This window comes from Tamandua tetradactyla, chromosome 23 (genome assembly GCF_023851605.1).
Source record: "Tamandua tetradactyla isolate mTamTet1 chromosome 23, mTamTet1.pri, whole genome shotgun sequence".
Classification (NCBI taxonomy): Eukaryota; Metazoa; Chordata; class Mammalia; order Pilosa; family Myrmecophagidae; genus Tamandua; species Tamandua tetradactyla.
In genome coordinates, this window is record NC_135349.1 from 6612411 (window position 1) to 6755976 (window position 143566).

Consider the following 143566-nt stretch of genomic DNA (forward strand, 5'->3'; position numbering starts at 1 on the left):
TCTGCTTCCCCATTGCTGTGTGACCTTGGGAAAGTTACTTAACCTCTCTGGGTTAGTTTCCTAAAACTAATAAATGAATATTTTCGGGCCCTGTGCTGAATTATCATACATTCTCTGGTCTATATAATATAATTCCTCTTGTGTAAGATGGGGTTGGTGATGGTAGCCCCCTATCAGAGTTTGGGTGAATCCAGCATGAGATAATGCTCAAAAGCTGCTCGTGACCCTTGCAAGGGGAGAGGCAACAGGTGGAGCTGCTGTGGGAGCTCAGCTCTGACGACACCTCTTGCACCTGGGTGCCAGGCCGTGGCACCGTGAACTTCGCGCCAGGAGGTGGTTTCAGCTTGTCATCTTTGTTTTCCTAGCACAGGGCTAAGCATTTGCGGAATGACTGCCATATTTTCCCATCTTTCTTCATAAATACTTGAGTAGTCAATTGCTCCCCAAAGCTTCCTTCTAGTATATCCTCATGAGGTTGACCTCCCAACTCGAAGCCAGACCCAAGTGACCCAACGGCCCCAGATACAAGCAACAAACCTTCCTTAGGAAGGAACCTCAGAGTCCTGCATCCTGGAAGGTCCACCCTGAAACCTGGAATGAAAGGGAGTCCCCCTCAAAGCATTAGCCAGGCCGGCCTGCAGGTGACCCCAAATTCAGCTCAGGGCCAGGCGGCAGTCTGGTCTGGACTTGTTTCCATGCCTGGCTCATCGTTTCACTTATTTTTTTTTTTCAATATATTTTTTTGGGGGTGGGGGGGTGCATGGTCCAGGAATCGAACCCGGGTCTCTCCTCTGGAAGGCGAGCATTCTACCACTGAACCGTTTCACTTTCATAAGAGTCACTGGCCCAGCAGGACTGGAGACCCCGTTAGTGCCTGGTACAGACCAGGTCCTCCAGAGTCACGATCAGTTAATAGACTTCATTTTTTAGAGAAGTTTTAGGTTTACAGAACACTTGAGCAGAAAGCACTCCTTTCTTGCACACACAGCGTCTCTTAAAATTAACATCTGCACGCGTGGGCTGCGCCCGTGACAATCGAGAGCCGCTATGGGCCCTGGAAATGCCCCGGAATCCCCACCCCCCCCACCCCCTGCAAGCTCTGACCCTCCCTCTGTCCCTCTAGTTTGCCCTTTTTCACGGTGTCCTCTGGTTGCGATCACACTGCCTGCAGCCTTTGCAGATTGGCTTCTTTCTTTCAGCAATCCACGTTTAAAATTCCTCCATGCCTTTTCACAGCTTGATGGCTTATTTCTTTCTGTCATTGAGTTAACATTCCATTAGGATTTTCCTTTTTTGGGGGGTGGGGGTAAAATAAACTCAATACCACAATCACATGCCTTCAGGGGACCAGGCCTCGAATTCCAGCTTGTAGCAACCTCAGGCCGAGCACTTATCTCTCTGAGCTGCTGCTTCCTGATTTGTGAATTTGGGAGGATGGGAATAGTTGTTCTGTGGCTAGGGGTTTGCTGCCAGGTGACAGGTGTGCCCTGCACAGCTGCTGCTGATGGCTGGGCTTCCCGGGGCCTCCTTCACTGAAAGCATCCATTAACCCTTGGTTCCAGCCACCTGGACCTTTTTTTTTTAAAAACATGACTTTTTCTTAAATTAGTAAGAATGGTAGTGAAAATCACTGGTTGCTAATATCAGCCCGAGGCATTGGAAGGAGCAATACTGTGGGTATTTCCCCTCAGAATAGATACAGTGACGTTCTAACCCCCATACCCCAAAATGGGATTTTGTTTGGGAACGGAGTCATTGAAGAGGGAATTAGTTAAGTTAAAATGAGCCACACTGGAGTAGGGTGGGCTCTTACCCCATATGACTGGCGTCCTTATGGGATGGGGAGAAGATACCCATAACTAGAGACTCAGGGAGGAGATGCCACGTGACAACGGAGGCAGAGACAGGAGCGATGGTGCCACAAGCCAAGGAGTGCTGAGAGCTGCGGCAGACACCGGAAGCCGGAAGAGGCAAGGACAGCTGCTCTCCCACGGGTCTCAGAGGGACCTGGCCCTGCCGACACCTGGATTTCAGACTTCTGGTCCCCAGAACTCTCAGACAATAAACTTCTGTGCTTTCAAGCCCCTCAAGCATGTGGTAATTGAGTTGGCAGCTCTAGGAGACAAAGCCAGTCTGGAAGAATTTAAGAAAGGAGAAAAATTTAGGTGGGATTGGGTGCTCGAGTCAAATTGCTGCTACTTACTGCTTAATCTGTTTTATTTTTTTTCAGGTGGGGTAGGGGGTGGTGTATGGCCCGGGACTCGAACCCAGGCCTCCTGCATGGCGGGTGAACATTCTACCATTGGGCCATTCGTGCACCTGGTTACCACCAGTCATACTTGGCTTCTTCTATCCAAGTCTCAGTGGAGAATGTGAAGATTTTCTTGTTATCGAAAGTCGATGCAGATAGAATTACCGTGACCCAGAAATTCTACTTATAGACCCAAAATAAATGAAAACCTACGTTCTCAGAGAGACTCGTACACGCAGTTTCGTGGTGCATTACACAGAGCAGCCGAAAGTGGAAACAATGCAAATGTACAAGGAAACTGTGACCCACACATACAGTGGGATTATTATTTGGCCATAAAAGGAACCATGTCCCGATCCACACCACGTGAATGGCGGATCTCAGAAACATTACACCAAGTGAAAAATGCCAGATGCAAAGGACCTTGAAACTTATAACTCCACTCGGATGAAGGGTCCAGAATAGGCGGATCTGCAGAGACAGAGGCTGGGTGGCGGTGCCCAGGGGCTGGGACAATAGGAGTAACCATCCTGGGGTGATGGAAATGTTTTGGAACCAGAGAGAAGTGGTGGTTACATGACATCATGAAGACTCGAAGTGCCACTGAGTTGTGCGCTTTGAAATGGTTAACTGGGTGTTGTGCGAGTTTCACTTTAATTTAAAAAAAAAAAAAAGAAGAAAGAAAGCAAGAAAGACATAAAGGAACTGGAGAAATTCCAGAAAAGTCCACCAAAAAATAATAAAGGAACACATGGCTTTGTGTGCATGTTGTTTATTTATTTATTTTTTGCATGGGTAGGATCTGGGAATCGAACCCAGGTGTCCGGCATGGCAGGCAAGAATTCTGCCACCGCCCCATGTGTGTTTTTTTAAAGCAGGTTATTAGAGCAGAGTACCTGGGTCTGCCAAGGCTGGTGATGGTTCGTTTCACATGTCCGCCTGGCTAGGCTGCCGTGTCCAGGTGTTTGGTCAGCCACTGGGCTGGGTGTGGCTGTGAAGGTGTTTTGTGGATGAGACTGGCATCTACAGCCAGTAGCTTTACCTAAAGGACAGCGTCCTCCACCATGGGGTTATTTCCAGCCCCTTCTTTGCCTATTCTGAGTAATGTACTACAAATCTGCACGTTCAGGTTTCATTGATCATCCAGTCGGTGGAAGATCATAAGAGCAAAAACCTGAGGTTTCCTAAAACAACTTCAGCTCTTGCCTGAACTTCCAACCTGCCAGCCCCCCCTATGGATTTTGAACAATCGCATGAGCCAGTTCCTTAAAATAAATCTCTTTGTATATATATATATGGCATATATATATATATATATGTATGACACGAGGCCTTCTCTCTCCCCATCTGTCACCTACTAACTGTGACCAGACTTCCTCTGCTTATGAGATCCCCAGTTGGGCTGGATGAAGACCCATCCTAATTCAATGTGACCTCATTTTAACTAGTCACCTCTTCAAAGATCCCCCCTTATGAATGGGTTCACACACACAGATCTGGGGCTAGAATGGGAATGGTCCTTCGGGTGGGGAGGGGATGTGATTCCACCCACCCCCAGCAGCAATGCTGAGTCCTGCGGGCACAGGGGCAGAGGGCACTGAGACACAGCACGGCTACCCAATGTCACCCAGCTCCAGTGTGGACGCCTGGACCAGGCACAGGACTTTGAACTTCTCAAAGTCTTCTTACATCTCTTTTATTTGACCCTAAAGGCAACCGGTTCAGGAAAGGAGGGCAAATGCTACTATGGCCATTTTTATAATGAAATTGAAGCCTGGGATGGCTTTAGACAAGAGGAGAAAATATCATTTATTGGGCATCTAGCACATGCGAGGAATTTTACAGCCCGCTGCGAGGTGGAGGGTAGCACCCCGTTATTGGCGGGGAGACTGAGGCTCAGGGGCTGAGTGACAAGCTCAGCGCGATGGATGGAATCACGCCCTCCACAAGACACCGTCAAGTCCTAAGCCCTGGTCTCATGGATGTGAACTCTTCGAACATTCTGTGAGTTAAGGCGAGGCCAAAGTGGATCAGAGTGGGCCTTACTCCAAGATGACTGGGTCCTCAAAGGCAGGGGAGATTAGGACACACGGTAGGAGTGAGAAGGAGACGGACGGCCATGTGACGGAGGCGGAGTTGCATTGTGGAGTGCTGACAAGCCACAACCCCCATGCTACAGACTTCAGGGAAAGCACGCAGGCCAACACCAAAATCCTGCCCTTTAAGCCAACTAGTCTGTGGTGCTTTGTAACAGTAGCCCTGGCAGGCTAAGATGTTCAGGGTGATGCAAGGTGACACAGATTTTGGCTGCCTGGTGCAGAGCTCTCACCACTGCAGGCAGCCACTTTCCAGGCTGGATTGGATCTGTTAGGATGGCAAAAAACAAAAAGCCATCTTTCACTAGCTCCACCACCAAAGGGGATTGACTAGGTCATGCATTGGGAAGGTTCAGAGGTAATATGGATGTCAGGATGGGTTTGATCCAGCAGCTCGACAAGGGTATCAAAAACTTTTTCTTGTGGCCTCTGTCTTCCAGGATGGCATTTCTGTCCTTAAGCTGTTGTCCTCGTGGTGGCAAAAAGGCTTCCAGAGTTCCAGACCTCACATCTGCTACCATACCTCTCCTAGAGGCCCTTAGCAGGGAAATGTTTGTCATTGTTTTCCAGGAAGCTCCCAACAAGTTTTTCTTGAATGTCATTGGCCCAAATAGGAAAAAGCATCTATTCCTGAGGCAATCTCAGGAATGCTTCAGGCTGTTTGGCTGAGGTCTGGCCCACCTGAACCAGTCACTGGGGGACGGGGTTAGTGGAAGGAGGGCAAGGGGATTGGGGTCACCCTGGTCGTCTAGATGGCCAGAGCTCATCATGTGAACAGGCGGGCAGCCTGCCAGGCCAGGAGCTTCATGCTGGGTACATGTACCATACAGGGCCCAGGGCAATGCTGTGTAGCTGGGCATGGGGGGCTTGGTGGATGCTGGTGGGTGGTCACAGATAGTCCCCCAGGAATTCAGGGGGTTAATTTTCCACGTTCATCAGAGCTCAACAAACCGACTTGCATATCCATCAAAGCAGCAGAGCTTCTGAATGTATGCAGGGACCACTTTCTGGATTCTGTGGGATGGAAAGAATTAGATGAAAAGGCTCCCAAAGACATGGCATCCTCCCCGGTTTCTGGAGGAGACTTCCAGCCCCAGAGGCCAGGACCCCACGAACCTGCAGAGGTGGGCAGCGGAGGGCCTGCCACTACCTAATTAATTCAGGCACAGGTAGCCCTTAGCCAGGGGGGAGGATGTGGGGTTGGGTGCATGCCCCTGGGTGTCCCTGGAGTGTGATGGACAGAGCAGGCAGCACTGGGCCTGGCAGCCTGGGCGGTGGGTCCACGCAACCAGGTAGGGTGAGCCCGGCACCTGGAGGCCGAAAGCTCAGCCAGGTTGTTTGACAGGGAGCTCAGCTTGGCACCCGCCTGCCCCAACCTGCAGGGCACATCGATTTCACTTTCATCAGTTGCAGATAGAGAGAACGTAGGTAGTTAATTCTGGGCCCCAGGCTGTTCTGTGCATCTTTTTTTTTTTTTCCTGGTTATTGCCTGGAACTCATTCAAGTTCACCCAGCTCCTGGCTCTGGGCGCCCACAGGCTCCTCTGGGTTCCAGCGTTCATTTATTTATCCAGCGATCTTTTCTGAGCTGTGCCCGGGTGCCGGCCCCATGCAGGGTGCTGGGGAAGCAGAGATCAGGGAGAGAGGCCCCTGGAGCACGCCATCGAGTGGGGAAGACAGATGCTCACAAGTGGGGCGCGCTGTGGGGCGGGTCCTGTGTTGACGGGGAGGAGCAGGGGCTGCAGGAGCTCCCCTGATGCTGGGAGGGGTCTGGGCACTGAACCAGGAGAGGGCTTGGCATGCTTGGGGCACACAAGTACTGTGGGAGTGTTGGGGGATGGGTGTGCATGTGTAGGGAGGGGTGGCGGTAGAAAAATGAGGCCCTGTGGGTAACTGAGGCTGGATGGGAAAGAATAAGAAAGGAATGGAGAACCAAAAGCAGCGGATAGACAGATGGGTTTATGTGACCACGAGCACCTGCCAGGCCGTGAGTGTGGAGTGTGGAGCAGGGGGAGGCGCAGGCGGGCGGGTCAGGGAGGAGGGCGGTGCAGGGAGGAGGGCGGGTCAGGGAGGAGGGCGGGTCAGGGAGGAGGGCGGATGCAGGGAGGAGGGCGGGTCAGGGAGGAGGGCGGGTGCAGGGAGGAGGGCGGGTCAGGGAGGAGGGCGGGTCAGGGAGGAGGGCGGGTGCAGGGAGGAGGGCGGGTCAGGGAGGAGGGCGGTGCAGGGGCCGGGGCGGGGATGGGCCGTCAAGGCCGGGCAGTGAGGGCGGAGCCCGGGGCAGACCTGATTCCTCATTGGGTGTCTTGGGTGGCAAGACTCAAAGTTACCAGGTGGCCGACACTCCCTTTTTCCAGTGTATGGACAGATGAATAAGAAAAAAAAGACAAATAAATAAATAGATAATACGGGGCGTGGGGGTATGGGATGTTTGGGGGGTTCTTGGTTACTTTCACTTTTATTTTTATCCTTATCGTTAGTGAGTAATGAAAATGTTCAAAAGTCGATTGTGATAATGAAAGTGTAACTATACGATGAGGCTGTGAGCCAGCGATTGTACACTTTGGATGATTACATGGTATGTGGCTACATCTCAGTAAAACTGCATGAAAAAAATATTATTAAAAAAAAAAGAAGAGTCGAGGTGACCTTCCAGGTATCTGCAAATATCTGTCTGTGGAGAAGCTCCAGTTACAGGACTCAGGGATGGGGGGTGGGCTTGGGTGGGTGTTGGGGATTGAATCACGTGCCCCGCTAAAGACACGTCCAAGTCCTCAGCCCAGTTGGTGTGAATCCATCTGCAAATAAGATCTTCCAAGATTCTGCTGGGGTCGAACGGAACCAGGGTGGGCTTTAGTCCAATGGGACTGGAGTCCTTATAAGCAAAGGAAATTTGGCTTTAGCAGTCAAGAAGCCACAGGAGGACACCAAAGGGGGCTTCGCCACATGGTGGAAGCCAAGATGGGCGGCCGCCAAGTCGCCACCAGGACCCTAACGATTTTGGAGCAAGCATGGCTCTGCTGACAACTTGATGTTGGATTACTAGCCTCCAAAACTAGGAGACAAAAATTCCCGTTGTCTGACCCACCCACTGTGCGGTGTTTGTCGCAGCAGCCTTGGCAAACTGAGACAGTAGGGGAGATGACTTTCGGTGCCAAAGCGCCCATGGGACATCTGGAGAGTATCCAAAGGGCCAAGGGTCTGGAATACAGCACAGACCCAGGGTGCACAGGGAGGGGTGGAGGGCCAGCACAGTCGTTGCTCTCATTTTGCACATTCCCTTCCAGTCTCTGCTCCCGTGAGAGACAGCGCCGCGTGCCAGGTGCAGACAACCTGGGCTTGGAGTCCGGCTGCAGCATCCCTCAGCTGTGTAGTCACTGAACAGAACGCCTGTATCCTGGTCTGAATATGGGAATCACAGCACCCTCTGCAAAAGGTTGTCACCAACGTTCGCTGAGACGATGAGCTGAGCCTCCTGCCGGGCATGTGCTGAGCAAGACACAGCACGTGGACATTGCCTTCTAACCCACGCCACTTCCCAATCCTCAAGACACGAACCGTCCTTGCAGGCTGTCTTCATGCCATCGGGGGGTGGAGCTCGGCTCTGGGGGAATGGGTGTTTTCCAGGTCATTCTACTGAAACAGCCAGGAGGCTTCCAAACAAAGCCCTGGCGTTCATGGACAGCACAGCATGGTCATGTAAACTATCTGTGTCCTCTGTCACTCTAGCTTTGGGGGCAGGGCTACCGGAGACAAGTTCAGGTGGTTTTGCATCACGTAATTAATTCACGTAATAAAACTGCTTTGCAGGGGATTATTCCTTAAAGACGGTTTGGAGGCACCAACCAATCTAGCAGCATCCAGGTGGGAAACACATCGAATACATTAGTGCTTTAAATTAAGGGCACCTGCTGTCTGATCCTTGGGGATGATGAGCCCCACTCAAGCATTCAGACAGCTTTCTGTTTTTCATATGTCGTGTTCTGGCATTAGACAATGAGATGCATATGCTGGACCCAGGAGAACAGCTCATCCAAATCTTCTTCTCAGAGGGCTTGTGATTTTAGTGGAAATAATGAACATAGACAAATACTGACTGCCTCGCCCTTACTATGAGGTTGAGGAAATTCAAGTTGAGAGAGCACCTGAGCTGGGTGTGTGGGGGCTCACCTCATGGCCTCCATGTGTCTGTCCAAACAGTCAAGATCTATTTTGCTCCAGCCTAAGGCAGACCTCAAAAGCTGTTCAAAAAAGAAAGACCCCAAAGACATTCAAAATTCAAAAGTTGGATTGGGGATCTGTATGCCAGAACAAATGGAATTTTTCCAATGAAAAATTCAGTTACATCTGGTTTGCTCATATCAGTTATAGTTCATACAGTTTCTCTGATATATCGTTAGAAGAATCCCAGATAGAAGGCTTGATTATACATCTTTAATGGTGCCAGCTTTGACAAAAAATAAGAGAAGAATGCACTTAAGGATCTAGGAGACTCCAGTAAGCACTAAATGCACAATATACTTGGCAGTTTCTTCCTTCAGTCAGCAGTGTAATTAAATCCCCATAGTGTCAATTAGTGTAACACTATGCTAATTGCTATGGGGACTAAACATAATAGGAGATCAATAAATGCTCCTTGGAAGGATGGAAGGATGGATGGATGGATGGATGGATGGATGGATGGACAGTTAGATGGATTGTTGGCTGGATGGTTGAATGGATAGATGGATGGTTGGATAGATGGGTGGTTAGATGGATGGATCTTTGTGTAGATGGATGAATGGAGGGATGGATTATTGGATGTATCATTGGATGGATGGTTGGGCAGATGGACAGATAAATGAGTAAAGATAGAGAAGGACATGTGTCCTCAAGTCATCACAACAATTCCTCACATTTCCATAGCATGTTATATTGACAAAGGAATTTTCACCTACCCATCTTGTCCGGTCCTTGCTGTAAGACCTTTGCTAATTACAGCATATGAACATCTTTGTTTGTCCTTTGACTAACACCAGGGTGGGGGACGAGGACTTCCTGGTTTCCATATGGACAGCTTTGCTGCTCTGTGTTTTAGGCCAGCCCCATTTGTCAAAAACAACAGTACAACGTCTGGGGAAAGTTTAGCCCCACATAGACTCCTTCTACCTCAGATAAGAGAAGAAGCTTTCATTTCACTGAGTTTTATTAGATTTAAGCCTCAGGTGGAAATGTGGAGGATATGGAGAAAAGCCTAAGATGACACACAGGGAAGGAATTACCAGACAGAGCAGGACAGACTTTGGGCATTTTTCATTTGTTGAAATCATGTAACGGGGAGAGCTATTTCCAAGGATCCTTGTTATGAGACACGGCCACCACCAGCAGATAGAAATCCAGGTCATCCAATTAACCTTGGTTCCCATGACAACCAACAGGGCGAGACACCTCCCTCCCCCAGGCAAGGAAGCATCTCTACAGTGGCCTTGGGGAGAGAAGAGAGGGGTCTGGGAGGGAAAAGATGGCCAGTTAAGAGGATAGGGTCTGTGCCAGTTTGAATCTGTTGTGTACCCCAGAAAAGTTGAGTTTTTAAATCCTCATTCAATATTGCTGGGTGGGAGCTTTTTGATTGTTTCCGTGGAGATGTGTCTCCATCCATTCAAGGTGGGGTTGCTTACTGGAGCCCTTTAAGAGGGAACCATTTTGGAGAAAGCTTTAGAGCTACTAGAACCAACAGAGCCAACAGAATGGACAGAGCCCTGGGGAAACCATCGAATTAAAAGCTAGCAGACATCACCACGTACCTTCCCAGCTGAGAGAGAAATTCTGAATATGATCAGCCTTCTTGAACCAGGTATCTTTCCCTGGATGCCTTTGGGGAAACCATCGAATTAAAAGCTAGCAGACGTCACCACGTACCTTCCCAGCTGAGAGAGAAATTCTGAACATGATCAGCCTTCTTGAACCAGGTATCTTTCCCTGGATGCCTTTGATTGGACATTTTTATAGGTTTGCTTTAATTTGGACATTTCCATGGCCTTAGAACTGTAAACTAGCAACTTAGTAAATTCCCCCTTTTTAAAGCTGCTTCTATTTCTGGTATATCGCATTCGGCAGCTAGCAAACAGGGCAGTAACTACATTCCTTCCAGAAAGATCTCAAATAATCGGAAACTGAGGCCAAGACTCCATTCTGGTATGCCTGTTCTCATGTGCTCCTGTGCTCTGGGGCAGTACAGGGTAAAGAGATGGAAGAGTTTAGCCTGGGGACAAGGGACAGATGCAGTGGCCAGAATTAAGTATCTTTAAGTTAGTGATGTGTGGAGGTCACGCTGGCTTCGAGAATGCCACGGCTCTTAAGTCCTGTGTCCAGAGGAATCACTAATTGATAGGGGCATGGGGTCTTAGCTCCTGTTCGAATTTATGTGTGTATATTTTTAGGTTAGCTAATTTGAGTAAAAGCAAAACAAAAGAAAAATGAGTGTGTGTGTCGGGGGGAGGGCAGGGATCCTTTGAGCCGCAGTTATAGTTTTGGCCTCGAGATGTTTCTGGCTCGTATTCAATCTGTGCTAATTGATGTTTGTCTTTTTCTCCGTGAAGGCTGCCAACCCTGTGTCATTAGGACATTGAAACCACAACTATTTCCGATGCTGAGCTGTAGTTCTTTCCCATCAGGGTCGGATGCCGCAGCAATTATCATTAATAAAAAAACAGTTGGATAAGAAATTTGCTTTGTAGGCTTACCTAAATTCATAGACTAGTCTTGTGACCCGATAAACTTTCCTTTTATCGGCTCCGGAAACTTCACAGGCATCTGCCTGCACACGACAAATAGGAACCTAGATCTCTTGATTTCTGTCCAACGCCTTCTCCTACCCCCAAATATTGTGGATGACACCCTCAGCAGAAACCAAAGGACTCCCCTGATACAGAAGCCCCCGAGATCCCAGAGGGAGTCATAAGAGCGGCTCCATTTTTCTGATTCCATCATGGCCACCCTTGGTGGGGGGGAAGCTATTTTTTTTAGAAGTTCCATCTTTCTACCGTGGAAGGTTTTGAAGTATTTGTTCCCCATGTCTGCAGTGGTGGGCTAGACCGGGAGAATGTGGGCAGGGTTAGAAATAAGAAAAACCGTACGTGAGGTGGAGGGACCAGCCCTGGCAGGAGGTGAGGCTGGCGGTACGAGGTAGCAAGGCTAATGGGGAGTCTGCCAGAGCGAGACACTCAGCCGTGCCCTTGGCAGCCAGCCTTGAACATGAGCGGCCCTCCCTTTCCAGCCAAGAAGCAGATTCTTTGGTTCCCTAAATGCCCTTTTTTTTTCTTTCAATCTTTTTATTTTTATTTTTATTTATTTATTTTTTCCATATTTCAGGTGCAGCTTCATTCAGTGTTCCAACCTAGTTACATTACACTTAGGTATTATTGTGCTGTCCATTTTTGAGTTTTTGTATCTAGTCCTGTTGCACAGTCTGTATCCCTTCAGCTCCAATTACCCATTATCTTACCCTGTTTCTAACTCCTGCTGGTCTCTGTTACCAATGATATATTCCAAGCTGATTCTCGAATGTCGGTTCACATCAGTGGGACCTTACAGTATTTGTCCTTTAGTTTTTGGCTAGACTCACTCAGCATAATGTTCTCTAGGTCCATCTATGTTATTACATGCTTCATAAGTTTAGTCTGTCTTAAAGCTGCATAATATTCCATCGTAGGTATACACCACAGTTTGTTTAGCCACTCGTCTGTTGATGGGCATTTTGGCTGTTTCCTTCTCTTTGAAATTGTAGATAATGCTGCTATAAACACTGATGTGCAAATGTCCGTCTGTGTCTTTGCCCTTAAGTCCTTTGAGTAGATACCTAGCAGTGGTATTGCTGGGTCGTAATCCATTCTGCCATTCTATGTCTTTTGATTGGGAAATTCAGTCCATTAACTTTTAGTGTTATTACTGTTTGGATAATATTTTCCTCTACCATTTTGGCTTTTGTATTATATATATCATATCTGATTTTCCTTCTTTCTACACTTTACTCCATACCTCTCTCTTCTGTCTTTTCGTATCTGACTCTAGTGCTCCCTTTAGTATTTCTTGCAGAGCTGGTCTCTTGGTCACAAATTCTCTCAGTGACTTTTTGTCTATAAATGTTTTAATTTCTCCTTCATTTTTGAAGGACAATTTTGCTGGATATAGGAGTCTTGGTTGGCAGTTTTTCTCTTTTAGTGATTTAAATATATCATCCCACTGTCTTCTAGCTTCCATGGTTTCTGCTGAGAAATCTACACATAGTCTTATTGGGTTTCCCTTGTATGTGACAGATTGTTTTTCTCTTGCTGCCTTCAAGATCCTCTCTTTCTCTTTGACCTCTGACATTGTAACTAGTAAATGTCTTGGAGAACGCCTATTTGGGTCTATTCTCTTTGGGGTGCGCTGCACTTCTTGGATCTGTATATTTAGGTCTTTCATAAGAGTTGGGAAATTTTCAGTGATAATTTCTTCCATTAGTTTTTCTCCTCCTTTTCCCTTCTCTTCTCCTTCTGGGACACCCACAACACGTATATTTGTGCGCTTCATATTGTCATTCAGTTCCCTGATTCCCTGCTCAAGTTTTTCCATTCTTTTCCCTATAGTTTCTGTTTCTTTTTGGAATTCAGTTGTTCCATCCTCCAGTTCACTAATTGTAGCTTCTGTCTCTTTAGATCTACCATTGTAGTTATCCATTTTTTTTTCCATTTTTTCTTCTTTGTCCTTCACTCCCACAAGTTCTGTGATTTGTTTTTTCAGATTTTCTATTTCTTCTTTTTGTTCAGCCCATATCTTCTTCATGTCCTCCCTCAATTTATTGATTTGGTTTTTGAAGAGTTTTTCCATTTCTGTTCGTATATTCAGCATTAGTTGTCTCAGCTCCTGTATCTCATTTGAACTATTGGTTTGTTCCTTTGATTGGGCCATATCTTCAATTTTCCGAGCGTCATCCATTATTTTCTGCTGGTGTCTGGGCATTTGATCAGATCTCCCTGGGTGTGGGACCCAGCTGGTTGAAAGGTTTTTCTGTGGAATCTCTGGGCTCTGTTTTTCTTTTCCTGCCCAGTAGGTGGCACTCGTGGCGGTCGTCTGTCTGCGGGGCAGTCGGCCCGGGAAACCGCGCGTGGAGGCGGGGGTCGCTGGCTGCCGCGGCTTGGGAAAGTGCCGGTCCTAATTGCCCAGCTGGCCCGAGACGCCAAACGTGACGGGAGGGCCCCGCTATCCAATGTTCCCAGTCAGACCGGGGAGCCACGTGCGTGGAGGGGACCCCAGACGCCAGCCACCCCAGCCGGGAAAACGTGCACCCCTCGGGTATCTCACAGCAGCAGATTCTCCCTACCCGTTCAGCCGTTCCAGAATGGGGTACGCTGTCTTTTTTGGTCTCTGTCGTGACTCCGGGAGCTGTTTCGTATTGTTTCTGTTTCTTTAGTTGCTTTTCTGGAGGAGGAACTAAGACCCACGCGTCTTACTAAGCCGCCATCTTCTCCGGAAGTCCCTCAATCTTTTTATTTTTTAATGTAATTTTATTGGGATGTATTCACACACCAGGCACTTCCTCCAAAGGATACAAGGTATCATCCCATGTCCAATGTGCTTTGTCATGGCTTGCTCCCTCCAGGTGCTGGCCATGTCGTAGGCGTATGCCCCTCAGCTCATGGATAGGACATGGCCTCGTGGTCACAACCCCACCTTCCCTCCTTCAGTGTAGGAAGCGGTAGAAATGATCCACCTAAGGTGAAGTGACCTGAGACAGAGCTGGGCTCACTTTCACCTCCCACTGGCTGGTCAGCTTTGGGCAGGTCCTTTAACCTCAATGAACCTCAGTTTTCTCATCCGTATAATGGGTACGACCTGATGGCTACCTAAAGGAACAGTGTAAGGCCCGAATAAAATGATGGATGCACAGATGAAAGCTGTGACATGTGCTCTTCATACTTGACACGGTGTTTCCCTTGGCCCCTGCCCCCTGTGCTCTGTCAGGGGCACACCTGCAAAAGCGAAAGATTTAGGGAGAGCCTAGGAGGGACAGAGACTCCCAGCCCCCTGCTTTCCTCCTGGCCCCAAGGGTTCTGTGCCAGCCATCCTGTACCTGAATCAGGATCCTTCCAGAAGGAATCTACCTGAAGTGCAAAAGAGCCCCTTGTTCCTTCTGGGACTTCAACCACAGCCCTCATCACTCAGGGGCACGGGGAGCCAATGGTTTAAATGTCTCTCTCCCTGTCCCTCTCGAGGTCGGACATGAGCCACCTGATGGGGGTGGGGGGTGGGGACCAGGGTTTCACAGCTCAGCCCCTCCAGTGGCAAATGGGCCACATGGGCTCCATGGGGCCTTCTTGGGGGAGCAGCGGGGAGGCTGAGTCACGGTGGGCCACCAAGGGCCCCGAAGGAGGTTGACAAGTTGATTTTATCTGACTTCCTGTGCATGTCAGTGAATGCCCCCCTCCAGCCCTGCGCTAAAACGCGGTGTGACATGTGCCAGCAGCCCGGGCAGACGCCAATGACCCTCAGAAACAAGGGAAAGGAAGGAAACCCACGGGAGCTGCGTGGCTGTCCTTGTCCGCCCCCTCCCCGTTAGGGGTTTGGAGGGTGGGTGGGGGCGGGAGCCTTTTTTTTTCTTCGCTTTTTGAACATGCGACAAAAAAATGAGTAAGAGCCGAAGGAACAGTCAAGTGTCGGCTTTGGAGTGGTCTGCGGGCGGCAGACGGGGCCGCCTTCCCTCTCTGCGGTGACACAACGCAGAACACAATGGCCTCTTTGTGTCGCCTGCCTGCTCAGAGCCGCGCCTAGGCTGGGCCCAGGAGGTGCGCTGGGGGAAAGGAATGGAGGGAGGGAAGGGGTTCGGCCGGGAATCGAGGGGCTGGGGGCTGGAATTCTGGCCCCCCATGTCCCCCCCAGCCCTCCCAGAGGGCCCGAAGCCCTCGTCTCTGTCGGTCTCTTCCTGAATCTCTTTATAAAGAGAGAGGACACGATCGCGTGACTCACAGCCTCGAGTGAGCAGTGCTGGGTCTGCAGGAGGCAACCAGGAAACCCGGAGGGGAAAACGTGCTGGGAAGGGCACGTTCCATCCCGGGCACCGCTGAGATTTTTTGGCAGATTCTCAGCAGAGGTTATTAAGGGCCACCCCCCGCGAGAAGTCTCAGGCTGGCTGCTGAGGGCAGGGACACGGCAAGTCACTGGCAGCCCAGAGCCTGGGGGGCAGCAGTGCCAGGAGCTGTTACCCGCTCCTTCCATGGTGACTTGTTAAGCCTCTCTGGGGGCAAGAACCCTTCTAGACCCTGCAGCTACCCTGGTGACTGGGTCCTCTCTTGTGGAGCTCACATGGCAGGGACGTTTGTGCTGGAAACTGGCAGTCTGTTTGGGTTTGCTAAAGCTGCTGGAATACAATATACCAGGAATGGGTTGGCTTTGCCAATGGGAATTGATTAGTTTACAAATTTACAGCGCTGAAGCTGTGAAAATGTCCCAATTAAGGCATCAACAGGATGATACCTTCTGCGAGGAAAGGCTGCTGGCATCCGGGGCTCCTCTGTCACTCGGGAAGGCACCTGACGATGTCTGCTGGTCCTTCCATCCTGGGTTTCGTTGCTTTCAGGTTTGGGCTCTGTCTGTTTCTGTGGGTGCTAGCTTGCTTCTCCAGGGGCTTTCCTCCCCAAACTCTCTGGGTACTTTTCTTTCTTATAAAGGACTCCAGTAAAGGATTATGGTCCACCTTGAGTGGGTGGGGTCACATCTCCATGGAAACCACCTAATCAAAAGGTCTGCCCTCAGTGGTTCTGCACCCACAGAGATGGAGTAAAAGAACACGGCCTTCTCTGGGATCCAGAACAGCTTCAAAGCAGCACACACTCTTACACCAGTTTGGCTGGAGCACCTGGAAGCCTGTCCTCAGTGTGACATAGGAGCGTTCAGATAAGTGGGCTGTTAGGGGTTGAATCATGTCCCCCCCCAAAAAAGAGATATGCTCAAGTCCTAACCTCGGGTCCAGGCAATATGAACCCATCTGCAAATAGGATCCTTGAAGATGTCATTGGTTAAGATGAGTTATTAGTTAAACTGGATTCAGGTGAGCCTTTCATCCCGCAGGACTGATGTCCTTATAAGCAGAGGGAGTTTGGACAGTAAGAGAGAGACAGAGACAGCGGGAGAGAGAGAGAGAGAAGGCCGTGTGACGAAGGCAGGGACCAGGCTGTGCTGCCCCAAGCCGAGAAACGCCACTGGCAGCCCCCTGTGGACCTCAGGGGGAGTCTGGCCCTCCCGACACTTGCCTTCAGATTTCTGGCCTCCAGTACTGGAAGACAATCCATTCCGGTTGTTTTAAGCCACTGGTTTGTGGCGCTTTGTTGCAGCCTCTCCAGTAAACTAAGATGGCTGGGGTGATAGGAGAAGTTCTCCAATGGTGTGTGTCTTCGAGGAGCTGATCTCCTCAAGGAGGAGACGCATGCAGGCAATGGCGAGGCGTCCTGAAGCATCCTGAACGATCAGGGAAGTGAGGGCAAGAAGACTCACCTGGGAGGGTTGAATCATGGGCTCAAGGCTTCCTCTGCAGAGCAGGCTGTCACCCTCAAGAGACAGTGAGTTCTCAGTCTGTAGGACTGTAATTGGAGTTAATACCCAATTTATATAAAGAAAGGTTGCGTCAAGCAGAGAGAGAAGGGCAGGGAAAAGGACCCCTTCCACCACCTGTCCTGGAACTGCCTGGGAGATGCGGCACCCTGGTCTAAGGTCCAGGGACACTGGGCTGGCACAGAGGCTCATGCCAGCTTACCAGCGGGTGGCAGATTGCATCACCTGCACCCAGTTCTTGCCACGTCTTCCCTGAGGGTGACAGGTGTCCCCAGCTCCCAGATTTGGGCCAATGAAATGGTAGCGGTTGCAATGTGAATCTGGCTTTAAAGGAGTTTGCCCGGGTGTCCTTTTAGTCTGGGCCCCACAATGAGGCATGTGGAGCCGAATCCCACGTGCGGTCTGAAACCCCACTCTGAACCTGCCCTGCAAGCTCCTGATCGGGAAATGAATGCCATTTTGAGCCACTGAGCCTTTAGGTTTGTTACACAGCAGCAGCACAGCAGAAACCTGACGGCTGCACAGAGCCCGATGCCCACAAACCTTCTGATCAAGGTGGCCTTTTGATTCCTTTTGCCTCGGTGTCCAGCTCTCCAAGCAGCCTTCTGCTTATAATTCGGCTTCCCGCGGAGTGTGCCTGTGGAAGAGAAGGAGCTGGCCAGGCATACATGCATATTATTTACTAGTTTTATTTCTCCCCTATAGATCATCATGTTGGTTTTGTATGTGGCTCTTCCTGTGAGCTGTTGAGAGGGGTCTTCCCCGAGGTTAATGTTCTCCGGCACCCCGGCAAAGTTTGGTGCAGGAGGCTCCAAATGTAGGGTGGGCACCGGACCTCAGTGAAGTCCCTGAGGCCATGGCCACAGAGCCCCACTTGTGGCCTGACCAGCAGCCAGCCTTCCCCAAGCCCCACTGCTCAGAGCTGGAGGAAACCCTGCAGAGCCATGCTCATGGGCTGCTGCAATACTAGCCAGGGTGGCCAAGATGGAACATTCTGGCAGCAACAGTGGTTCTCCATTCGAGAAAGAGGGTCCATTGATACGTCCAAGGGTTAGGAAGGGAGGAGTGGAAGGAGGCTGGCATACAGCACTTGCTCTAGTTTGCTAGCTGCTGGATTGCAATATACCAGAAAAAGAATGGCTTTTAAAAAGGGGAAATTTAATAAGTTGCAAGTTGTTCTAAGCTCACAAAAATGTCCCAATTAAACCACCGCTATAAACATGTCCAATCTAAGGCATCAGGGAAAGAAACCTTGGTTCACGAAGACTGCCGAAGTTCAGAGTTTCTCTCTTAAATGCAAAGGCACGTGGTGAACATGGCATCAGCTGGCTTCCTCTCCAGGCCTCTTGCTTCATGAGGCGCCCCCAGGGGAATTCTCCTTCTCCATCTCCAAAGGCCTCTGGCTAGTGGGCTCTCTGCTTCTTGTGGCTATGTCGTTTTTCCTGTGTCTTTCAGATCTCAAGACTTTTCCAAAATGTTTCCCTCTTTTAAAGGATTCCAGTAAAGTAATCAAGACCCACCTGGAATGGGTGGAGTCACATCTCCATCTAATCAATTTAATCCCCACAACTGGGTGTGTCACATCTCCATGGAGATAATCTAATTAACGTTTCCGACCTACATTGCTGAATAGTGTTGAAAAGAAAAGGTTGCTCCCACAAAATGGGATCAGGATTAAAGCATGACTTCTCTAGGGGACATAAATCCTTTCAAACCAGCATAGCACTGCATTCCCACGTGCCCAGTGAATGAACCCCAAAATGTCTTCTCCCCAGCAACTCCAGCTGCTTCCCACATGGGGAAATTTCCCATCTCCTGATTCCAGTCGCTCTTGGAATCCCGCCTATTCTTTCCCCCTGATATTTTTTCTTTCCACCCTCACTCTAGTGGGTCTAGCCTGTACTCTTATGTGTCTCCCTGATTGCATTTCCCTTTGTCCCCTTCAATCCATCCCATGTAGCCACATCATAAAACATCATGCGCCAATGATTGACTCCATTCCCCATAAAATGTCAACAGCTCTTTTTTGCCTAGGCTGGGGTCACAAACTCAGAGGTCCAAGGGGGGCCAGGCGGGAGGCACGAGAGTGCAGGAGTTACCAGGGGCACCTCTGCCTGACCACAGCGATGGCAGCCTCTCCACTCGGGGTCCCCCTTGCCGAGTGAGAATATGGAGACCGTGGCAGGCTTTCTGATTTTTTTTCCAGACAAACTGGGAGAACCGGGATTTTTGCACGAATTTCCCAATTTGTAATGTTGGCGATGCTTTTTAAATTCGTCAAAGCAATGTGTGAAAGCCATCGTGGGCTGGATAGGGCAGGGCAGCTGCCAGTTTGCAACCCCTGGCTTGGAGCACGGGCTGCATGCTTTTCAGCCTGAGCTGTGGGGCCTGGCTCACCCGCCATCCGGCCTTGAGGCTTTTTGACCTGAGCCCGCAGTCCAGGCAAATCTCCTTCTAGCCCTCTGCACGCAGTGCCCGCTCTTCAAACTTCCTGTCCAAGCATCCACCTTCCCTGATTTCCAGAAGCTGCAGGCCTTCTCTCCCTGGCACAACCACCCCCACCCCACCCCCACTTTGAAAGCCCGATAACCCACTCATCTTCCCTTTCTCTGAAAATTTTAAACTTCATTAACTAATTTGCTCATTTTGAAAAAATATGTATTGAGATATAACCCACAGATCATACGATTCACCCGTATAAATTGTACAATTCAGGTTTTGTTCTGTTTTTAGCGTATTCACATTAACGGATTTGTTCCTTCTGTCCTACTGGCATCTAGGAAGAACTTGAGGCTGATTACGAAGTTAGATACAATACAAGCAGGACAACTAATAGGAGGGAGGGTCACCTCCTCAAACAGACTTTGGGAAACGGACTTTGCCAGCCCCCCACCCCACAAATGAGCTCCTCCATCCGAGCATTCCTTTTAGCTCTAAGTCCCCTGGCAGAGAAGGAAAAAGGGTTTTCCTTTTCTGTTTGCTTCTCATTGTCTGATGGAACAGTGCAGACACATTTCTCAGGAGAAATGCTCCTTCCCGGCAAAGAACCCAAGGAGGACGTTTGCGTCAAGGGCCGCAGCTTTTATCGATGCGCAAGAGATTTCATTCAGGATGATATTGACATCGTGCAGGTAAATTATTGACGCAATGGACGCGTTGGCGGGGTTGAGATGTTGAGTCTAACATGGCCATGAGAAACATAGCTCCGCTCCAGAGGCAGAAGACGTCCCCGCCATCCGCCGTGCAGCCTCGGGCGAGTCACTGGGTCTCCCTAAGCCTTAGTTGCTCCATCTGTAAAAGGGGGAGAGAATGACCTCTTTATCAGAGCGAGGGAAGTGCTTGGGTTGGGGCTGGGTGCACAGCCGGGGCTTGACTATAACTTGGTTGGACTATAACGCTGAACATTTATTTCTGTGCCCGGGGGGTGGACACGGGTGGCAATTTGCTGGCATTTGCACGAGCGTGTCCAAAACTGCTGCACACCAGGACACAGGACCTGGGGTCTGTCCTTGAGGGACTCACAGGAGGCCTGGGAAAATCAGGAAAGAAACAGATCATTCTGACACGGTGAGGGGAGCGTGCGAACGTGTGTGGGAACAGGGGATGGGCTGCAGGTGACCAAATCTAGCCTGGGGTGGGGTCAGGAAGAGGGACTTTCCTGGGAGAGGGGAATGTTACACCGTGAGGTTAATGTGTGTGCGAGTGCAATTATTTACGTATATAGTTTATATGTTATACATACTTTTTATTTTTTTATTTTTATATTTTAAAATTTTTTTGCACGGGCAGGCAACAGGAATCGAACCTGGGTCTCCGGCATGGCAGGCAAGAACTCTGCCTCTGAGCCACTGTTGTACCGCCCCATAGTTTTTATTTTATTTTTTAATTTGTATAGTTTTTATTTTTAAAGGCTATTTATTTTAAAGGCTTATTTTACACTGTGATGCTCTGATCACTCCTTCCTGACCCAGCTGGACTGTGCGGGTGGGCTAGGACTGGTTTATTGGCTAACAAGCCCCTGGTCTGAGGCTGGGCTCGGTCCTTGTACCCTCTGTGGTAGGAACCCCAGAAATTCTAGCACCCTAGGCAGACCCCATCAGACCCACAGAGCCCCTGACTTTCCCGGCAGCTGCCCAGAAAGGTCAGGTGACACAACTCAGAAGTGTGGGAAACCTAACGTTCCCCAGGGACAAACTCTGAGCAGTGAGAGACTGGAGATGAGCTGTGGCCAGTATCTCCCCTGGCAGACGGTACAGGGAAGTAGTAGATGCTCCATGCCACTGAGTGATGGTTGTGTTTTGCTCTGCTGTGGGCAGCCTTATCCAGTTCTTGAAAACAGTCCAGTGATATCTTTTGTGGCCAAAGAAAATCCAAGGTCCTACACAGCATTCTGACGTCTCTTTAATTATGGAACAGTTCTTGGGTCTTTGTTTTTCACGATGCTGACATTTTGGGAGAGTGCAGACTAGTTATTTTGCAGAACGTATTTCACGTGCAGTTTGTCTTATAGTGCCCCATGATTAGATGTGGGTTGTGCATTTTTGGCAGGCATATCATAGAAGGCTTTCTCGGTGATCATAATCAGAGGCACACTCTATTAGCCCCATTAGTGCACTATTAGCAAGGTTAACTGGGGTCATCTGGCTAGGGCATTCCCTGGGATATTTCTCCACTGTAAAGCTATTATTCCTTCTTTTGTAATTGGTAGGTGTCTCTTGTGGAGATACTTTTAGATTATGTAGATATCCACTTACTCCTTAAACTTTTGCCCACTAATTTTAGCTTCCATTGATGATTCTTAAACACATCGGTTATTAGTAGGATGACTGCAGAATGGTGAGCTTTTAATATTATCATTCTTTCTGCAATTATTGGTTGACTTTCTACGGTAAGAAAGAGCTTTTGAAATGAAAGATCTAAATAATGGAATGACATCCCATGTTCATCGATCAGAAGTTAATACTATTAAGATGAAAATATCCCCAAATTTGATCAACAGATTCAATGCAATCCCTGTAAAAATTCCACTGGCTTTGTTGCAGGAATTAAGAAGGTGTTCTTAAAATTGATAGAAAAATGCAAGGGGCCCAAAATAGCCAAAACAATCTGGAAAAAGAAGGGCAAAGTTGGAGGATGTACAATTCTTTACTTCAAAACTTACTTCAGGGCAGGCCACTATGTCTCAGTGGCAGTGTTCTCGCCTGCCATGCTGGAGACTCGGGTTTGGTTCCCAGTGCCTGCCCATAAAAAAACCAACCAAACAAAAAACATACTTCCACGCTACAGAAATCAAGACAGGTGGTGCTGGCATCAGGATAAACATACAGTTCAATGGAATAGAATTGAGAATCCAAAAATAAGCATTTAAATTTAAGGCCAGTTGGTTTTCTACAAGGGTGCCAAGACAATTCAGTGGAGAAATAATGGTCATCTATAAATGGGATGGGAACAACCGGATGTCCACATGGACTCTTACCACACGCCATGTACAAATATTAACTCAAAATTGATCAAAGTCCTAAATACAAGAGCTAAAAACTATAAAACTTTTGGAAGGAAACATAGAGGCAAAACTTCACGATCTTGGCTTAGGCGACGGTTTCTTAGATATGACATCAAAAACACAAGCCTCAAAAGAGAAAATAGATAAATTGGACTTCATCAAAATTTAAAACTTTTATGCTGCAAATGATGCCATCAAGAAAGAGAAAAGATGAGGAGGTCTGGGAGCACATACGAAACCTGAAGGAAAGATAGATAATAAAGACTGAGATGGTATAATCTAACGAATGACTAGAGTGTACAATGATAGTGACTAAATGTACAAATAAAAAATGTTTTTGCATGAGGAAGAACAAAGGAATGTAAATGTTACAGGGTGTTGAAAATAGATGGTCATTCATATTTTAAAACTTCAACTTCTGTGTGAGACTAAAGCAAGAAATATTTATTTGATACAAAATTTATATTTTTACTAGTGCATTTCCTAATATAACATATATAGACAGGTTAACGGAACACCATAAGTAAATGGAACCTTGAATAGGGCATGAGATTTTCTAGGTTTGTCCAGTATGATGCCCCAATAAATCCCAGAGTGATTTGAACAGTGAACAAAGAAGTATTTGTAAAGTCCCTGTGTTAGTTAGATTCTGTTGTCAACTTGGCCAGGTGAGCATACCTAGTTCAGTTGCTGTGGACACAAGCCAATGGTGCGTGAACCTCATCTGTTGCTAATTACATCTGCAGTCGGCTAGGAGGCATGTCTGCTGCAATGAATGATGTTTGACTTAATTGGCTTGTGCTTAAATGAGAGAGTGCAATGTAGCACAGTCAAGCATCCTCATCTCAGCACTTGCAGCTCAGTCCAGGCCTTTGGAGATGCAGAAAGAAGTCACCTTGGGGAAAGTTGTTGGAACCCAGGGGCCTGGAGAGAAGACCAGCAGAGACCATCCTGTGCCTTCCACATAAGAAAGAACCTCAGTGGAAAGTTAGCTGCCTTTCCTCTGAAGAACCAACAAAATAAATCCCCTTTTATTAAAAGCCAATCCATCTCTGGTGTGATGCATTCTGGCAGCTAGCAAACTAGAACAGTCCCCTTGGGGGAATGGTGAGAAAGGGGGGAAATTCAACTTTTCCCTTTGGAGAATTCCTGATATTCTTGCAAGCAGTGGGGACCACCAAAGCAATAGGCTGAACCCTCAATCTTGGGGTTTGTTCATATGAAACTTATCCTCACAAAGGATAGACCAAGCCTACTTAAAATTAGGCCTAAAAGTCACCCCCAGAGAACCTCTTTTGTTGCTCAGATTTGGCCTCTCTCAGCTAACACAGCAAGCAAACTCACTGCCCTCCCTCTCTCCATGTGGGACGTGACTCCCAGGGGTGTGGACCTTCCTGGCAATATGGGACAGAAATCCTAGAATGAGCTGGGACTCAGCATCAAGGGATTAAGAAAACCTTGACCAAAAGGGGGAAGAGAGAAATGAGACAAAATAAAGTGTCAGTGGCTATAAGATTTCAAACGAGTCGAGAAGTTATCCTGGAGGTTATTCTTACACATTATATAGATATTCCCTTTTTAGTTTAAGGTGTGTTAGAGAGGCTAGAGGGAAGTGCCTGAAACTGTAGAGCTGTGTTCCAATAGCCATGTTTCTTGAAGATAACTGCATAATGATATAGCTTTGGCAATGTGACTGTGTGATTGTGAAAACCTTGTTACTGATGCCCCTTTTATCTATGGTATGGACAGATGAGTAAAACACACAGATTAAAAATAAATAAATAATGGGGGAACAAATGTTAAAACAAATTGAGTAGATGAAATGCTAGTGATCGATGAAAGGGAGTGGTAAGGGGTATAGAAAAAAATACGGGGAACAAAGGTTAAAATATATTGGGTAGATGGAAAAACTAGTGGTCAATGAAAGGGAGGGGTAAGGGGTACGGTATGTATGAGTTTTTTCTTTTTTCTTTTTATTTCTTTTTCTGGAGTGATGCAAATATTCTAAGAAATGATCATAGTGACAAATATACAACTATGTGATGATATTGTGAGTCATTGATTATATACCAAGAATGGAATGTTCAAATGTTAAGAATGCTCATGTTTGCATGTTGTTATATTTTGTCAATAAAAATATATATATATATATTTATATATATATAAAGAAAGAGAAACGACAACTCAAAGAATGGGAGAAAATATTTTCTAATCATTTATCTCATAAGGGACTTGAGTCCAGAATATATAAAGAACTACAACTCAATAATAAAAAGATAAATAGCCTAATAAAAAATGGGCAAAGGATCTAAATAGACATTTATCCAAAGAAGATATACAAATGGCTAATAAGTATTTGAGAAGATGCTCAACATCATTAGTCATTAGGTAAATGCAAGTCAAAACCACAATGAGATACCACTTCACATATAGTAGGATGGTGATAATAAAAAAGGCAAACCCTAAAAAGTGTTGGCAAGGTGGGGAGAAATTAGTACACTCATATATTGTTGATGGTACAGCCACCATAGAAAACAACTGAGTAGTTCCTCAAAAAGTTAAACTGAGTTATCATATGATCAGCAATTCCACTCCTGCGTATATACCCTAAAGTACTGAAAACATATGTTCACATAAAAACTTATACACAAATGCCCATCACAGTATTATTCATAATAGCCCAAAAGTAGAAAGAGCCCAAATGTCCATCAACTGGTGAATGGATAGACAAAATGTAATATACCCACCTAACGAAATGTTATTTGATAATAAAAATGATACATGGCACAATAATGGATGGCCCTTGGAAAGATCATGCTAAGTGAAAGAAGCCAATCATCAAAGATCACGTACTATATGAAATGTCCAAACCAGGCAAATCGATGGCGGCAAAAAGTAGATTAGTGGTTGCCTAGGGGTTGAGGAATAAGGTTGGGGGAAACGGGAAATGACTGCTAATGAGTATGGGGATTCTTCAGGGGATGATAAAAATGTTCTAAAATTAGATTATTGTGAGGGTTGCGTGACTCTGTAGTATACTAAAATTATTGAATTATATGCTTAGATTGATGTTATGGCATGCAAATTATCTCAATAAATCTTTTAAAAATGTAACATCTAAACATGAAAAAGTAAAATAAAAAAGAGCTAAATTTTTCCCTATTTACTTACTTATGTATATTAGAGTGGACTCATGGATTTTTACTTTACTCAATAAGTTATAATCTTTTACTATCATTATTTATTTTGATGTTCAAATTGTACCGTATTTTGCTAATGGGAACAACTTCAAGCTCGTGACTGTCTCTTTTAACATGTTCCTGTGATTCTTTGGGCATTTCTGCACTAATTTTTTCTCTAACATTTAGCACCAGAGAGTCTAGGCTTATTTAATGTTTTCCCCATCCCAGCCATGGGTGAGCCATTTCTCCAAAGAGCCCTGGCTCCTTTTGTTGGAGAATAGCATTTAGAAACCACATTCTGGGCACTAATGTGTTCTTTGCTAGTGGGATGCTTCTCTCAGTAGACAGAACTGGGAAACAGATATATGTATCTTCTTATGCACGTACTTACATGTGTGCAAACATATACATGCTTTCATATATCCATACCCATTTTATCTCTAGCTATACTAAAACCCATGAGTTCACAGTGGTACCTCCAGCTTCAACCCAATATGACATTGGGTTCATTTTATCCTTCCATATTTGTAACTCCTTTTGACAGTAAAAAGCCTGATTCCCATTATCCATGATCTATTTACTAATTTGCTCAATCCTAGAAAATTCTAAAAGAATTGCTAGTTCATGCCTCTGATAAAAAGAAATCTCCTAATTAGAGTTCAATGTTTAATTGGAGTTCTTTTTGTCTTTAGCTTGAGAGTACATAGTCCAAAAACTGCATTCAAAAGTTAAGTTAGTTCCTCCCCCAATTTTACTCAATTTTAGGATTCCTACCTTCCCCCTTCCTTGTTAGTTTTATTTCTTCCTTCCTTTCTTCTTTCTTTCTATATGAAATATTAACATGGCTCCAAAGTCAGGACTGTACAGAAAGCACCATTTCCCCCACCATTACCTCTATCCTTTATGCTCCATTCCCAATCTACCCTTAGGTAACCTATGTCATTAGTCTCTAATTTAGCTCTGTATTTCTCTTTGGTCAAATAAGCAGATAGATGTATGTTTTTCAGTTTATCCCTTTTCTACATACTACAGATATCCTTTACCCTTTACTTTTTTCATTTAACAGTATATCCTGGAAATGACTCTCAATCAGTTCATAGAAATCTCAGGGTTTTTTGTAGCTGCATAGTACTCCATTATGTGGGTGTACCAAAGTTTATTCACTCTGCTATGTGCATTTAGTGTCTTTCCAATATTTTCTGTTGTTGGAGGTATGCCTTCAGGGAAAAGTCTTATAATTGTTGGGTCAAAAGGTTAATATCATGTAATTTTGTTAGACAAGTTCCCTCTATACGGATTGCAATAATTTGCATGCATAATTTGTAAGAATGCCTGTTTCACCACTGTTTTGCCAACAGAGTATGTGTTATGCCTCTTGATTTTTGCCTTTCTGATAGGTGAGAAATGGTATCTCAATGTAGCTTAGTTTTCATTTTTCCTAGCATGGGTTGAACATATATGTTTAAAGACTATTTTTGTATATTTTTCTGTGAACTGTCTGTTCATGACTTTTGCCCATTTTTCTACTGCAGTTTTTTCTTTTACAATGTTACAGAGCTGTTTACATATTAAACATATTAACTGTTCATCTGTGATATATGTTAGAAATAATGGCCCAAGTTTGTTTAGTTGTCTTTTGACTTTGTGTCAAACTTTCTTTTCATACAGTTTATCGGTTTTTCTTTTATTGCATCTGGGTTTTAAGTCATAGTTAAAAGCCTTTCCTTACACCCAGTTTCAGAGAATGCCACCCATGTTTTATTTTAGTGGTTGTATAGTTTTATTTTCTACATTACGATTGCTGATCTGCTTGGAGTATATCCTTTTATGTGGCACAAGGTATGGTGGATCTAATTTTGTCTTTTTTGAGTGACTGAAGAGCCGTGTCACACGTGCTTGAGGACGCCTATAACTTGCTCATTACTGGGTCCCCCCACCTCAGTGCAGCATCACAGGATTTGGGGGGCCGTGCCCACGGCTTGGACTGGGTACGTCACAGCTTCCTCATTTCAATGAAGATTATGTCCTCTTCCTTCTTTTTTTTTTTGCTCTTTTCATTTTGGGTGCATTTTGAATAAAGAGAGTAGAGTAAAAATTTGCCTTTACTCTGCCATTTTTAACTGCAAGTCTGTTAAAATATATTTTAAGTATGACATTGTAGCTTCAAAAATAAAAGCATTTTTTTTTAATGAGAACTAGTGGTTCTTTTTTTTTTTTTTTTTTATGAGAGCCAGAGGCCAGTTGGCTGGGGTGGAGGTATGGTTGCCCCATGCAATTAACCAGGAACAATACTAAGTACCAGTGGGAGAGTTGGGGGGGAAAGCCATTGAATTTGTTGTACAAAAAGGGCTTCAGGGATTCCACAGCCAGTGTGAATATGCAAAGTTCCAGGATTCCGCCTATAATCTCCCAACTGGTTGAGTAAGATTGTGCTATTCTTCATGAATTTGCAATAGGACCAGTTGGCAGAGAAAGTAAAGAGTTTTTGAATAAGGTATTTGTACTTTTCTAAATTATACCCTGGATTATGTATGATCCTTCCAAAGGTAAACCATGCCAATACCAGAAAAACTACTTTCCATTCTCGAATAGACTAGTCATTTTAATAAACTCTTTTATTTTTATGTACATACAATTGAGTGGGAAAGCGTAGCAAACTTCATGTGCTCTTACTTTTTATTCACCCCCACTTATGGAAAGTCTGGCTATTCAAACCATGTCTTTAGGTTAAATACCATTATTTGTCTGCTGGAAGCTACCCAAATTTCAAGCACGAAACCTAACAAAAAAATAAATAAACAGGGCATGCATGCAAACTCTGTAAAATCTAACCTGTAGTGTGGTAAATGTTAGACACTGTTCTAGTTTGCCAGCTGCCGGAATGCAACACACCAGAGATGGATTGGCTTTTAATAAAAGGGGATTTATTTTGTTGGTTCTTCAGAGGAAAGGCAGCTAACTTTCCACTGAGGTTCTTTCTTACATGGAAGGCACAGGATGGTCTCTGCTGGTCTTCTCTCCAGGCCCCTGGGTTCCAACAACTTTCCCCAAGGTGACTTCTTTCTGTATCTCCAAAGGCCTGGGCTGAGCTATGACTGCTGAGATGAGGTATGCTGAGCTGCTTGGGCTGTGCTACCTTGCACTCTCTTATTTAAGCCCCAGACAATTAAGTCAAATGTCACTCATTGCAGCAGGCACACCTCCTAGCCGACTGCAGATGCAATCAGCAACAGATGAGATTCACCTGCCATCGGCTCATGTCCACAGCAACAGAACTAGGTGACTTCACCTGGCCAAGTTGACAACTGAATCTAATTACCACAGTCACTAAGTCTTATTCTAAAACCTTATTGAGAATAATTTTGGTGGCTCAGATGTACCTGGGGCATCCAGGTAACTTGGGAGGGCAGGATGGAGAAGAAACTCTGAAAACAAGCTCCTTCTTGCCCAAGGCAGGCCTTCGTCCATACCCGAGGAGGTAGTTATTTAGTTATTTATCACTCTGGCAGCACCTGACCACCTCCAGGAGTCTATCCTTTTAAGAGGGGGCTCCGCGGGCCAGGCTGGTCAAGAGGTGCTGGTGGCCCTGGGGACCTGCCATTCAGCCCTTCCTCTTCAGCAAAACAAGGAAGAAGGTAAGGGAGGGGCGTGTGGCAGAAAAGACCATGCGTTTTCATTTTTATTTTCAAGTTTCAGCTATTTTGGAGTCATCGTTCAACCTTTTCATTGTGTCCCTGTAAGGTAGAGAGGGCCTACATTCAATGAGTAACTGCTTGTTTCAGGCAGGGGAGAGGAAATGCCAAGTCATGTCACCTGGTAACTAACCCATCGTGTTCCCCAGCCAGCTCCCAACCCTCACCATGGTTCAGCTCCCCAGAGCTCTCTCCTCACTGACGGGCTCTGGCTTGCGGGCCTCGGTGTACTCTGCATTGTACCAAGTGCCACAATCCTTTAAGAACCGTGGTGGGATTTTGCCAGGTTTCCTTTAAGATTTTGAAAAAGGTATTGGATGAGTCAGGGTTCTCTAGAGAAACAGAGCCAACAGATTATCTGCAAATATGGGTTTTATCAAAGGGTTTTAGGCAACCATGGGGATGCAAGAGTCCAAAATCCATAGGGTAGGCTGTGAGGCTGGCAACTCCGATGAAGGGTCTGGACGAAATCCACAGACGAAACCATGAAAATTCTCTCTTCTCCCTTAAAAGTCTTCCACTGATTGGATTCTCCCATTTGTGGGAGACCCACCATTACTTGATCATAGACGTAATCAGTCACAGACACAAAGAACTGACTGATGATTCAATAAATCAGCCTTCCGGTTTGTCAACCAGCCACAAAGTAGCCTTGCAGTCACAGACAGGCCAGTGCTGGCCTGACCAGACAACTGGGCACCATCGCCTGGCCAAGCTGACACCTGCCCCCAACCATCCCAGGTATGTTTCTATCAATATTTATCTATTGGCTTACACATTTGCTCTCACCTGAAGTCTGTGGGTGATGGGGCAAAAACTGGATTATGGCTCATTGGGCTTCCACCAGATGTCAACCAACAGGATGGAGCCACACAACCACTCCACCTGAAGAGGCTGCTCGCAAACTCGTGCAATGGGGAGTCCTTCAGATCCTCCTGCTGGAAAAGGAAAAGGGAGCTGAAATTACTTAGCCTCCTAGCATCATGCCTTGCACACAATAAGTTCTCCACCCAAATTTGCAGAATGAATGAATGAACAGCTGAATGAGTGAGTGAACAATGGTGATGTACCATGGGATATGGCAAATGTCAAATAAGATTTTAATAAAAAACAAACTTCCTACCTCCCTTCTAGTTCATCACTCACACAATTTGATGAGCCTGAACATTTTTTTTTTTTTTTTTTTTTTAGCTCTGGGCTCATTTTATTTCATGGACTTTAGGAAGGGCAGAGCTCTGTCCGCGTTTCTGTGACTGAGCCTTAGGTAAACTGTAGAGGTGTGAAAAGCACCTGTCCAAGAAAATCTATAAGATGTCTCCTGTAGGTCCTTAATGCATTCGCTCTAATGTGGGGGGACCACACAGGTTCAATCAACCAGAGACAAGTGGGAATGGATTTTCTCTTTACACCATCGGCCAGAGAGCGATTTTTTTTTCTCTTGCTCAATTCACAAACTTACTTTGAGCTCTGTCTGCGATGGCTGGAACTCCAGAAAGCTCCATCTACGCTGTCTGATAATCAAGGAGAAGATTAATTTTAAGAATCTGTTTAAGGATTCTGCTGGTTTAACTTTAAAGTACACACAAATTGCACTAAGTAAGAAAAGTGTTCTGCCTAGGCCTATTTTCCAATGACTTATGTTAATGACAAAACAGCTTATAATTTTTAGAGCTATTTGGGACACATTAAACAAATTAAGTCTACTCTACAAAACTTCAATTGGGATAAAGCTATTTGAGTCAGATTCTTACTCCAGCAAAACTATATAATTGATAGAAGACAATAAAGATTTGATAAACTCAATTCAACTTCTATTCACTCAATGCCTGATGTGTGTGGAAAGCACAATGCTCAGTGCTAGAAGGTTTATCAAAAAAAAAAAAAAGAGAGAGAAAACAAAGCAGTTTATCATTTATCAAGGAGTCTTGGTTTCTTAAGTATTTTATGTCACAATAATGACAAAATATATGTTTTTTTTTCAAGTCAGTGTATACATTGTATCTTTAAGGACTCAGTTTCCCCAAAATGCTAATATAATCTTACTGTATTTCAGAGAAGTTTTGCGGAAATGAACAATAAGAAAGTTCCAACCTTTAAGAATAGCTTGCAAAATGCCTCATGGAGGGCAGGCAACGGTGGCTCAGTGGCAGAATTCTCACCTGCCATGGTGGAGACCTGGGTTCGATTCCCAGAGCCTGCCCATGCTAAAAAAAAAAAAAAAAAAAAAAAAAAAAAAAAAAAAAAAAAAAGTTGCTGGAGCATAAATAATAATGTTAAAAACATTAATTCAGACAGGGAGTTCCAGCTGGAGAGCCAAAACTAAGGAACAAAATTCGCTCATGGGCTTCTCCCCAGGACTTACCCATACACGGTGTCATTTGCTAATTCCATTTTTGGCTTGACCTGTTTTCCTTAAGCTCACGGGGCACAATTCCCTGGGAGAGTTCTCTCCCCAACAGAACTCAATCGGGATTGGAGAGCAGGCGGGATAACGCTACTTCCTCTCCAAAAGGCCATTTTCACTGATAGCTTTCCTTTTTTCCTCTCCCATTCTGCACTCACCAAAAGGCTCTAGAGAAAGTCCCCATAATTTGTTCCCTTTGTATTTCTCATCAGGGCCTGTGAGGAACCCTATTGAGTTTGTCTGACATTATCTCGGTCCTCCCCGAAGCCTGGGTGTTTTGAAATGTCACGTTGTTGAGAGATAATGCCGGCCCTGATTGTGCCAGCCCCAGAGCCAGACCTAGAATAAGGAAGTGAAAAGGGACGGAGGGAAAGGAAGTCAAGGTCGTTCCCACGCGCTGGAGAAGCAGGGCCCTCCGGCTCTCTGGGACGTCTGGGAGCCAAGCTGGCGGGAAGCCGTGTGATCACGGGGTGCTCGCAATGTTCACAACTGGCCGTGGACTTCTCAGCCCCAGCAAGGAGAGAGTGTGACCCCCTTCGCCGTGAAGAGGAGAAATCCTGCGTGATGAAAGCTGGTAACCATGACAACCATAGACAGCAAAAGACAGAGCAGCGGGCTGGGTTCTCAAGGCTGAGGCTACTGAGTCACACGGTGGAATTGGTTTCAGGACCTCAGACAGCTCCACCCCCCCACCCCCCACCCCCACCCCCATCCGTGTTGGTGTCTGTGTGCAACTGAGCCCACCGTGGAAGGTATGGGTGCCGTTTGCTGCTGGGTGCTGACTCCTCTCTTGCAGCAGGTGTGCTCTCCACCCCTCCCGCTCCGTGAATGGGGGCAGATCAGAGCACCCACCTCTCCCTTCCCACCCACAACAGCCCACCACAGTGCCTTCCTTTACTCTGGGAGAGTGGATGGCATAGGGCAAGGTTGCACCCTGAGAATGTTCAGGGGGTCAGGAAAGCACTCCTGCTTCCTCATTTATCCCACTCTCCTAGGGTCCCACATCCCCTTGGATCAGGAATCCCAGGGGGGAAATAAACACCGTTGTCATTGGTCTCAGGGACAATTGATCCCCGAATTTGCAATCTCTGAAGACTATAGGTGGCGGACAAGTAGATTAGTGGGTGAACCTGACTTGCTTGAGCCAATAAAAAGTCATGGGACCAGTAGTGTCTGAACAGGCCACCCCAAAGTCAGGGGCCGATAAGCAACTCCTGATCTGGTCCACTCCCCATTTTATAGGTGGGGAAACTGAGTCCCACGGTGAAAGGGTCTCATTCTTGGTGGGGGCAGGACTAGAACCCAGGTTGCCTGAATTTCCATCCATGGCTGGCAAATCCTCAAAGCCCACCTCATTGTTTGTCAAGGAGAGGAAATGGATAAGACCTCTGCCTGGGGGTGCAGAGAAAACTGTGGATTGCCCATCATCGCAAGGGCTCAAATATGGGGTGGATGGCCTCTGTGCCTCAGTTTCCACATCTGTGACCTGGAGATGAAGCTTCCCAGTTTGTCCATCTTAAGTCCACGGACAAGTTAGTTGACCTTCCAGTTTTCTCATCTGTAGGATGGATATTCTAGGGAGAAGGTTGCTTGTGAGGGTGGAATGAGCTGACTGCGAACAGCCCTGGGAATAGATTTCACGCATAGTGAGCTCTTGTTAAATATTAGTCATCACTCTGTTGTGTTATTTGCCATAGTCTAAAAAAAAAAAAAAAACCCACCACTGGTAAGATTAAAATGGTGCCCAGAAGCTGACGATCAGAAAATGACTAAAAACAAGCAAATGGTGACAAGGGCCTCTTGGCATGTGATTCATACAGTATTCCTCTCTCTTACGAAAAGAGAAATTACACCAGCCAGAGAAAAGGGAGAGGGAAAACCAGGCATCAGTGCTATCCGAGGTCAACCCTTTTACCATCAGGAAGGTAAGATGTAAGTAGATTTGTTCTCAAGAAAGATATGGCAGAGGGCTTTCTCTGAAAAATAAAAAATTGAACAGTATGCTTACCACTTTCTTTCAGAAAAGAAAATTTCCTTTAGTGAATATTTCATGTTCAAAATGACTGTGAGCCAAAGAAGGGGGTGGGATTTTTTTCTCCAGATGACCTGAGATGGAAAGTTTCTTGTGCATGGAACATTGAAAAAAGAAAATTTAAAGGGGAGCAAATGAATCCTAAGCTATCAAAATAAATGTATCTTCTTAGATATCTTAAGCTTTGCTATCCTAGGCTAGGTGTTTGCATGCATAGAGTTTAGTGGGTGTTCTGGTTTGCTAGGTGCTGGAATGCAATACACCAGAAACGTAACGGCTTTTAAAAAGGGGAATTTAATAAAGTTGCTAGTTTCCAGTTCTAAGACTGTGAAATTGTCCAAATTAAAACAAGTCAGTAGAAATGTTCAATCTAAGGCATCCAGGGGAAGATAACCTTGGTTTAAAAAGGCCAATGAAGATGAGCGTTTCTCTCTCAGCTGGAAAGGCTCATGGCGAACATGGCGGCGTCTCCTGGCTTCCTCTCCAGGCCTCTGCTCCATGAAGCTCCCCCGGGAGGTGTCTTCCTTCTTCATCTCCTAAGTCGCTGGCTGGTGGACTCTGTGGTTCTCTCGTCCTCCTGTCATGGCTCTGCGGCTCTCTCCTCATTCTCAAAAGGGACTCTCTCTCAAGCGTCTCCTCTTTTATAGGATTCCAGTAAATGAATCAAGACCCACATAGAATGGTTAGAGACACGTCTCCACCTAATCAAGTTTAATACCCACGATTGATTGAGTCATATCTCCATGGAGATAACCTAATGAAGTTTCCTACCTATAGTACTGAATAGGGATTAGAAGAAATCTTGCTCTTACAAGATTGATTAGGATTAAAACATGCCTTTCCCAGAGTACATAAATCCTTTCAAACTGACACAGTGGGGAATGCCCACTTCTGAGCCGTTTGAGCCTTTCGGTCCCTATCCGTCACAGCAGTTTGACATTCCTACTTCATCTAGGGTGGGCCACTGCTTTCTTCCAGGACACATGATAGTGACATGTTAGCATCTTCTCCAGGGGGCCTTGCCAGAGTATTAAATGCAGTATATGGGAGAGCGTGTCCACGTCCATAAACTCTTATCCTATCTGTGTCCCACTCCTCTGGGTCCAGGGCCACAGGTCCAGTCCCATCCATACTCTCCCAGCTCCTACTGGTGCTTGTAGTTGGGTCCTTCAGCTGCTCCCGGGTACTGCCATTCTCATCCCTTAGCTGTCCCGGCACTTCTCCAGCTGGGATGTGTGGGACCCCCTCATATCTGGTGACTGCAGAGGAGATGGGGGACGTGGCTTTGGAAGGCTCAGGTCTCTGCACCGTCTCCCTGGGAGGGGTGGCCCACTGGCACAGGTGTTCCAGCCCATCGGCCAGATGTCCCCATCTCAAGTCTCAGGTCCCACCCTGTCCCACTCAGGCCCTGGCCTCAACACAGCGGACTTGCTGGAGCTGAGAATCCAGGGTTCTCTGGAGCCCTCATGCTCTTTGGCTGATGTCCCAGCCTGACTTTGTCTGTCTCCTAGCTGCAGAAGATAAGAGCCTCTTTGTAAACTGTCAGGAAGGCCCTCTGACCTTTTATGGGCTTTCTCCAAGGCATTCGTGGGCGCACATTAAAAATCAATCCATTTTACTGCCCTTAGAAAATCACTTCGTCCCTTCACTGCTGCAAAGCCTGAGACGCTGGCCCAGTCCCCCTGTACTCCAGCTCTCCACCAGTGAAGGCTTTCAGAGTTGCCTGGCACACCGTGAAGACACTTTTAGAGCCCCACTGTTCTAGTTTGCTAGCTGCCAGAATGCAACACACTAGAGATGGATTGGCTTTCAATAAAAGGGGATTTATTTTGTTAGTTCTTCAGAGGAAAGGCAGCTAACTTTCCACTGAGGTTCTTTCTTACGTGGGAAGGCACAGGGCAATCTCTTTTGGCCTTCTCTCCAGACCTCTGGGTTCCAACAACTTTCCCCGGGGTGATTTCTTTCTGCATCTCCAAAGGCCTGAGCTGAGATGAGGCATGCCAAGCTGCTTGGGCTGCGCTACACTGAGCTCTCTCATTTAAGCACCAGCCACTTAAGTCAAAAGTCATTCATTGCAGCAGGCATGCCTCCTAGCCGACTGCAGATGTAAATCAGCAACAGATGAGGTTCACGTACCACTGGCTCATGTCCGCAGCAACAAAACTAGGCACGTTCACCTGGCCAAGTTGACAACTGACTCTAATTACCACACCCACCTACCAAGGATTCTGCCAATCATGCTGCTGCCAATGGGTGGGGGGTGAGGGAGGTGGGGGTGAGGGACGGCTGAGGGGTGGGGGAGGGTGGGGGAGGGTGGGGGAGGGCGGGGGAGGGCGGGGGAGGGCGGGGGGAGGGCGGGTGAATCAGCTCCAAGTTCCCCCTTCTGATTCTGTTTCCTTGGGTCACTCCTGACCTCACCTGTCGGGGGTCCGGTTCCCCAGGAAGAGGCTCTGAGACTCTCAGGGTTCCATGAGGGAGATAATGTTGGAGGAAGTGAAGGGCAGAGGTGTTGTACCCAGATACAGTTGCAAGGAAGGCCTCAGCCCTTGGCACTTATCCTGCCTGGGGGCAGGACCTCAGCTTTTCAGTTCTTGCATCAACCAGTTGGTGGGAGCGACTGTCCTGGGGGAGGGGGAGGGAGTATGCAAACACCCCAGAGTAAAGCCCCGGCTCCCTAAGGTGGCGCTGGAGGCTCTGCGTGAGGTGACCTTTGCTTCTCTAGGCAGCCTCATTTTCTGACACTTCTCTTGAATGTTCTGCTTCTGACCTTAGGCACATGCTCTGGGTTGAATTGTGTCCACTCCCAAAGATTCGGTGAAGTCCTCACTCACCGTAGTGCAGAACGTGGCCTTATTTGGTTGTTGCAGATGTCATTGTGAGGATGAGTTCACACCTGAGTAGGGTGGACCCTTCATCCAATCCACCTGGTGTCCTCATAGGAAGGAGAGATGGAGACACGGAGATGGTACACAGAGATGGAGACACAGATGGAGACACAGAGATGGAGACACAGATGGAGACACAGATGGAGACATAGAGATGGAGATACAGATGGAGACATGGAGATGGGACAAGGAGATAGAGACACAGAGATGGAGGCACAGATGGAGACACAGATGGAGACACAGAGATGGAGACACGGAGATGGAGACACGGAGATGGAGACATGGAGATGGAGACACAGATGGAGACACGGAGATGAAGACATGGAGATGGAGACACAGAGATGGAGACACAGATGGAGACTCAGAGATGGAGACGCAGATGGAGACACAGAGATGGAGACACAGGCAGAAGACGGCCAGATAGAGACAGAGGCAGAGCTGGGAGTGAAGCTCCCATAAGCCAAGGAGCCCCTGGGGCCCCCAGCAGCTGGGAGAGGTGGGAAGACCCTTCTCTAGGGCCTGGGGAGGGAGCGTGGCCCTGCCCACAGCTTGGTTTTGGACTGCTCACTTCCAGAACTGAAACCATAACTTTCTATGGTTTGGGGTCACTCTGTCTGGGATGATTTGTTACAGCAGCCCTGAGAAAGTAAGACCTACTGAGGAGGCCTGTGCACACGTAGTGAGGGGGCTTGTGTCAGCCTAGAAGTTCTCGGGGCCTCAGCTCCCCCTGCCCATGGGACTCCCTCAAGTCCCTTTGACCCATCCACTCTTCTGCCTTCGTTCTCTATCCCCATTCGCTCAAGCCTTCCCTGATTCCCAGGTGTGAGCTGGGCATTCCTCTCTTGGGCCTCTTCTACTTCCTGGTCCCCCTAGCCCCAGATATGATTGACCTGTGTGCCCTGAGGGGCGGCGACTACCGTTTTCATCCTTGTAGCTCCAGCTCCCAGCGTGGGGCCAGGTGTGAACGTCCCCAGTGGGCGAACGGGTGAAGGTATCCAGGTCGTGGGACGTCAGCAGAGAGAAAAGACGGACATAAACCACTAATGTTGATTGAGTTTTTGATCAAACAGGCTTAGAGAGAGAGTGGAACCACCACTTTTGGGCCAGGACTCTCCCTGGCGTGAGAGGCTGCGGATCTGTCAGGCCGGCGAATGCGCCCCACGGAAATGGGGTTCAGCACTGCCCTTCACGGACATGCGCGCTGCAGCTCTGGCTGCTGGAACTCGGGGTAAAATGAAAAAACCAAAGCAAACCATAGATCTGGAAGGGATCTTTAAAAAGGTCTCTAAATAATCAGGGAGCAGAAATGATTCCTGCAGAAAGAAAGCCTGAGCATGTCAGGAACCCCGAGAGTAGGTTTGGGTCAAAGGGTGCAGGGTCTACACCCTTTGTCTACAAAATACTGTGAGCACAGCTCGGGTAGGGAGGCTGGCAATGTCAGACCCCGAGGTACCCTGAGGCTTGGCAGACGTGGCCCTAAGTAAAGCGCTTTATACAGCCGAGGTGAAATGGGCACCAGGCTGGATGGCGCTTGCCTGCCGGAGGGGGGACAGCCTGGCCCCTCTCACAAAGTGGGGGGCTGCTAAGGGGAGGGGCTCTGCCTCCTCCTTCTGGGGAAGCTCCCACACTAGCCCCCCACCACGGCCTTAGCTGCATCCGGACATGCATCTAACTGGCATTTGGAAAACCCTTCCTTCCGTTACTGACAGGAAATAAATAATTTGGAAAAATACGACCTCCAGACAGAAAAAGAGAAAAAGTCCAGTGGAGTCTTTGAATGCACAGAGCTCCTTTCGCATGCACCCTCTTTAAACTATTCACAATCCACTGTTTTGGGGAGTAAAAAAGTGATCTCTCTGTGCACCTGTCCCTCCTCTGTGAAACTGGGTTAGCCGGGAGGCTGAAATAACTTAACACGATGTGCAAAATGCTTAGGACGTGACCTGGCCCACAGTGAGTGTCTGATACTCGTTTTACTGGTATGATTGTTCCAGGAGAAGCGCCGTGGTGTCATGGAAATATTTGTCATTTCCAGCCGGGAAACGTGGTTTCAAATGCCAGCGCCACCGCGTGCTGCCCGGGAGGCCGGGTCGAGCCGTGTCCCGCCCTCACGTCTGCACTGAGCAGGGCTGGTGAGGGCGCCAGGGGCGGCTGAGAGGACACGCGCGGGCTGCAGAGCAGTGTGCACGGATTAGAAGAGAAAAGTGAGAATCGGTGTGTGTGTGAGTGTGTGTGTGTTCCTTTCACGGCTCTGTGTTGTGTGTATGTGTTTCTCTCAGGGCTGTGTGTTGTGTGGTGTGTGTTCCCCTCGGGTTATATGTTGTGTGCGTGTTCCCCTCTGGGCTCTGTGTTGTGTGTGTGTGTTCCCCTCGGGGCTGTGTGTTGTGTGTGCGTTCACCTCGGGGCTGTGTGTGTGTGTGTGTTCCCCTGAGGGCTGTGTGTTGTGTATGTATGCTCCCCTGGGGACTGTGTGTTGTGTGTTTGTGTTGCCCTAAGGGCTATGTGTTGTGTGTGTGTGTTCCTCTTGGGGTGTGTGTTGTGTGTGTGCATTCCCCTCAGACTGTGTGTTGTGTGTGTGTGTTCCCCTCGGGGGTGTGTGTTGTGTGTGTGTGTGTTCCCCTCGGGGCTGTGTGTGGTGTGTGTGTGTTCCCCTAGGGGCTGTGTGTTGTGTGTGTGTGTTCCCCTCGGGGCTGTGTGTTGTGTGTGTGTGTTCCCTTCGGGGGGGTGTGTTGTGTGTGTGTGTGTTCCCCTCGGGGCTGTGTGTTGTGTGTGTGTGCTCCCCTCGGGGCTGTGTGTGGTGTGTGTGTGCTCCCCTCGGGTCTGTGTGTGGTGTGTGTGTGTTCCCCTCGGGGTGTGTGTTGTGTGTGTGTGTTCCCCTCGGGGCTGTGTGTGGTGTGTGTGTGTTCCCCTCGGGGCTGTGTGCTGTGTGTGTGTGTTCCCCTCGGGTCTGTGTGTGGTGTGTGTGTGTTCCCCTCGGGGTGTGTGTTGTGTGTGTGTGTTCCCCTCGGGGCTGTGTGTGGTGTGTGTGTGTTCCCCTCGGGGCTGTGTGCTGTGTGTGTGTGCTCCCCTCGGGGCTGTGTGTGGTGTGTGTGTGTTCCCCTCGGGGCTGTGTGTTGTGTGTGTGTGTTCCCCTCGGGGCTGTGTGTGGTGTGTGTTTTCCCCCCTCGGGGGTGTGTGTTGTGTGTGTGTGCTCCCCTCGGGGCTGTGTGTTGTGTGTGTTTTCCCCCCTCGGGGGTGTGTGTTGTGTGTGTGTGTTCCCCTCGGGGCTGTGTGTTGTGTGTGTGTGTTCCCCTCGGGGCTGTGTGTGGTGTGTGTGTGTTCCCCTCGGGGGTGTGTGTTGTGTGTGTGTGTTCCCCTCGGGGGTGTGTGTTGTGTGTGTGTGTGTGTTCCCCTCGGGGCTGTGTGTTGTGTGTGTGTGTTCCCTTCGGGGGGGTGTGTTGTGTGTGTGTGTGTGTGTTCCCCTCGGGGCTGTGTGTTGTGTGTGTGTGCTCCCCTCGGGGCTGTGTGTGGTGTGTGTGTGCTCCCCTCGGGTCTGTGTGTGGTGTGTGTGTGTTCCCCTCGGGGTGTGTGTTGTGTGTGTGTGTTCCCCTCGGGGCTGTGTGTGGTGTGTGTGTGTTCCCCTCGGGGCTGTGTGCTGTGTGTGTGTGTTCCCCTCGGGTCTGTGTGTGGTGTGTGTGTGTTCCCCTCGGGGTGTGTGTTGTGTGTGTGTGTTCCCCTCGGGGCTGTGTGTGGTGTGTGTGTGTTCCCCTCGGGGCTGTGTGTTGTGTGTGTGTGTTCCCCTCGGGGCTGTGTGTGGTGTGTGTGTGTTCCCCTCGGGGCTGTGTGTTGTGTGTGTGTGTTCCCCTCGGGGCTGTGTGTGGTGTGTGTTTTCCCCCCTCGGGGGTGTGTGTTGTGTGTGTGTGCTCCCCTCGGGGCTGTGTGTTGTGTGTGTTTTCCCCCCTCGGGGGTGTGTGTTGTGTGTGTGTGTTCCCCTCGGGGCTGTGTGTTGTGTGTGTGTGTTCCCCTCGGGGCTGTGTGTGGTGTGTGTGTGTTCCCCTCGGGGCTGTGTGTGGTGTGTGTGTGTTCCCCTCGGGGCTGTGTGTGGTGTGTGTGTGCTCCCCTCGGGGCTGTGTGTTGTGTGTGTTTTCCCCCCTCGGGGGTGTGTGTTGTGTGTGTGTGTGTTCCCCTCGGGGCTGTGTGTTGTGTGTGTTTTCCCCCCTCGGGGGTGTGTGTTGTGTGTGTGTGTTCCCCTCGGGGCTGTGTGTTGTGTGTGTTTTCCCCCCTCGGGGGTGTGTGTTGTGTGTGTGTGTTCCCCTCGGGGCTGTGTGTTGTGTGTGTTTTCCCCCCTCGGGGGTGTGTGTTGTGTGTGTGTGTTCCCCTCGGGGCTGTGTGTTGTGTGTGTGTGTTCCCCTCGGGGCTGTGTGTGGTGTGTGTGTGTTCCCCTCGGGGCTGTGTTTTGTGTGTGTGTGTTCCCCTCGGGGTGTGTGTTGTGTGTATGTGTTCCCCTCGGGGTGTGTTTTGTGTGTGTGTGTTCCCCTCGGGGCTGTGTGTTGTGTGTGTGTGTTCCCCTCGGGGTGTGTGTTGTGTGTGTGTGTTCCCCTCGGGGCTGTGTGTGGTGTGTGTGTTCCCCTCGGGGTGTGTTTTGTGTGTGTGTGTTCCCCTCGGGGCTGTGTGTTGTGTGTGTGTGTTCCCCTCGGGGTGTGTGTTTTGTGTGTGTGTTCCCCTCGGGGCTGTGTGTTGTGTGTGTGTGTGTTCCCCTCGGGGCTGTGTGTGGTGTGTGTTCCCCTCGGGGCTGTGTGTGTTGTGTGTGTTCCCGTCGGGGCTGTGTGTGGTGTGTGGTGTGTGTGTGCTGCCCTCGGGGCTGTGTGTGGTGTGTGTTCCCCTCGGGGGTGTGTGTTGTGTGTGTGTGTTCCCCTCGGGGGTGTGTGTTGTGTGTGTGTGTTCCCCTCGGGGGTGTGTGTTGTGTGTGTGTGTTCCCCTCGGGGTTGTGTGTGGTGTGTGTGTGTTCCCCTCGGGGGTGTGTGTTGTGTGTGTGTGTTCCCCTCGGGGTTGTGTGTGGTGTGTGTGTGTTCCCCTCGGGGGTGTGTGTTGTGTGTGTGTGTTCCCCTCGGGGCTGTGTGTGGTGTGTGTTCCCCTCGGGGGTGTATGTGGTGTGTGTGTGTTCCCCTCGGGGGTGTGTGTTGTGTGTGTGTGTTCCCCTCGGGGTGTGTGTTGTGTGTGTGTGTTCCCCTCGGGGGTGTGTGTTGTGTGTGTGTGTTCCCCTCGGGGCTGTGTGTTGTGTGTGTTCCCCTCAGACTGTGTGTTGTGTGTGTGTGTTCCCCTCGGGGCTGTGTGTTGTGTGTGTTCCCCTGGGGGCTGTGTGTTGTGTGTGTGTGTTCCCCTCGGGGCTGTGTGTTGTGTGTGTGTGTTCCCCTCGGGGTGTGTGTTGTGTGTGTGTGTTCCCCTCGGGGCTGTGTGTTGTGTGTGTGTTCCCCTCGGGGGTGTGTGTTGTGTGTGTGTGTTCCCCTCGGGGGTGTGTGTTGTGTGTGTGTGTTCCCCTCGGGGGTGTGTGTTGTGTGTGTGTGCTCCCCTCGGGGTGTGTGTTGTGTGTGTTCCCGTCGGGGCTGTGTGTGGTGTGTGGTGTGTGTGTGTTCCCCTCAGGGCTGTGTGTGGTGTGTGTGTGCTCCCCTCGGGGTGTGTTTTGTGTGTGTGTGTTCCCCTCGGGGCTGTGTGTTGTGTGTGTTCCCGTCGGGGCTGTGTGTGGTGTGTGGTGTGTGTGTGTTCCCCTCGGGGGTGTGTGTGGTGTGTGTGTTCCCCTCGGGGTGTGTTTTGTGTGTGTGTGTTCCCCTCGGGGCTGTGTGCTGTGTGTGTGTGTTCCCCTCGGGGTGTGTTTTGTGTGTGTGTGTTCCCCTCGGGGCTGTGTGTTGTGTGTGTTCCCCTCGGGGCTGTGTGTGGTGTGTGTGTGTCCCCCTCGGGGCTGTGTGTTGTGTGTGTTCCCCTCGGGGTGTGTTTTGTGTGTGTGTGTTCCCCTCGGGGCTGTGTGTGCTGTGTGTGTGTTCCCCTCGGGGCTGTGTGTGGTGTGTGTGTTCCCCTCGGGGGTGTGTGTTGTGTGTGTGTGCTCCCCTCGGGGGTGTGTGTGGTGTGTGTGTTCCCCTCGGGGCTGTGTGTTGTGTGTGTGTGTTCCCCTCGGGACTGTGTGTTGTGTGTGTGTGTTCCCCTCGGGGGTGTGTGTTGTGTGTGTGTGCTCCCCTCGGAGGTGTGTGTGGTGTGTGTGTGTTCCCCTCGGGGCTGTGTGTGGTGTGTGTTCCCCTCGGGGCTGTGTGTGGTGTGTGTGTGTGTTCCCCTCGGGGCTGTGTGTGGTGTGTGTGTGTGTACCCCTCGGGGCTGTGTGTTGCGTGCACTCAGGAGCGACCTGGCGGCAGCGTGCCCGTGGCGGGTGGCTCAGCGGCCGCAAGGCCGGGCTGGGCTCCCAGGCCCGCGCACACCCGCCGCAGCGCGTCCGCCGCCCTCCGTCCACCCCGGGCCGGAGCCCCTCTCCTCCGCCCGCTCCCGGCCGCCCGGCCCTGGCCACGCCGCACTGGGGACGCGGCGACCCGGCTCGGGTCTGCCTGGAGAGCCGCCCCGGGGCGGCGGGCCTAGGACGGAAAACCAGCGACCCCGCGTGAGGCGCTGGTGTGGCAACCGGACAACACGTTTGCGCCTGGGCTGCCTCGGCAACCCCGGCGGGGTGCTTCGCCCGGGCGCTTTCAGGGTTGCAGGCAGCGCAGGTGAGCCCCGAAACCACGCGCAGGGCCCTCTGCCAAACCAGCCCTGCGTCAGGGCTCTCTGCCGGTGCTTCCCGGTCCGCGCCTGGAATAGACAATCACACCCACCAGGCCGGACCGAAGTATGATGTTAGCAGTGAGAAGTCAATGAGAGAAGAGAAAGATTTTCAGACCCTGAAGCTGCGGCTCAGACAGCGTCACAGATAGAGATATAAACCATTAGGCCTTTTCCCAACAGATCATGAGTAGAATGAAAAATCCATCTCCGCTTGAATGAAAAAAAGAGGAGAAATCAATGCTTTGACAGTGAGGACATAATAAAAGGCAGACAACCCCAAACGTGCAAATAGTCTGACAATCATAAGTCACCAGACTGACCACCTACATCCCTTCCTTAGACCTCTGTATTTTTATTGCTATCAGTGATAATAATGATTAGCGAGGGCTACTCTCTCTTGGGTCTGTTGCCCAGCACCTAACAGATTGTATCTTCCCTAATCCTCACAATAACCCAAAGAGAAGATCCCATCATTCTATTTTACAGGACAGGAAATTCAATTTTAATAGGTTAAATGGTAATTGGCTCAAAGTTACAAAGCTACACTCTGGACTTGCTTAATCTAAAGCCTGAAGTCTTAAGCTCTATGTCCAGTACCACTGCTGGCTGTGAGCTTTGCTTTTCAGGGTCATGCTCACAATTTCACAAAGTTACTGTCATGCTGTGAGAAATGCTGGGTGTGTGCCGGCCGGCCCAAACCAACAAAACCCATGAGCAGTGGAGGTGAGTCCACTGGCTGCTGCAAGCTGGCTTCTAAGTGAGCATGACTCACACTTTTGCCGTAGTGAAACAACGGGTGCAGTGCTGTGGACCTTCAGAACAGAGTTTGTGTGTCCCTTATGTGGTTGGGTATTGGTCAATGGGCTTTCAACCATTCTTTAGTCAATCCTTGTGCTAGACTGAAAGGTTGCTTGGTGTAGAATTCTAGTTCAGTGTTATTGACGAGAAGTCTGATGCCATTCTATTTCCTGATCTTTCCTATGTGAATTATTTTCTTTGTAGGGACTTTCTGTTTCTCTCCAGTATTCTGAAATTACACAATTATGTGGTTCAGCATAGGTCTAATTTTGCATGGGCCCTTTAATCTGGGCACACACACATATCCTGTAGTTCTGGGGACATTTTTAAAAAATGTTATTTATTGTCAAATATAACGTATACAAATAAAAGAAAAAAAAGCAATGATTTTCAAAGTACATTTCGACAAGTAGATACAGAACAGATTTAAGAGTTTGGTATGGGTTACAATTCCATCATTTTGGGTTTTTACTTCTAGCTGCTCTAAGATACTGGAGACTAAAAGAAATATCAATATAATGATTCAGCACTCATACTCGTTTGTTAAACCCTACCTTCTCTGTATAACTTCACCATCACCTTTGATCTTTCTCCCACTGTTTAGGGGTGTTTGGGCTATGGCCATTCTAACTTTTTCATGTTGGAAGGGGCTGTTGACAACATGGGGTAGGGGTGGAATTAGTTGATATTCTGAAAGGGCCGGCCCCCCTGCATTATCTGGTGCAGGGACGCATCTGGACGTTGTAGGTTTCTGGAAAGTTACCCTAGTGCATGGAACCTTTGTAGAATCTTATATAATGTCCCAGGTGTTCTTTAGGATTGGCTGGAATGGTTTTGGTTGGGGGTTGGCAAGTTATGATAGGTAGCAATGTCTAACTGAAGCTTGCATGAGTGACTCCAGGGTAGCCTCTTGACTCTTTTTGAACTCTCTCAGCCACTGATTCCTTATTTGTTACCCTTCTATCCCCCCTTTTGATCAGGATGAAATTGTTGATCCCAACAATTGATCCCATGGTGCCAGGACCAGTATAGGAATATTGTAAACAATATCCATATTTAGATAAAATTTACATGCAATAAAATTGGCCCATTTATGGTGTACAATTGCAATGGTGGCTAGTGTATTTATACAGTTGTGCAGTTATCACCATAATATAAGTTTTTTAGAACCTGCCCATCACTCCCAAAACAAACCTTGTGCCCATTTACAATCATTCCCCCGCCAACCCTGGGCAACCAGCAATCTACTTTGGGGCCATTCTTTTGACTTATTACTTTAATAATTTCCCCACTATTTTCTTTGCTCTCTCTTTCTGGATTATCTATTATTCAAGTATTCGATTCTTTGAATTGATGTTCTAATTTTCTTATCTTTTTTTTTCCAATTTCATCTCTCTCCCTTTTTCGGTTCTGTTCTTGGGGAGATTTCCTCAGCTTAACCTCTAAACCTTTTATTGAAAAATTGTATTTCCGTCACAACATGTTTAATTTGCAAGAGGCCTTTTTTATTCTCTGAATGTTCTTTCTGGGACCTCCTGTTCTCTTTTCATGGATGTGATAACTTCTTTGATCCCTCTGAAGATATCATTTATCATTTTTCCAAAGTGTTCTTTGATCTGTCTGAAGATATAATTTATAATTTTTCCAAAGTGTGCTTCTGCTCGTTGCATTATTTGTTTCCTTAGAGTTCTTTTTTTCCTCCTTGTTTTTGGCCTCGGACTTTCACATTAGAGCAACCTCAAATATCTGATGATCTTCAGCTTTTCCACTCAACCTTAAGAGAGAAGTACAGTTGGTAATTGTGTGTGCATGCGGTCGTGGCTTGTTGCCTGTGATATTTGGTTGTCCACCTGGCTGTATGTGATCATGTCCTAGGGAGCTTTAGAACAAATACAAATGCCAGGGCCCCATCCTGCGGCTTATGATCTAATTGATTGATCCAGTCCATTGGAGAACCCCTGCTGGGAGAAGTGGGTCCTTCACTGGGGGTGGGGTGGGGGGAGGTCCCCAACTACCAAACCATGTGATTTACTTTTCCTTGGGGCTGATCAGATTCCTCAGAGAATATCAGTCTCCCGCCTAGAACATCATCTGGCTTCTAACATTCTAGGAGAACATTCTAGAACAGGGAGACAGGGCTGAAGGTCTCACCGTAATCATCGGTTTGTAGATTTGCAGGTGCTCACATAATCTCTGTTTTCTGCACGGTAGCTGCCCCCTTGTCTGTGCCTTGCGGGCCCATGTCTAAAATCAGAGTGACTCTCTGGCCGGGTGTTTTCCCTAATGGCACTCTCAGCATCGCTTTTTCTGCAAATGGATTGGACATTTAAATTCTCAGGCCCCACCTTGGGTCTGCTGCCTCAGGGACGCTCCAGGGAATCCTGATGCTCGTTCAAGTTTGAGAACTGCTCCTCTGGTCTTCAGTCGTGGTAGATGGGAGGGGTGGGGAGGGTCTGGGAAGGCAGCTCAGGCTGGGCGGCGGGATTCAAGGATCCTAGAGCTTCTCACGCAGACTCTCAGCCTGGCTTCGTGTTTCCAGCGTCGGTCTGCACGCCCACTTTCAGAAGCGCCCAGGGTCTCCAAATCCTCAGCTTGTCTGGGATTTTGTATTGGAAAACAGTGGGTTTTTGGCTTTCCCTAGTGCCCAGTTTTCGTTTCTCTGGTCTTCTTGGACAATTTCAGCACCTCCATCTGCCATCCGGTTGCAAGATTTTATTGTTCTCTTCTCCTTTCCCGCTCTCTTTATCCTTGTAGCTCATGCCCTTTTAGTCCCTTTACTGCCGTTTTTGTGAGGTTTCGGGAGGATGTTTAACCCACCAGGTTTTACTGAAAGTCTCATGATATACATTAAGTGAATAAAGCACACTGCAGAAAAAAAAATAAATTCAGAAACATCTCTTTTCTGTGTATGGCAAAGGAAGAAAGAACAAAGAACAAACCCACGATATATGAGTTTATATATTTGTATATTCTTGTGCATGTGTATCCTTTCACACCTGGCATGGAAGGATATATTGTCAACTGCTAATGCTGGTTAATTCAAGGGAGTTGTATTTGGGGCAGAGAAGGGGAAATTATTAATTTTCATCTATTTATCCCTGAATTATTTGAATTATTGTGAAGAGCAATTATTACTCGCATAACGTAAAAATATTGAAAATACGTTTGGTTTGCAGAAAATGACAGTTTTTTATTCACACGGCAGCACGTGTGACCCATTCACGGGCTGCTGGGCCTGGGGTTTTGGAGAAGAAAGACCCCTGCCTCCCAGGGGTTGACTCACACTTAGGCTGGACTTGCCCAGAGCTGAAAAATCCAAATGTCCAAAGAGCCGAAGTTTGGACTGTGGCCTGCGCCCGCCCTGATATTTGGTGTAGTGCAAACGGGGGCGTGCTCAGCCCTGACGGCAGTGCTCAACCAGCTCCCCAACAATGACAGCTGAACACCCCAACCCTAAACAACTGAAGCCCCAGGGGATTCGAATGGACAGGCGGGGCTGAGATTCATTTCAGCAGATGCAACCTGAATCGATTTTTAAAAATCAGTTAAATCAGCTCCCCGGTCTCCTGCAGACCTTAAAAACAGGTTCCTCCACTAGATTTTTAAAAATTCTTCCATTTTCTGACCTCCCATGAGCAGAATACTGTGGACGATTTTGGTCTGCATCTTAAAACATGGCCTGGTCGTGGCTGTGATGGAAGCATGGTCAACTAGCAAACAGTAGATGTCGCAGCCTTTCCAAGCGGAATCCTTTCACACGGGCCTTAGATAGAACACAACTCTTCCCTTTACAGATGAGGAAATGTGACCCAGCGGGATTATTTCACAGATTGACTGTTGGGTGGTGGGTGGGAGGGGAGAAAAAGAGACAGAGAAAGAGAGAAAAAGGCAGACAGATTTTTCTGAAAGACTTGCATGCTTTGATAGGTTTATACAACTGTTTTTTTTTTTGTACTTTATTTCAGGAAGCTTCTCTAAGGATCAGTTTTACTTAACCTTGAAAAAACTCAGTCAAGGTCTAAATGAATCATCGAGAACGGCTCACCTAATCTTCCCCAGAGGTTTGTAACTCAACTCAAGTCCGGCCTTGGCCTCTTACCCAGGCAGGAAACAAAGAAGAATCCTTTTTGTAAAACATTATTATCTCTTTACCCAAAGTGCTTCTTCTCTAAGAGGTGGTAATTTGTTTTGTTTTATTTTCTTTGCAGTTTCAGAGAAAAATCCTCTGGGCTAAACTGGAAATGTCCCAGGACAAATAGTGTGTGGGGTGGACAAAGTATTGGCTAGTCAGTTTCCGCGTCCAAGGGGCGCAGAAGGCTGGACGATTGCATTTTCCTTCTGAGGTCAGAGGGAGTAACAAGATAAGGTGGTTTAGGGGCAGGTAAGAGGAGCCTCAGCTCAGGATCTTAGACTATAAATTCAGGAGGGAGGAAGGAAATTAGTGTTCACGCAATGAAAAATTATCATTTGGTTTTCTTCTACTAAAATCATATTATCTTTTCACTCTGTGCCATTACAGGTGTCATCTCATGCATGTGTTTTTGCCTCAAATGCACATTTATGGCATCTCAGGTGTAACTGTTAACTCCAAAGTACAGTTATATCATATGCTTGCATTATTTAGATTTATATATTCCTATATGTACAAAAGCGTGATTTCACGTGTACAATCATTCATTCATGTTACGTCACATGGACATATGTTTGCATGTAACTATGAGAGCCCACAGCAGTCCTTGGTGCCTTGTATTCTAGCTATTGCTGACCTCCCTGGCTTTTTTTTTTCACTGAACAGCTTTATTGGTAAATAATTTACCTACTATGAAATCTACCTGTTTTAAATGTACAATTTAAATTTGATAATGGTTGTGCAGCCGTCAACACAATCTGGTTTTAGAGCATTTCTATCACCCTCAAAAGATCCCCTGTGCCCCTCTGCAGTTGATTCCTATTCCCATCTCCAGGTCTAGGCAACTACTAATCTGTTTTCTGTATCCCTAGATGTGCCTATTCTGAGCATTTCATATAAATGAAATCATACATTATTTAGGCTTTTTTTTCACTTAGCATAATGTTTTGGGGTATGTATCAGTAGTTCGTTCCTTCTTTTTTTTTTTTTTTGCTGAGTAGTATTCCATTGCATCCATAGACCACATTTTGTCTATCCATTCACCAGCTGATGGGCATTTGGATTGTTTCCATTTTGGGGCTATTTTGAATAATGCGGTTATGAATATTTTTGTACAAGTTTTCACATGGACATATGTTTTCATTTCTCTTGGGTAGCTACTTAGGAGTGGGACTGCTGGATCATATGGCAAATGTATGTTTAACTTTCTAAGAAATTGCTTATTTTTTCCTGTTATTAGCCATTTTATATCTTCTTTCATGAACACTGACTTGTTTTTCCATTTTTATTAAGCTTTATTGAGGTATAATTGACATAAAATAAACTGCACATAAAGTATACAGTTTGGTAAGTTTTTACATATGTATAGACCCAAGAAACCATCACCATAATGAATATAATGAATATATCCATCACTCCCCAAAGTCTTCTTCTGGCCATTTGTAATTCCTCCCAGCCCCTCTCAGTGCTCCACTCTCCCTGTTGGACTGCTTGATGTCGCTATAGATTAGTTGTGCATTTTATAGAATTTTATAGAATTTCATACAAAAGGAATCATGATTATTACTCTTCTTTTTCTGGTTCCTTTTGGTCTGCATAATTATTTTGAGATTCATCCATGTTGTTGCATGTATCAGTAGTTCATTCCATGTAATTGTTGAGTAGATTTCTGTGTATGGATTCGCCACCATTTGTTTATCCGTCCATATACTGATGAACATTTGGGCTGTTTTCACTCTTTGGTTATCACAAATAAAGCTGCTATAAACATTCATGTACAAATCTTTGTATGGACATTTCGTTTCTCTTCAGTAAATACCTTGGAATAGAATGGCTGGGTAATATGTTAGGTATGTGTTTAATTTTTTAAGAAACTGCCAAACTGTTTTCCAAAGTGGTTGTACCATTTTATACTCCTATGAGAGTTCACTTGCTCCACCTGCTCGCCAACACTTGTTGGCTGGTCTTTTCTATTTTAGACCTTCTGTGCTAGCGGGTGTGAAGTGGTATCTAGTGGTTTAAATTTGCATTTCTGCAAAGACTGATGATGTTATACATCTTTTCATATGCTTATTAGCCACCTGTGCATCCCCTCTGATGAAGCATCTGAAATCCTTTGCCCATTTACTTGTGCTGTTTGTTTTCTTATGTTTGAGTTTTGAGAGCTCTTTATATATTCTGGATACGTTATTTGAAAATATTTTAGGTGTGTAATTTGAAAATATTTTCTCCAAGTGTGTGGCTTAGTTTTTTTTTTTTTTTTTTCTTGTTTGCATGGACAGGCACTGGGAATCAAACCCAGGTCTCCAGGATGGCAGACGGGAACTCTGCCTGCTGAGCCACTGTGACCTACCTGTGGCTTAGCTGTTAAATTCTCTTAACACTCTTTCAAAGAGCAAAAGTTTCTAAGTTTTAGGAATTCCAATTTATTGCCCTTTAAAAATGGGTCATGCTTTTTATATCTAAGAAATCTTTGCCTAGCCCAAAGTTACAAGCATTTTCTCCTATGTTTTTTCTAGAAGTTTTATGGTCTTAGGTTTTATATTTAGATCTGTGAAACATTTTGAATTACTTTCTCTCAACTTATTAAACTGCTAATATTTGTAATTGAACCTTAAGAGAAAAATCTTATACAATGGTTCAAAATTTAAGTACATGGCACTGTAAAAAAAAAAAGAAGTCTTTTATTTACATAGAACAATTCTTTGGCTATCTATATAGAGATAAACATATTTGCACATACATGTAATGTAAACACATGTATATATCACCTTTGGAAATGTTTAGGATGGTTGTAATTTTACAGCCTTTTAAAGAATGGGGAACTCCCCAAAGTCAAACAGTTGTGTGATGCCTCTAGAATTTTGGCCTTTTAATTTCCAAGAACTTAGCTGTGGGAATGGAATGATCTCTCCACCTAACTCCATGACTTTCCTTTGGGTTTTTAGTTTTAGTTTTTATGCAGTTTTATTGAGATATAGTCACACACCAAACAAACCATCCAAAGTATGCAATCACCGGCTCACAGTATCATCACACAGTTGTGCGTACGTCCCCATGATCAATTTCAGAACATTTTCAGTACTCCAGAAAATAAATAAAAAAGAAAGCCCAAATCCTCTCAATCTGTTTATACCCCCTGAATTACTTTTTGAATATGATGAAGGTATGGATTTCAATTTTTTTTGCATGGATATCAAAATTAAAAAAAAACAAACTATTCTTTCTCCACCGAACTTTCACCTTTGTCAAAAATCAACTGATTACATATGTGGGGTCTATTTCTGGACTTGCTTTTCTGTTCAAGTTATCTGTTTGCCTATCATTACTCCAATACCACATTATCTTTATTAGTGTAGGTTAAGTGCTGCTATCAACCAGTGTAAGTCCTTCAACTTTGTTCTTCTTCAAAAGTGTTTGGCTATTCTAGGTTCTTTGGATTTCCATATGAGTTTTAGAAGTAGCTTGTCAATTTCTACAAAACAACTTTCTAGGGTTTGATTAGGATTGCACTGAATCTATAGGTCAATTTGGGAAGAAAAACATCTTAATAAAGCTGAGTCTTCCAATCTATGAATATGGTATATTTCTCCTTTTATTTAGGTCTACTTTAATTTCTCTCAGCAATGTTTTGTAGTCTTTAGTGTACTAATCTTTGTACATCTTTTGACAAATTTATTTCTAAGCATTTCATATTTTTGGATGGCATCACATTTTTCAAGTTCAATTTCTGATTGCTGCTATTAAATGGAAGTATAATTAACTTGTATCTATTGATCTTGAATGCTAAAACCGTCTTAAACTCACTTATTAGTTCTAGTATCTTTTTTTGTAGATTACAAAGGATTTTCTCTATAGATGGCCATATAGTCTCCATAGTTACAATTTCTGACACTCTTTGTTGCCTTGTACAGATGCATTCCTCCATCTCATATAGTTTTTCTTAAGTCTGAAGATTTCCTTTTAGGTTTCTTGTAGCATGGGTCTGCCAGTAATGACTACTCTTGTCATTTGTATGTTTGGAAAAGCCTTTATTTTGCCTTTATTTTATTTCAGTAACTTAAAAATGTTGCTTCTTGTCTTCTGGCTTGCATTGTTTCCACTAGAATTCTGCTATCATTCTTAATTTTGTTCTTCTGTACATAGTGTGTCTGGCTGCATTGAAGATTTTTCTCTTTACTACTGGTTTTAATCAAGTTGATTATGATATGCCTTGGTGCAGTTTGCTTCATCTTTATTGAGCTTGGGATTCATTGAGATTCTTGGATCTTTGAGTTTATAGTTTTCATCGTTTTTAAAAAATTTTAGAATATTATTTCTTCAAATACTTTTTCTGTCCCCATTTTCTTTTATCTCCTTCAGGGACTCCAATGACCTCACTGGCTTATTTTAGACTACCAAAAGGTAAAAATTGTAGCACACAGAGGGGAAACGGAAAAGGTAATATCAATGGGTCTTTGAGACATCCTGAATGCCCATGGTGTACAGAGCCCTCTATAGACTCTTGAAGAAGGACATGGAGGAAAAAATAAACAAAGAAATAATCAAGGTGAGGTGCAGAGAGCACTGGGTGAAAGTCATAAGTTCCTTGTTCAAACTCTACCAAAATTAACAGTTTGATTTTAGGCCAGTCCTTTTATTTTTCTGGATTTACATATTCTCAACTGTGAAATCTTGGTGTTGTTCTAAATGACACCTAAAATTCCCTCCCACTTGCACTTTGTTTGTTTGTTTGTTTCTGGGTAAATTCTGGAGGAAGGGGAAAGGAAGGATTGCAATCTCATATTCTCACATGCTTCTAGAAACCATTTATCATCTCCTTTCTTAATGTACCTAGTTTGAACAATTTGATCTCAATAGAGTTGGAGAGCTAGGTTATTTAGACCAACCATCTCATTGAAAACAACTAAAAGTTGGATTTTTAAAAACATCAAAGAGCCTGATAGTACAGTAAGAATTTATTAGGGAAATTAGGAACCAAAAGAAATAAGCAGAAAATTGAAGCCACGTTTGTTTATCCAAGGGAATTGCTTTTTTATTGGCCTAGACTCTTAAAGATGAGGATGTTATGGTAACTGGGAATTTCACAATACAGTTATCTTCATCCAGTGTATGGGATAATGACATAAAGAACAAGATCCATTTCCACAATAAATGCCTTGCTTGATAGTAATTGTGTTCAGGGATCAGGAAATTCTGTTTGGAATAAGAACTGTTATAAGAGAATTCAAGCTTTTAGATCATTAATATTTGACATGACCTCCAAGATCTTATTTCACAGCCAAAAATTCTTAAGCCATATCCCCTGGACATTTCATTAGTACTAGAAGAGATGTGAAATTTTGCTGAATGGGCTCTCCCCCTCATTTTGCCACTTACTTTCCTGATTCCTTTCCATTTCTTTCAAGAGTAAGGCATGTTGTGAAATTGAGTTTCACTATCCTTCTCTCCCAGTCTGTCAGCTCAGATACTGATCACAGAACAGGTCAATATGATCGCTCTTGACAAAGCCATTTCTGTTTCAGATTTGTAAAAAATATAGCCTTCTGAAGTACGTGCTTAATAATGACAATTGATGATTCAACAGAATTTCAGTGTGCGTGTGGGGTCACCTTTAATTTTGGCTAGGAGGATAAACAGCCATTTGTATCTACCAGTTATCAATATCAGCCCATCAAGATTGGAGAAAGGTTACAGAAATAACTCTGGTGCAACCCAGGTCAGCCTAAGATTTCCCAAGTGTTGTACTTGCCTAAAGCTCTAGAATTATGGTAGCCAAATAAAAATAATGTTGACGGTAAGCAAATGCTCTCATTCTTTTGCTTTGTATTTCCAAGATTCCATTCATAATATTTGTGTGTACCTATGTGTCTGTGACTTGGGTGGTGGCTGAAGTCCTGTAAGAATTGTTCATTTCAATGATGCTAGAGACAATAGCTGAAGATTACTCCAGTGGAAGAGGCTTTTCAGCCCCATTCCTTTCTCCTCAAAGGATGCCTTTTTAAAATTTTCATCCTCTGGGACTAGGCTACTTTTGCATTCCCTATTCCCCAAAAGGCAGCCAAAATTGGAAGAGCTTTTGTTTCTGATGTTTCTCCTGGACATAGAAATTTCCAATGTATACAGATAAATACAATATAGTGGTCTTGCCTGCAGTTTTCAGAAGCAAATTAGGCCATCAGGCAATTTTCTGGATCAAGAAGTTCGATGGAGTACACCATCTACTCATGGGGATAATATTTTGTGAAGCATGCAATCCCTGTACACAACAATATATCTTTTACAACAAATATTTATTGAACACTTAATAATATGCCTAGCACTTTTTTAGTGCTGGAGACACAGAGGTGAACAAAAACAAAATCTTTATCCTTTGTTTTTATCAGTTGAGATAATATTTCCTCGCCAGTTTACTCTAGCAACATAACCCTCAGCAAAATTTGCAGCATCATTATTTGAGGATTAATGTTAATTTCAACTGAAAAGGAAATGGCAATCCCCACCTACTCCCACCATAGCACCTAGTAAACACACACATTCCTTATACTTCCTGGCTTAGGTTTTCAAACCAGGACTCAAGATAGTGCTTATTTGCTTAAAATAAAGATTAAGCATCAAAACATCAGCTGCAATTTAAAGTAGCATACTTAATGCATATTTATTTTGTTATGGGGTTTGGAAATTGAGAGAATCTTTTTCAGTGCCAAAATGGCAAAGAAAAAATGATATACAATAAAAAGAATGAAGGGTAAGCTTTGTCCTAAAATACTGCACATTGACTTAGGTTCTTCTTGCTTTCACATACCATGAAGTTTTTGTTTTTGTTTTACATCAATTTGACTTTATCTTTCAAACCCAAAGACTTGAGGCTGCAATACAGCATTATGTCTTTCTTCTCATAACCCTTTTATTACCTTATGTAGTTTTCAGGAAGCTAGACTTAAAAACAGTCATAATACAGTATCGCTTTCCATAAAAGACGTTTCCTTCATTCTAAGAGTTTTAAAATATTTCCTAATGAATCCCAACTGAGATTCATTTGAGTTGCAAAGTGGAATAAAGATTGTTTGACTGGCTCTTATTGAAGATGGAAAGAAATCTTAGTTGGAGAACTGATTTACGTAGGCTGCTTAAGTTTAAGGGAAATGTCTTCCGCTCCCCACTTAGCTCAGACGGGCTGTTCATTAGCTGGACTGAATCACAGAGCAAAAGAGAGTCTGGTTTAGAATAAGCCACCATCTCTGCAACAAAAGCAGCAACGTACATAAAGTCCACTTTGCGTGGCTTGGGGCTGAGTGGAGATGGCAACGGGACATCTGGAATAGAGACAAACATATTTTCCTGTGGGAGGCTGGTTATGGTGCAATTCCTCTCTGATTAGCAATTTAAAATGTGCAGTCTCTTTGCACCTTTCATTCGCCTAAGAAGAGGCTCTCCCATGTGTGAACATTAGGCTTCTAGGGGGAAAAAATAAGTCAGCTGAGATGAAAGAGCCAATAAGAATCTTAGTTCAAAAAAGCTCAAGACTGTAGTGAATCTAAAATGTTGATAAATGTCATTGGAGAGCTTGTTTTGGCTCTGACCCTCTAACTGCAGTTGCTCTTAGGGCTCAGAACCTTTGAGTGAGCTGGAAGAGAGTTCTATTATTTTCACCCCAACCTCCACCAAGTGGTGGTATAGAGCCTATAGGAAAAAATGCCAACCTCCCCCGCCCCTACCCTAAACCACTTCTGTGACACTTCCATCTGGGTATCCAGATGGGAGAATTTCAGAAAGTCTAGAATGTGTAGACATCTCAGACACAAATCCCCACTTTCCTTTGCTCAATGAAAAACTGAACATTGTTACTACTCACACTTTGTTCATTCATGCAATTAGGTATTTTATTCCCCTGGCCAAAATAATGACCATGTTTTTCCTTCTGGATGGTAGGTGAGTGATATCCACTGGGCATGAAATAAATTTATCTTTAGGTAACCTTGGAAACAGAACAGATTTGAAACAAGGAGTGAAAATCAGAGGAGACTAACTACATATCTTGTTTTTCTTCAGGGGTTTCAGCCTTCCCTTCTCTTGATCTCTTCTCCAGGCACTCAAAACTTCCCATCGATTCCACCCACTATTCCTTTAAAGGGCCAGTTTAATACCAAACAGCATCATGAAAATATCCCCTTCCTTTCTAACAGAGTGACTTTCTTTTCTACAAACTTGCAAAATCTGATTATATGCTAAGCAAAATCTCCTTTGTCTCTCTCCCACAGTGCTGTCACAGAACTGTGTGCCCAGAGACATCCAACAAATCTTTATTGAAAGGATGAAGTACGTCAGACCTAGATGTTATCCGTAAGGAGTTCATTGTCCAATAGAGAAGAGAATTATAACACAGGGCTGAAAGTGGCAAAAGAAATAAAGAAGATAAACGACCATCTTTTATAGTGTCACTTCAGGTTGGGCAAAATGAGGGTAAACTTTGTGAAGGAGCTGGCAGGTAAGCAGAGACTTGAAGGATAAATGGGCTTTGTGGTTCCAGAAATGGGGGGAAGCATATTCCAGATACTGGAGACAACCTGAAAACTCAAACCTAGAAGATGGAAAGTATTGGTCATGTGTGAAAAGCATTAAATGGTTTAATTGGAGTGAAGGGTTGATCAAGGTTGTGGTAGAAAATACGATTGAATAGGAAGTTGGAGGACAGTAATAGAGACCAAATAGTTTAAAAAGTTGCATGTGGGAATACTGAAGTTTTCTGAGCAGTGCTTTTGTGTTATGTTTCAGGAAAACTGATCTGCAAATAGGATATAAGCTGAAGTGGAGATGGTAGAGACCACAGTTGGAGTGTTCAGTTAGACAACAATTGCATAGTTTAGATCACAAGTATTAAGGTTGAAGCAGTGAAGATAGAGTTGACATATTGTAAAAGTAGAATTAGGACCCAGAAACTGACTGGAATTTGAATGGATTTGGGGGTGGAGAGAAGATACAGATGACTCCAAAGTTATGAATTTGGATGACCTGAAAGTATTACTCACAGCGGATTTAGAGAACACAAGAAGAAGAAGAGAGATTTGGGGAAGGAAACAATGAATTTAGTTGAGGACATGTTGAGTTAGAAGTGATAATAGTATATCCTTGTGATAATCAGCATGAAATTTGTTATATCATACAGACCATGCAGAGACACTAACATAGACCATAGCTGAAAGCAGGAAACTGTTAAGGTAGAGAGTAGAAAGAAAGGAGAGAGCTAAGGAAAGCTCAACTTTGGACATGTATACTGAGGACACAGGTAATGAATGGAGATCCAGAGAAGAAGAAAGAAAGAAAAACTGTTCAGAAAACAAGGAAGAAAACCAGTTGGATTTGGTGGCAAATTATTGCTTTTTAACAAAGCTGGTTTTGAAGAGGAAGCTAAGGATGTTAATGGATTAATAAGTAAGTTAGGGAGTGATACAAAGGCAAAAGTCCTTAACTGGGGACAGGAGGACCTGAGTTTTAACTTGGTACTACTGTTAAGTAGCCATATGACATTTTCACCTTTCTTAAACTGTTTCCTAGTCTTCAAAATTACGTAAAATCTCTTCCAATTCTCACTTTCAAAGAGTCGCATACGCTACCTGTGTGCCTAAATCACAGAGATATTGTGCTCCAAATATTTAGTAGGTACTTGTTACAATTTCACTACCTGTAACTTGTGAAAAAGTCCCAGGCTCTTTCTTTATGTTTTCTAACAGAGAGAAATTGAAATGGCATTCTCAAAAAATTTCTGCAAAGTTAACCATGTTAATGAGGTCCCTTTCTTCAATCTCCCAGCGCCCTACCCCCACCCCACCTACTATCCTTTTTTAAAAAAAAAACAAGCTAAGACATTATCCTGGGCTTATCCTGTGACTTGTTCTACTGCTTGAAATCAGAGGATGTTAATTATCAAGTCTTTTTTTGCTGTTGAAATCAGTTGGGTAATATTAGCAATCAATTTCCCAAATTATAGCTCTCCAAGGCACATGTGATCATATACTTGTTACAGAAACACTTCCTGAAACTCGATGTCTCATATCGCATGCTCCTAAAATTAAACCAGAAATATGTTATTCAAGAAGAACCCAGATGTACTGAAGGAAGAACATTTGGTTTGTTCGGGAGGGAGGGGATCCTATAGTAATGTAAACTCAAGATCATGGAAATGATAAAGATTACAAATCTTTTATTGACCCTTGGCACACAGTCTAGTAATATGTTCTAAGTGTAGAAATGAAATAGTTCACTTTGACTGAATCCTCTGATTAAAGTTTAAAAGTACAGTGATTTGTCTTTAAAAGAAACTCACAAAATAGAATATCTTTCTCTTCCTGAGCACCAATAAGTTTTCCTGAAATTCTACTCCCTTGTGTCTCCTCCAAGGAAGTTGGACTGTTGGTTGTTTTTTTTTTTCATGGAGTCTTGCTTTATTTAATTACAAATGGATGTTGTAAAAAACAAATGAAAATATTAAACCTTAAAGAGCCATATAATTCAGTTCTGAATTCAGAGGAGAAAGGGCGAGGAAAAGAGAATTAGCATCTATTGTGCACTTGCTATACGCCAGAAATATTCATGTGTATTATCTGAATAGTAAATTTAGCTTTGATTTTAGAGATGAGAAAACTGAAGCTCAGAGAGGTTAGCCATTTGCTCTAGGTCAAACAGCAAGCTGTAGAACTGGGATTTGAATCATGAGCTCTACCATACAGCTCAGTCCAGTGAAAATCCACTCTTGAAAAAGTCTGGGCATTTTAGGAATAAAAGCCATTAGCTAGGATTTTCTGGAGCCTCCAAATTCTCTTGTATCTTTACTGAATCCTGCTCAAAAAAAAAATCTTAGTTCCCCTTCCGATCGAAATTCAGCACCGAGGACAGTTCCTGAGGCCTGTTTGTAGGAATCTGTCCTTGGATTCTGTGTTTTGAGCTCACACCCCTATTCTTGACTTCCCAGTGGCACTGACACAGAGAGGAGGAAATATAAGAAGGTATAAGATGGGCTCCTTTGACACTGGGGTGGAAATGAGCACATTTCCCAGAAGACTAAGATAAAAATGCATGTGCGAAGAACAAGGGAACCAAACAGATGGGGCAATAAAACAGAGGCAGAATGAGCTCATCAGGATTCCCAGCACATTGTTTAAGTCCATAGAGGGCTCTCTCTCAGCTGACCTGGGCGCCAGGACACATAGTGAATGAGTGGGTGGCTACTATGCTGCAGCATCAGTTATACTAAGAGATTAGGTGGAGCTGATTCACTGCTGCAGATCTGCACGACTTTCCAAGTGGAGGAAAATCTGTGGGCCCTGGTCTCTGCCATTCACATAGCCATCCACATAGCATGAGTCAGATAGATGTGCAGGATTTTTCAGGTAGACAAGGTTTTTGTGCTGTGAGTAAAATCATGGGTGAGCTTTCATGTTGTTGAGAACAGGTTTCAACTGTAGCTCCTTATATGAAGGTTTACCTGCTTTATACATAACCACCCCTCCTTTCCAAACTCACTCTTGGCTAAAGGTGGTTCATAACGTATACAGAAAGAACAACGTTCTGTAATGTTCATCACACTGAATACTGATTCTGCTTCTTTAAACTGTCAGCTCGCGTATAGCTGGAAGGACCTTTGGAAACTCTCTTCTAATCCCTTATTTCATACATGCAAAAAAAGTGAGATCCAGAGAGCAAAAATGAGTTGCCCCAAACCACTTGGCTAGTGACAGAGTTCCTATTAGGACTCACTCTTCACATTCCTTGGCTGGCACTTTCCACTGCACCAGAAGACAAAATAAAACACTTAACAGCATATACTCAGTTAACCAAGTCCTCTAATTATATTGCCTCTGAAGAAAAGAACATCTCAAGTGCCTGGGTCTTTCCATCTAGGCTTTGGCAACTTCACTGATCACGTCTTGTACCGGAATCTTTTTGGAGAAATTAGAGTAATTACTTCCAGATATATGCTTTCTTATTTTTGTCTTCTTGTACACAGTTTTGTTTAGGAGAAAATTAAAAATCTGGCAATATTTCATTTAATTGTTAAAGGAACAAGTGCCTATTTTAAGTAGCTGCAAAAATGAATACACCAGTCTAGGTGAAGAAAGGATATGGGGAAGAAGATATGTTATAATACCGCATTGTATTATTCGGTTAAGATCTACCCGGGTCTCTGAAGAGTGACTATGAACAACAATCCAAGCCACATCCTTATCTGGGTAATTCTGTGTGTCTCTGGATTTAGTGCCTTGTGGACTCATCCGAGGTGTAAAATTTTCTAAAGTGCTTTGCAGCCTCTTAAATTCATTAGTGTAATTTGTGAGTATGTGGGTTCTTTTGAACTTGGGAAGTTTTCAAGAAGCTGAGGTAAGAAGAATGTGGTAGAAATGAGTCTAATGAAGGTCAGATTTACAAGGTGAAGCTGATACCTCTTGGCAGAGGAAGAGCCACAGACGTCAGCCGGTGGCCCTCTCCCCACCCCTTGTCTTTTCCTACTACGAAGTATTCTTACTGAACCATCATTACTTCCTCTGGCCTCTGCCTTGGGGACTGTGGAGCCTAGGTTTCCGGACTTTAATTTGTACCCACGAAGAGATTTGCATGAACAAAACCTTTCTTCTACTTGGCAGCATTGTCCTTGAAAACCCCAAACTATTTACATAACAGAAGCTGTTGTGCGAAGCGCAGAGTGGGTCAAAACTTGGTTTCTGCAGATTAATCACCGCCGACTATTTTATATTACCATCATAATTTCATTTATTTTGATGCAATTTGTTTTCGGCATCCACCTCGGCTTCTGTGCTCAAGTGACAAACCCATTTGTTTCTGATATAATGGATAATGTGATTAATGACCTTGCAACAGGATTTCTTCAAAGCTATAAAGAAAGAAAAAGATTTCCATTTCTAAGGCGCAGGACTGTCCAGTGGGCCTGGGGCGGGGTCTCCTCTTCTCTCCGAGCACCTCGGCAAGCCAGGGCCCGGCTTGGGAAAGAATCGGCGAGGGCCCCGGCCCCGGGCAGCCCCTCCGCCCGGCCTCACCCCCTGGGCCGGGGCGCTGGCTCCGTCGGGGGAAGGTAGGCCCGGTCGGCGGGGTGTGGCTGGCCGAGGGTCAGCGCCTGGGCGGCGGCCGCGGGGGGCGTGCGGGGCGGGGGACCCGCTCCTCCCAGCAGGCCCGCGCGCTCCGGGAGATCCTCGTCCGGCGCTCTCACGAGTCCGGGCCGGCGGAGCCTGGAGGCGGCCGTCGTGCGTCTCCTTCCCGCCTTCACCGAGCGAGGTGCCGGCGGGGGCGGCTGGCGCCGGCAGCCCGGCGTTCGAGTCCCGCCCGGGGCTTCTCCTCACGCCGCGTGCGAGGTGCGGTAGCGCGCCCCGCCGCGCCGGAAGCCCAGCAAGCCACCCCGGCGCCGCCGGGACACTTGGGAGCTCCCGGCTTCTCTTCAGCCCCGGACGCCCGCGTTTTCGGGTAGGTCCTCGCGACGCCTGAAACGGGCGGGCGGTGACTCCCCAGGGCGCCGAGGCGGCTTTTTACCTCAGACCGGCCCTTCCTGGGGGGCCGCGAGGGCCCCCGCGCTCCGCCTCACACGCCGGCCCCCACTCCCGCGAGTCCCCAAGCCGCGCCCTCGCCCCGCCCCCCGCGCTGACGCGCTCGCGGCCCGGCCAATCAGAGCTCGCGGCGCCGCGCCCCACGCGCTGGCACCCCCCACCTCCTGCTTAAGAAAGCGCGCGCGCGGATAGAGCCCGGAACGTCGCGCCGAGCGGGAGTGCTGGCTGCGCGACGGCAGAGGCCTCCCCGGCCCCCGCGGCCCTGCGCCCCGACGGCGCCCGCGCGCCCATGCTGAGGTGACCGCCGCGGCGCGATGCTGGCGCTGCTGGCCGCCGCCGTGGTGCTCGCCGCGGCCGCCGCGGCCCAGGACGGCCCGGCGCCCGGCAGCCGCTTCGTGTGCACGGCGCTGCCCCCGGAGGCGGCGCGCGGCGGCTGTCCGCTGCCTGCGAGGCCCGGGCCGGGCGGCGCGCCGAGCCCCGAGGAGGAGCTGCGGGCCGCGGTGCTGCAGCTGCGCGAGACCGTCGTGCAGCAGAAGGAGACTTTGGGAGCGCAGCGCGAGGCCATCCGCGAGCTCACCGGCAAGCTGGCGCGCTGCGAGGGGCTGGCGGGCGGCAGGGTGCCGGGCAAGGCGGCCGCGGGCAAGGACACCATGGGCGACCTGCCACGGGATCCCGGCCACGTCGTGGAGCAGCTCAGCCGCTCGCTGCAGACGCTCAAGGACCGCTTGGAAAGCCTCGAGGTAGCGGCGCGGCCCACGCGGGGGACCCGGGACCGTGCGGAGAGCGCGGCGGGGGAGAGGAAGGGGGCGCGGTGGGGGCGTGGGAAGGGGCGCGGGCCTGGAGGGGCGGGGTCGGGGAGGGGAAGTGTCGCGGAGAGGGGGCGCAGCAGGGAGATTGGGAGGGGGCCTGGAGCAGTGCGGGAAGCGCAGCCGGGGAGTGGGAAGGGGGTGCGGTCCGGGGCGAGGAGGAGGTCGGTGAGTGGGGAGGGGGCGCGGAGGGTGGGGGACGCCCCCGGGTTGTGGGGTAGAGGAGCCCCGAGTGGGCTGCGCGGGGCTGGGCGGGAGGCCCGCCGGGGCGGTGCGCTGAGTTCGGGGTGGGGGGTGCTCGGCCCTGCTCTTGAACTTGCTCCCCCACCCCCAGCCCCGCACGTGGAGGAAAGGGTTAAATCCCCTTCCGCGCTGGGCCGGCCCCTCACTTCCCAAGGTCTGGGTTAGCGAACCAGGACCGCGAAGTCGAAGGGGAAACAACCCCCCGCGAGCCGGGCGACCGTGCAGCTTGTTTTCTCTTCTCGAATGTCCCCATGTCTCCCAGAGCCGGGACGCGGCTCCCGGAGGCCGAGAAGGGGATGTGATGCCGCCGCGTGAGGTCGCGTGTCCTGGGCATCTGTGTTCCGCTTATAAATCAGGTCGCGCCGGACCAGAGGGGGCGGGCGGGGGCGCGCGGGGGCGCGGATGGGTCACCCGCTACACCCGGCACCGGCTCCCGGGTTCCCAGCGTGGAGGAAACGCCTTAACTTCAAAGACGCCTCTGCTGCCAGTTGCACAGGCAGTTTTAAAGGTGTCCTTCCCAGCTGCGTTGGGGGAGGCAACCTTATTCTGTTCTTTCTAGGGAGATTGATGCCGTTTTGAACTCTGAGAGAGAGAGAGAGATCTTTAATTTTTATCTTTACTTTTTTTTGCTTTCTCAAAAACCCATTATTTGAGAACTTAATAAGGGCGATCAAAAATATTTAGTAGCAAAACTAGGTTTAAATGACAGGGTAGTGGTGATTGCAAGATTATTTGAGGGTTTCCTGTGGCATGATGGCTAAATATGGTATTTCCAGCATCTGTATATCCCTCAACTCATGATTAACAACAGATGTCATTTTCTCAACACTCACTATGCATCAGGCATGTTATCTAATTTTAATCAGTGCAACAGAGGCAGGACCTGTTATCTGTATTTTACAGTTTGAAACACTTAGACATAGAGAGGGCTAAGTAACTTCCAAGGACACATCTGGGCAGTGACAGTAAAGGAAAAAGGAAGTGAGAATTTCAAAACAGCATTAAAAACTGATTTCTGGAATTTAGAGCCATAATGTTTTTGATGTGTCATTTCCTAGTAACATTTATGCAAGCAGTTATTTACCTTGGTACCATGCTGGAACTTGGCAGCTGTTTTCAGTTTTAGATGAAACCTGCTCATCAGCTTTGAGTACCATTCCATTAACTCTTAAAAAAAAATTATACTAGCTATGTTTTTGTTTTTGCCCGGCAGAGAGTTAGAAGTGTTGGTTAAAATTTTACTTTTTAGGTAGGAGGAGAAAAACAGCTTTCCGAGAAGGGAGAGCAGGCTCACAAATGTTAGGTATTGCTGCAAAGTAATTCTTGTCTGACTTTGAAATCCTTTTCATGCAAAAAAAAAAAAAAGGCATCAGTGAAATGCTCCCCTTTGTGCCGGCACAATTTAATGCTCACAGTCTGGAAGCGTCTCCCTGTGTGGCCAGGCTGTTGGAGCTACATTGCATGGTTCCTTTTCAAATGGCCTGAATGCTTCTCTCCTGTGCTGCCTGCTCCCGAAAGCACCAACTCCGAGTGAACGTGTCAAATGCGGCGCTGCCCAGCGACTTTCGAGAGATGCTTCAGCGGCGGCTTGGGGAGCTGGAGAGGCAACTGCTGCGCAAGGTGGCGGAACTCGAGGACGAGAAGTCCCTGTTCCACAACGAGACGTCGGCTCACCGGCTGAAGACTGAGAGTGCCCTGAACGCACTGCTGCAGAGGGTGACCGAGCTGGAGCGAGGTGACTGCTTTGTATGTTTCTGTGTTATGCACCCCAAACATAGATACCCCACAGCTTTAGTTCTTAGCTGCTTTGGTGTAATGGAAGCTGGTCTCATGAAGGGAAAGGGGGCAGCAGAGGAGCCCAGCAGAAAAGCTCTCTTGCCCATTTACAGAGGAGGCCACATGGGCCCTTGAGGGTGTGACCACTCCCAGACACTGCCTGGTGGCCCTGGGCACATTGCTGTGCTTCCATAGGCTTTGTCCTCAGGACCCTTTTGCTGGGGACAGACTCCGAGGTGTCATCTCTGGGACCCACCTGTCCTAGGTGCTGAGAACCACCTAGTTCTTTACAGTGCAAGCTCTCCCTGTTTCTCTCTGAAATGAAGTGCTGTTTTTTAAAGGGGAAGCAGCTGGATTGGTGCACCAGAGGAGTGGGTTTTCTCCCACAGTGGGGCAGCCATAGAACACGTTGGCACATTTCCCTGAGAGTAGTTTGGTTTATGGACGGCAGTTATTGTGCTCATGGTTGTTTGAGCAAACCATAAGGGTGTGATGGACAGTGGTCATCTCAGGAATTAACCCCCTGCTCCCTACTCCTGCTGGCATTAACCATGAAAAATCACATGAATTCAGGACCAGCTGGGCTAAACCACCCACTCCCCAACCTCCTTTCATGTGGCCATTTCATTCCCCTTCTTCACTACTCCTTGCAACAGGTTTTGTGTGTCTTTCCCTTTCTACTCACACTATGATGGATAAGTTTCTCCCATAGGAGAGAGAAAAGGGGAGGGATCAGGGCTCAAGATAATTCCAATTGCGTTATCAACCTCATACTGCTGGCAAACTGAAGCTTTAGGTTTTGCAGGTGAAGGAAATGGGATTATAATCTCAGATGAAGACTAACTCAACAAAGGAAGTTTCTGATTACTTGGCTTCATGAATTATTGAAAGGGAATGTACTTACCGCAAAACGACCTATTAATTTTTTAATGACCTTGGCTGAGGAGGGCCAGATGGCATAGCTCAAGGAAGTGGTGGCACTGATCTGTTTTACAGCCAGGATCCCAGAAGTCACAGGTCTCTTTTATCCCTTTCCTTTTCCTTTCCTTCCAGAGAAATTTATCCTTCCCTACCCTTTTCAGAAAAGGGTGAGTGTGGCTTACCTATTAAATTCAGTTCTTGAATTTTCAAAAACAGTTTCATGTCTGCCCCACCTCTTGTTGCCGGGTGACCTCGGGAAGCTCGTTAGGTCCCAGGAGCCTTCCCCAAAGGAAGAGCAACTGCAGCTTTGCCCTTCTCACCTGACGGGAGGGAAGGCTGCATCAGAGGTGGCTAGGGCCCTCCCCCTGCCCTAGCTGCCCCCTCAGCAGAGCATCAGGACCTTTAGGGCCATGGTGTGGGCGCATTCAGTTTAGTTAGTACCTTGGACTGGGGTGGCTGTAGGAGGTAAGCAGGGCTCCGCTGGAGACCTTGGTGGCTGTGTCACACTTGGTGTGGTTGCCAAGTTGCTTCAAGGAGGTGGGTTAGTAGAAATCGCCTAAGTCAGTGTGTGCGCTAACACCAGGCCATGCGCCGAGTGCTTCACTCCTGTGAGATGGGATTTTGGTTGCCCTCATTTCGTACTTGAGGAAACTGCTCAGAGGGTCTCAGCCAGAGTGTGCCCCGGGCTTCATTCGGGGAGAGAGGGGAGCGAGTCGAGCTGGTGAGCAACAACAGTTGTGCATGCCTGCCCCTTGCTCCCTCTCTGTGTTAGACTCAGGGCTCGAGGGTTTCACATGACTGCCTCTAATGTCCTTCATCATGGTTTGGCCATCCAGGGACTGCCACTTTGTGACTGTCCCTCCCATCCCCAGCCCACCTGTCCATAGGCAGAAAGGAACAGTCAGGACTTGGGTCCAGCCAGTGCCCACACACTTGATCCTTAGATTCCACTGGAAGCCTTCGCTGCTCCCCTAGCCCAGAGGAAAGACAGTCCAAATGAAAGCGGGGCCTCGCAAAGGCCCCTGGCTGTCCGTTCATCGCAGGATCCCTCCGACCTGGCCCGAGCTTTATTTACTGCCCTTGGACATTACCATGAGAGCTCTAGAATTCTATGTGCTCCACCCAGTTCTGGGATGAATCTGAGCACAGTGACCATTTGCTGACCAGGTTGTCTTCTGGGAAATTCATAGTTTATTTTCATTTGTAACAAGTATAAAAGGACATGTCAACCCCCTGCCCTCAAATGTGACAAATAGAAAAGAGACCACATTCCTTTTTTTTTTCTTTCATAATTGAGATTGTATTGGTTCTTTTGAAGATTAGACCATGTTTCTTTGAAAGCAACCAGCTGAGCAGACACATAGAATCTTAACCATGTGGCAAGTGGGTAGCCTTGGAAGACAATTTTCCATTGTCCCTTGCCAGCCCTTTCTGGGCCAGGTGATCGGCTATGAGTTCCCCACTCATATCTTCCGTAACACTTGTGACAACCCTGTGAGGTAGGAATTAGTCACAGACAAGGAACTGAGGTCTTGATAGCTCAAGTGATGCCTACATTCACGTGGCCAGGAAGTCTCAGCCCTGAGAGTGAAGAAGGTGTAACCCTAGAGGACAAGGGGACTCCCAGCTGCAGCCTGGAGCTGCATGTGGGTCCAGCCCTGGTGGGTAGAGCTTCCCCCTGAAACCCAGTGGGGACGGCTCAGCCCCTGATGTGATGCTCCCCACGGCCCGGCCCCTGAGCCACCTTTTCCCTTCTTGTGAATCCCACTCACTGCAAGGGACACAACCCGCTCAGTGTTGAAATAAATGTTGACACTGAGAAGATTACACCCTTCTCTCTTCTGGCCCAGACTCTCCTCTCCTTTGCCTTGTCTGCCTCCTGCCATTTCTAATTTATTGGTCAGGCCTTTTAATCCCTCAGTTGGATCTAACCAAGTTTCCTTTCAACCTCCAAGCTGGTTTTCAGTAAAGAGCAGCAGCCTCCAGGGTGCAGGCCCCTCCTCTGCCCCTCAGCTCTCCCAGCTCTAATTAAACCTATCTGTTGTCACCAAGCTAAGGATATTACTGACATTGAGTCTTATTAAGCCATCAAGCTTGCCCACCTGTGAGGAGGAAAGCCGTTTCTCTTTATTAAGTTAGCAAAGCCTTCATAAGCAGCATGAACACTTGCTGTTTGCCCGCAAATTCTAGAGGCGTCATGTCGTGGAAAGAGGGGCTTCTGCTCCCTGTCCTGTGACCTTGGATAAAGTCACTTCACTTCTCTAAACCTTGGTGCCTTAACTGTGGAATCTATACATCTGAGAGTCAGGGGTACCCGGTTATCCTTCTGTTTTGCCTCAGCCTACGTGGGACCAGTCCCAGCCCATGCCCTGGTGGCCTGCTCTTCCCAGCCCTTGCTGGGGCTCAGCAGCTCCCCAGCCTGTAAAGGTCAGAGTGAGTCAGGTGACACTGCACCCCACAGATAGGAGATACCCTGGGGGAAGCGCAGATTCTAGTAGTTATCCCCTGCTTGTGGTAGAGAGGCTACACAGGTGGTCTGCACCCGGCCATTCCCTTTGACAGGTCTTTGGACAGGTGTGAATGGTAGCACTGAGGGCTTCTCTTATGTATTATTTACTGTGACACAGAATGAGCTTGGGGGATTGCAGTGGAGAGAGATTTATCTATGCTGACCTAATTTCATAGAAGGGCAAGGAAGGGGCTGATGGAATCCCTTAGTGAAGCAGGCAGCTGATCCCTGGGGTGCTGGCTGCCCAGAACCCACCTGTCTTCAATGGCAGCAGCAGCTGGCTGGGCCCTTGTGGGTGCCCAGTGGATCCTGGTTGAATGAGTGGAGGAGGTTTGGGCCTCTTTACCAGCAGGGTCTGGTCCCCAAATAAGAGCTTACAAGGTTGGGTGGTACCCTGTGAATTTTAAAATCTGTGACAACTGAACAGGGACTTCCTTCCCACACATTTCTTTTTGTTGTTCAATGAATTTTTAGCTTAAACAAAAACTGTATGAAAATTATTAAACCCATTTAAATGTGCCAGTTGTTTCCAAGGATTTTGAAAGAGCTCTTCACATAGAGACAGCTGGGGGTCCTCACCAATCCTGAGCAGGCCCCAGAGGGCCAGCTCTGGCCGGGTGTGGTAAGCTAAGTGGTGCAGGGGTGCAAATGTGCAGGGCCCGGCCTCATGCAGGGTCCACACTGTGGGAAACAGCCAATAAACGCCGAATTCTTTTGAGAAAGATGGGTCAAGTCATGAGCAAGCAGTTCACATCAGTTCACAAAGCCTCTTCTGCATTAACCTGTGTCAGGGCACAGAAGATAGACTTCTCCGCCTTGGCGGTGGTAATTCTTTATTATGGCGAGTGACGTGGGCTTTTTTCTTTGACAAGTGTTTGTTGAGGGCCAGGTCCCGGTAACACTTTCCACCTACAAGCCCAGGCCTGGGTCGTCTCCAGCCCTGCCCTTGGTGAAGAACCTGAAGAGGCTGAGATTTTAAGGAATTATCTTAGGTAATAAGATTTGGGTGAGGAAGGGTTTTCTGGCTTAATTTAAGCAAAAAATTAAATGCAGCATCTCTCTGCCCCATTTCTTGAGCATTCTAGTTATTCAGATATGACTAGAAAATATGGAGAAACAGGGCCAGGTTTTTCCTTCTGGATTTAAAGAGTCCTCTTTTCCTAGTCTAGAAGACTTTAAAGTGCCCCGCGCACGACATAACAAAGTATTCTTTCCTGGGCCTCCTCGGGGCCGCCACACATGGGCTGCTTCTGCCTGGAGTGCTCTTCCCAGAGCTTCCAGCCTCCTGCTTCTCGTCATTTGGTGTCAGCTGAGATTCACCTCCTCAGAGAGGCCCTCGCTCGGGCAGAAGGAGCCTCCTCCTGTCTCTCCCCACTGCTCATGCCCTTTCCTGGCTTTTGTCACTCACCTGGACTGGTTGAGTGTCTATCTTCCCCACCAGAATGTGAGTTTCCTGAAGGCACGGACTCTCGTGCCTGCTGCTGGGTTTTTACCCTTTGACCAGCGTCTGGTATGTGGCAGGTGCTCAGAGGATGGAGGACTGACATCGCGGGGGATCCAGGCGGGTCACTGCTCTGCGCCACGCTGGGGAGAGGGTGCCTGATGCAATGCCGCCTCTCTCCTCTCCGCCCAGGCAACAGTGCGTTTAAATCGCCAGATGCCTTCAAAGTGTCCCTTCCCCTCCGCACAAACTACCTATATGGCAAGATCAAGAAGACCCTGCCCGAGCTGTACGCCTTCACCATCTGCCTGTGGCTGCGGTCCAGTGCCTCGCCGGGCATTGGCACCCCGTTCTCCTACGCAGTGCCTGGGCAGGCCAACGAGATCGTGCTGATAGAGTGGGGCAACAACCCCATCGAGCTGCTCATCAATGACAAGGTGAGGCCCGCTTGGGGTCCCAGCCTCCCCCGGGAGGGTGGGTGTTGGAGGGAGTCCCATGGCCATGTGCCAGCCATTAGCACAGCCAGGCGGGTCCCCTCCGGCCCATGCCCTCCTTCCTCGGCAGACCTGGGAGTGCAGGGCTCGCCTGCTCCTAGTGGGGACAGCATGGCATGTGGCCATTCCCACAAGGCCAAGGGTGGCTGTGGGGTGGAGGGGCAGGACACAGCAGCCAGATGCTGTGGGGATCTAGGCCCACAGGGAGTGGGAGGGGCAGACTAGGCCTGGGTCTCTGTATCAGCCTGAATTTTCATTTTTTTATTGTGCAGTTGGACCAGTTTTGACAAACACATATGGTTGCATAACCACCACCACAATTAAAATGCACATCTTCATCACCCCCCGCCCCCCCAATTCTCTCACTCCTTTGGAGTCACCCCTTCCCATGCCCCTTGCTCTGCTCCCTGTCCCTACAGTCTTGCCTTTTCCAGAGGAAAAGCCTGGCTGGTTTCCAGGAGGTTTTTCTCCTCATGACAGCTCAGGGCTTCTGTGGGATCCTCCAGTAGCCCCACTTCAAAACCTTCACCCTAAAGGCAGACTGCGTAACAAAATAGCATCCTCCAACCTGCGTCTCTGGAGCTGAAGGTTTGAAGGCTTACACCACCTCCCTGGTGGCCCATGCCCCGGGAGCCCTCACTCCCCATTGGGTGCCCGGCCCCCACGCCCTCACTCTGTCCTCACTACAGTGCCCTCCGTGGAGTGTGTTTGAGTTGGGCTTGCTGTGAAATCTGCCTGCTGGCCTCCTCCTAGCAGCGACAGGTCTCTGAGCCCCAGGGATTAATTGTTCTAGACAACACCCTTGGACACAGGCGGAGGACCTTGTTTCCCTGTTTCCCTCTCGGTTTACACATCTCGTAAACATGTAATTCCTAGGAGGCAGGCACCAGGTTGCTAGGAGACCGTCCAGGTGGAGCTGGTCTATAAAGTGTTCTCAGAGTAGCAGGCGGCCAGGGCTGGCGCTGGGTTGGCAGCACCCCTCCCCAGTTCTGCATAGAGTCTGTGTGCCCCTGCCTGCCCCACCTCACCCACACATGCTTGAGAGCCTCTGGGCCTCTTCACTGGAGGATGTGGCACCCTCATCCCCAACCCAGTCAGCCCACACATCCCTTTGAACCTTGAGGCGAGTCCCGAATGTTGCCTCAGAGGTTTCGATGCCCAGGGCATTGGCTCAGGACAGCCCTGACACCTCCTCAGGTCCTGCAGCTTGGAGAGCTCTGGGCCAGCCAGGGGAAGGGTGGCCATCCCACCTGCTTGGTCTGCACAATGTCCTGGATCCTCAGCCTTGCCAGGGACCCCAGGGGATTCAGCAGAGAGTTGGGGCTGCCCTGGGGCCAGGGACTCTCACAGAAGCTCCTCTTTTCCTCTGGAGTGTCTATGTCTCATACGTGGTCTGTCTGAGGTAGCTGGGAGGGACATGTGTCCACATAGCACAAAGGAGATGCTGTGGAACCAAGGTGGCAACCATGGTGATGGTGGGACTTCCTGCCCTGAGGGACTGCACGGGGACTGGGCCTGACAGGCCCTCACCTGTACACTGCCACCCACAGGTTGCCCAGCTGCCCTTGTTTGTCAGTGATGGAAAATGGCACCACATCTGTGTCACCTGGACAACGCGGGACGGTATGTGGGAGGCTTTCCAGGATGGGGAGAAGCTTGGCACTGGGGAGAATCTGGCCCCCTGGCATCCCATCAAGCCAGGGGGTGTGCTGATCCTCGGGCAAGAGCAGGTGAGTCCTGGAGGATGTGGGGTGCACATGGTGAGGAAGGCCAGTCTGGGCCTGCAGGCTGCACCCACCCTCCCTGCCCCAGCTGCCTGCTTCCTCTCCAACCTGGCCATATGGTACCGTGGGCAACGCAGATCTGCTAGCGTGGCCATGCTGTCCTGTGGCCTGAGGAACTGAGGGCAGGAGTGGGGACAGGGACCCAGTTTTGTGGTGGGCTCAGACGATTCCAACATGGAGTCAGACACAGGTGAGCAGGGGTCACCTGCCATTTGGTGATATGGGCTGTATCTTCCTTCAGGGAAGGGGCTGTGGGATGGCACTACCCATCATCCCTGTGAACCCCTCGGGCATTTGGCCTCTGGGTGCCAGAGCTGGTATCTCCGGGAACTTGTTTGTGGTTGTAACCTTGACCCAGAAGGGGCCCCTGCGGGATGCAGAGAGTGCCCAGCTCTAAGGGGGGTAGGGAGAGAGGAAGAAGTGAGACCTCAGAGGCTGCCCTCAAAAAACTTGTCCTCTAGCCGAGAAAATAGGAAATTGGCTGTCTGTTCTTGGGCACGTAATAGTTGACATTTTGGTCTGCGTTTGAGGTTCTTTTTTCAGAAACCGTTTATTTGTCAGGAGAATGGATGAACTTGTTTGCGTTTGATCCTGCACTGATGCAGAACTCTTGTCCCCATTCCCAGGACACCATCGGGGGCAGGTTCGATGCCACTCAGGCGTTTGTGGGCGAGCTCAGCCAGTTCAACATATGGGACCGGGTCCTCCGCGCACAGGAAATTGTCAACATCGCCAACTGCTCCACAAATATGCCCGGCAACATTATCCCGTGGGTGGACAACAATGTCGACGTGTTTGGAGGGGCTTCCAAGTGGCCTGTGGAGACCTGTGAGGAGCGTCTCCTTGACTTATAGCTGCCTTCTCCTCCGTCCCAGCGGCTGGGGGCCAGGCATTCCCATTGCAAGTTTAGGGGCACTTTCTCCATCAGTCAAACTGTATATATACCTCTTGCCAGAATGGACTGGGGCCCCAGAACCCATTCTGGGGAATCCCTAAGACTGAGACTGTGACAGCATTTGTCACTGGCTTAGTTATTCCTTAACGAAATTTTATTGTTTTTCGTTTTTGTGTTTTTGTTTTTGTTTTTTTGGGGGTAGTGCCAGAACCCTCCAGGGAAGTAGTCCTGCCCCACAAGGGGTTGCTTCCCTTTGGGGGCAGGGTTGAAGCATGGATCCCTCTTCGGAACTACTGTAAATCCTAGTGCAGCCCCGCCCCACACTGCCTTCTCAGATCCTTGCCGTCCCATGTGTGCCATCTGTCTGTCCCCTTGTAAAGACAGTGTAGCTGTCCTGCTGGCATGGCCCGTCCTTGTGTCTTGAGTGCATCCCTGCTGTCACCCCAGCACGCAGCAAAGTGTCTCCTCCCCAGTCTGCACAAGGGCCTTTCTTTGTGTTCCTCACATTGTGCAACTTCCCTACTGCCCAGACAAGGCCCTTCCTGCTTTGAGGGGGGTGGGGGGTGTCATAATTCTCTAGAGGGGCTGGGAGGGACTGGGGTCTTGGAATGCAGAAGGGCCTGGACGGCCATTCCCTCCCCCTCTGTCATCTCTTGCTCACACTGACATTTGAGGGCATCATCCCTGGTATGACCTTGAAAGGCCTCTCAAGTGGTGCCAAAAGTTCAGCTGCAGCTTTTGCAACCATCCTGTAGACTTTGGGGTATTTATTTTTTCCCAAGAGGAAAGAACAGCCCCTAGAAGTTTCCCGCTTTTGATGTTTCTTCCCACTGTGAGGAGTGTGCTAGTTTTTAATTCATGTTGTACCCTGTAAGCATTTGGCTGTCCATAAAGTATTTTCCCCAGCACTTTTTTAAAGAAAATGGTTATTATTTGGTTGATACTTGCTTTGTGACTCCAGACTGCTTAATATATTAGACGGGGGTAGTAATTTATTTTAAAGATAAAATGATTAAATGGGGAAATTTATAAAGTTAAATATTATATATTTTATTTTTCATACGTTTAAAGTGTAAGCCTGTGGAAATGCCATTTGTAGAACCAAGTTGACATTCCCATCATAACACTGTATGCTACAAGAACTCTTTTGATGATGAAATTTTGATTAAAGTACACTGGAAGATGCTTTGGTGATTTCCTTCCCTCCCTGCTTTTTAGTCTGAGAGTGGGAGGGGTGGGACTTTGTACTCCCAACAGAATAACGGCTGTTCTGGTTTTCCTGGGTGTGACTGCAGGTTCTCTTGGGATTGCCTGGTGGGCCCCCTGGGACCTGGGGATGCTTGGAGGAAGTGGTGCTCTGGGTCTCTCTTCTTTTCACCCCAAACAGACTGTGGCCCTGCAGGGCTCTCAGGCCCTGTGTATTCCAGGTCCTGCCCCATCCCTCTGACCATAGGACTGAGTTCAGGTAGACCCTTAATTCCCTTCCAGCATGGTACTTGCTTAGCATCTACCATAGGCAGATGCTCTTCAATACATCATCTCATTTAATCCTTATAACAGCCCCCAAAAGAGGGAATCCCTAATTACAGGAACAGTTAAACAGCCACTCCTGGATCATACAGCTGATAAAGGGCAGAGCCGGAATTAAAGATAGTCTGTAGCTCTGAAGATGCCATTGCTCACTCCTGCAAACCCCTGCGTTCTGGTCTTTTGCATCCTCCCAGATGTGTGTCTATCTGCTCTGGCAGGTGTGTTAACTGTCTCTCCATCCCCACAAACATTAAGTGACCCCCTCTTCCATTTTTATATTTTTACTCTATCTCAGTAGCTGTGGAATCTAACTCGGTTTGTCCCCTTCCCAAGTAACAGTGTCAAGATTTATATTTTTCTAAGGGAGGGGAATCCAGGCTTGGAGCCAACTGATACTGTGGCTGATGTACTTGATACTGAGACCACAATGGAAGCTTTAACCTCTAAAACTAGGATTGATGGGTCACTAAGGTTCTGGGAATACATTTTCAGTGTTGTGAATTATGACTGGCAGGAATTGAATTTCATTAGTGTTGGGTAGAACATGAAATTAGGCCAGATTCTCTGCTTGGGGGCATTCGGAATTGAAAGGACTGAGGCCAGGCGGAGAGCAGTTGTTTTTTAAAATCCTCTTTATGATGAAAACACAAGGTACTCAGATCTTCCTAGGGAGAGGTACTGAGGAGTTTCCTTATTTCGTATGTGAACAGTTATGAAATACTACTGTGCACCATGCACTGAGCTTGCTTTACTTGATTCTCTGGCACTGCCTCCTAAAGGAGGGCTTTCGTAGGCAGAGGCAGATAACTTACTCCCTGCAATTGGAGGATCTTAGAACCCGGAATTTGGGACCCGAATACTTCTTGCTAAGTTGGTGTGGGATGGTGAGCTGACCTTCCTTTCTTTATCATTGCTGCACACTGGTCCTCCTGTTCATTCATGTCAACCCAGTAAGTGCCCATGTCTTGAGTCTCCCCCTTGAAGTAAAATAATGGCCTGTTTCCCTATCCAAGACCCTTATTCTTTGCTTAAGGCTATAGAAAATACCATGATGGTCAACTGGGTTTTCCAAGAGGTGTGAGGTAGAGAGGATGATTCTGATTGGTTGTGTTGCCATGGAAATGGGAGCTATATAACCAATGATTAATGAATTGGGAGGTGATAGAATGCAGTTGAAGCAAAGGCATCCTGGGACCAAGTCCCTGCTGATGGAGAAGGCGGGCCAAGGTCTTGCACAGACTCAGCAGACCCCAGCACCAGCTCTTATTATCGGAAAGTCTTGAAAAGGAAAGCCGTCTTCCTGTTGAGCACAGACATTACTATTCATCTGTCCATTCATTCAACCAGTATTTGGGGCACAAGTATTTGTGTCAGGCATTTTTCTTGGCACTGGAAGTACTATTGTAAGATGGCCAGGTAACCTTCTTTAGTGGAGATTAACTTCAGTGGGGAATGTGACTAGAAGGCAAATGCAGAAACAGGAAATACTAATGTGATAAGTCACCTGGAAACTACTTTGTGGGATAATGTTTAAACTGGGACATGGTGGAAGAGAAGAAGCTAGCCTTGGGTGGATGTTCCCAGGCACAGGGAGCAGTTGGTGCAAAGACTCTAAGGTAGTTCTGAGCTTGGGATGTTCGAGTAGATGAAATAACCTGGGTAGCTGCAGTGAACTGGGGAGGGGAAGAGTGCTAGGTGGGATGGAGAGGTAGCAGGGCCAAATCACACAGGGCCTGAGTTCAAATCTTACTCAAAGTGAAGTGGGAAGTCTGGGGGTTTTAAAACCCCCTTTGCTTAAGCAAAGGGCTCTGGTGATTTGATTAAAATTTTAAGGAGACTGTGCTACCTGGTGAATGGAGAATGAACTGACGGGATTGCAAATAGAAGCAAGGAGACTGGTGAGGACGCTGCTGTACTAATCCAGGTGAGAAAATAGTACATTAGAAAAAAACATAAAATGTCCATATTGGAGAAACTGAGGAAAAATTAAAATATAAGACATATAGAAAACAAGTATCAAAACAGTAGATGGGTGGTTCAGTGGTAGAATGCTCATCTTCCATGTGGGAGACCCAGGTTTGATTTTCAGACCATGCACCCGCACCCCAAAAAAACAAACAGTAGAAATGGGGGAGTACAAGGGTAGTTCAGTGGTAGAATTCTCAGACCCGGGTTTGATTCCCAGCCCATGCACTTCTCAAACAAGCAAACAAACAAATGAAAAACAAACCAAACAAAATCAACAAATGATGCTGCAATAAGGGGATACTCACATAGAAAAAGAATGAAACATGACCCCCGCTATACAGCATATAAAGAAAAAAACAAAAAACAGTAGAAATGCTTTTCCTTGTCAGTAATCATGTTAAATGTAAATGGGTTAAATTTATCAATTAAAAGGGAGTGGCAAAATGGATTTAAAAAACTATGATCCAGCTATAAATCAACAATAAACTCACTTTACACAAATAAGCTTCAAGTGAGAGGATAGAAAAAGATATCCCATGCAATTAGTAACCAAAAGAAACCTGGAGTGGCCATACTGATATCAGGCTAGATAGACTTCACGTCAAAATTGTTATAAGAGACAAAGGATGACATTATATATGAATAAAAGGGTCAATTATTCAAGAAGATAAAACAATTATAAACATATATGCACCAAGCAACAGACCACCACCCAAATATATGAAGTAAACATTGACAAAATTGAAAGGAGAAAAAGTTCTACAATAATATTTGGAGACAGCAATATCCCACTTTTGATAATGGGTGGAATATGTAGACAGAAGATCAATACGAAAACAGGACTTGAAAAATGCTATAAGCCAATAGACCTTATAATAGACATATACATAGTGTTCTACTCAACAACTGCAGAATAGCACATTGTTCTCAAGTGCGTGTGGAATAGCCTCTAGGAGGGCCATATGTTAGGCCACAAAACATTTCTTAATAAATTTAAACAGATTGAAATACAAAGTATCTTCTCTGACTACAGTGAAATGAAATGAAGCTAGTTGTCAATAACAGAAGGAAACTGGCAAAATCTATAAGTATGTGGAAATTAAACACACTTTTAAATAACCAACATGTCAAAAATCACAAGGAGAATCAGGAAATACTAATCCAATCAAATGAAAATACATCATAGATACCAAAACTTATGAGATGCAGTAAAAACAGTGCTCATAAGAAAATTTATAGCTACAAATGCCCACCATAAAAAAAAAAAGATTTCCTATCAATAACCTAACTTTACACCTTAAAGAACTGGAAAAAGAAGAGCAAACTAAATCCAAAGTAACAGAAGGAAGGAAATAAGATTGTAATGAAGAGAAACCAAATGAAAAATATTAAAACAACAGAATCAATGAAACCAAAAGCAATTTCTTTGTAAAGATGAACAAATGACAAAACAATTAGGTAAAGTGGCTGAGTAAAAAAATTCAAAATGACTAGATGAAAATAACTTAGCTCTGATATGAAACATGAACAACAAAAGAAAAAATAGATAAATTTTTTTCATCAAAATGTAAAACTCTTGGGCATCCGTTGACATTATCAAGAAAGTGAAAAGACTGTGAAAAGTGGAATGTGAAAGCAAAAAGAACCCATACAATGAGAGAAAATATTTATGTGAGATATCTGATGTGGAACTTGTATCTCAGCTATGTAAAGAACTCTCAAAACTCAACAACCGAAAGAGAAATAACCCAATTAAAAAATGAACAAAGGACTTGAATAGACATTTCTCCGAAGAAGACATGGAAATGGGCAACAAGCGCGTGAAAACATGGCTAACATGATTAATCACTAGAGAAATGCAGACCACAACCACAACCATTAGGATAGCTTTCACAAAAACATTTTAATAATAATAATAATAATAAAAAGAAAATAGCAAATATTGGCAAGGATGTGGAGAAATTCAAACTCTTAATCTTTGCTGGTTGGAACATAAACTAGTGCAGCCCTTGTGGAAACAGTTTGGTAGTTCCTCGAATAGTTAAACATAGAACTCCCTTATGACCCAGCAATTCTACTCCTAGGTATATGCCCCAAAGAATTGAAAACAGGGACCCAAACAGGTGCTTGTACACAAATATTTATAGCATCGCTATTCACAATATTGAAAAGGTGGAGACAACCCAAATGTCTGTTAACAGGTGAGTGGATAAACAAGTTGTGGTATACCTATACAAGGGACAAATTTTCAGCCATAAAAAAGAATGAAGTACTTTAATTTTTGAATATTGCTTGGAAAATTATTGCTTTTTACTTTCTTTGCTTTGTATATATGTTATACAATAAAAAAGTTAAAAAAAAAAAAGAATGACATACTGATACATGCTACACTGTGGACCTCAAAAACTTCTTTCAAGTGGAAAAAGCTAGACATATGTTTCATATAAATGGTCACATATGATTCCATTTATATAAAACATCTAGAATAGATAAATCCATAGAGACATATAGCAGATTGGTGGTTGCTAGGTACTGGGGAGAGGGGGGCAAGGGGACTGATTAATGGAGTTTCCTCCATTAGTGATGAAAATGTTTTGAAACTCGAGTGAGGTGACAATTGTGCAACCTTGTGAATGTGTTAAATGCCACTGAATTGTACACTTTAAAAAGGTTAGTTTTATATTGTCCAAATTAAACTTCAATTAAAATGAAAGTCAGGGGGTGCCCACGCCCCGCAGCAGCTGACCCGCCCGCCCCCCTTCTCCCCTCTTTCTCCGCCGGCCCACCGCGTGGCGCCCACGCCCCGCAGCAGCCGACCCGCCCGCCCTCCTTCTCCCTTCTTCACCCTCCTGCTCCGGCGGCTCTCCAACCACCACGGTGCCCTCTTCCGCCTTCACCGGCTCCTCCGCCACCAGCCTCAATAGCCTTGCCACCCTCACCTTTCCTCCTCCAGAACAGCTACTGGGGGAGTGGAGACAATACAGAGCAGCTCCCGGAGCCACGACGGAGATCAAAGGGACAGCGTACCCCATCCTGGAACGGCTGACTGTCTGGGAGAACCAGCTCTGGTGAGAACACCAAGGGACGCGGGCTTTCCTGGGCGGGACGGTAAGCGGCCGGAGTCCCTCCCTTCCTCCTTCCCAGGCTAGCTGGCAGAATTGGGCAGGCGGTCCCCTCAGGCCGCGGCGGCTGGCACCCCCACCACATGAGGCCCCCCGAACCAACTGGAAGAGTTGGGTCAGAAATCCCCAGACTGCAGAGAGCGGTGACCAGGGGGTCCCTTCCAAACACGTGACTCCCCGGTCCACCTGGGAACAGTGCACTCTCCCGGGCTGCGACAGCTGGCGCCCTTCCGCCACGCTTGGTGCCCCGGGCCGACTAGGAAATTTGGTCGGGCGCTCTCACGTGCTGCGGCGGCTGGCGACCCTCCCCGCGTTCAGACCCCCCGGGCCGGCTGGCACTCTTCCAAGACGCTTCGGCTACCAAACCTCCCCTACGGCGAGAGTTTTCCAGAGTTAAAGGACCCACAGCAACTTTTACTGGTGGATCCCGTAGACAAACGTGTGCCACGAGCGCCACCTACTGGGCAGGATAAGAAAAACAGAACCCAGAGATTTCACAGAAAAATCTTACAACCTGTGGGGTCCAACACTCAGGGAAATCTGACTAAATGCCCAGACGCCAGCAGAAGATAACGGATCACGCTCAGAAAATTGAAAATATGGCCCAGTCAAAGGAACAAACCAATAGTTCAAATGAGATACAGGAACTGAAACAACTAATGCTGAATATACGAACAGAAATGGAAAACCTCTTCAAAAACGAAATCGATAAATTGAGGGAGGACATGAAGAAGACATGGGCTGAACATAAAGAAGAAATAGAAAAACTGAAAAAACAAATCACAGAGCTTATGGAAGTGAAGGATAAAGTAGAAAAGATGGAAAAACAATGGATACCTACAATGATAGATTTAAAGAGACAGAAGATAGAATTAGTGATTTGGAGGATGCAACATCTGAATTCCAAAAAGAAACAGAAACTATCTGGAAAAGAATGGAAAAATTCGAACATGGTATCAGGGAACTCAAGGACAATATGAACCGCACAAATATACGTGTTGTGGGTGTCCCAGAAGGAGAAGAGAAGGGAAAAGGAGGAGAAAAACTAATGGAAGAAATTATCACTGAAAATTTCCCAACTCTTATGAAAGACCTAAAATTACAGATCCAAGAAGTGCAGCGCACCCCAAAGAGATTAGACACAAATAGGCGTTCCCCAAGACACTTATTAGTTAGAATGTCAGAGGTCAAAGAGAAAGAGAGGATCTTGAAAGCAGCGAGAGAGAAGCAATCCATCACATACAAGGGAAACCCAATAAGACCATGTGTAGATTTCTCAGCAGAAACCATGGAAGCTAGAAGAAAGTGGGATGATATATTTAAGTTACTAAAAGAGAAAAACTGCCAACCAAGACTTCTATATCCAGTAAAATTGTCCTTCAAAAATGAGGGAGAAATTAAAACATTCTCAGACAAAAAGTCACTGAGAGAATTTGTGACCAAGAGACCAGCTCTGCAAGAAATACTAAAGGGAGCACTAGAGTCAGATACAAAAAGACAGAAGAGAGAGATATGGAGAAGAGTGTAGAAAGAAGGAAAGTCAGATATGATATATATAATACAAAAGGCAAAATGGTAGAGGAAAATATTATCCAAACAGTAATAACTCTAAATGTTAATGGACTGAATTCCCCAATCAAAAGACATAGACTGGCAGAATGGATTAAAAAACAGGGTCCTTCTATATGCTGTCTACAGGAAACGCATCTTAGACCCAAAGATAAATATAGGTTGAAAGTGAGAGGTTGGGAAAAGATATTTCATGCAAATAACAACCAGAAAAGAGCAGGAGTGGCTATACTAATATCCAACAAATTAGACTTCAAATGTAAAACAGTTAAAAGAGACAAAGAAGGACACTATATACTAATAAAAGGAACAATTAAACAAGAAGACATAACAATCATAAATATTTATGCACTGAACCAGAATGCCCCAAAATACGTGAGGAATACACTGCAAACACTGAAAAGGGAAATAGACACATATACCATAATAGTTGGAGACTTCAATTCCCCACTCTCATCAATGGACAGAACATTAGACAGAGGATCAATAAAGAAATGGAGAATCTGAATATTACTATAAAGGAGCTAGACTTAACAGACATTTATAGGACATTAAATCCCACAACAGCAGGATACACCTTTTTCTCAAGTGCTCATGGATCATTCTCAAAGATAGACCATATGCTGGGTCACAAAGCAAGTCTTAACAAATTTAAAAAGATTGAAATCATACACAACACTTTCTCGGCTCATAAAGGAATGAAGTTGGAAATCAATAATAGGCAGAGGGCCAGAAAATTCACAAATACGTGGAGGCTCAACAACACACTCTTAAACAACAAGTGGGTCAAAGAAGAAATTGCAAGAGAAATTAGTAAATACCTAGAGGCGAATGAAAATGAAAACACAACATATCAAAACTTATGGGATGCAGCAAAGGCAGTGCTAAGAGGGAAATTTATTGCCCTAAATGCCTTTATCAGAAAAGAAGAAAAGGCAAAAATGCAGGAATTAACTGTCCACTTGGAAGAACTGGAGAAAGAACAGCAAACTAATCCCAAAGCAAGCAAAAGGAAAGAAATAACAAAGATTAGAGCAGAAATAAATGAAATTGAAAACATGAAAACAATAGAGAAAATCAATAAGACCAGAAGTTGGTTCTATGAGAAAATCAATAAGATTGATGGGCCCTTAGCAAGATTGACAAAAAGAAGAAGAGAGAAGATGCAAATAAATAAGATCAGAAATGGAAGAGGAGACATAACTACTGACCTCACAGAAATAAATGAGATAATAACAGGATACTATGAACAACTTTACGCTAATAAATACAACAATTTAGAGGAAATGGACGGGTTCCTGGAAAGACATGAACAACCAACTTTGACTCAAGAAGAAATAGATAACCTCAACAAACCAATCACAAGAGATTGAATTAGTCATTCAAAAGCTCCCTAAAAAGAAAAGTCCAGGACCAGACGGCTTCACATGTGAATTCTATCAAACATTCCAGAAAGAACTAGTACCAACTCTCCTCAAACTCTTCAAAAACATCGAAGTGGAGGGAAAACTACCTAATTCATTCTATGAAGCCAACATCACCCTCATACCAAAACCAGGCAAAGATATTACAAAAAAAGAAAACTACAGACCAATCTCTCTAATGAATATAGATGCAAAAATCCTCAATAAAATTCTAGCAAATCATATCCAACAACACATTAAAAGCATTATACATCATGACCAAGTAGAATTCATCCCAGGTATGCAAGGATGGTTCAACATAAGAAAATCAATTAATGTAATACACCATATCAACAAATCAAAGCAGAAAAATCACATGATCATCTCAATTGATGCAGAGAAGGCATTTGACAAGATTCAACATCCTTTCCTGTTGAAAACACTTCAAAAGATAGGAATACAAGGGAACTTCCTTAAAATGATAGAGGGAATATATGAAAAACCCACAGCTAATATCATCCTCAATGGGGAAAAATTGAAAACTTTCCCCCTAAGATCAGGAACAAGACAAGGATGTCCACTATCACCACTATTATTCAACATTGTGTTAGAAGTTCTAGCCAAAGCAATTAGACAAGAAAAAGAAATACAAGGCATCAAAATTGGAAAGGAAGAAGTAAAACTATCACTGTTTGCAGACGATATGATACTATACGTCGAAAATCCGGAAAAATCCACAACAAAACTACTAGAGCTAATAAATGAGTACAGCAAAGTAGCAGGCTACAAGATCAACATTCAAAAATCTGTAGCTTTTCTATACACTAGTAATGAACAAGCTGAGGGGGAAATCAAGAAACGAATCCCATTTACAATCGCAACTAAAAGAATAAAATACCTAGGAATAAATTTAACCAAAGAGACAAAAAACCTATATAAAGAAAACTACAAAAAACTGCTAAAAGAAATCACAGAAGACCTAAATAGATGGAAGGGCATACCGTGTTCATGGATTGGAAGACTAAATATAATTAAGATGTCAATCCTACCTAAACTGATCTACAGATTCAATGCAATACCAATCAAAATCCCAACAACTTATTTTTCAGAATTAGAAAAACCAATAAGCAAATTTATCTGGAAGGGCAGGGTGCCCCGAATTGCTAAAAACATCTTGAGGAAAAAAAACAAAGCTGGAGGTCTCGCGATGCCGGACTTTAAGGCATATTATGAAACCACAGTGGTCAAAACAGCATGGTATTGGCATAAAGATAGATATATCGACCAATGGAATCGAATAGAGTGCTCAGATATAGACCCTCTCATCTATGGACATTTGATCTTTGATAAGGCAGTCAAGCCAACTCACCTGGGACAGAACAGTCTCTTCAATAAATGGTGCCTAGAGAACTGGATATCCATATGTAAAAGAATGAAAGAAGACCCGCATCTCACACCTTATACAAAAGTTAACTCAAAATGGATCAAAGATCTAAACATTAGGTCTAAGACCATAAAACAGTTAGAGGAAAATGTAGGGAGATATCTTATGAATCTTACAACTGGAGGTGGTTTTATGGACCTTAAACCTAAAGCAAGAGCACTGAAGAAAGAAAGAAAGAAATAGGAGCTCCTCAAAATTAAACACTTTTGTGCATCAAAGAACTTCATCAAGAAAGTAGAAAGACAGCCTACACAATGGGAGATAATATTTGGAAATGACATATCAGATAAAGGTCTAGTATCCAGAATATATAAAGAGATTGTTCAACTCAACAACAAAAAGACAGCCAACCCAATTACAAAATGGGAAAAAGACTTGAACAGACACCTACCAGAAGAGGAAATACGGATGGCCAAGAGGCACATGAAGAAATGCTCAATGTCCCTGGCCATTAGAGAAATGCAAGTCAAAACCACAATGAGATATCATCTCACACCCACCAGAATGGCCATTATCAATAAAACAGAAAATGACAAGTGCTGGAGAGGATGCGGAGAAACAGGCACACTTATCCACTGTTGGTGGGAATGTCAAATGGAGCAACCACTGTGGAAGGCAGTTTGGCAGTTCCTCAAAAAGCTGAATATAGAATTGCCATACGACCCAGCAATACCATTGCTAGGTATCTACTCAAAGGACTTAAGGGCAAAGACACAAACGGACATTTGCACACCAATGTTTATAGCAGCGTTATTTACAATTGCAAAGAGATGGAAACAGCCAAAATGTCCATCAACAGAAGAATGGCTAAATAAACTGTGGTATATACATACGATGGAATATTATGCAGCTTTAAGACAAGATAAACTTATGAAGCATGTAATAACATGGATGGACCTAGAGAATATTATGCTGAGTGAGTCTAGCCAAAAACTAAAGGACAAATACTGTATGGTCCCACTGATGTGAACGGACATTCGAGAATAAACTTGAAATATGTCATTGGTAACAGAGTCCAGCAGGAGTTAGAAACAGGGTAAGATAATGGGTAATTGGAGCGGAAGGGATACAGACTGTGCAACAGGACTAGATACAAAAACTCAAAAATGGACCGCACAATAATACCTAATTGTAAAGTAATCATGTTAAAACACTGAATGAAGCTGCATCTGAGCTATAGGGTTTTTTTGTTGTTGTTTTTTACTATTATTACTACTTTTATTTCTTTTCTCTATATTAACATTTTATATCTTTTTCTGTTGTGTTGCTAGTTCCTCTAAACCGATGCAAATGTACTAAGAAACGATGGTCATGCATCTATGTGAGGATGTTAAGAATTACTGAGTGCATATGTAGAACGGTATGATTTCTAAATGTTGTGTTAATTTCTTTTTTTCTTTCTTTCCGTTAATAAAAAAAAATAAGAAAAAAATGAAAGTCAGGGCATATACTCTGATGGGATGTCTTCTAATTTGTGAACATTTTTCACAGAAAGCAGCAGAAAATATCTGCTGGAAAGTCCACATGAAAGGGGATGCACAGTCTTAGGGCCGAGCTGTAAGACGACAGTGGATCCTGTCCACAAGAACGGTACTCTAAGTTGTGGTCCCCTGTTTGGAAGGGCAGGAGCATCAGCCATAGGAGAACAAGAGAGAGACAGTCTTGTTGCCTTAAGAGCACCTGTCATAGAGTATGCATTCGGTAAGTCTTTATTATTGAATTAATAGCAACAGACTGTGCAAGGAAAATCAGCCATAGGAGGGGCCGATAAGCAATCAGGTTTCCAGGCTATGGAGAGAATCACAGACATACTCCCAAGACTTCCTGCCCAAAGGCAGGCTTCTGAACAGTAGCTGTGGCATCACCTGGAAACCTGTCAGAAATGCAGAGTTTGGAGCCCCATCCCACACCTAATGAGTTACAATCTACATTTTAGTTGGTTCTCTTGGTATTTGTGTACACATTAAAGTTTGGGAAGCATGCTCTAAGGGAGTGTCCTCATCATATGCAGCAAAAAGAACAGGTGGGTGGGAAGTCAAGGTGTGGGCAGGGCTGCATCCCTTCCAGAGGCTTTAGAGGAGTGTCTTGTCTTGCTTTTCCAGTGTCTGGAGGGTGCCTGCATTCCTTGGCTTGTGGTTCCCTTCTCCGTCTTCAACATCAGCAGCATAGCATCTGCAAGTCTCTTCTTCTCTCTGACCTTTGCTTGCATCATTGAATCTCTCTCTGACTCTGACTTTCCCTGTCTCCCTCTTATAAAGACCTTTGTGATTATTTTGGGCCCACCTGGATAATCTAATATAATCTCCCATCTCCATTCTTAATCACATCTGCCAAGGCCCTTTTGCCATATAATCCCTGGAACATATGTGCAAGTTCCAAAGATTTAATCATGGACATCTCTGTGGGGGGCTATTCCGTCTTTTAGACCTTTTCTCCCTTTTCCTTCCAGGTCTAGTAAAGGTGCCCCTCCATTCTAGCATGTGGTATTTTACTGTCTCTTGTGGTTTTCCCTTTCTTTAAACAGTTCTTAAATTACCCGATTCTGCTGGGAAAACCATTCCTCCTCCTTATGGCCAACAAGGCGTCTCCTCCCAAATGGCAGCTTCTTACTTGAATTCAGGTTCAGAGCCCAGAGCTACCTCCTCCAGTTTCCTGTTTTCTTACTCAAAATTCCTGGCAGCGGGAATGTAATTCAGTCTGTGCCTGGGCTCCCCTCGTTGCCACCCCTCGTCCAATGCCCAGTCTTGAAGAGCTCAGAGGACATTGCAGAGACAGACGCAGTCAATGAATAATGCAGCGGGAGCGCTCATAACCCGCCCGCGCTAAGCTGTAAATAAGCTCTTGTTGCTGATTTTGTGTCCCAGGAATGTCTTTCTTTGGGGGAGTGACCATCTCTTTGAAGTGTGAACACCAAGGACCAAGGACGGGGGTGCCCTCTGTAGGAGCTTAGCCTAAGCGCTGGACTCCGAGTTATAATGTCCTGTTTGTCAGAAAGATAATAGATGTTTTATTTTCCCCTTTGAAAAAGGCAATATGTGTATAATGGATTGTATTTGCCCTTCTCTATAAAAGGGGGAAGTATCTTTCTGTCTTTGGCACATTGCACTCTGGTTTAATGCTTATTCAATAATAAAACCGTTTCATTCTTTTCTAAAATAACAGCAAAACACATAAGAACTTATGGAATGCAACTAAGGCAGCACTAAGAGGAAATTTTATAGCTGTAATGCCTATATTTAAAAAGATCTCAAATCAGTAAGCCAAAAATAGAAAGAAAAAAAAAAGTCAGCGAAACCAAAGTTAGTTCTTTGAAAAAATCAACAAAAGTGGCAAGCCTTTGACTAGACTGACAAGGGGTAAAAAAAAAAAAGATTCAAATTACTAAAATCAAGAATGAAAGAAGAGATATTACTACCAACCTAATAGAAATAAAAAGGAGTACAATGAACAATTATAAGCCAAAAAAGTAGGCAAACCAGATGAAATTCCTAGAACAATACAAACTACTTAAACTGATTTAAAAAGTAATAGAAAATCTGATTAGATCAAAAACAAGTAAAAAGATTGAATTAGTCATTTAAAAACTTCCCATTGAAAAAACACCCTAGGAGCAGAAGCCTTCACTGGTGAATTCTACCAAAGTTTTAACCGAGAATTAACATCAACACTTCACAAACTCTTTCCAAAAAGTAGAAGAGGAAGGAACACTTCCTAACTCATATTATTAGGCTAGCATTACCCTGATGCCAAAACCAGACAAAGACATCACGAGAAAAGAAAACTAAAGACCAATATCCCTTATAAATAGATATAAAAATCCCTAAAGTACTAGCAAACCAAATCCAATAGTATATTAAGAGGATTACACACTGTGATTGAGTGGGATTTATCCCAGGAAATGTAAGATTGGTTCAACATACAAAAATCAGTCAATGTAATATACCGCATTAATAGAATAATTGACAAAACCACATGATTATCTCAATATATGAAGAAAAATCATTCGACAAAATCCAACATCCTTTCATGAAAAAAAAAACACTCAACCAGAAATAAAAGGGAGCTTCCTCTACATGATAAAAGATATTTTTTAAAAAACTCACAGCTAATATTGTGCTGACTGCTTTCTCTTTGAGATCAGGAATAGAACAAGTATGTCTGTTCTCATTACTTCTATTCAATCGTGTACAGGAAGAAGTCCTAGCCAGGGAAATTAAGTGAGAAAATGAAATAAAAAGGCATCCAGATTTGTAAAGAAGAAGTAAAACTATCTTTATAGGCAGATAACATACTCTTGCATATATAAATCCTAAGGAATCCACCAAAAATTACTAGCGTTAATAAATACATTCAGCAAGGATGCAGGATTTAAGATCAATATACGAAAATCAATTGTATTGTCATACACTAGCAATGAAGCATCTGACATGAAATTAAGAAAACAATGATATTTGCAATGGCACAAAAATAAGCATTTAGGAATAAATTTAAGAAAAGAAGTGGAAGACTTGTAAACCAAAAACTAAATAATACTGTTGAAAGAAATGAAAGAAGAGCTAAATAATGGAAATGCATGTCATGTCCATGGACTGGAAGATTTAATATTGTTAAGATGACTGTTATGTATACTGCACAGGATATATTTGCTTCAGAAGCTATTCTAGTTTGCTCGTTGCCAGAATGCAATATACCAGAAACAGAATGGCCTTTAAAAAGGGGAATTTAATAAGTTGCTAGTTTACAGTTGTAAGGCCAAGAAAATGTCCCAATTAAAACAAGTCTATATAAATGTCCAATCAAAGGCATCCAGAGAAAGATATCTTGGTTCAAGAAGGCCAGTGAAGTTCAGGGTTTCTCTCTCAAGTGGAAGGGCACATAACAAACACAGTCAGGGTTCCTCTCTCATCTGGAAGGCATATGGTGAACATGGTCAGGGTTCCTCTCTCATCTGGAAGGGCACGTGGCAAACACAGCATCATCTGCTAGCTTCTCCTAGCCTCCTGTCTCATGAAGCGCCCCAGGAAGCATTTTCCTTCTTCATCTCCAAAGGTCGCTGGCTGGTGGACTCTGCTTTTTGTGGCCATGTCATTCTGCTCTGCTCTCTCTCAATCTCCATTCTCCAAAATGTTTCCTTTTTTATAGGCCTCCCGAAACTTATCAAGACCCACCCAAATGGGTGGAGACATGTCAGCACCTAATCCATCTTAACAACCACTCTTGATCAAATCACATCTCCAGGGAGATGATCTGATTACAGTTTCAAACATACAATATTGAATAGGGATTATTCTACTGTTATGAAATGGGATTTTGATTAAAACATGGCTTTTCTAGGGTCATACATCCTTTCAACCAGCACCGAAGCCAAGACTGATGATGCCATATACACCCACATTCACATTAGTTTTGGGAGGAGAGCAGGGTAGCTCCCAAGCAGGCCAAAAATGGCTTGAGAGAGCAGGGAAAGGAGACTGGCCTGGGATTTTTATGGTGATTGAGGGTTAAGGCCAGGGTGATGGTTCCCCTATATAGGTTGAACTTTCTACCACCACCAAAGAGGACAACACCCAGGATTTCTTAGCCTCCCAGATGTGGGGCAGAAGGGAAATGGGAGGGATGAAGCTTAAAAAATGGAGTCAGATTTTATTACAATTCACTTCTGAAGTTTGATGACTGAAATTGCCCTGTTGGGTTGACTTGGATTTGAACCTGATTAAGTAAGCTGTGATGGCACTCTTAGAGGCTTGTAGCCTGAGACTAAAAAGGAAGGTGAACGTTCCACTGAGCGCCTGCTCGAGGGCCCATTATTGTGCATTTTGAAACGTGAACTGCCTTTGTCATTATTAATGATGCTAGAACTCTGAAAGGACTTGGGGAGGTCTTATATTGTGGCTTCAGTAGGTATGGAGATGTGTGATTTTGATTTATAGTTCAATTATCTTAGAGTTCTTTAGGGGGACAACACTTGGGCAATGGCTGTAAGTCTGTGAAAATCTGTAAATCTATAAAAATGTGCAGATGGGACCGATTGTTGACCAGGGCATCCAGTGCCAAGATGACAGCCTGAAGGTTGGCCAACTATGCTCACCCTGGGGATCCATTCTTTTAGGAATGTCCTGGTTAAAGGATGAAAAGCAGCAGCTCTCCACTGAGCACCATCCCATGTCATGGTCGTGATGACACTGTAAAGTGAATGAACTACCTTTGCTGTTCACTCAGTTGATCCCAAGGGACTCCCCAGGGAACCAGCAGGTTTGGGAAGACCTTTTCCAGGACTGTGGCCTCTGGCAAGGGACTGAGGACAGGGGAGACATCTCCTCCTGAAAATGGAATATGTCACAGGGCCCAGGTTTTGTCCAATCATGTAGCAAAGAGTCCCCATAGCAATTTCAGCTTATGGGGTATTACTTCCATGTCTCAAGGCACAATGGGCTTCTTTTTGAAAGGTCACAGACCCAAGGCCTGTAAAAACGTCTTTTCCCAGGAGAGCAATTGCTAGTCTAATGACATGGCGTGTAGAGTCAAGGAAAGCAATTTCTTGCATCATAAGTACAAGGGCAACTTATGGCCATCATTGGTGGTCCAGAGACTCTAGGAGATGTGAAAGGAGGTGGCCAAAATCTCTATCATGAAACAGTCTCAGGAGAACCCATGGAATTGCCTGTTGAATAGCAATTTGGACACATTCTGGAACTTTCTATCGTAGGGGTCCCATTCAAGGGGGACCGATGTGCAAGTAACAGCATAAGTGAACTTAAGTAAAATTAGTGAATGTCGAACATGTTGCTTCCCAGACAAAAAAAAAGACCAAAACAATGTTAGGCTTGTTTGGACGTTGTAAGTGCTGAGAGATCCAATAGCTATTCCTTGACAGTGTCTGGGAGGGAGTAGCCCTCAATTTGCCAAATAATTGTAAGGGATTTAGCCAGGGTGGGGGCGTCTTATGCTGTGGGGTGGGGGTGGGGTGGGGCAATAGCGCATCCCCTTTTTTTGTGAGCTCCTTTGTGAATGTATGTGTATCAGATGAATGTCCTTGGAGGAAGATGTCATCAGTGCAATATCATACCTGGAGAAAGTTGGAGGCCTGCAAAGATTTTGTGCAATGGCAAGTTACCCCCAGAGCAGCCAGGTAAAGGTATATTGCATCCTTTTGAAAATGAAGGCAAACTGCAGCCAACATGCTGTCTAAAAAGGCCCCAAACAGAGCATATTAGCCAAATCTATGATAGCAAAATATTTACTAGTTGCTGATTGCATGGAATGAGTAATTTCAAATTTCAGTAATACTGAGAATTAGGCTCTTAGTGGGTGGGGCCACAGCATTAAGGAGCTGGGAATCCTTTGTGAAGGGATATTCATCTTTTCCAAGCTTAAGAGAAGGCCAATTTCAGCTGTTACGTGGAGAAAACAGTGGGGACAATCAACACTTCACTAAATAGGTCTTGTTTAATGCATTTCAATCCATAAAGGCCCTGTTTTAATTTATGTTGGGTCATAGTAACTATTTTAAAAGGGGAGGAAGTCTATGGAGTCCCAGTTTTTCAAGCCAATTTGTAAGTACCAAGGACTTTTTAATTTATTAATCACTAGGTCAGAGCATATATTGTGGTATATGCAATATACAATACGATATTATTTGGCCATGAATGAAGTAGTGACAAGTGCCACAAAGTGGATGAACCTTGAAAACACTGTGCTCTGTGAAAGAAGCCAGTCACAAAACACTGTATGCATTATGATCCCTCTTATATGAAATGTCCATAATATGCAAATCTATAGAGACAGTAGGTTGGTGGTTGCTTAAAGGCGGGAGGGAGGCGGGGGAACACTAGAAGGAAGTGGTGAGTGACTATTAAGGGGTTTCTCTTTGGGGTGATGAAAATATGATAAAATTGGTTGTAGCAATGGTTGCGTAATTCTGTGAATATTCTAAGAGCCACTGAATTGTACATTTTAAAATCAAGGGTGAATTTTGTGAAATGTGAATTACATGTCAATAAAAATAAGAGAAAAAATATAAGGTTTTAGATCTGAGCAGGTGGGTAGATTCCATTTACTAAGATGGGGAGATGGAGGAAGAAATCAAGAGTTCTAATTTGGTCCTCAGTTTGAGATGCTTAGAACACATCTAGTGGAGCTGTCCAATTGAGCAAATGGGTTTTGGGAAAGGTCAGGGCTGGAGATAGAAAATTGGATTAAAAAATATAGTCTCTGCTCTCTGGACCTTCCAGGGTGTTTACTTGGCAGGCCCACCATTTTGGGAGGTGGCAAGAAACATCATCTTTACTCATCCTCAGAGTATTGTAGGTTCCTCATTGGTAGGAACCATATTCATTCTTAAATACATTTAATTCAGTATGCATTTATGGAACCTACAGTGTTTCTAAGGATGGGACACGATCCTGCCATCTCATTGTCTGGAATAAAAGGCAAACAGTTAAGCCAATTAAGCCCCAAATTAAGCTCTCAGAAAGCCTTTACCTGGCCGCACTGGGGTTGTCATGTGGGGCGGGAGGCATTTTGCATGGTGATTCTTCCTTAATGATCCTTTTGCTTTACATTCAGCTGCACACTGAGCCAACCTGCCTTGACGGCTCACGGAGCAGCCAGTTTGCTGCATGGGGTTGGTTTTGGGGGGGGGGGGTCCTTACAGAAACCATTTCATTATTACCAGGGTTCTCAGAATGATAAGGAAGCTTGTCACAGCCTGAATCATGCACATTTGTTCGCAACTTTGGCCTTGACAGGCTGCTGGCTTCCTATTGTTTTCTCAGGGAAACCCAAAGCAGAATTGCCAGGTCGCTTTCCTTCTCTCTTCTAAGCAGTTCCACTCTCTGTAGTTGTCAGTGCAGATATTCACAAGCACATTTTAAAACCCTGTTCAAGCAGAAATAAAGCACAGAAGACTGCAGCTTGTGGGTAGATTGACATTTCCTTGTCACTCATCATCAGACAAAAGAGAGTATGTCCTGGGGGAGTGTCACAGTCAGACCCTGATTTTCTGTGCTTGAGGGGGCGGCATAGAACACAGAGTCCGTCTCAGCCCAAGACTCGGGAGTTGCAAGAAACATCATATGTATTTTGTTAAAAGGATGTTTTATAATGAGACGCCATACCTACAAAAGATTAAGTATAATGTTTAAACATGGTTTAAAGAACAGTCATGAACATTTGTATACCAAAAGCTCAGTTTAAGAACTATTTGTTCAGTGCACACTTTGTGCCATTCTAGGTACTTTGGAGACAACGATGAATGAAGAAGAACATTTCCAGCCCTTGTGAAGCTGACATTCTGGGAGGGAGAGGCAGACAATAGCTCCTAGATACCATGAGAAAGTAAATGATATAATTTATTAGAAGTTGGTAGGTGCCCAGGGAAAAAAGGAAAAGTTGAGTAGAATAAGGCGGAGTGGCATGAGATTGTGGAGGAGTGTGCAATTTTATTAGTTGGTGGAGTAGAAGAGGACATTTGAGCAAAGACTTGAAGGAGTGAGAGGACTGGCTACTCAGATCTTTACTGCGTAGTCGAACTACAGGTTCTATTGTGATTTGCTTTTTTGGTTCAATGTTATTTTTCTGAAATGTCTCCATGCTACTGTGTGTAGCTATAATTCATTAACTGTCATAGCCATACAATCTTTCTTTAATGCCCATACCACATTTATTTAACCATTCTTCTGCCTAGGAGCTTTCAGATTGTGTATATCTACTAGTACAATAGGCAAAAAATGTTCTCTACAGCCAGTACCTGCCAGGGCGATTGCTAAGCTGGAAGGAGTGAGCATTTTCACATGTCCCTGATCCTACCGAATTGTTTTCCAAAGAGGTCGTACCTGTTTGTGTTTCCACCAGCGGTGGAAAGCCCTTATTGAGCCACACCCTCACCACCACTGGATGTGTTCAAATTTATAATATTCTACCAATCTGGTGAGAATAAAATATTTCTTTAACTTTTAAAAGATTATATATATATATTTTTATTTTTTTATTTTTTTTAAATACCAAAAAACACCAAACGCAAACATTCCGTTCTACATATATAATCAGTAATTCACAATACCATCACATAGTTGCATATTCATCATCATGATCATTTCTTGGAACATTTGCATCTATTCAGAAAAAGAAATAACAAGAAAACAGAAAAAATCCATACATACCATACCCCTTGGCCCTCCCTTTCATTGATCACTAGCATTTCAATCTAAATTTATTTTAACATTTGTTCCCCCTATTATTTATTTTTATTCCGTATGTTCTACTCCTCTGTTGACAAGGTAGATAAAAGGAGCATCAGACACAGGGTTTTCACAATCACACAGTCGCATTATATTATACAATCATCTTCAAGAAACATGGCTACTGGAACACAGCTCTACATTTTCAGGCAGTTCCCTCCAGCCTCTCCGTTACATCTTGACTAACAAGGTGATATCTACTTGATGCATAAGAATAACCTACAGGATAACCTCTGGACTCTGGAATCTCTCAGCCATTGACGCTTTGTCTCATTTCACTCTTCCCCCTTTTGGTCGAGAAGATTTTCTCAATCCCCTGATGCCGAGTCTCAGCTCATTCTAGGGTAAAACATTATATTTACTAAAATTCTGGCAGTAACTTTATGTAACAAGACACTGCATACCAGGCATGCCACTCAACTTATTTATGCTAAGTCTCAGCTTCAATGTGAAGCTGTTAAAAAATATATATCAAAACCTGCTTTTTACATTCTGAGTATCTCAGCAAGGATGCCATTAAACTTAATAAATGTAAGGTAGCAAGAGAAGGAGTTACAAAAACTATACATTGCAGCCTAAACAAAATTCATACATAAAATAACTATACTGGTTCTGTAAAATCTTCCTGACTGATTAAAAGGTAACAATATAAAGCACGCATTTTAGAATCTTTTAACTATCTAGTTCAAAAAGTACCAGTGTTTATTTGAAATGATTTCTCTCCCAAGCCAAAGTGTTGTCAAAATTAAGTCATATGACATAACACATGGTAATGCTAAAAAATATTCAGAATTATTGAAGTGGGAATAAATTCCAGATTTTGGGGGCTTTCTCGGGCTGCACGAGGCTGTTTCTCTGGTTCACTCAAGGAAGCATTTGGCAGAATCCAAGGATGTCACTAAGCCCAGTAAAGGGCAAGATGGCTGGGGTCCAGCTCCGGCCACTCCCCAGGAAGCACGGCTGCTGCATCCACAGAAATCGGATGTGTGGGACCAAAGACATGCTGTCCTGCTAGATAAAGAGATAGCAACCCCCCCATAGTTCCTTCCCTAGGTAAATAAACAGTATACAAAGGAAAAAAATTAAAATATACTTACTACAGAGTAAGGATTTTAGAAAATCAGTGTAATCCCTACTTCAAAAATGCTAACTAAAGTCTAAATATTTCTGATAACATCTTAGAGATATATTCAGATTCAATTTCTGTTGATTTATAATTAGGCAATTATAGTAAAAAAAATGTCACTTTATCCCCAAATGTATGAATCACTAGTACAACCGCAGTGTATTATCTCCCAGAGCTATTAACCGCTGAAAGAGACAAAAAGAAAAAGAAAAAAGATGTTCAAGAAGCAGGAAACAATTTATAGCCTTTTCATACAGCTGCATCTGAGTGGCTACTGAAAGGCCAGGAATATTTCCAAAAACACAAATAAAATCATGCGCTTGGGTAAAGATGTCCTACTTTTCACAGTTGAAATTTCCTTCGACATTGCACTTCTCTGTGAGGAATCCTGATTTTTCTTAATGCTATGGAGAATCAGGACTTGAATAGTAACCCTTTTTTTTCGTCTTCCTATTGTATTTCTTATGGGTTTTTTTCATTTATTTTTTCTGTTGCTTTTTCTTATTCTTCACTGCTCTTGCTCGTACCTTCTCAATAATCTGATTCTGACAAAGACTCAGATGATTAAGGTTTATCTTCAGGATACATCTTTTTTGGTTGAGTCCTTTTCTTTCTCAATTGAATCCTTTGGCTTCTTTTTTTTTTTTTAAACTATCTTTACTGTCTGATTCAGTTTCTGAAACGAAACTTTTCAAAGACTTATGTGAATGGTTCTTCCTTCTTTTTCTCCTTATTCCTTGTTTCTTACACTCATTTTCAGAATCTGAAGAACTGCTCCAAGAATCAGAGCTTGATAAAGAAGATGAATTCCTACCAGATTTCTTCTTTTCTTTTTTCCTTCTCTGTCTTTTTTTTTTTTGAATGAGTTCTCACTTCCATTTAATAATTTCTCCCTATATTTTCCTAGTTCTTTCTCACAGTTCTCATTCTTTTTAAAAAAAATATTTTTTATTATGAAATGTATATACAAAAAAGCAATAAATTTCAAAGCACACCACAACAATTAGGTATAGAACAGATTTCAGAATTTGGAATGGGTTACTGTTCCACAATTTTAGGTTTTTCCTTCTAGCTGTTCTGAGACCCTGGAGAAATATCAGTATAACGACTCAGAATCATAATCATTTGTTAAATCCTATCTTCTCTATTATAACTCCTCCTTCTCCTTTGATCCTTTTCCAAATCTTTAGGAGCATTTGGACTATTGCCCATTCTAACTTTTTCATTTTGGGAAGGAGTGTCGATAATACAGTATAGGGGGATGGAACTAGCTGATGATCTTGGAGAGGCTGGCCCCTCTAAGTTTCAGGACTTATCTGGCCTAGGAACCCATCTGGAGGTTGTAGGTTTCCGGAGAGTAATCGTAGTGCATGAAACTTTTGTAGAATCTCAGATAAAGCCCTAGGTGGTCTTTAGGTTCGACAAGAATGGTTTTGGTTGGGGGTTGGCAAACCATGGTAAATAGCAGTATCTAGCTGAAGCTAGCATAAGAAAAGACTCCAGAATGGCCTCTCAACTCTATTTGTACTGTCTCAGCCACTGTTTTCTTATTTTGTTACATTTGTTTCCTTCCTTTTGGTCAGGAAGGCGTTGTTGATCCCATGATGCCAGGGCCAAACTCATCCCTGGGAGTCATGTCCCATGTTGCAAGGGAGACTTTCACCCCTGGATGTCATGTGTCATATCCCATGTAGGGGGTGGGGGGAGGATAATGATTTTCCTTGTAGAGTTGGGGTTAGAGAGAGAGAAGCCACATCTGAACAACAAAAGAGGTCCTCCGGAAGTAGCTGTTAGGCATAGCTATAGATAGGCTTAGTGTCTCTACCACAGGAATAAGCTTCACAAGAGCAAGCCTCAGCCTCTTGCCTTTCTCACCTCTGTTTTTGCGAGAGTGCCCATGTGTGCTGTCACATGTATGCCTCATAAATGTTCTGCTTGCTTACTCCATGCTGTGCTGTGCCCTTGAATTCTTTCTCACAGCATGGCCAAGAACCCAGCAACATGTTTTGGCAAGCCAGCCAGGAGTGATTTCTCTTCTCCGACCATCTGGACAGGTAAGCCATGGCTGTAGACCGGGAGGCTTGGCCTTGTGCTTTTGCCTTTTTCTTCTCACTTGTCCCCTTGCTATCCTCTCCTTCTCCTCATGCAACTCTGTGTCTCTAGGATCTAAGGGCTCTAATCCGGCTCTCCCAGGATATAAACTCAGTTTACTCTGAGCCTTTGGCTCCCTCCTTGGAGGTGGCAGGAGCCCAGCTCTATGCCAAGCAGATCCAAGGAGGCGCAAGGCAGCAGGTGATACCACCCTTTGAGTCCTGACTGGGTCCCCATGTCAAGCAGGAGCCACAGGATTCTGGGCTAAAGATTCTTATGTCAAACAAGGCGTTCTCTTTACCATCCTAGGGTGTTATCTCTGGCATGTGCCCAGGAGAATTGGTCACTTTCCAATGGGAGAGTCTCCCCTCCAGGCTTAACTATTTAGTCTCTACTGAGACCCTCTGTGAACGTCCCAGGGATGCCCGGCGCCTATTCTCCCCGTGCTCCCGAGTGGGCCAGTGGAGATGACTCCTTGAGAATGTTGGCCTGGAATTCTTCCAGACAGGGCCCAGGAAACCCCAGGGAACATAGGCCCAGACATTTCTCAGGAAGGGTGTCCCAGGGATGCCCAGCAATTGTAGCCCCCTTGTTCCCAAGTGATTGGGCCGGCTAAAAGGGGAATGGCCAGCTCTGGTGTGCATTGGGACACCACGCCATCACCCTGGTACTTGCGAGGCTTCTCTTTTTCCTTTTCTAGAGAAAATGGAAAATGTCAACAGTCAATATAAACTAGAAAATAGGAAAGCATAGCCCTCCAATGGGACTCTCAATTACAATACCATCCTCCAATCTGTAAGAGACAAGAAAAGGAATCAGAAATTCCCAGGGCCCAGATGTTTATAGCTCTTTATCAAGACAAGCACCTGACATTCCTGAAACTTCGGGAATTGATGTGACAGCTGAGACTCAGAGTTAGCCCTCTGAAGCTATGGAAGTCAAAATTACGTTATACAGCAACTGTTAAAAATGTTGAAAAAGTGATCAGACTTCGACTAGAGATATGAATGAAGCTGATCTGGATAGGACTAAGGTAAATCAGAATACAAGGTAAAGGATGATATGGTCCATATTTTAAAACTTGAACTTCTGTGTGAGACCAAAGGAAGAGATGTTTGTTTCATGCAAAATTTATATTTTGGGTAGTGCATTTTCTAATTTAACTTTCATGGACGGTTTATTTGAACACCATAATTACATGGAATCTTGAATAAGGAGTGTGATCTTGCTGGTTTGTACAGGTTAGTGTGATGCCCCAATACGTTCCAGAGTAATTTGGGCAGAGAATACAGAGGAAAAAAAAAATTTGCAAAGTCCCCTTGGGGGACTGGGGAGAAAGAAGAAAATATTCAACTTCCCCCTTTGGGGAATTCCTGATATTCTCACAAGCAGTGGGGACAGTCAATTCAATAGGCTGAGCCCTCAATCTGGGGCTTGCCTCTGTGAAGCTTATTCCTGCGAAGGAGAAGCTAAGCCTACTGATAATTATGCCCAAGTCACCCCCAGAGTGATCAGATGTAGCCTCTCTCTCTAAGCCAACTCAGCAGGTAAACTCACTGCCATCCCCCCTATGTGGGACATGACTCCCAAGGGGTGTAAATCTCCCTGGCAATGTGGGACAGGATTCCCGGAATGGGCTGGGACCCAGTATCATGGGGTTGAGAAAGCTTTCTTGACCAAAAGGGGAAAGAGATAAATGAGACAAAGTAAAGTTTCAGTGGCTGAGAGATTTCAAACAGAGTCAAGAGGTTATCCTGGGGGTTATTCTTACACATTATATAGACATCCCTTTTTAGTTTATAGTGTATTGGAGTGGCTGGAGGGAAGTACCTGAAACTGTTGAGCTGTGTATAACTATATAGCTTTTACAATGTGACTGTGTGATTGTGAAAACCTGTATCTGATGCCCCTTTTATCCAGGGTATGGACAGATGACTAAAACAATAAGGACAATATATAAATAATAGGAGGGATAAGGAGCAAAAAAATTGAGTAGAATGAAATAGTAGTCAATGAGAGAGAGGGGTAAGGGGTATGGGATGTATGGGTTTTCTCTTTTGTCTTTTTATTCCTTTTTCTGGAGTGATGCAAATGTTCTAAAAGTGATCATAGTGATGAAGACACAACTATGTGATGATATTGTGAGCCATTGATTGTACACTATGGATGGTCTGCATGTGTGTGAAGATATTGCAATTAAAATATTTTTTAAAAAAGCAAGGACCTGAGAATGATTGATGCTTGTATTAAGCCCATGTCTCAATTTCCACTAGAAATTTTAAACTCTGCTAAAAGGCATGAGAAAGTGTACCACCAAGCCAGTTAATTATAATAAGCTAAGGGAGATCGCTCAGGGGAAAGAGGAGAGCCCAACCCTGTTCCAGGAAAGGCTGTTGGAAGCCTGAGAAAGTATCCGAATGCAAGCCCGGATTCCCGGGAAGGTCAATGTGCTGGGCCCCCATTTCAACAGCCAGTCTGCCCCTGACATTCAGAGAAAGCTGCGAAAGCTCTCCCTGGACCCACAGACTCCCACTTAATGACTTATTAAAAACTGCCTTTTCTATCTTTAACAACGGAAACAAGGCCAAGGAGGGGGAGACAGCAAAGAGGTAAGTGCAATACCAGAGAACAGGCTCAGCTGATTGCAGTCTCTGTGAACAGCACCCTGTCCCCTCGAGCTCGCCCAAATTGTGTGTCCAGGCCTCAGGGCCCTGCTTCACCCATGAGTCAGAGGGCCACTGGCAGAGGGGGTGCCAGAAACCTCAAGACCACCCTTGCCCTCGGGACCCACCCATGCCCCAGGTGCCACCAACATGTGCTTCAGGCCCAGGAGCAGGACTGTCTCCCGAAGTAGGGGGCAGGAAGCCCCTCGAGGCTGCCGTGGACAGCCCTGCTGACCTCCCATCTGACCCACTTGGAGGAGCCCCAGGTGACATCGACGTGACAGGTGAGACTATTCACTTCTTAGTCAACCCTGGAGCCACTGTGTCCTGAACTGCCACTTTGGGCCACCTCCACTCCGACTTGCCCAGTTTTGGGGGTTGATGGTAAAGCCAAAACCTTCACAAAACGCTCTCCTTTGTAAGTTTGGAGACACTCTGGTGTCCCATGGGTTTCTCATTGTCCCTGAACGCCCCTGCCCCCTTCTAGGGAGGGAACCTCACTCCCTGGAGGCCACTTTAAGACTTGACTACTTTAAGACTAGTAAATCCAGCGAATGTTTGCACCCTTGTTTGCCCTGCAGCCCCCACTAGATCAAGCCTCCTGGCATCCCAAAAGGAGATCCGTGAGCAGATAAACCTGCCTGTGTAGGATAAGGGCATGGGGGTGAGCCAGCTGAATAGCTCCTGCCTGCATCAAGTTCTTAAGCCTAGATTTTAAAAGCACACTTTTTTTTTTGTCTCCCTCTTCACCTTGACTTTCAATACCTGTATGCTTTTAAATGTCAGGGACTTAACAATAAAATTCCACCCAGCTCACTTAGGCAGTGCTGCCCCAAGGGTTTCAAAATAATCCCCATATTTTTAAGAATACCTTAGCAGCTGACCTTACTGATCTCCTTGGAGTTAATTTTGCTGCCTTGGAGTAAATTTTGTGAACTAACATATTCCTAATATGAAAGTGAACTTTGTTTGTTGTATGCATTGCTGACTGAATGGATATAGAATGTTGTAAAAGGTTTATGAAAGTAAATTCCATCTGTCATAGTCAATGCTGACCAAGTTTATAATATTATTGAAAATATTATAATTATAATCTAATATTATTTTTAAAAAGTTTTCTGTAAAATCATGTATACATACAAAACTAGAATTTCATTTTATCTCTATTAAAATAATGTAGATTAGTCTACATTAGTCTAAGTTAGTCTACTTTTTATGTTTTTTTGGGGGGGCGCATGAGCCTAGAAACGAACCCGGGTCTCCCACATTTCAGGCAAGAATTCTACCACTGAACTACCATTGTTAGTCTATTCTTAATGAAAAGTTATAAAAAAATTTCTTTTAGCTCTCTGAGTGCTGTCTAAAATGTTTATGTTGACCTCATTCTTTCAGAGGACAGGTCTTCTCACGCTTAGAAAAACTGTTACAAAGAATTTGTTCTCTCACCTTGTAAATGTGTGGTGCTAAAATAGTTTTATATAAAAAGTGTTTAGGAAATATTAAATGATTAAAAGAAATATTCTGTCCTCTGTCAAGCTAAGATTTCTCATGTATTTAGCAACTGTACGAAGTTTCTAAGAACTTAATATTCTTTCTGTCCCTGTTATATCCTAATACTTACCTGTATAATACCCAATTATACTTGTCGGTTACAATACTTTAAGACTCCTCTAAGAGTACACGTGGTTAGCTATGAATCAGAACTTCATCTTCAAAAAAAAAGCTTCAAGAGAGAAACAAGGCTAGTATAAATTATATTCTACCTGTTAATTAACCTAATGCAAATGTATAAAAGTAAAACAGGACAAAGCGTCTGCTGGAGTTTGCCAAATATTTTTATTTCTTAAAGTAGCTTTATTTGCCAAAAAATAAAGAGAGCAAAGTATGTGATAGCCAAACTAGAGTGAAGCTAAAGCCCTACCACCAGAGACTTGAGCTCAGAAAGCAGAACTGACGGCCCTCACCTGAGCTCTAAAACTAAAGAAAGGGAAAGGCTATGCCTTCCTAGTCCCACATGCTCACCTAGCAGTGTAGAGTGAGGCTTTCTCCCAATTAAACACCGCCAGGAAATACTCACTTTCTTAAATGCTGTGCTCTTGAGGACAAAAATAGTGGTAAGTCATGGCCCTGGTCATCAAAAAATAATACTAACATCTCTCGAGGAAATAACTGGGCTGACACGGCAGCCAAAGCCACAGCCCGATCAATCAAGCCCCTTCTAAAGCCTCATTCCTGTATCCCTTAACTTGCCACATGCACCCTCTTACTCCCCAGTTAGGCAGGAACGAGTTGCCCAGCTAAAATTCACTCTCGAACCTGAAGGATGGTCATTTCCTTCCCTCTTCCCTGATCTCGTTTCGCTAATGCCTCTCTTAGGCCCGCTTACTTCTATCCTCCCCCTGCCATCCATTGGCCCTTGCATTTTTCGATTTCTCACCAGGTTTGTGTCTTCCAGATTGGAAAACCTTTCACAGCAAACTCCTCCTTGCCACAGGCTACCCTGCTGATCCCCTGCGCTCAATCAGCCACCTTCAGTAGCATAGACAGAAACTTCTACACTCCCGCAAGGAGAGCCTGTGATGCACTGGCAGCTTGAAGCAATTACAGAAGATGTGGCCCAGAGTCCCTTAAGATAAACCGTTGTTAGAAATGATGCAGGGTTAGAATTAGAGTGATGGCTGGCTAAGCAAGAGGCAAACTTCAAAAAGCGGAGAAAGATATCTCTGAGAAGACCAGCAACAAACCACACCTGGCAGCCAAAGGACCCCCACCTGAGTCAGTCATCTACGGAGAAGGGTGGAGCCACTCGACCCACCCACCCAATGCACCCTCTGGAAAGAAGGGAGGGTAGGGGGAACAGCCCTGAACAAGGAAAGGGAAAGGGGGCGGGAGGGGGGCGGTAAGTAAAGCTAATCTTTTTGCTAATCTTAAAGCTAATCCACATTGCCTTTATTTTCTGAAAACAAGTTTTATTTAAATAAGAGTTTAAATACATTATATAACATTAAAACTGAAGGTGGGGGACCCAAAACAGTTTTACGCAACATGGCATGGGGCAGCTGTTGCTAATAAAATGCAAGCTCTACAGCGAGCTACATGACCAATATATCAGTTTGAAATTTGTACCCTTGTCAAAAGTTTACTCTGATAGAAGGTTGGCCTCACATTTTGGTGGCTTTGTTTGGACAGCTCTCAGCGAGGCTATTCTGTCTGGTCAGAAAGAACAAAGACCTTGGTGATGAGCCTGATGTCCTGTCATCTCCCTACAGGGAAGGTGACCTCTTTAAATTCTGCCCACCTGGTCAGCTTGGAGACCCTGGATCTTTCTTTGGCTCCCCAAAGGCTCCCTTCTTGGGGTACGACTGCTGAGGCTGTCTTACCCCACCCAGCTTTTCTCAGTTCCACCGAGGGCTGGTCAGGTGGGGACAATCTCTCAGGGCAGGGAGCTCTGCAGAGGGAGGGCCAAGGAGCTTCTGGCCGAGCACAGCTGTCAGTGATCTTGGGATTCTGGGCGTGGCTGAAACATCGCCTTATTGCTTTGTTTCAGGCTGGACACCGCCACGTGCCCCTGCTTGACCTCTGTTTTCTGAAGCACAAAATCTAACTCAACCAGCCTGGATCATTTAAGCAACCTAAACACATGGAGCCCAGAATGGGACTTGAAGGGACACGAGGGACTTGAAGACTGGACGGCATGTATCTTTCCAGTTGACTGCGTGAAGGAGTTACTCTAGTCCAAGTTAAAAGCAGACTCCATTTGGTTACATTATACAAGCTGTGAGGTTTTTTAAACCTGTGACAAGGGACAGAAGGGACATTTTCTACTCATGGCAAGGAAATCCTCATTTAAGCTTCAGCGAGCCACAAGCACCCCTGCTGGTCGTCCTTAGCCGGTCCAATCTCTACAAGGACCTGGCATACCCACATTGTCTTTCACCCCTCGCCTTTCTCATCTCTGAGAGTGCCCTATGTCCTCTCACATGTGTATGAATTTTGTATGTGTTTAAAATAAATAAATAAGAGCAAGCTTCAAGATCAGGGGCTTGGCCTATTGACTTGGGAGTCTCCAGTGTTTGAGACAGTATGAGTGGTAAAGCTTAATAGTTCCTTATTTTCTCTCCCATCCCTCAAGGAACTTTGTCAATAGTTTTAAATTATCTACTCAACGTACTCTGGGAAGTATCTGGGCATTACGCTAAGCTGTTCCGAGTTACAAATCTCATTTCCATTCTGGGCTCCATGTGTTTAGGTTGTTTAAATGATCCAGGCTGGTTGAGTTAGATCATGTGCCTCGGAAATTTTAGGTTTTGGACGAAATAAACCTCTTTTCCTTTGGTCTTATACAGTAGGTGACATTTTAAAATACAGACAATGTCCTCCTTACCCCTGTATTCTGACTTACCTTAGTCCCGACACAATTAGCTTTGTTCTTATCTCTACTTGGAGCCTGATCTCTTTTTCAGTTTCTTTAACAATTGTTGTATGCAGCAAGGCCGACTTTCAGAGCTGCAGAACCCCAACTCTGAGTATCAGGTGTCACGCAGGCAGCCCAAATTCCAGGGAGACGCCAGGTTATATATACATATAGCACAGCCTCTCAGAAATGACATTAAAGCTCTGGACTAAATGTGACTGCTGTAAAAGCTTACAATCTAGACCCCTGTTTTCTTAGAAGTATTTTCTAAAAGAGACCACACAATATTTGTTCTTTCGTTTCTGGCTTATTTTGCACCACATAATGCCCCCAGGCTCGTTCACCTCGTTGCCCGCCCCACGACTTCGTTCCTTTTTGTAGGTGCACAGCAGTCCATCGTACGTGCACACCACAGTTCACCCTTCTGCTTCTCAGAGTCCGCTGCAGCCGCCTCCTTCCAGCAGGCGTTGTGTATGATGCTCAGAGTCAGCAGCCCATGTCTCCCAATAGCCTCACTTAGTTGAACTCATTCATTTTTCCCTCCAGATTCAGCCAATGCCTTGGGGACTTTCTTCTTCTTTTCCATGTGCTCTGTCACTTCTTCCCAGCTGCATCGTTCACGTGATCTCCTATTGTCCGCCCTGAAGACCGGGCTGGACCCTCATCTGGCCATTGCTCTTGGGTTCAAATAGGCCCTGGGGGCGCAAGAGGAGAGAGAGGCCGGGTGGGGCCATCCCCGGGGGGGTCTGAGCGCAGTGGGCGGTCCCGGGGCACCCCAGGGTGGGCCATCCCGAGGTGCCACGATGTCCCTGGGCTCGGACTTTGTTGTAAGTATAGGAGGAGGCAGATTTTCTCACTGCCCTTATGGCCCTGAAAGTTGGGCACTGCCGGCCTGGGTGCGGCCGGTAGGGAGCCTGAGCAGCAACAGAGGGCGTGGTCCGATGCAGGTAAAAATAATTTTTAAGGGGCGGGTGTAACCTGGGTATGGTACATACCCATCTCCCCATCCGTGCCCTCCTATGGGCACCGCGCTTCCACGTTAGGGTCCAGCTTTGCTTCTCAGTTCCTCAGCTTTTGGAACCAGGCCGTCCTATGCGGTGCAGAAGGTTCTCCCAGATAACTGTTTGGGAATGAATCAGATCTTTCACAAAAGGCATGTTCAGGTCCCAAAAGCTGATCCTGTGGATCTGAACCCGTTTGAAAATAGAACCTTTGAAGATGTTATTTAATGAGTGCAGGTCTTGCTTTAATATGGCTGAAGTCCGTATAAGCCAAGAAAAGTGCACGCAAAAAGAAACCCCCTGGAACAGAAAGAAGCTGGAAGTCAACGAAACCCAGAACCCAGAAGAGAAAGGGAAAATCTCACCATAAGTATTGCCGTGGGACAGCAAAGCCAAGGACCAAGGATCACGGGCAGGCAGCCCGAGAATCCAGAGTCTTCAGGGAGAAAGCATCGCATTGCTATTGCCTCAGTTTTGGAATTCTTCTAGCCTCGAAACCAAAAGCCAAAACATTCCCATTGTTTAAGCCCACCCATTGCATGGTATTGGTTTTAGTAGCTGGGAAACTATAACAATTCTTGTACCACAAAGCGGATGCTGCTATGAAAAACACCTAAAAATGTGGAAATGGCTTTGCAATTGAGTAGTGGGGAGAGGCTGGAAGATTTTGCAGGGCACTTCATAGAAAAAGCCTAGGTTGCTTTGAAGAGACTGTCAGTAGAAATATGGAACTTAAAGGTAGATCTGATGAAGACTTAAGAGAAAATGATGACTGTGTTACTGGAAAACAGAGGAAAGGTGATCTTTGTAAAAAAGTGGCAGAGAAGGTGACAAAATTGTGTTCTGGTGTTGGATGCAAGGCAGAACTTGAAAGCTATGAACTTGGATATTTAGCTGAGGATATTTCTAAGCTAAGTGTGGAAGGTACAGCTTGGTTTTTCCTGGTAAATTATAGTAAAATGTGAAAGAAAAGGAATAAGCTGAGAATATAACTCTTAAGCAAATGGAACCAGATATTGATGAGTTGATAATTCCCAACCTCTCCAGGGAGCATGCTCTGAGACTAGACTAGTAGAGCCTCTATCAGGGACCACCCCTGAGCTTTTGGGAAGTGAGTCTGCAGAGAACAGGGCTTTATATGACAGTTTAACTGATCAACTGTTTGCTAAAGATGTGGCTGACATTGGATCCAGTGGGCCATTTCAGTGGAAGTCATGATTGGAAATGCAGCTATCCAGGAAGGATCTGCGGGTAGTTCTATTATCTGATGGTCGGACCCCAAGGAACTACCTACAAAGCCAACAAGGTTTTTCCAAAATGTGTTTGAACAGAAGCAAAGCCTGAAAGGGACAGAGAAGGGATGAACTGAAGAAAGAATGACATCAAGAGCAGATCTGTGGAAGCCAAGGATAGGACCAAAGATAACCTCCTTGGGCCAAAAGAGCAGGCTCACCTAAATATATGGAAAGGGCAAGTCAGCCTTGGACTTGGAGGGGCAACAATCTGCCCATTGCTTGGAGCAGGTAGCCCTTACATCCCCTTGTTCTGAGAGAGTGCCACGATCCCAATACTCAGAATTTGTGAGGTCTATTCCCTGGTGTTCACAGACAGCCTAGTCACCATTCTGAAGCCTAGAGTGGGTGGGCCTGTATCCCAGTGCTCAGGGAATGCATGGCCAATGAGCAAGCCCACTGAAAGGTGGGGCTGTGGTTCCATCAGGAGTACAAAGAATCAAGTCGTACATAGCTCTCAGACCTTGAGATGTAGTGGGTTTTGGACTTGTTTGAGACATAGGACCCCTGTTTTCCTACCAATTTCTCTGCTCTGAAATGAGAGTATTTATCCTATGCACGTTCCATCATTGTATATTAGATGCAGATATTTTATTTTCTAGGCGTTACAGGATCATCAGACAGGAAGTTTGTCCCAGGATGGACCTCACCCATAACTGATTTCGATGAACTTTGTACTTAGCATTGTTCTAAGATGGCCTACAGCTTTGGGGATGCTGTGATAGAATGACTGTATTTTGTATGTAGAGAGAACACTTGTTTGGGGGTCCAGGGTGCGAACTGTTGGGAATTGAAACCTGTCCCTGACATAAGACATGCTCATGTCCCAATTGCTTATCCTGTAGGTTTGACCCCATTTGTAAATAGGACTTTTGAAGATGTAATGTTCGTTAAGATTTGCCCAAACTGAATGAAGCTTAATCCAACATGGCTGAAGTGCTTATAAACAAAGGAGACTGCACACAAAAGGAAACTACATGCAACAGAAAGAAGCTGAAAGTTGATGGAACCCAGAGCCCCAAAGAGAAAGGAGAAGATGATACCATGAGCATTGCCATGGGACAGAAGAGTCAAGCACCGAGGATCACCAGCACACGGCCCTAGAATGCCACAGTCTTCAGGGAGAAAGCATAATCTTGCTAATGCCTTGAATTTGGATTTCCCTAGCCTCATATCTGTGATTCCATAAATTCCCATTGTTTGGGTCAACCAAAAAATATATAATAATTTTTAATTTGCTTTGAATTTGTAGTTCACTGTTTAGTAATGCAGTGGGGCATCTTTTCACATGTTTATGGACATTTGTGTTTCTTCTTCTATGAAATGACTTTTCATGTATTTTGCCCTTAGTTTACTTACCCTTTTCTTATTGATTGTAGGAGTTCTTTGGACTCTAGAAAAGGATCCTTTGGCGGTTACTTACGTTGCAAATACTTTCTTGCCATGCCTTTTTATTCTAGGATATGTTTTAATGATCAAATGTCCTTAATTTTGTTGATGTGAAATTAAATCAGTCTTTCCCTTTAGGATTAGGTCTTTTGGTATCTTGTTTAAGAATGAAACAAACATTACCTTCTAAACATTTTAGGTTTGCCTTTCACATTTAGGCGTTTAAACCACCTAGAAATTCGTTGGTGTGGGATAAGGATCTAAGTTAAATTTTTATATGTGTAACCAAGTGTTCTCACACCATTTATCAAATAGTCCCAGTGCCCAATTTTTGCACTGATGAAAATGTCCTATGTCTGCACCGTGCAGTGTAGACAGACACCAGCCACATGTGGCTTCTTAGCTCTTAATTTAAATCTAAATTTAAATAGCCACATGTAACTAGCAGCTATATCAGTGGCAGACTATATTTCCCCCAAAATCACTTATCAAATTTCCACATATGTGTGGGACTGTTTCTGAGCTCTCTGTTTTGCCCAAATGATCATGGTGATGAATTCACTATGGTGCCCATCTCTTCATACCTACCAGCCTATCTTAATTCTACAGCTTCTTAATAAGTTTTATTACTTGGTCAAGTAGGTCCCCTCACATTCTTCTTATTCTTCAGAATTATATTGGCTGTACTTTATCCTTTCTCTTCAATTTACTTTTGGGAGCAATTTGTCAAGTTCCAGGGAACATCCTTGTTCCAGTTTGCTAGCTGCTGGAATGCAATATACTAGAAATAGAATGGCTTTTAAAAGGGGAATTTAATAAGTTGCAAGTTTACAATTCTAAGGCCGAGAAAATGTCCCAATTGAAGCAAGTCTATTAAAATGTCCAAATTAAGGCCCCAACAAGAGGTTACCATCACTCAAGAAAGGCCAATGATGTTCAGGGGTTGCTCTCTCAACTGGAACGGCATGTGGTGAACATGGCGACGTCTGCTAGCTTCCTCTCCAGGCCTCTTGCTTCATGAAACTCCCCGGGGGTGTATTTCTTCTTCATTTCCAAAGGTAACTGGCTGATGTACTCTGTGGTTCTCTCATCATTCTGAAGTTTTCTCTAAACTGTTTCCTCTTTTAAAGGATTTCAGTAAACTAATCAAGACCCACCTGGAATGGGTGGAGCTACATTTTCCTCTATTCCAAAGTTAATACCCACAATTGGGAAATCACATCTCCATGGAAATAACCTAATCAAGTTTCCAATATACAGTGCTGAATAAGGTTTAAGATAAATGGTTGCTCCCACAAGATTGGATCAGGATTAAAACATGGATTTTCTAGGGTACATAAATCCTTTCAAATGGTCACAACTCTTCTGGCATTTTATTTGTGATTGTTGGAATCCATAGATAAATTTGGGGAGAAATGATATATTTACCATATTGTGTCTTGCTTCCATGAACATGGGATATATTTTCATTTATTTAGGTCTTTAAAGCATTTAAATAAGGTTTTATGATTTTCTGCAAACTTTCACAGTTAGATTTATATTTAGGTATCTAGGTACCCTGTTTTGCAAATAATATCTTTAAGAATTGCACTTTCTAATTATTTGTAATTGGGGCATATGAAAGTAATTGATTTTCTTAATTTAGTTTATTTTGTATTATCAAACCAAAGCAACATACAAACATGAACATTCTTATCATACAAACATTCCATATATGGTGTACAATCAGTGGCTCACAACATCATCACATAGTAGTGTATTCATCACCATGATCATTTTTTAGAACATTTGCATCACTCCAGAAAAAGAATAAAAAGAAAAAAGAAGAAACTCACATACACCATACCCTTTACCCCTCCCTCTCATTGACCACTAGTATTTCCATCTACTCAATAGATTTTAGTTTTTGTTCCCCTATTTGTTTCTATACCCTTTCATTGTTCACTACTATTTCAATCTACTCAATTTATTTTAGCATTTGTTCCCCCATTATTTATTTATTTTTAATCCATATTTTTTTACTCATCTGTCCATACCGTAGATAAAAGAAGCATCAGAAACAAGGTTTTCACAATCACGCAGTCACATTGCAAAAGCTATATCATTATACAATCATCTTCAAGAAACATGGCTACTGGAATACAGCTCTACAATTTCAGGCACTTCCCTTTAGCCTCTCTAAGACACCTTAAACTAAAAAGGGGATATTTATATAACGCATAAGAATAACCTCTAGGATAACCTCTCGACTGTTTGAAATCTCTCAGCCACTGATACTTTATTTTTAAACTGTTATTCTTAATGCTAAGAATTTCTCTATTCCTTTGGGTTTTCTATTCAAACCATGTAATCTGCAAGGAATGACACTTTTATTTCTTCCTTTACTATTTCTTATAACTTTTATTTCTTTTTCTTGTGTGATTGCACTAAGAGCTTCCTTACTTTGTCTCTGATTTTAAAGAGACAAAAGGAAATTATTATTATTAAATTATTATTATTATTATTTATTATTAATCTAATAATCCTTTATTATTGAGGCTGTTGCTTGCTGCAATTTTTAAAAATCTCTTCTATTCCTAGTTGACTAAGGCTTTTTTCCTTTTAAAATAATGAATGGATGTTGAATTGTATTGGATAAATTTCCTGCGTGTATTTGAGATGGTCATATATATTTTTTAATCTGTTAACCTGGTAAACCACATTGATACATTTTTCTAATGCTGTCTATCCTTCCATATTAAATCCAACTAGATCATGGTGTATTAGTCTTTTTATATATTGCTGGACTTGATCAATATTTCCTTAGGATCTTTTCATCAATATTCATGAGGGGCCTTTGCCTCCAATTTCCCATTTTCACCCCTCTTTGTCCAATTTTGGTATCAAGGTTAAATAGTCCCCTCATATAAGGAGGCGGAAGGCTTCCCCATGCTTCCATTTTCAGAGTTAGCATAAGGTTGGGATAGTCTATTTCTGAAAAGTTTATAAAACTGTATAAGCCTGGCATTTTCCTGAAGGAAGATTTTTAAATGATAATTTTCATTTCCTTAGGAGTTATAGGATCATTTTTCTTCTTGTCTCAGTTTTGGCAATTTTTGTTTTTCTAAGAATATGCCCATTTGCTCAAGATTACTATATGTATTGTCAGAGTTGTTTATAATATTTCTTACCTTTTTAATGTGTGATACATCTCTAGTTATACTCCCTTTTTTATTTTTGTTTTTTTAACCTCCTCTTTTAAAAAAATCTTCATCAATATTATCATTAACATATTTCTTAATTTGCATTATCTTCTTGACCTCTAAATTACTTAGAAATGTACATAAAATTTTTAAATATGTGGCTTATTTTTTAAAAAAGAAAATACCTCTGTATTATTGACTTCTAACTCAGTTGCATTTTGGTCAGATTGCATGGTTTAGACAGCAGTTCTTTGGAACTTATTGAGAACATCTTTGGGCCTGGAATATAATTAATTTTTTGTAAATGTTGCATTTTTGCTTAAGAAGAAAGTGTATTCCCCAGTTTAGGGGCACATCATTCTACAGATGTTGATTTATAAGCTTGCAGGTTGGTTGCCCTCATCTTCCACGTTCTCCTCACTATTTTGGCTTTTTAATCTGTAAATTATTGAGAAAGACATCTAAAATTCTCCCATTGTGATTATGGGTTTATTAATTTCTCCTTGTGAGTCTGTTAATTTTTTACTTTATATATTTTATGTTTGTGTTATTAAATGCATATAGATTTAGAATTTTTATCTTTTAGGAAGTTGCCATTTTTCTCATTCTCCTTATCTTATTATGTTCATTTCTCTGAGCACATTTTTATGACAGCTCAATATCAGCTTTCTTCTAGTTGGTATTTACTTGATATTTCCTTTTCCATCCATTGATTCTTAATCTTTCTTGGTTCTTACATTTCAGGTCTGTTTCCTATCAACAGCATGTATCTGTTAGTCAGTCTGATATACTATGTCTTTTTTTTTTTAACTCTGAAAATGTCATATTTTATTCAGGTTGCTCTTTGTCTTTTTTTTTTTTTTTTGACATGGGCAGGCTCTGGGAATCAAACCCAGGTCTCCAGCATGGCAGGCGAGAATTTTTGCCACTGAGAGGCCACCGTCCTCTCTTTGTCTTTTAACTGCAATGTTTAGTCTGTTTGCCTTGATTATGATTACTGATAAGTGTGAAATTTTTTTTGCTATCTTATGTTGCATTTCCTCTATGTTTTTTCTCCTCCTTATTTCCATTTGAATTGAGTTCAGTTTTTCTCTCTATTAATTTAGAAATTATGTATTCAACATCTGTTTTTTACTGGCTACCCTAGCATTTTTTAAATGGATTATTAATTTAAAATTTTCAAATTAATCACATATTTACTCTTCTCTTAAATAATATGTGGCCATAGAATAATTTAGCTCCAGTCAACCTTATCTGACTTATTCCATTTTAACACCACAAATAACATATTACTACCATTTTTTTGTATAGGCAGATATTTTTTGTTTTTAGATTAAAAAAAAATTTATTAATTAAAATTTTTTTTAAAATATGACAACAAAGAAACACATTCTTAACATGTGATCATTCCGTTCTACATATATAATCAGTAATTCACAATATCATCACGTAGCTCCATATTCATCATCATGATCATTTCTTAGAACATTTGCATCAATTCAGAAAAAGAAATAAAAAGACAACAGAAAAAATTCATTTATACCATGCCCCTTACCCCTCCCTTTTTTATAATTTATTTTTTATTTATGATACATAACCACATACAAACACAAACATTCTTATCACATGATCATTCCATTCTTGTTATATAATCAATAACTCACGCTATCATCACATAGTTGTATATTTGTTTTTAGGTTTTCCCGTGTTTCTTTCTTTGCTCATTATCCCTCCTGCATCTCAGACTTTCCTTCTGGCATCACTTTCCTTCTTGAAGAACGTATTTGAGAAGGCCCTTAATGAAAGTCTGTTCTCAGCTAGTGTTTCTCTGCAAAAGTCCTTTAGAAAGTGGCCCATGAGGCAAGGACTAAAGTGCTTCTTTTCTTAGGAGGTACAAGGTTGGGGAAAAAAGGAGGAGGCGAAGCAAGGGAGAAGCCACTCTGCCTTGCTTACCTCCGCAGTTAGATGCCGCGCAGTGGGTCTCCCAGCAGGAATGTGTTCTCAGCCTTTCCGGAAGACTTGCAAGGAGGAGCTCCAGAAAAAGGAAGAGGAATCTTATCTTCCCAGTCCTCTTCCATTTTCCATTTCCCGTTGCTCAGGATGCACCCACTGGGAACTAACTCCCTCACATTTCCAGTGTGCAAAGTCTGTCTCTTGGCAGACACGCGGGCAGGCAGCTCTCGTGCCCTGCTGTAGAGCAGCCCCTCTAAGTCTGGAAGCAGAGGGGAGCTTGGCAGGGACCAAGTCAACCAGGAGGGAAAAAGCAGAGGCAATTGAGAGAATCTGAGGGTGTGTTCAAGTATTTGTCTAATATAGATTTTGTTCTTAAAGAACATGTGTAAGTTAGATTCCAGGTCGATAGTTAAATTCTCTCGGTATGTTCACGCTACTATTCCACTAACTTCTAGCTTACCTTTTTATTTTGAAATGCAAAAAAATGCTTTTGTTTCATTTTAAATTTGTCAACACTTAAAATTTTACTATTTAAAATGCTTCTGATTTTTCTTGAAAATGCTCAAGATTTGGTGCCAGATTTCCACTGGTCAGCTGGAAATAAATAGTGCTTCCATTGTCAGTTAGGGCTCATGTTGGCAATCTACCCCAGACTGCTTCACTCATCTTTTAAGTTAGCTAATTAATTTTATTCACTTTGATCTTTGAATTTGAAACTCTTAGGTTAAGGTATTTGCTGGTCAACCAAAGAGAGACAATTCATTCCCAGGTCTTCTTTTCTATAAGTCTGATTTATATTCTAATTCTGCCTTGGAGGGTTGTATTATTTCAGCTGTAACATTTTCATGACCCTGAGTTTCTTGACAGCTTTTGATACTGACTGCCTCTTCGATGGTTAATTATCTCATTTTGCCTAACCAAAAGAATTCTTTGTTTGTTTTGGGACCTGGAAACCCAAAAGAAAAAAAATACTTTGGCTTAACTTTCTAGTAGAACTTTCAACTTATCTAATGTCCCAACTCTGTGTAATAAAAATTCCTGGCTCTGGCCAGCAGATACTTTCCTTGGTAAATGCTCCATATGCACAGAAGAAGAATTAAATTCTGGGTGGAGTGTTCTATAAATACCAATAGGTCAAGTCTATTCATAGCGTTTTCAAATCTTCAGTATCCTTGCTGATTTCCTGTCTACTTGTTCTATTGATTAATGAAAGAGGAGTGCTAAAGTCTCCAAGTGTAATTGTGGATTCATCTGTTTCTCTCTGCAGTTCTATCAATTTTTCTTCATTTATTTTGATGTTCTGTTATGAAATGCATTAACATTTAAGATTTTTATGCCCTCTTAATGAAGTGACCCTTTTGTCATTATGAAATGCCCTCTGTATTTCTGGTAATATTCTTGTTCTGAAATCTACTTTCTCTGATATTGGTAAAACCACTCCAGCTTTCTTTCTTTCTTTCTTTTTTACTTCAGCTTTGTTTTGATTAGTATTAGTATCGTATATCTTTTTCCATCTCTTTACTTTTAACTTTGTAAAAAAAGTTTGAAGTGTGCTTATTGTAGGCAAAATAGCTGACTGTTGCTCTCATCTGCCTTTAATTCAGGGTAATTAGACCATTTACATTTATTGTGGCTATTGGTATAGATAGGTTTAAATCTATCGATTTGCTATTTGTTGTATTTTTTTCCATCATTGTTCATTTTCCTTTCTTTTCTTTTTTCTTGTGATAAATTGAATATCTTGTGTGATTTCATTTTATCTCTTTTGTTGGCTTGTTAACTGTAGCTCTTTATTTTTTTAATTTGATGGTTGCTTTAAGGATTATAGTATACATCTTCAGCTTATCAAGTTTACTTTGAAGTAATCTTATACCACTTGACTTATGGTATAAAAACCTGAACAGTATACTTCCATTTCTTCCTTTCCTCTCTTTGAGGTATTTTTGTTATACATTTTACTTTTACAACTGTTATAAACATCACACTGCAATGTTATTGTTTTTATTTGAACAGTCAGTTGTATTTGAAAGATATTGACTAATAAGGAATGAGCTATGAATATTTACCCATGTAGTTAACATTTCCAATTTTCTCCATTCCTTTGTGTAGATTCGCATTTCTATTCCTGCTACCATTTTCCTTCTGTAGACCCTTTGTGCCTTCTGTCTCCTGTCTCAACCACTCAGTGGCAAGGTGGCCATAATGGGCTCTAATTGGATAGGGATGCCAGAGAGGGGAAGGGAAACACAGGCACAAAACTTAAACCAGCCAAACACCAAGAGCTGTCACTTATGAGCACCTACTGTATGCACATCATTGCACTTTGCTGATCCCCTGCAGTGGCTTCCTAATTGACCCCCTCTCTCTATCCAGCACTTTTAAAAATATTTTATTATGTTAACATATCTATTTTGGTTTGCTAAAGCAGGTGAAATGCAAGATACCAAAAATGAACAGGCTTTTATAAAGGGGCTTATTAGGTTGGTTACAAATGTATAGTTCTAAGTTTATAGTTCTAAGGCCATGAAAATGTCTGAATTCAAGGCATCAACAAGATGATACGTTGACGCTGAAGAAAGGCTGCTGGCATCTGGAGCACCTCTGTCAGCTGGGAAGGCATGTATCTGGCATTTGCTGGTCCTTGTTCCAAATTCGATGCTTTTAACTTCTGATTCCAGTGGCTTTCTCTCTGTGTCCTGTGGGTCCTCTCTTAGCTTCTCCGGGGAAAACTCTGGATTTCATCTCTTAACTTATCATCTCCCAGGGCATTTTCTATCTCCAAGCATCTGTCCTTTCTCCAAAATGTCTCCTTCTTAAAGGTCTCCAGTAAGTGGATTAAGACTCACCTTGAATGGGTGGGTCTCATCTCCATGGAAACAACCTAATCAAAAGGTCCCACCCAACAGTAGGTCACAAGACTAGATTAAAAGAACATGGTTTTTCTGGGGTATATAACAGTTTCAAACCAGCACAATATCTATAGCATAAAATTTGCCATTTTAACCATTTTTAAGTATACAATTCAATGGCATTAATTACATTTACAATGTTATGCACCCATCATTATAATGTCCAAAACTTTTCCGTCATTACCAACAGAAACTCTGGTCCCATTAGCCAATAACTTCTAGCCCCTAGAACCTCTGATCTACTTTCTGTCTCCATGAGTTTGCTTATTCTAGATATTTCATTTAAGGAGAATCACAGAATATTTGTCATTTTGTGTTTGGGTTATTTCACATACCAACATAATGTCTTCAGGCTTCATCCATGTTGTGGCATGTATGAGGACTTCATCCCTTTTTTACAGCTGAAAAACATTCCATTGTGTGTATGTATCTCATTTTGCTCATCCATTCATTGATGGGTGGACACACTTGGGTTGCCTCTGCCTTCTGGCTATTGTGAATAATGCTGCCATGAACATCAGTGTACTTGTTTGAATCCCTGTTTTCAGTTCTTTGGGTATATATCTAGAAGGGGAATTTCTGGGTCATATGGAAATTCTGTGTTTAACTTTTTGAGGAACACCCAAACTGTTTTCCACAGCAACTGTTCCATTTCACATTCTCATGAGTCATCTTTTTAATGATATCCAGTCGCATTACCCCCTGCTTCACACCCTCCAGTGGCTCCTTTTCCTAGGTCTTGGGTGAAGTCTAAGGCTTTGCAACATCTGCCTTCCACTCTGACGGCCTTGTCCAACTCTCACCACTTTACCTTCCCAAACTTCAGGTAGGCTGCCCTCTGTTTTCTGGAAAGGCAAACCTTCTCCTACCTCAGGGCCTTGGCATTGGCTGTTCCCTCTGCCTGGAATGCTTTTCCACCAGCTCTTAACACAGCTGTCTCTCCTTCCATGCCCTACTCTGTGTCACTTCATCCTGCTCATTGCCTATGGAGCACTTATCAACTTTTGCTTATTTACTAGATATTACTTGTTTCCCTTTATTCAAATAACAGTTTTGTCGAAGTTGTGAGACATGCTGCAAAGTGGATATTTCAGTTTTGCCAGGCCGCTATAACAAATAACACACGATGGGTTGGCTTGAACATTGGGCCTGTATTGACTCACAGGTTTGAGGCTAGGGGAAGTCCCAAATCAAGATGTCAGCAAGGAAATGCTTTCTTCGCCCAGTCTGTACCTTCTGGGGCTGGCTGCTGGCGATCCCTGGGGTCCCTTGACTTGTATCCCTTCCTCTCATCACACGGCAATGCCCGTTTCTTTCTCTTTCACATGCCGTTGACTTCCAGCTCCCATCTCCTCTGTGTTTTTTTTTAAACTCTGGCTATTTTTCTCCCGCTTATAAAGGACTCCAGTGTTTCTAGAATACAATCCACCTTCATTCAGCGGGGCTAAACTACAACTAAAAACAGTATCTTCAAAAGTCCCATATACAATGGGTTCACACCCACAGGAATGCAAACCAAGAGAAAGAACGTGGCTAGACTGGAGTACATGATTCAGTGCACTCCAGTGAAAGAACTGTACAGGATTCCACTTATATAAACTATGGAAATAGCAATTCATAGAGACCAAAAGCAGATTAAAGGAAGGAAGGGTTTATTTCTTGGTGGATATAGAGTGTTTGTAAATTTCGGAAATTTTTAAATGAAATACATTAAACAATAATCAAATTCTGAACCCGGCTTTGTTACACACAGAGACAAAACCAGTGTCGTGAAATCAGGACCCTCATTTCTCTAGTTTACTCCTGTATCTGCAGTGCTGAGGATATCACGAGCTCTGGGGGAATGTTTGCTGAATGAATAGATGAGCTTGGAAGTTTGGAATTTGAGTCGTGGCCCAATTGTGTGTCTTTGTCTGGATGTGTGACAGCCTCGGGTCAAGACCAGGGTGAGGAGTGGGCTTGGGGGTCCTGAGGTCAGCCTGCAGGGAGGGGCCCGGCCAGCAGCCTCCTGCCCCCGGCCTCTGACACAGGCGGGTGCCCGGCTCCCGGGAGCCCGGTCCCAGCCAGTCCTTAGGAGCTGCCAGTCTTGGGGCAAGGATGTGACCAAATATGGCCCATCTGGCCATCTTCTTCCGCCGGGGTTCTCCAGAGAGACAGAACCAACAGGATGTATGTGGACATACACATATATACGGAGAGATTTATTTTAAGGAATTGGCTCCACCGACTGTGGGGGCTGGCAAGTCCGAAATCCTTAGGGCCGGCTGACAGCTGGAAACTCAGGGAGGAAGAGATGGTACTGTCTTGAGGCAGAATTTTCTCTTCTCTGGAAACCTCAGCTCTTTGCTTTTAAAATTTCCAGTGGCTTGGATGCAGCCCTCCCACAGTCCTTTACTTAAAGACAGCTGACTGTGGCTGCCAGGCCCACCCACAAATTACCTCCAACAGCATCGCCGAGGACAGGGATTGACCAAACACCTGGACACGGTAGCCCAGCCAAGTCGGCATGGAAAAGCCACCGTGTCTGGCCCTGCTCACCTGTCCAGGTACAACGAGACGACCAGGCCGCTCACTGAGGGGGCCGTAGGCCAGCTGGGGAGGAGCTTTCCCACGCCTTCTTTGGGGCTCCCCGAGCCCCTCGAGCCCCTCCCCATTTTGGGGTGGCAGATGTCCTGGGGAGGCCCCTGGAGAGGTGGCCCAGCACCCGCCCCCCCAAAGGAGCAACAGGCTGTGGTGTCACAGACACAGCTTTGGTATCACCTGGTTCCTGGGCTGCAGGGCATAGGCGTCCAGGGGTGGCGTTGGGGTGGTGGGGGCCGCAGTGCCCCTTGGCTCTCGGCTCAGTTTGCAGCTGAGAGGGCCCGTCCCTAAAGGGACTCAACCCGGGCCACAGCACAGGTGGGTTTGAGAGGTGGGCTCCAGGTGTCCTCCCACCCTCTGCCATGGGGTGGCCGCTCCTCAGGGGTCTTTGGGGGGAGCTTTTCCCTGCAGACCTCTCTTCATAGTGCTCCCCCCCCACTTCCTGTTCTATTTTAAGATTTTTCAGTCCAAGGGAAAGGAAAATGGGACAAAGAAATATATGTGTGCTTGCAGCAGAGAGCGCGGCGTGGAGGTGGCCGCCAGGAGGCATCCGCAGCTGATTCGCACGAGAACATTCAAGTTGGCCGGAGGCAGGGGAGGGCTGAGCACTGAGACCAGCCCTAGCTACAAGTGGGGAAACTGAGGCCTTAGACTTCTAAAGCCAAGACCCCCTCCCTGCTGCCCTAAGTAACATCTTGAGCATGCTTGCTCTTCACACCTGTTGTCTTAATAATAGAATGCAATCTTTTGCCTCCCTGCCCCACCCCTAGATGTCATTTAAAAATTAATATGTTATTTGGTCTATTTACAAACCACAGTGTGTGCAGCCGGTTAGCCTGGAAGCCCCTGGTGAAGGGGCAGCTCCGGTGGGAGAGCCCGGTCCCCGTGTCCTGGCCTGGCAGGGACTGCTAAGCCCCGCCCCTTCAGGCAGCTGAGGGCCGCAGGGCCCTGCTTTCCTGTCCTTTGTCTGCTGGGCACGCCTGGCGGGTCCTGTTCACACACCTGGCACGTGCCGAGCCCCATCCCAGACCAAACTGAGCCCATGGGGACACTCACCATGACCCTAAGTCACCCTCGCCAGCCAGTGGTGGCTCATGGTGGCCGGAGGGGACCACCGCCTGGTGGCCTTTGGCTCCCTGGACAGCACGGCTGGTATTGGAGGGTGACTTGTATTCCCTCTGAAAAGCTTGAGTCCTAAGCCCCAGACCTGCGAATGAGACCTCATTTGGAAACAGGGTCCTTGAAGACGTGAAGGAGGCAAACCGGAGCAACTGGGTCCTCACCCGTCAGGGCTGGATCCTTAGTGGGAAGAGGGGACTGTGGGCACCAAGACAGAGGAGGACGCATGTGATGGCGGTGGCAGAACTGGAGGGGCGCAGCTGCAAGCCAAGGATGCTGGGATGGCCGGCCACCCCCGAAGATGGAAGGGGCCAGGAAGGATGCACGCCGCCCCCCACCCAGAGCCTTCAGCTGGGTGGGATACACACAACACCCTGACTTTGCATTTCAGATTTCTGGCCCCCACCCTGAGAAAAGAAATCTCTGTGGCCCTCAGCTCCCGGGCTGTGGGTCTGGCCCGCGCTGGGCAAGCCGCCTCCCAGCTCTAGGTTACTGGGAGGGCACGCTGGAGCTCACGCCATCCCTCCATTCCAGAAGGAGCCAGGGCAGTTCTTCAAGTCCCTCACAAAGATGCTCCAGTGGGCTGGAACTCATGGGCGCTGACCACCATGCTGGGAAGGTCGGCAGGGCTGCAGTTTCTGGCTCACAGGTGAGGGGACTGGGCTTGGGGAAGGAAGGCGCTGATCCCGTTCCTGTGGCTCCTGAGGGTGGAGGTGGCCCCTGGGCTGACCGTGGTCACGGTGTGAGGTGGCCCGATTCCCACAGGGACCCAGGAGGGCAGGTACAAGGCAGGGCCTGAGCCCCCAGTGCAGGCTGGGGAAAGGAGCTGCTGCTGGAAGCTTCTAGGTGCCCCCTGGGAGCCCAGAGCCGGCCCCAGCCATCTGGGAAAGGACAGGGCCAGGCTCCCGGGGCGACACAAGCTCCCACAGCCCTGGCTCTGCTTTTTCCCCTCCCTCCCTGGCTCTTTCTCCTTCTACAAATATTTGCTGCTGCTCGGTGAACTGCTGCTATGGTTACAGGCATCCCAGGAGCCGAGGGTCCATGTTGGACTTTCAATCTCTTTAAAATGCAGGGTCCACAGTAAACAGCCACTTCTTCAAGGCCCAAGCCTGCAGGCGTCAGCGTCACCACCACCCCAGGCTTCAGGGCCCCGGACAACTGAGGAACAGAAGGAAGAGAAGCTCCAGGGTTGCACCAGGCCCCCGCCGGGGAAACGCCCCAGGGTTCATCCCTGCCCCGAAGAGGGGTCTCTCCTGGGCAGCAGGGTCCCCAGTCTCCAGTGGCCCCAGGGACTGAGTTCTGATTGGGACACTCCTCCACCCCCACCCCCCACACCAGCAGGGTCACCCGGAGCAAGTTTTCTGAGGCTTCGATTGCTCATCTGTAAAAGCAACCCATCCCGTGGACTGATTTCAAAGGCTACAGTAGCTGAGAGTGGAGACCATGTTCTGTGAGAAGACGAGCGTGGTGGTGACTGCACAGCTGACCCCGCCATCTGGCAATGACAGATGTAAACGGCCACTTTGCGTTCTTCTTCCTAGCATCCGCTCTGTGTGACTCGGAGACCAGGGACATAAAGTCCCCGAGCTTCAGTTTCCCACCTGTAAAAGGGGAGAACAAAGCACAAGCTCCTGAGGATTGAAGGAGCCAAGATACACGTGTTAGCTATTGCTGTGTAACAAATTGCTCCAAAATTTAGCAACTGGAGACCAAGACATTTATTATTTCAGTCTCTGGAGGCCAGGAATCCTGTACAGGCTTAGCTGAGGGGTCTTCTGACCTGGGACTCCTCATGAAGCTATGGCCAAGAAGCTCTTGGATGAAGTTCTTGTCTCTGGAGGCTTGACCAGGGCTGCAGGATCTGCTTCCGAGAGGGCAGGAGGTCTCCAGCATCCATAACGTGGGCCTCTCCATACACCTGTTCATGGCAGCTGGCTCCCCCCAGCGGGTGATCTGAGAAAGGCAGGCCAAGATGGAAGCATGCAGTCATGTCTTTTATAACCTGCCTTGGAAGCAACAAGCTATCACTTCTGCATACTCTGCTCATCACACAGACCAACCCTGGATGGTGTGTGTGCACGCGTGTATGTGTGTCTTAGTTTCCTAGGACTGCTTTAGCAAAGTGCCACAAACTGGGTGATCTAAAACCACAGTTCTGGAGGCCAGAAGTCTAAAACCAAGGGGTTGGCAGGGCCGCCCTCCCCTAAACCCTGCAGGGAACAATCTTTCCTTGCCTCTTCCAGCTACTGATGCTTTCCTGGCATCCTGCAGCTGCAGCACCTCTAGCTCGGCCTCCATCGTCACACGGCCTTCTCCCCTGTGTCCGTCTGTCTCTGTGTCCACATTTCCTCTGCTTGTAAGGCCATCCGTCCTATTGGCCAGTTAAGTTTGGCCTCCTCTTAATCACATCTTCCTTTTCCCAAATAATGTCACATTCACAGGACCAGAGGTTAGCATGTGAACATGTCTTCTCTGTTTGGGGGGTGGCGTGGGGGGGTGGGGGGGACAAAGCGCAACCCTTCACAGGGTCTATGTAGGTTATGACTACCAGGAGGCAGAGACCATGGTAGGAACCAGGTCTCCCCCGGTGCTGGTACCTGTGAATGCTTAGCGCATGATGGTGACACCGTTGTTACAGGGGACAGAGATCCAGAACCTCAAATGACTTAGGGCTGGAGAAGGGAATGCAGGAAAGACTGCAGGCCTAGAACAGGGATCCCAGGCTTGGAACAGGGACCCCAGAACTGAAACAGGGACCCCAGAACTGAAACAGGGACCCCAGGCCCGGGACCGGTCCCCTAGCTGTCAGTGCTGCAGATGTTCCCAGCACGGAGACCTGGTGAGCAGACCTGCACTGCCCGTGGGGCGGGGGCTGGAGACTGGACTCGCGGCAGCCGGGCAGCAGGATAGAGCTGAGCAGCCTGGACCATTGCTGGCCAGAAGCCGGGCGCGCTCTCCCCCAGCTTGAGCCCAGGGTGGAGAAAGCACAGCGGGCAGAGACTGCCCGGCTGGCCCTGCCTGGGTGAAGCGAGCACCCTGAATCCTCGCCCCTGGGGCTTCTCAGAGGCTGCCCCTGCCACCCCCTGCCCGCCCGCTGCAGGCCACCTGGTCCCCATGTGCACTGTCCACACTCTGAAGCTTTGGGAGCCAGCTTTGCTGGGTTTCTTATTTCTCTCGGTTGTGAGTTTGTGCCCAGCGACAGGCAGCATCCCCTACCCTGTGGGTTTCTAGCTCCTGGTTAGCTTTCCCAGGCTTTAGTTGCTTCGTTCACCCCCTCTGGGGCCTGTGAATGAATCCCAGAGTCACCCGAGTGCTTGGAAGATGCCAAGAGCCTGGGACAGGAGTCTGTGCGTGGCTAACTCCCTCCCATCTCCAGGAATCCGTTCAAATGACACCACCCCAGCGGGGCTTCCCCAACCCCCATCTCAGATGCCCCCAATCCCTCCTGCTCTGTCTTCCTGCCCCTTATCATCACCCGTCATTCCTGTCATTGCCTCGGGTCTTTAAGAATTTATTTTCTGTCTCCCTGCAAGTCAAAAAACCTGTGTAAGAAGAAGAGACGGGGTCTCTCGTACCCTCTGCGTCCACCAGGCCAGCCCAGCGTGCAGAAGGGTCTCACACAGGGGGTCGGAGGTAGAAAACGGATGAAGGAGAAGATGAAACCCGAGGCCCGTCCTGCTGACGTTTACCAGGCAGGGGAGCCATGCGCTGGGCCGGAGGGGATGGCCGCCAGGCTTTGGGACGTGGCTAAGGGACAAGGACCCTGAAGCCCCAGCGTGGGGTAAGGTTCCATATGACGTGCTGCCTTGGATGCCGGGAAGCCAGGAGGGGCCTCGAATAACCTAATCACAGATTCCCCACCCCACCCAGCTCCTGTGGATAAGGTCCCCTGGCCAAACAACCCTCCTTATCACAGGGACGAGGCCCAGTGCTGACTTATTCCTGGGAAACGGACTTCAGTTCCTTGTCAGCCCATGAAACTGCTGCAGTAAGCCCCGCACATCTGCCCACGGGAACCAGGGGTCACCCCACCCTCTTGTCACTACAGAGTCCACCTCCCATGGCCCCAGCTGGCACCCACTGTCCTCTGATCTTGTGTCACCTGCAGTGTCCTCCCCAGGCTGGGAGGACGTGTGATTAACGAGCTGCTGTGAATGTCATCTGTCCAGCACCAGGTGCCATGGGTCAGCCCTCCCCATGACCCACATGGGAGACTCTGCCTCAGCAGTGGCGTGAAGAGGTGAGTGAAATGCCCAGCTGTCCACGGGCCCAGAGACCAGGGGCCAGCCACAATTTCAGGCTCACACTTTGTGGCACTTGTTTTTATCACAAGAAAGCTCTCCCCATTTCCATCTCTATTGGTCTGTCCACTCTCAATTCAGAATCCCCCACACACAAATGATAAGGGTACCAAATATCAATTTCCAATTCTCCCACATACAAAGGGGGGGAAAATGTGACAGACACCAGTCTCACTGGCATGTAAATTATGTTTACTGCATTAGCATGGAAATTGGAGCATCTTTGAGTCCTGCTGAGTTTCTAGGCTATTCTTGATAGATGTGGCTGATCAATTGCAAATGCAGGATGTGATGGTTTAAAGCTGTATGCACCCCAGAAAAGTATGCTCTAAAAGTTAATCCATTCCTGTGGGTGGGGACACATTGTAGGTAGGATCTTGTTTTAGTTTGCTAAAGATGCCAGGATGCAACACACCAGAGATGGATCAGCTTTTAATAAGGGGATTTATTTAGTTACAAATTTATAGTTCTTCAGAGGAAAGGCAGCTGGCATTCCTCTGGTTTTCTCTGTCACACAGGAAGGTACGCTGTGGACATCTGCTGGACTTCCCTCCTGGCTTCTGGGTTCCAACAGCTTTCCCCAGGATGATTCCTTTCTGCATCGCCAGATGTCTGGGTTTGAATTCCGAATGCCGAGATGAGGTAGGCTGAGCTGCTGAGCTCTCTTCTGACCTCTCTTTTAAGGCTCCAGCTGATTAAATTAAACGTCACTCATTGCCGAAGACACTCCCCTTAGCCGACTGCGGATGACAGTCATAGATGAGTTTCACACGCTGATAATTTAGTTCCGCAGCACAGAACAACGGGGTGTCATCACCTGGCCAAGCCGGCACCTGAACCTATCACAGATTCTTTCTGGTGAGTAGGATCTTAAGATATGACCCACCTCCTTTAGGGCGGATCTTAGTCCTCTTACTGGAGTCCTTTATAAGAGAATGAAATTCAGCCAAAGAGAGAGAAAGCCATGCAAGCAAGAAGCTGAGAGCTAGGAAACCCAGAAGAGAAGGGAGAGACCAGCCGACGCTGCCACGGGTTTTGCCATGTGACGGAGGAGTCCAGGAACGCCAGCAGCTGGGCTTCAGGAAGAAAGTATTGTCTTGATGATGCCTTGATTTGGACACTTTCATGGCCTCAGAGCTGTCAGCTTGTAAACTAATAAATACCCATTGCTAAAAGCCAACACCTTTCATGGTACCTGCTTTGAGCAGCTTAGCAAACTAGAACACAGGGAAGCAATGTGACTCAGCAAGAGGAGTGAAGAGGGTTTTTGGCCAATCCTCCTGCCAACATGGAGACAATTGCCAGCTGTGCAACTATTAGGTGCCTACTGTGTGCCAGGCCCTGGGGGAGATTCCCAAGAAATATCCTAAGATGGCAGCCTCTCCTCAGGGCTTAACGGTAATACCCTTTCTTTCCCATGTGTCGGGATCCAGCACCCCCTCAGCGAAGTATCCCTGACCACGCGAGCTGACTTCTCGCCTGCATTTGCACTGCAGTTATTAGAATGGACAGTGGACATTCTTTACACTGCCTCCTCCGCTGTGTTTGGACAGGGGCGCTGAGCCCATACCCATTTTCCAGGGGTGCGCCCTGGCTGCTCTAAACCCACTGGGCTAATTCCATCCTTGGTTCAGCAGCTCAGGCCTGGGCGTGTATTTAGGCCAGAGGAGATGGGCTGGGGGCACCCAGGAAAAACACTTCCTTGCTCTTTGAGAGTGCTATGAGGAAAGACCCTCTTCTTCTGGGCTCTGTGGCGTGAGGATGGAAGGATGGACCGGTGTCTGGGGAACCGTCGGTGGACATGTCCCCTCCAGGGGAAGGTGGAGAGCCCTGCACTCCGTTGTCGGAGCCATTTGGTATTGAGCGCCCCATCTTTGCCCTTCGAAGCATCCTTGGCTGAGATATAACACTCATCAACCTATAGTGCACCACAGATGCCCTAACATGCAGATTCCTAAACCTGCCCCTGGAGACTCTGATTCAGGAGTTGGGGGGGGGGGGGGCGGGCGGCGAGGACTCTGCATTTTTTGCAAACTCCCAAACAATTCTGCTGCTGACAGCAGCGGCGGTGCTGGGACAGGCACTGAGCTTAAATGGCAGCATGCTCTCGGAGAGGCAGTGCCCCGTGGGGTGAAGGGCAGGGGCTCTGGAGTGACACAGCTCTGGGTGTAAGCCCTGGCTCTGTCCTCTCCAGCTGTGTGTCTTTGGGCAAGTCAGTGACAAATTCTGTGGCTGTTTGCTCATCATACATGGGCAGCATTCTTGGCCCACCCGTTCTCCACCCAGGAGCCAGGTGGGCTCTAAATCCCCAATCTGGCCTTTTTCCGGTCATATAATAAAGAACTTGGCTAGTCTCTGTCCCCCATTCTAGGAGATACCCTCTAAATCTTTGGAAATAGGGGCTGTGCAGATGTCATGAAGTCAGATGAGGCCACACTGGCTTAGGATGGCCCTAAGCCCCATGGCCGGTGTTCTTAAAAGAAGAGGGAAATTGGGGCACAGAGACAGACAGACACTGGGGAGAAGGCTGTGTGAAGACGGAGGCAGAAATTACAAGCCGAGTCATGCCAAGGATTGCCGGCAACCACCAAGGAAGAAGAAGATGCAAGGCAAGATTCTTCCCTGCAGGGTCCTGGGGGAGCACAGCTCCTGATTCCTGGATTTCAGAGTTCTAACCTTCGGGACCCTGAGACAATAAATCTCAGATGTTTTAAGCCAGTGTGTGGTATGCATGGCAGGCCTTGGACACTAATGCGGAAGGTCGGACAGGAAAAGCCTCACACTGAGCAGCAGTTCTAAATGTTTAACCAAAGCGGATGGGGTGTCCTTGAGCGGGAGACGCGATGCCTCTGCCGCCACTCCTGTGGCACCTCCCAGATCAGCTGCGCTCCAGGAAGCTGACAGGTGGCCTTCACCCCCGAGGTCCCGACACAGTGAAGCTGTGACCTGGGAGCCCTGCAGCCCCTCCTTGTGTTTACAGACAGGACACCACGGCCCCCAGAGAGGCAGCTGGGCTTAGAAAAGTTAGGTGGGCTTTTGAGATTCCTGTTCTTTCCTCCGGCCTAAGCTACCTCCGTTTGAGCAGATCTCTGTGCAGAGTGAGGGGGACGGGACACCAGACCCAACTAGGCGGACCAGCCGAACCAGCTGGCATTAGGAGGGAGGGCAGACCCCCCCCCCCGCCAGGCACCTGAGCTCCAGGAGATTAGGGGGTGCTGGGCATGGTGCGGTGCCTTCTGCTCCCTGAGACTGCCATGGCTGTCCGCAACCTACTGCCATGTCCTGCAGTCCCTGCTGGCTCAGACGTGACTCCCTGGCCTCCTTGCCACTTATCCAGGTTCAGACCCTAGGACATTGAGAGTTCAGCCCCCCGGACACCCCGAGGCAACCAGGGTCCCTGGGGCTGTGCGCCCACAGCCCGGGGTTCCCGCCGGCACAACGTCAGGGGACTCCACTTGGGTCAGGTGCCCCCAAGACTCTGTTCGTGTCCCCCACCCCAACCCCAAGCTTCCCTAGCAGGGCACGTCTTGTACTGTTATCTGGGGGAACACCTTGTCTCTGGTCATAAATCCCTCGATAGTAGGGGACTCTGCCGGACTTTGCGGTATGAATGAGTAAGTGAAAGTGTCAATTCATTAATGAGTCTCACCTGGTAGACTTGCCTGGGAGCCATTAGAGATGCTACAGTGCGCCTGGCGGCCAGGCCCCGGCACCCCAAGCCCTGGGATCGACCCCCACTCCCGGGGGCGCGCCTGCTGCCAGGGGCAGACCCATTCGTTGCACAGACATTGAGTAAGCACCTAGTATGTGGGCCGGCACTGTTCTAGGTGCTGGGGAGACAGCAAAACCCCTGCCCTGGACGGAGCTTAAATTCTAGACGGGAAAAGATGTTAGACAAGCAAAGCACAACTGAACAGGTGACACCGCAAAGTGGCCTAGAGGGAAGGCCTCGCTGAGCAGGTGCCTTTTGAGAGGAGACCTGAGTGAAGGGAAGGAGACAGGTCCAGGCCACCCAACAGAAACAGTTCTATGTGTCCTGACAGCCATCTGAAAAAAAGGAAACAGAAAAGGTGATAGCAATTTAATAATACATTCATCTGACCCAATATAGATAAAAAATATTACCATACTACGTCAGCTTGTGATCAATTTAAGAAGGACCCTTGAACTAGTCCGCATTCATTGCTTTTGGTGCTAAGATGTAGTTGCTGGCGTGCGTTCCCCATGCATGGCACATGTCCATTCAAATGAAGCTTGTTTTTTAAGGGCCCCGTGGCCACATGGGACCAGGGGCTTCCCTCCAGGCAGCGGGAAGGGGAAGTGCCAACGCCCTAAGTGGAAGGTCTGAGATGAGCCCTCCCTTCTCCCTTCGGGGCTGTCCGAGGAGGCGGGAAGGGACGCGAGGACAGCTCTTGCTCTCCTGGGGTAGCTGTGACAAAGCAGGACGAGCCGGGGGCTTCCACAACGCACATCTATTCTCTCCCCATTCCGGAGGCCAGAAGTCCAGAACCAAGGTGTGGGGAGGCCGCGCGCCCCCCGAGGGCTCAGGGCAGGGCCCCTGCTGGCCTCACCCAGCATCTGGGGGTGCCAGCCACCCTCGGTGGCCCGTGGCCTGTAGATGCGCCCCTGCGTCTCTCCTCCGGCCACGTGGCCACCTTCTCCCCGGGCCTGGGTCTCTGCGCCCTTCCCCCTAAGGACCCCGGTCACATTGGGGTCCACCCTAAGCCGGCATGACCTCATCTTTTTAATTTTTTTTATTTTAATAACTTTTATTGTTGCGCCTAGTTTTTTTTTTAATCCAACTTAACAGCATGCAAACACTAACATTCTTACCATATGATCATTCCATTCTTGATGCATAATCAATAATTCACAGTATCATCACATAGTTGTATATCGATCATCATGATCATTTCTTAGAACATTTGCATCCATTCAGAAAAAGAAATAGGAAGAAAACAGAAAAAAAATCATGCATACTATACCCCTCCCTTTCATTGATCACCAGCATTTCAATCTATAAATTTATTTTAACATTTGTTCCCCCTAGTATTTATTTATTTTTCATCCATATGTTTTACTCGTCTGTCGATAAAGTAGATAAAAGGAGCATCAGACACACGGTTTGCGTGACCTCGTCTTAACTAGTTACACCAGCAAAGAAAGACCCTATTTTCAAAATAAGGCCACAGTCACGGGTCACAGGGGTTAGGACTTCAGCATGTCTCTTGGGGTGTCACGGTTTCAGCCGCAACACACAACGTGGGAGAGGGAGGGTGGCAGTGCAGCTTCCGGGGCCTCGGCGCCCACTGACAGACCACAGGGGACCCGGGAGAAGTCCGGGGGGCCACAAGGAGCAGCTTCCAGTAAACGAGGAGGGAGAGATGGCACCCAGGCCAGCGTGGGCGGGGGGCGGTGCGGGGCTGGGTCTGTGGTCTGTCCTCGCAGCAGAACCGAGGGGTGACCCAGGTGAAGCGGGAAGGACTCAGATCCTGGGCCGGGGTCCTGGGGGCTGCGTGAGGGTGGGACATGGGCGCTGGGGTGGGAGGTGTCTGTGGGCCCGGGTGGAGGTGTGTGCCCGGGAGCAGGAAGTGGGAGAGAGCACAGAGGGATAGGGGCGTGGGGACCCAGGCACAGAGCGTGAGTTTAAGCCGCAAGAGAAGCCAGGGAGGGAGTGGACAGAGAGGGGCCAGGCTAGGGCCAGCCTGCGACATGCCTGCGTTTAGGGGCCAGGGCAGGAGGGGAGCTGAGCGGAGGCTCCCCCGGGGTGGGGGAGCCGGGCAGTGTGGAGAAGGGGGTTCAGGAAAGAGGGAGACCGGGCGCCACCTCTGCTATGGTGGCCCCCAGGATCCCTCCCCAGTGGGCTCCCCTAGCCGGGGGTCTGCACCTGAGCCCGCCCGGCCCCTTTGGCCCTGGTCCTCCCCGGGGGGGACGGGATAGCCTGACCCCTGTGTCAAAGGACAGGGCGGAGAGAAAGACAGAAGAGCAGTTCAGAGGGCATTGTGGGGGTGGGGTGGGGGGAGGGTAAACACTTTTTATTAGGATTAAAAATATATATATTTTGCTGCCGAGGGCTCTGGCTGGGGCCAGCTTTGGGAAGGTCTGCGTGTTACTGGCCAGGTTTTAGGCCTTTGGGTTACAACAGTCACCCACCCACAGGCCTGACATAAGATATGGGGCGCCCAGTAAAATTTGAGTTTCGGGTAGGAATAAATAATTTATTGTAGAATAAGTATGATGAGATATACTTGCACTACAAACTGTTTCTTATTGCTCTAAATTCATATTTAACTGGGTTTCTTGGAATCCCAGCTGCCCCATCTGGCAGCCTCACCCAGCCCCAGCCTGGCTCCCCACAGGGAGGGCTGGGGGCCAAGCAGGGCTGGAGGGGAGGGCCGCCCCTCCCCCAGCCCCTCCCCCAGCCCCTCCCCACCCCCGCCCTTTCCCCCATCTCAGCCCCTCGCGGGTTGCGGACAGAACACTTTTTTTCTGTTACACCTCCACGTAGAGGGAATCAATAACAAATTTAGGCAGAAAACACAGTTGTCAAGGAAAAAAAATGGAGTGAATTCAGAGTTCATTAGGCAAGTTAATCAAATAGGCTTGAGCCGTGTCCCGGGGCTTCTTGGGGCTGTCGGGCCCTCCCCCTCCCCCCAGCAATGCTGCTCCAGATGGGAAGCCTTTGGGGTGGGGGTGGGGGCGTCTGCGAGGTGGGAGCAGAGGGGTGCTGGGGGGGGCGTCACAGGGCAGGGTGGGGCCCGCAGGCTCAAGGAACGCAGCGCCACCTTCACCCCGGTGGGGGGACCACCCACCGGCTCTCATACTCCTTTTCCCTGCACAGGAGAAAGAGGACAAGGGACCGCCACCGGCCAAATGAGGTCTGCTCTTCCACTGTGCTCACCGGGGCCCTGCCCTGCAGCCCCAGGAGCGGAGGCAGCCAGCAGCCGGGGGTGGGGCTGAGAGTCCAGAGGTGCCAGAGAAGTTAACAAAGCAACAGGGACTGTGGGTGGCCGTGAGGAGGCTTCCCTAAGCGGCCTGGCTGTCGAGTCTGCCCACCTGGCACTCACCTGGCACCCACCTGGCACCCACCTGGCACCCACCTGGAACCCATCTGGCAGCCGATCCCCTCATTTGTGGGGTCAGTCTTATGTATCACCGTAGACGGCCAGTGCAAGGGAAACCCCGAGCTTGCCTGGTTCCCAGGCCAGAGGCCCACGGCTGCTGGAGCACTGGACCCCAGGGTCAGAAAGCCAGCTCACACAGCCACCCCGAGCTCAGCTGCTCTGGGATTTAGGGACCCCAGCAGAAGGGACAGGCCGGGCTCGGCGGCTGGGAGGTCACCCAGAAGCAGAAGTCCTGTCACTGTTCCCCTCCTCTTATCAGAGGGGCCTTCACTGGGGTTTCCCAGGAAGCAGCCCCTGAGAGGAGAGTTGGGGGAGGCAGTTTAGTGGGAGGTGAACCCAGGAAGCAGGAGTGAGGGGGCTGGGGGCGGGGCCCAGGCGGGGAGGAGAGGAAGCCATGAGGGAGCAGGGGGGGCAGCTGGGGGCAGCCACCACGGGCAGCACAGAACTTGAGCTGCGCCTCTGTGCTCAGGGCAGCCGTGAACTCTGAGCTAACCATCCCCAGGGCCAGAGGCACTTGAGGGCCAGCTGCCAACTTGTCCTGGAGCCACCCTCGGACTGCCGATGAGCTCGGGACAGCGGTGGGGGCCTGGGCGGGTGCGGCCGGCATTCCAGCCCCTGCTGTGTTGAAGGAACGTGGGCTGTGGGCACCAGGAGAAATGGACGGTGGATGCCTGGGAGACCAGGGCCAGCAGACTTGGAGGTTTGGCCTCCACTCTTCCTTTCAGAGTGACGATAGGTGCCACAAATAGAACAAAGCGGGACAGCCGAGATGGAGCAGGGCAGCTTCAGAGAAGATGAACACAAAAGGGCTCTCTGAGACCTAAAGGGCAAGAAGGAGGCAGCCATGCAAAGCCTGGGAAGAGCATGTGCAAAGGCCCCGAGGCTCAGGGGGGCTTAGGTGGCTGGAGGGAGAAGGGCTGCTGTGGGTGGAACATAGGGTAGGGGAATGGGGGCTAAGAGGGCCAGGACGGGCCCAAATGATGCAGGTCATTCTGCAGGGATTTGGGATTCTGCAGGGATTTGGGATTTTATGTGAAATGGGATAAGCCATTGCAGGCTTTTACATAACAAAAAGCCTCAATATTCCGTGGCTTGGAACAACCATCATTTCTTCTCCTGCTCAGTTGTTCTATGGGTCGCTGGGCAGCTCTGCAGCTCAGAACTCATAGCTTGGTCCGTGGCCCTGGCTGGAGGGGCCACAGCTGCCCTGGGACGTCTTCCCCTCATGCCAATGCAGAAGTGCAAGGAGGTGGCTTTGAAAGGATGATGTGCCCTAGAAAAGCCATGTTTTAATCCTGATCCATCCGGTGGAAGCAGCCATTTCTTTTGATCCCTATTCAGCACTATAGGTTGGAGATTTGATTAGATTATCTCCATGGAGATGTGGCTCACCCAATTGTGGGTATCAACCTTTGATTAGAGGGAGATGTGACTCCACCCACTCCAGGTGGGTCTTGATTAATTTACTGGAATCCTTTAAAAGAGGAAACATTTTGGAGAAAGCTTCAGAACCACTAGAACTAGCAGAGCCCACAAAGCCAGAGATGGAGAAGGAAAATGCCCCTGGGGGAGCTTCATGAAGCAAGAAGGCTGGAGAGAGAGCTAGCAGACGTCACTATGTTCACCATGGGCCTTTCTCCAGTTGAAAGAGAAACCCTGAACTTCATCGCCCTTTCTTGAGTGAAGTTACTCTCTTGTTGGTGCCTTAATTTGGGCATTTTCTCAGCCTAAGAACTGTAAACTTGCGACTTAATAAATTCCCCCTTTTAGAAGCTATTCTGTTTCTGGCATATCACGCCCCAGAAGCTGGCTAACTAGAACACGGGCCCAGTACCCACAAGTCTTCAAGCCTCTGTCCACCTCGTGCCCACCCCTGTCCTGTTGGCCAAAGCAAATCACGTGGCCGGGCCCCATGTCAGTGGGTGGGGCGCACCCCTACTGACCAGGTGGCTGTGTCTTCCAGCTGCGGGGGAATGAAGAAATCCCACTGCAAAGCTAGTCCACAGCAGGGGCTGTGGAGGTGCAGAGCCAGACTTTGGAAGCACAGCACAGGGTGGGGGTCTGGGTGGCCGGTGCACACCACACCCCATCTTCTCACCTCCCCGAAGGTTTTGGCATCATTCCCTCCCTCCCTGCCTCTGGCACCCCCCCCCCACACACACACACAAAAGATCTGTTCAAGTCCTGCTCCTGGGACCTGTGAAGATGGCCTCATCTGGAAACAGGGGCTCTGCAGGTGTAGTTAAGTTAGGATGCGGCTACCCCAGGTTAGGGTGGAATCTAATCCAGTGACTTGCATTCTTATAAGAAGAGGGGAATTTGGGCACAAAGTCACAGGCTTAGGGGAGCAGCCACGTGAAGGCAGAGGGAGAGGCCGGAGTGATGCATCTGCAAGGTGGCCCTTCGTGAGGTCGGCCCTGGGACACTAAGGCCCCCCACCCCCCCTTAGATGGAGTTGGCATTCGATGCCCTTGGCCGTCCCTTGGTCCGAGGCCAGAAAGGTCAACAGGAGAAGGACACAGAATCCTGGTCGGAGACAGACTTTTTCAAAGACTTGATAAATAAATTACCGCTCATGTTTAATTCAAAGCCCCGGCTGCCTACAGAGGTGATCTTTCAATTAGAGCGGCTCTGAGGGGTCTCTCCCCACCTCTCCCGGGCCTCCCTGCCTTGCTCCTCCGGCTGATCCCACAGCCCCCCTTGGACAAGCCTAGAATAAAATCCAGACTCCTTAGGGGCCGGCACCCAGCCTGAATTTGCCCCTTCTGGGTCACTTTCCATCACAGCCCTGTTTCCTCTTCCCCATCGCTCTCAGCGTGGCGCGACTTTTTCGTGGGTTTTGCTTGTTTCCTTAGTGTCCGGCTGCCCGGTGAGAGTGTCACCTCTTGTCCCTGCTGCTTCCTCAGCACCCAGAGCAGGGCCCAGCTCCAAGTGGGTGCTCGGTCAGTATCTGTGGGTCGCAGCGTGTCCCCCAGGAGCCTTTTCTTTCCTAAGCTGAGCACGCCCAGTCCGTCTGGTTTTCCCTCGGTGGGGAGGAGGCTGAGCTCCTGCCTTGGCCTCATACCCTTCTCTGGGCTCCAAGCCCTGCAACGCCGCAGGAAGGTGGCGGGGGTCCGGCAGCCCGTGTCTGCAAGGTCCTGCACCCGGCCCGTGCCTCACTGAGCCCCCGGGGATGGTCCTCCCCACCGCCCATTTTCCAGATGAGGAAACCGAGGCACGTGGAGATAAAGTGACCTGCCTGAAGAGGCAACACCAGTAAGTGCAGCGGAGGCGGGATTTGTACCCAGGTCGGACGTGTCCAAGGTAGGCGCCCTGAACCACACTTCTAGAAACTTCTCTCTAACCGCTAAGCGAGCTCATGCACACATGCTGCCCACCCCTGGCTTCCTGAAATCCCTAGTGGCAATGCTCAGACCCAGTGATAGAAGAAAGAAAAATTCTTCTCCTGGGGACTGAGAGCAGACTAAGGGCTTGTGCCGTAAAGAATTTAGGCTCAGATCAAAGAGATCTGGCCTTTGTCTCTGGTCCTTGGGGAGTGTCTTCCAAGCCCCTGGGGATATCCCGAGTGATTGTGTGTGTGGGGGGGTCTTTGTTATTCACGGTGGGTCCCCCACCCCTGAAAGTTTCTGCTAAGAGGTGACCCAGGGTGGGACTACCCACACAGGTGGTCTTAGGGTGGGGGCTGGCTGGGCCAGGAGGACCCACCAGGTGGTTAGAGGGTCGCTGCATAGCCCGAGAGGAGGGGGCTGGGGGCTGAGCTCAGCCATGCGCGCTCAATTCCATCTCTCATGTCCATGGGTGAGACCCCGATAAAAGCACACATGGATGTGCCAAGAGGGTGGTGTGTCCCCAAGGATGATCGATGGACGCTCCACACTTGGGGGCACCCCCCGCCAGACCTTGCCCCATGCATGTCTTCTTTTGTCTGGTTCTGACTTGTATCCTTTTGTTATAACAAAACTGTAATCGTAATTATAGCGTTTCCCTGCCTTCCGTGAGTCATTCTAATGACTTGTCAAGTCTGTGGGAGTCTGTGCGGACCCCCAGATTTGTAGCCAATAGGTCCGAAGTGAGGGTGATCCTGGGCTGGGGTCTGAGGTGAGAGCAGCCCTGTGGGAACTGTTCCCTCTAAGCCTGTCCTTGGACCCTAACTCTTAACAGTTCTCAGTTAATGTTTGGATTTGCAACCTGTTCTCTAGTCTTTGCCAAAACCACATTCTGTTCCCAGTTCAGCATTCCCTTTTGTGAGACTGTCTCGGTGCCCACGTCCAGCCTGCCTTAGCCGACTGACTCCTCCAATCCTGGTATTTGGTTGGTGTTTTCAATCTTCATTTTCCCCCATGAGAGAACCGAGATCCCAAAAGCCTGAGTAACCCTGTCACCCAGCTCGGGGGTGTCAGAGTCAAGAAATGAGCCTGTGACGGTGGAATCGACCCTTCCTTATTCCACAGCGATTGCACCAGCTGCTGCCAACATCACTGACGCTTAATGAGCACTTAGGATGGGCCAGGCAGGGGTTAACTCACTGGGCCCTAGCTTACAGCCCTCGGAGGCAAGTGCTACTTTTATCCCCGCCTTACGGGTGAGGAGCTGAGGGTCCCTCTGGTTAAGGGGCTCACCCAGGGTCACCCCAAGCCCTTGTTCTTGGCTATTGTTCTGGGTGGAAACGGGTCCCCCAAATAGATCTGCTCCAGTCCTAACCCCCAGGACCTGGGAGAGTGGCCTTATTGGGAAATAAGCGAGGATAAGATCACACTTATCGAATAAGAAAAGCAAGACACCGAGAGAAGACGGTCGCACAGAGACGGAGGCCGCGACTGGAGCGATGGGCTCCCAAGCCAAGCACTGCCGGCCACCGCAGGAGACTGCAAGAGATGATTTCTATTGTTGAAGCCACCCAGCCTGCAGCGTATCATTCCGGGCGCCCTAGGAACAAAGCAGCCACTGTCTGCGATTTCCTCTCTGTCACAAAATACTTGCTAATGCAACAGGGGGATCATCTTAAGTTACCGCTAATACCAAGGTTTGCGTAGAGATGGGGCTTGGCTGGAGGCTGCAAGGGAGATGGTGGTCGGGAGCCAGGGAGGCTGTTTCGAGTTTTCTTGGGCTGGATGGAAAGTCCCAGAGAGGGCTGTGGAGAGCGGCCCTCCTTGATGATTTTGTCCTGTTGATGTGGGAAAAGACCAGCCACACCTGATCGAAATTTAAATCCCCAGTACAAAGAATCCAAACTGGATAACTGCCCCCGCCCCCATCCTGGCCCTAAGCCACCCCACCCCAGGTGGCTGGGCCACGTCTTGCTTATGCCAGGACACTGGGAGGGTTTGTGTCCACACGGCCATGTGATTTGGGATCGACAGCTGGCAATGGAGGCACAGGCGAGGCTGAAACAGAGGCATCTATTGGAAGCTCCCAGGAGAGGAGTTTTCCTTTTGTTGCACATTAAGTCATTACAACAGCAGGAAAGGAGAGGGGATGTGCATTTCCCCACCGTATGTACACAGTGCTTTAATGCACGGGCTCCCGGGGAAACGGGCAGAGGACGATTAGCTGTACATCTGGGCCAGTCTTTTCCTTGCGGGAATTTCAGGAGCCTGGACTGAGGTTGCTCCACCCTGTGGCCTGAGTTTCTCTCTCTGCATCCCAGGTCCAAGGCCGGCTTAGAACCCTGGAGGCCATTGCGGGGTGTCTGGCCCCTGCCTAAATCAGTGTCCCAGGGTCCCCCTCCCATGCATATGTATTTATATATATATACATCAATTTTTTTATTATTGTGAAATATATATACAGAGAAGTGATACCTTTCAAAGTACATTATAGCAAGTCATTATAGAACAGATTTCGGTGCGTGGTATGGGTTACAGTTCTGCAATTTTAGGTTTTTCCTTCTAGCTGCTCCAAGACGCTGGAGATTAAAAGAAATATCGCTATAAAGATTCAGCACTCATGCTCATTTGTTAAATCCTAACTTCTCTGTTACAACTCCTCCTTCTCCTTTGATTTTTCTCCCTCTCATTAGGAGTATTTGGGCTGTGGCCATTCTAACTTTTTCATGTCGGAAGGGGCTGTTGATACTATGAGGTGGGGGGTGGAACCAGCTGATGTTCTGGAGAGGCTGGGCTAGGTGTCAGGGCTTATCTGGTCCAGGGACCCATCTGGAGGGTGTAGGTTTCTGGAAAGTTACATTACTGCCTGGAACCCTTGTAGAACCTCAGATCAAGCCGAGTCCCTTTTCAGGCTCAGTCATCTCCCCCAAGCTTGCTCCTGCGTCCCTGCCACTGAGGCCCCAGTACTCCTGACCGCTGCTGGTATGAGGCCAGGCCACCGCACTGCCCAGCACCGCCGTCTGCTGGCAGGAGGGGAAGTTGGAAGCCGGCAGCCCCATCCGCGAGCCCGTGACAATGACCCAGCTGGCCGTGTGCATTCGGCAGAACTGAACTCGGAAGCTCTGGGAGCCCCTAGGTGACATGGGGGCAGCCCCGTGAGCTGGCTGCAGGCGAGAGGGCCAGAGCCAACGCTGCTGCCTCCGTGGGCAGGAGGCAGGTGGAGGCACCTGTTCCCTCACCTTCCGATGGCAGGTGGGCTGCTCTTTCTTCCCTCCCCTGCTGTGCTTACCCGGGACTGTGGTTGGAAAGAGGACACCCAAGCTAGCTCTTGAAGGAGAATTTTACCCTGTTTTAGGGTTCTGGGCTGCTTGAAGCCAATACTATGCCTGACTTCAGGGGGCAGGGAGGTGCGATCGTGCCTGGGTCCAGGAGGAAAAAAGTGCTGGATGGTGGAGAGCAGTAATAAAGAGCCCCACCCCACCCCCAGATGTAATGACAGCAGGACGAGCACCCGCAGGTCCGCATGTGTTAACTGATTTACTCCTTGACAGCCGTCGGATGAGGAAGGCATTGTTTTCATCCCCGTTTTAGAGACCAGGAAACTGAGGCTCAGAGAAATGAAGTCACTTGGTCGAGGCCTGCCCAGCTGCCCAGTTGGTGCCACCCCCAGAAGAGTGGAACTGATAGGGCCACCAGGGGTGGCCCCCAGGCTTTTTGGGTTCCCCCAGAGCTGGCTGGACTGGGCGGCAGCAGTCTCTTAGCTGTGGATCCAGGCGTGGTAGCAGAGGATATGATTCTGCCTCTGATGGAAAGAGTCGCCGAGAGGATAAACTGAAATCAACACACGCTTTATGGGTTGGCCGTGCACCCAGCAGAAACCCCCGCCCCCCACTACCAACATCTGTGACCTCAGAAATGGTAGCTTTGGCCCACTGAGGAAATGGTAGTTTCTACCCCCAAACTCTCTGGACTCTCCAGTGGTATTTTGTGGGTCCAAATCCTTGGCTTTTGACAAATTTCATCCTAATACTGCTCCCCAGGACCCAGTCCAAAGCCTCCTGGATGGGCAGCCTTGAAATTGAGTAAGGCCATGGATTTTGAAGGCTTGTGATTGTATTTGTCTGCAAGTAATGGCAAACCCCAAAAATAGTATGTTAAATAAGTAAGACGGTTATTTGCCTCCTGAAATAAGAATCCTGGAAAAGGCAGTTCAACAATGCTGATTACTTTTTGCCTACATACTCTCCCATTTTTTTTTTTTGTTTTTTAAATAATTTTTTATTAATTAAAAAAATTACAAAAACGCAAACATCCTTAATATATTCTCATTCCGCTCTACATATATAATCAGTAATTCACAATATCATCACATAGTTGCATATTCATCATCATGATCATTTCTTAGAACATTTGCATCAATTCAGAGAAAGAAATGAAAAGACAACAGAAAAATAAAAAGAAAACAGAAAAAAAAATTTTACGTACCATACCACTTACCCCTCCCTTTCATTGATCACCAGCATTTCAAACTGAATTTATTTTAACATTTGCTCCCCCATTATTTATTTTTATTCCGTATGTTCAGCTCGTCTGTTGACAAGGTAGATAAAAGGAGCATCAGACACAAGGTTTTCACAATCACACAGTCACATTGTGAAAGCTATATCATTACACAATCATCATCAAGAAACATGGCTACTGGAACACAGCTCTACATTTTCAGGCAGTTCCCTCCAGCCTCTCCACTACATCTTGGATAACAAGGTGATATCTACTTAATGCGTAAGAATAACCTCCAGGATAACCTCTCGACTCTATTTGGAATCTCTCAGCCATTGACACTTTGTCTCATTTCACTCTTCCCCCTTTTGGTCGAGAAGGTTTTCTCAATCCCTCGATGCTGGGTCTCAGCTCATTCTAGAGTTTCTCTCAATCCTTTGATACTGAGTCTCAGCTCATTCTAGGTTTTCTGTCCCATGTTTCCAGGAAGGTCCACACCCCTGGGAGTCATGTCCCACATAGACAGGGGGAGAGTGGTGAGCTTGCTTGTTGTATTTGTTGGAGACAGAGGTCATATCTGAGCAACAAAAGAGGCTTTCTTGGGGGTGACTCTTAGACCTAATTTTAAGTAGGCTTGACCTAACCTTTGTGGGGTTAAGTTTCATGTGAACAAACCCCAAGACTGGGGGTTCAGCCTAAAGCTTTGGTTGTCTGCACTGCTTGTGAGAATATCAATAATTCAACTTGGGGAGGTTGAATTTTCCCCCGTTCTCACAATTCCCCGAAGGGAACTTTGCAAATACTTTTCCACTCACTGATCAAATCACTCTGGGATTCATTGGGACATCACTCTGGGCAAACCAATAAAATCTAATGTCCTACCTAAGGTTCCATGTACTTATGTTGTTCAACCAACTGTCTACATAAGTTATATTAGGAGATGCACTAGTCAAAATATAAATTTTGTACTAAATAGACATTTTTGATTTAGTCTCACACATAAGTTGAAATTTTAAAATAGTAATTACCATCTATTTTCAGCACCCTGCAGTAATGACATTCCTTTGTCCTTCCTCATGGAAAAACATTTTAAACTTTGTACATTTAGTCATTATCATTATACACTCTAGGCATTCCTAGATTATGCCATCTCAATCTTTATCATCTATCTTTCTTTATGATTTCATTTATGCCCCAACCCTCTTCCCTTTATCATTCTTAAATTCAGCTTCATTCAGTGTTTTAACATAATTGTATTACAGTTAGGTAGTGTTGTGCTGTCCATCTGAGTTTTTACATTCAGTCCTGTTGCACAATCTGTATCCCTTCAGCTCCAGTTACCCAATATCTTACCCTAATTCTATGTCCTGATGGTATCTGTTACCAACGAAATATTCCCAGTTTATTCACTAATGTCAATTCATATCAGTGAGACCATACAGTATTTGTCCTTTTGTTTTTGGCTAATCACACTCAGCATAATGTCCTTAAGGTCCATCCATGTTGTTACATACTTCATAACTTTATTCTGTCTTATAGCTGCATAATATTCCATCGTATGTATATGCCACAGTTTGTTTAGCCACCCGTTCATTGATGGACATTTTGGCTGTTTCCATCTCTTGGTAATTGTAAATAATGCTGCTATAAACATTGGTGTGCAAATGTCTGTTTGTGTCCTTGCTCTCATGTCCTTTGAGTAGAGACAGCATATAGATGTGTCTTGTTTTTTAATCCATTCTGCCAGTCTATGTCTTTTGATTGGGGAGTTTAATCCATTAACATTTAGTGTTAATACTGCATGGGTAGTACTTTCTTCTGCCATTTTGCCTTTTGGATTTTATCTGTCATATCTAATTTTCCTTCTTTTTACCTTTACTCATAGTCTTCCTTTCTACACTCTTCTCCACACCTCTCTCTTCTGTCTTTTCATATTTGTCTCTAGTGCTCCCTTTAGTATTTCTTGCAGAGCTGGTCTCTTGGTCACAAAGTCTCTCAGTGATTTTTTGTCTGAAAATGTTTTAATTTCTCCCTCATTTTTGAAGGACAGTTTTGCTGGATATAGAATTCTTGGTTGGCAGTTTTTCTCTTTTAATAATTTAAATATATCATCCCACTGTCTTCTAGCCTCCATGGTTTCTGCTGAGAAATCTATGCATAGTCTTATTGGGCTCCCCTTGTATGTGATGGATTGCTTTTCTCTTGCTGCTTTCAAGATTCTCTCTTTCTCTTTGACTTCTGACACTGTGATTAGTAAGTGTCTTGGATCTGTAATTTTAAGTCTTTAAAAAGAGTTGGGAAATTTTCAGTGATAATTTCCTCCATTAGTTTTTCTCCTCCTTTTCCCTTCTCTTCTCCTTCTGGGACACCCACAACACGTATGTTCATGCGCCTCATGTTGTCTTTCAGTTCCCTGAGTCCCTGCTCATATTTTTCCATTTTTTTCCCTGTATTTTCTTTTTCTTGCCAGATTTCAGATGTTCCATCCTCCAGTTCAGAAATCCTATGTTCTGTCTCTCGAAACCTACCATTGTAGGTTTCCATTGTTTTTTTTCATCTATTCTACTGTGCCTTTCATAAGTTCTGTGATTTGTTTTTTCAGATTTTCCATTTCTTCTTTTTGTTCATTCCTTGCCTTCTGTATATCCTCCCTCAATTCATTGATTTGGCTTTTGATAAGATTTTCCATGTCTGTTCGTATATTCTGAATTAACTGTTTCAGCTCCTGCATGTCATTTGAATTGTTGGTTTGTTCCTTTGACTGGGCCATATCTTCCATTTTCCTAGTGTGATTTGTTATTTTTTGCTGGCATCTAGGCATTTAATTACCTTAATTAGTTTATTCTGGAGATTGCTTTCACTTCTTTTACCTAGGGTTTTCTTGCTGGATGAATTTGTTGTCTATCTGTTCTTTGACATTCAATTCAGCTTTATCTGGACCTCTAACTTAAGTTTTGTTTAACAGAGGAGAATTTTTCAGTTCTTGTTTTCTTGTTTCTTGCCCTGCTTGTATGGTGCCTTTTCCCCCCACACTTAGGAGGGTCTACTTAGGTATTATAGACCCCAGCCGGATTTTCTCAGACCAAACTGGCCTCCTATCAGGAGGAAAGAGTCACCTTCGTCAGTTTTCCCCAAGGGTGAGATCCAGCAGGTTGACAGACTTTCCTATGACATCTCTGGGCTCTGTTTTTCTTATCCTGCCCAGTATGTGGTGCTTGTCTACCTGCAGGTCCCACCAGCATAAAGTGATGTGGTACCTTTAACTTTGGCTGGGGGCATGGTGGAGACAGAGGAGAGGTTGTAGGCTGGTTTTAATGGTTTCACATTACCAAGCCCTGGTATCTGAATTCCTTGAGAGAGGGATTCCACCTGAGTTGGGCTTCACCCCTCCCCTGGGGAAGGCACTGGGGCAAAAATGAGCGACCTCTGCTTTGACCAGGTGCACCTGAGCTGGGGGCCTATTTTTAGTGGTCAGAATTTGTTAATTAATTCCACAGTTGGTGTTTGGTTGGGCTCAGCCCCTGTTGCTGGTAAAGTCTCTTTCCCTTCCCCTCTGGGAAGTGGCCTGTGGGGGAGGGGCACCAGCTGCCATGGCTTGGGGTACTCACGGTTCTTGGGGGACTCACAGCCAGTCCAGGTGGTCCAGATTGGGGTATGCTGTGTGTCCGGTCACTGATGTGGTCCCAGGAGCTGTTCTGTATTGTTTCTGGTTATTTAGTAGTTGTTCTGGAGGATGAACTAAAATGTGCACATTGTTAAGCTGCCATCTTGGCGCAGAAGTCGACCTCTCCCATTTTTAGCATGGGGACTTTGACCTCAAGGCCACAAAATGGCTGCTGTGCCCCCAGATATCACGTTTGCATTCTAGGAGGCATAAAGGGAGAAAGTCGAATGGCTAACTTTGCCCCTTTTATAAAGCTTTCCAAAAGCACCTCTACCTGGTCCTTTTTGGTTACATCACAATGGCCCAAACTGTTCACTTGGCCACATCTAGCTGCAAAGAAGCCTGGGAAGGAGAGTATTTTAGCTTTCCATCCTCTTCAGAAGAGGAGGGCAAAGAAAACAAGGTAAGGAATGCGTTTGGGCCCCCAATCCTTGGTGTCTGCTGGAGGTAGGCGGTCGTGCACCATCACGCACAATGTGACTTTGCACAGAGTGTTTATTTGCACTTCAGTTTATTCATTTGGGAAGCATGAACGATAACAGTCCCTCCCTCCCAAGGTCACAGTGCCTGGAATACAATAAGAATTTAATAAATGATAAATATCATCCTAATTATTATGATAGGGAAACAATATTTACATAAAAAAGCAGAGCAGTCTGTTCACGTATTTTTGGAAAATTACTGAACTATCCCAAATTACACAGAAATTATTCCTAAAATCTGCAGAGGTGGGGAGGGCTCGAGCTCAGCTTGAAGAGGCCTGGGGCCAAGGAGGGTGGAAATTGCTAACTTGTTTTCCTCAGGAGCCCGTCAGGGGAGCGTAAACAGAAAAGCAGGGGTCATGAGCAGGGGACTTGGGAGCCCCAGGACTCTGCAGGGACCCAGGGGGAGGCCAGCCTCACCGGCCCAGAGGAGCACCTCACTGCC

General features: G+C 46.2%; 1 protein-coding gene and 3 long non-coding RNA genes across 7 annotated transcripts in view; 3 read left to right on the forward strand and 1 right to left on the reverse strand.

Annotated features, from left to right (window-relative positions):
* Positions 1-17450: 17450 nt before the first annotated feature.
* LOC143666464 (uncharacterized) lies at positions 17451-31946 on the reverse strand. 2 transcript variants are annotated; one of them, XR_013167648.1, is made up of 4 exons: positions 31647-31946; positions 31376-31488; positions 30074-30222; positions 17451-17544 (listed from the first exon to the last, which is right to left on the reverse strand). It is a non-coding gene; the product is annotated as an uncharacterized LOC143666464 (long non-coding RNA). The 2 variants fall into 2 exon arrangements; XR_013167647.1 differs by lacking the exon at positions 17451-17544 and adding an exon at positions 19951-20198.
* Positions 31947-46308: 14362 nt separating this feature from the next.
* LOC143666466 (uncharacterized) lies at positions 46309-56728 on the forward strand. Of its 2 annotated transcripts, none has more exons than XR_013167650.1 (3): positions 46309-46361; positions 48149-48244; positions 56574-56728. It is a non-coding gene; the product is annotated as an uncharacterized LOC143666466 (long non-coding RNA). The 2 variants fall into 2 exon arrangements; XR_013167649.1 differs by having other exon boundaries at positions 46334-46612.
* Positions 56729-62176: 5448 nt separating this feature from the next.
* Positions 62177-73999, forward strand: NPTX2 (neuronal pentraxin 2). The gene is made up of 5 exons (XM_077140605.1): positions 62177-62602; positions 64430-64646; positions 69751-69995; positions 71603-71782; positions 72463-73999. The coding sequence occupies exons 1-5, from the start codon at positions 62177-62179 to the stop codon at positions 72688-72690; spliced, it is 1296 nt and encodes a 431-aa protein (XP_076996720.1). The 3' UTR covers positions 72691-73999.
* A 68955-nt stretch (positions 74000-142954) lies between these two features.
* LOC143666467 (uncharacterized) overlaps positions 142955-143566 on the forward strand; it is a 12315-nt gene continuing 11703 nt past the window's right edge. For both annotated transcript variants that reach the window (XR_013167651.1, XR_013167652.1), the window contains exon 1: positions 142955-143042. This is a non-coding gene — a long non-coding RNA (uncharacterized LOC143666467). The remainder of the gene's footprint in view (positions 143043-143566) is intronic.

Coding starts and splice junctions, on each gene's coding strand:
- NPTX2 (XM_077140605.1), top strand. CDS start 62,177: ATGCTGGCGCTGCTGGCCGCCGCCGTGGTGCTCGCCGCGGCCGCCGCG. Junction 69,996..71,602: donor AGCTGCTCATCAATGACAAG/GTGAGGCCCGCT, acceptor TGCCACCCACAG/GTTGCCCAGCTGCCCTTGTT. Junction 71,783..72,462: donor TGATCCTCGGGCAAGAGCAG/GTGAGTCCTGGA, acceptor CCCCATTCCCAG/GACACCATCGGGGGCAGGTT.